The 144,179-nt window shown below is 40.1% G+C and overlaps 4 protein-coding genes, 1 long non-coding RNA gene and 2 pseudogenes across 5 annotated transcripts; 5 read left to right on the forward strand and 2 right to left on the reverse strand.

Annotated features, from left to right (window-relative positions):
* Positions 1 to 20,832: 20,832 nt before the first annotated feature.
* LOC120484138 (uncharacterized) lies at positions 20,833 to 30,783 on the reverse strand. The gene is made up of 4 exons (XR_016147510.1): positions 29,365 to 30,783; positions 29,053 to 29,178; positions 21,865 to 21,908; positions 20,833 to 21,651 (listed from the first exon to the last, which is right to left on the reverse strand). It is a non-coding gene; the product is annotated as an uncharacterized LOC120484138 (long non-coding RNA).
* A 16-nt stretch (positions 30,784 to 30,799) lies between these two features.
* Positions 30,800 to 32,642, forward strand: LOC148997650 (uncharacterized). The gene is made up of 5 exons (XM_089123349.1): positions 30,800 to 31,306; positions 31,407 to 31,468; positions 31,554 to 31,630; positions 31,731 to 31,849; positions 31,964 to 32,642. The coding sequence occupies exons 1-5, from the start codon at positions 31,109 to 31,111 to the stop codon at positions 32,051 to 32,053; spliced, it is 546 nt and encodes a 181-aa protein (XP_088979475.1). The 5' UTR covers positions 30,800 to 31,108; the 3' UTR covers positions 32,054 to 32,642.
* Positions 32,643 to 39,555: 6,913 nt separating this feature from the next.
* Positions 39,556 to 43,884, forward strand: LOC148997651 (G2/M phase-specific E3 ubiquitin-protein ligase-like). Its single transcript, XM_089123325.1, has 3 exons — positions 39,556 to 39,724; positions 40,352 to 40,566; positions 42,954 to 43,884. The coding sequence occupies exons 1-3, from the start codon at positions 39,570 to 39,572 to the stop codon at positions 43,220 to 43,222; spliced, it is 639 nt and encodes a 212-aa protein (XP_088979451.1). The 5' UTR covers positions 39,556 to 39,569; the 3' UTR covers positions 43,223 to 43,884.
* A 127-nt stretch (positions 43,885 to 44,011) lies between these two features.
* LOC148997652 (uncharacterized) lies at positions 44,012 to 49,603 on the reverse strand. Its single transcript, XM_089123353.1, has 4 exons — positions 49,211 to 49,603; positions 47,486 to 47,724; positions 46,467 to 46,651; positions 44,012 to 44,933 (listed from the first exon to the last, which is right to left on the reverse strand). The coding sequence occupies exons 1-4, from the start codon at positions 49,467 to 49,469 to the stop codon at positions 44,159 to 44,161; spliced, it is 1,458 nt and encodes a 485-aa protein (XP_088979479.1). The 5' UTR covers positions 49,470 to 49,603; the 3' UTR covers positions 44,012 to 44,158.
* Positions 49,604 to 56,844: 7,241 nt separating this feature from the next.
* LOC148997653 (uncharacterized) lies at positions 56,845 to 67,174 on the forward strand (annotated as a pseudogene).
* Positions 67,175 to 67,299: 125 nt separating this feature from the next.
* On the forward strand, positions 67,300 to 68,472 carry LOC148997654 (18S ribosomal RNA; annotated as a pseudogene).
* A 5,078-nt stretch (positions 68,473 to 73,550) lies between these two features.
* On the forward strand, positions 73,551 to 77,452 carry LOC120487555 (uncharacterized). Its single transcript, XM_089120303.1, has 11 exons — positions 73,551 to 73,578; positions 73,676 to 73,710; positions 73,761 to 73,919; positions 74,084 to 74,128; positions 74,286 to 74,378; positions 74,475 to 74,552; positions 74,698 to 74,786; positions 74,875 to 74,961; positions 75,544 to 75,702; positions 75,794 to 75,854; positions 77,411 to 77,452. Exons 1-11 carry the CDS (start codon positions 73,551 to 73,553, stop codon positions 77,450 to 77,452), a joined length of 876 nt encoding a protein of 291 aa, XP_088976429.1.
* The last annotated feature ends 66,727 nt before the right edge of the window (positions 77,453 to 144,179 follow it).

Genomic DNA, 144,179 nt, shown 5'->3' on the forward strand with positions numbered 1-144,179 from the left:
GAATTTGCCCCTTAAACATTTAAAATATTTGACAAATTAATATGACAAAAAAAGATTTTACTGGTTTTCTGAGGCCAAATTAGAACCTGGAAATGATATTTTCCCCCGCATGAGAAGAGCCGTAACCACAGCCTGCAGAAATGGGATGTATAAGTGATTTATATAGGCTATAATAAATGTGTCTGATAATAAAATAATATAAAATAACGAGGCATTAATTATTTATTAATAAACTATTGTTTTCTAAATCATTTTAAAACGGCTAAAAACAATTCTCCATCTCCGGATGCACATTTAGAGAGAAATTAATTAGCTACATAATAACATAGTCAGAAGATATTGGCCTTCGATTAGAATTTGTTCGTTTTAAATTGGACATGTAAAGCTTTAGCCTAGGCTAAAGCTTTACATGTCCAATTTAAAACGAACAAATTCGAATGCGGTGGCTGTTTCAGTTCTCGCGCTTCAGTTCACGGAGATCATGAAGCGCGCCTGAATGTTAAAGAACAACGTTTTTTTTTTTTGTTATTGTGAGTTTACGCAAATAAATGTATTTGCGAATAATGCATTATTATTTTCTGTATGACCAGAAATGAAAGAGTATTTTAAGTTGTTTGTTTTGTGGTGGAAAATTTTAAACTGAATATTAAGCTAACCATGTTTTGACATTTGACCTCATATAACCAGCTGAGTATCTGAGACAATGTACTAAGGCATTCTGTACTTCAGATGAATGTATGTGTGTCAAACACCTGACTGTGTATAAATAACAAATATGGGAAATGGAACTAGACAGATGACTAAGTTAGAAACATTAAAACAAAGTCTCCTCTACCCAGTAACAAAACAGTCTACCTATGAAGAACCAATGAAATTAATGTCATTATGGCATACCTCCATATTGTATAAAAACTGTTGTATCAGTGTTTTCGGGGGGATTCTCAATGGAATTTGTCTGAGATCCACCGGCCTTGTTTTTACTTGGGAAGTTCTCTGAGTATTGCTCGAGAACTCTCCTGGCCGTAATTAAAAGCATTGAAAGGACATTTGTTGGAGTCTGTCTGTTATTTAAGCTGCGCAGCAAGAACAAGTAAGTTAGAATTATTAGTACCTGTCAGGACGTCGACTGTAGACGCGGCAGGGTTATAGGATTAGTACCCAGCAGGACGTCGACTGTAGACGCGCTGGGTTAGTACCTAGCAGGTCGTCGACTGTAGACGCGCTAGGGTATAGGGTAGGTTTATAGCTCAGCAGGACGTCGACTGTAGACGCGCTGAGCTAAAAGTATAAGACTTGGCCAACTAGAGTGAGTATTATTGTAGAGTAGTCAGGTTCAGGGAAAAAATCCATTACAATTTTGGCGGGCCATCCAGGAGTCCTCGGAATCTCCCTCTGTCGGATGGACAGGGACGAGGAACCATGTAACATGCATGTCCATGCATGAGTTTGTCTTCACTCTGCCAGACTGCAGAACCCTGTTCGACAGAGGGACATATTCCAGTCGGGCTAAAAGAACTAAATTAAGGTAGGATGACGGACCTCAGCACTTTTCCTTTTAAAAATGCTTCTAAATTAAATGCATTTAATTAAAAGATTTAACTGAAATTTGGCTTTTCTGTTAAGTGAAATTTTGAAAACTGGTGCACTGAAAAAAATGATGTGTTGGTTTTACTTAATTTTTTCATGTAAACAGGTTCCACCGGTTGCACATAACTTTGTTTTGTTAAACAAACATAATTTGTTCATGTAACTTCAACATCATGGAAGTCATTTTAAGCCATCCAATCAAACTCTGAGCTGAGTGTTAAAGTTAATGAGACAATTAAGTGAATAACTGAGTGATGATTGAGCATTATTGAAGACACCTGATGTTAACAAGCAGAATCACTGAAGGAGAAAACCGGAATTTAAGGTCACCATTATGGAGATGAGTATTTGTTTTAGTTGGGCTCTTGACCCCCACATTATTTACTTTTGATTTTGTCTGAGCTGTAACAGCCAGATAATCAACTAGAAAATATGATCTGTGGATGTTGGTTGTGTTTTCACATAATCATTATATCACAATGATTTGACCTGAATTGTTGAACTCATACAGATGCAAGTTTCTGAATTAAGTGAGAGAGAGAGAGAGAGAGAGAGAGAGAGAGAGAGAGAGAGAGAGAGAGAGAGAGAGAGAGAGAGAGAGAGAAAGGTCACCTCTGAACTAGGGCTGGGCGATATTGCACAATATTGTTATGCACATCTAATCAGTAAAGCCGGTTCCTTGATAAGTAGAAAATCACCTTCACCTGCTTTCAGGTGGACGATATGATGCAAATAGGAGTGTTAAATTAACACCCAAGAGTGTTAAAGTTAATGAGATAATTAAGTGATTAATTTAGTGATGATTGAGCATTATTGAAGACACCTGATGATCACAAGCAGAATCGCTGAAGGACAAAATCACAAATTGTAAGCCACCGTTATGGAGATCAGTGTTTGCTTTAGTTGGGCTCTTGACACTTATACTTTCACTTTAAATTTTGTTTGCCTGTTGATATTGACTTATAACAGTCAAATGAACAAAGGCAACTGTGATCTGATAGTGTTGGTTATGTTTTGACATAATCATGCAATGATCTGAAAAATGAAACTTATTCAGATGATTTGCTTAACTTGTTAACTATGGTTTTGTGGTTCTGCTGCATATCTGTATTTTACTTATAACCTAACATATTTAATAAAAAATATTCTGATCGAATCACTGTCATCTTTATTCAGAAACACAGAGATCAATAATCAGCCTGTCTATCTCAACCATGGTGACATGTTGCCACCAATCACAACTCAGTAATGTCTCCCATCATGCATTGCGGTATGAATAAATTATGACCTGAATTGTCAATGTAATTTACTTTTCCTACTTGAATATTCTGCTCGTCACCGTTGTTGAGAAGCATTGACTGAATCTTGAAGTCTGTGTGTGCCTTAAAAAAAGATTTAAAAAAAAAAAAAACTTCTGAGAATGCATTATATTATATTTAACATTCTGGATGATTATCCAGACTCTAAGTTATACATTAACAAAGAGAATAAATCACAGACATAAAATTTAAATGATGAAAGTAATTATATAACCAACATCATTTTACAATTTTTTATCTTAGTTCACCTGACAGGTTTAACTCAGATGTAACAGCAAATGAAAATATAACAATTTTGATATAAGTGTCAAGAGCCCAACTAAAGCAAACACTGATCTCCATAACGGTGGCTTACAATTTGTGATTTTGTCCTTTAGCGATTCTGCTTGTGATCATCAGGTGTCTTCAATAATGCTCAATCATCACTAAATTAATCACTTAATTATCTCATTAACTTTAACACTCTTGAGTGTTAATTTAACACTCCTATCTGCATCATATCGTCCATTTGAAAGCAGGTGAAGGAGATTTACTGTTAATCAAGGAACCAGCTTTACTGATTAGATGTGCATAACAATATTGTGCAATATATTGCCCAGCCCTAGTTCAAAGGTGATCTCTCTCTATATCCATATATACTGCTATAATCCATAAGATAAACTTAATTCAGAAATTTGCATCTGTACGAGTTCAACAATTCAGGTCAAATCATTGTGATATAATGATTATGTGAAAACACAACCAACATCCACAGATAACATTTTCCAGTTGATGATCTGGCTGTTACAGCTCAGACAAAATCAAAAGTAAATAATGTGGGGGTCAAGAGCCCAACTAAAACAAATACTCATCTCCATAATGGTGACCTTAAATTCCGGTTTTCTCCTTCAGTGATTCTGCTTGTTAACATCAGGTGTCTTCAATAATGCTCAATCATCACTCAGTTATTCACTTAATTGTCTCATTAACTTTAACACTCAGCTCAGAGTTTGATTGGATGGCTTAAAATGACTTCCATGATGTTGAAGTTACATGAACAAATTATGTTTGTTTAACAAAACAAAGTTATGTGCAACCGGTGGAACCTGTTTACATGAAAAAATTAAGTAAAGCCAACACATCATTTTTTTCAGTGTGATCACATTTAAAAGATTTAGGATATAAATTGTGTTTTTAACTTAGCTATTAAGAGCAATGATTTTGGTTAAATTAAAATTGATATTTTTTGAGTATTTTATTTGTTGTGTTTGAGAGTGCTTCCAGACAGCTGTCAATGCTTCCTGCAAATAACAACTTGTCATGCTAGAAATAAGATTTGGGAGGGAAAATACCCCGAGATGCTGGAGTAGCCAAATGAAACTTGCTTTTTGTTAGAAATAATTTAATTATGATTGGATAATAAGAGAGAAAATTTGAAATTAGAAATGTTGAAACAAGATCAATAGATAAATTAAAAAAGGCAAAAATTGTTAAAATTATAAAACATAATAATAGAAATATGCATTCTGAAGGAATTGGGACATTTTGAATCATAAAGAAACTTTTATATTTTAGACTTTGATTTATTTATGTATATGAGATGTAAAACCTAGGTGTTCTTAAAGTGATGAATAAATAGTACTATATAAATATATATTAACGGCATGCGTTTAAATATTATACTTTCTATCTGAAGGTGTCTAGAATTTGTATCCTGTTATCCCTGGAAGACAGTGTGTGGAAATTAAATGTATCCATTTCAGAGATTCTAAGTGCATTATGCATAGTATGAGAATGAGGTGGGGTGACCAGTTAAAATATAAATTGTGATTTGAACAAGCACATAGCATTTATCTTACAATCATTTTATTTTAGATTCTTGAAAAAAAAAAAAAAGACGAAGAAGGGATGTTAAAAAAAACTGTATTATTATTATTTGAGGTTTTTTTTTCCTGCGTATTTGCAAAGAAGAAATGCTTGCTTTTTCCCCGCAATGAAGAACGCTTTTTAAATAAAATGAGGAAAAGCTGTTGATAACCAGATGAGATTTTTTAGTTATTAAACTAAGAGTTTAATTTGAGTTTTGCAGTTCTCTGAGTGTTCAGGGTTTCAGACACCTCAAAAGGTTGGATGACTGGAGATAGAGAAAGAGGAAGTGGTGCCCTCAGCTCCCCAGCTCCTAAAAGAGGAAGTGGACAGTTCACTTGAGGTGACAATGCACTTCAGACTTTTCCTAAAGACATTTTTTTGCCATGCATAATGGAATTGTGTGCCAGGGTGGATAAAAAAGCCAGACCGAGAGTCTCATTGCAGCCTGATGATCAAACGTATCAACATCAACAAGTCAACTGAACGACAATCCACACAGAAAATATAAACTTCCATCCACTCACTGCCAGGTGCTGTATTTTTGATCACTACAGAAAACGGTTTCAAATTTAGTTGATTATCATAACTTGATTATTGTCTTTAATTATCCACTGGTTTCAGCAATTCTTCATATTTCTTAAACTAACACTTTGAATCTGCTTCCAATAGGGATCAGTCCAGCTGCCCTAATACAGGAAGTTCAAAAGCAGAATAGTAATAGTGAGAGTTTGACTCACCAATCAGGTAAAACACTGGGGCTGGACTTGATAGAGGTAAAAGCATGTTTTTTGTTGAGAATAGATTATAGATTATGCAGAATTTTCTGGAAAAGGAAATATAGGGCACAAAGTGTCCCAAAAAAACATAATGGTTAGAAAAGCAAAAATAATTGGTCACTCCATTTCATTTTAAAGGTAATTTTCTGGATTCAATAAAAACAATGAATCTAATTTTAAACTTTTGAAACCACATGCTGTCATCACCAAAAGGGTACGAGATATAAATGTTTTATATTTGTCCATGGATCCGAGATTGTGAGAAGATCCCCAAATCTTCTTTTAAATAGCTTATGAGCAACAACAAAAAGTTCTTGAAAATTGAAATATTGCAGCCCTGAATCAATGACAAATTGCATTTGAGAAATTAGAACTGGTTCTCTTAATTGCAACGCTAGATGGTTATTATTTAAGTGTTTAATCTATTTGATTTTGGAAAGTTAGGTTTTCAATAGGGGTGTGAACCTACATTGTTCTCAGGGTTCGGTTTGATTACAGTTATCATGTAATCGATTTTAGTTCAATTCGATATCACGATGTATTATGATGCACTGCTTCTTTAATTTTCAATTTTTCAGGTTTCAAAAAGTGATGTGTGTGTTTGCCTATCTGGCACAAAGCACATATGCAACAAATGACGTCAGAAAAGCGTCAGTACATTATAATTGGTTGTGGTCTACTACTGAACAGATACTGAATTGTCCTCATTTGCATAGCAATGCATCGTTGAAACGATTAAATTCGATGCCGCTAGTTTTTTTTTAGGTGTAAACTTGGCCTCATGGCGACTGCATCGGACGATTGACAATTGATATCCTAACGTTTAGACACTGTCGCAAGGGGAATGCCACAGTGTGTCTACGTTCAGTAGCTTCCGTCGTAAAAGTTGTTACCGTTCGGATTTGGTGGTATTCCACTCCATAATAGCCAATATATTCCCCATTCAGTTCATAAACTGCTAAGGCAGACAAAAAGGTATGATTCTCTGGCCAGAGTGGGGTGTGTGTGAAAGTGTATGAATGTGAATGTGTGAAATAAGGTATTCTGAGAGACACCAAGACAATTAAATATCAATCAAAACACCTGTGTTTAAATTTATTAAGTGGGCCCACAGGTTAAAATATGACCACAGGTTAAAATATGACCACAGGTTAAAATATGACTACAGGTTAAAATATGACCTCACAGGATGAAAATAAAATATGGCCAATAAATTAACGGCCATGAAAAATTTTGGCTAACTATCCTGAGTGTTTGAGTTGTTGTAGTGGCAGAAAGAAACAGTGCCACACATGCGCAGCGTATAACTTTGGGAAGGCAGAGAGCAATCTTACCCTGTCCTCCCCATACTTATTTTTTCCTTTTACAGGATGTCATGATGGATCTCATCGAGCAGAACTGATTCTGTTCCAAATGTATAAATATTGTCTTGTTACTGTTTAACATGAAATTTGACAGGTCTCATCAGAAAAGGAAGACCGGCCAGACAAGCAGATGAGTTAATAGATGTTGTCACTAACAAAAATAGTTAAGGTCTCCATTCACAGGTGAAAGCAGAAGGGAAATGTTTCACTCCACAAATAGGGTCCAGTGGGTGCGGTTGTGATCTGAGGAGGAATCTCGCAACAATCAGTAAGGTTGGAGAGCGTGACACCTCCATCCAAGCATCTCACCTCAAACTACACCAATCAGCCCTGAGCAACCCCACACCAAAACGCCGACGACAACACAGCCTCAAGTGGGGGATAAAAAGGACGTGCTAGTAACGTACCTCCCTTGCCGTCGAGGGAAAGACCTTACTACGGTTCGCAAAGAACCATTCTGGTGAAGATGGAATGTCAATGGGGCAACGAGATGATTAACACACCTGGAGAAAGATGTGGGCCAACTAATGGTTTAAGTTTATTTGTGTGATGTTTATTGATGTTTTATTTTGGTTCAATCAAACTGTATGACTGAGTTTTGAGATAGATCTCATGATTTGATTAATTACTGATTAATTTGAAATTATTTCAGGTAGGGATGCACCGATATGAACATTTTGGCCGATACCAATAACCGAAAATTCTTTACATTTGAAAACCGATAACTGATATATTGGCTGATAAATCTAAATTAAAAGTTTGATATACTTTTGACAACATGTATGCATAAACAAATGGCTACAATAGTGATCTAATTATAATGGCATGTATATTACAGTCTCAATTATAGTTATAAATGTGCATTGCAGTTTGAGCTGCGCATGCTAAAGAAAAATATGATCGCCAGAATGGCAAAGAATGATGCGAATGCACTCTAAAAAATGATGTGTTGGATTTACTTAAAATATATATGCACCATTTTTGCATCATACTTTTTAAGTAATCCCAACTTGGAATAATTTTACTTAAAATTAACAAGAAAATCTTTGTTATATGTACTTAATTATTTGAGTTCACGCAACATTCTTTACTTAAAAATGTATGCATCACGTTACATATATGTTTAAGTAAAGAATGTCACGTGAACTAAAATATTTAAGTTTATTTTATGTAAAATTATTCCAAGTTAAAAATTTACTTAATTAAATGATTACGGATTACTTAAAAAGTATGACGCAAAAATGGTGCATATATCTTTTAAGTAAATCCAACACAGTGGAGGCCATGTGAGATCAAAACAAATCTTAGTTCTGTTTACTTAACATTTAAGCTCATTTATATATAAAAATAAGACAATTAAATCAGTTGAACCAACCATTTTAACTTATTTTAAATCTTCAGCTTACATGTCTTAAAATAAATTAAACATGCAAATCACACACAATAAAGCATTTCACTTTATTATTTATTTTTTACCCAAAACTTTTAAATTGCATCTTAAAATATATTTAAATAGAAAATAGTTGTTAAAATAATAATAATAATAGTCACAATATTACAGTTTTTTCTTGGATCAAAGAAATGAAGGCTTGGTGGGCAGAAGATATATAGGCCTATATATATATTTTTTTTTTTTCAAAAATCAATAAAAAACAATTAAATGTAACAAATTAGTCCATTATTAAATGCCTATAAATATAAAAATTAGTCTATTAATATCTATTAATTTAAACAAAATAGAAGTTAATTAATGACTTTTGTCCAGAGGTTTTGAACGAATCTCTTCAAAAACATTTTAGCAGTAACTACTGGAAAACAGTAAAGATCTACAATCTTTATTTGAAGCTAAACTTTTGTTTAAAGGGTATTTACTTATTTTGATAATAATTTTGAAGGTTTAATTTACTGAATTGTCGCTGTCATTTAGGAATAATATTGTGCTAGAATCAAGATTGCCATTATTTAATGATAAATCGTGCACACGGAGCTGTAGGCAATGTGTTTTTGAATGTAATATTTATGTTAACGTTACCAAAAGTAGGCTAACCCGCGCCCAAAGCCCCCTTCCCCGCGATCCATGTATAGATAGAGAATATGGGAATTTGTAAATATGCAAGGTACATTTGTTTTATCCAAAAACAACTCGCTAATAAAGTAGGCCTATAATCTAGGCTATCCGTGGGGGAGAAAGCACCGTCCGAATTGGTAACCGAACGCGTCGCGTCTAGTTAGATGCTTGAATCTTCCGCAGCCCGCTCAAGTTCAAATTTTTCTACCGAGGAAGACGTTCGCGGCAAACGAGTCACCCAATTCGCGACGCCCGGCGCGAATGATGCGTCTTCGCTTCTTTGCATTGACTATGAATGTAATCTGCTATCGCAAATAATTAAATTCACGTTCTGTGTGAACACACCATTAATGCATAAGCCAACATCATGGTCATATATTTTGAAAAAAACACAATATACTCTTCAAATACTCGCGTGCAAAACACTTATTTCATTCATTAACATGTAGACTACACTGTAAAAAAAGATACACCAAATCTACTCAATAAAAATGAGGCAACAGATTACAAGCAATATTATTAATTAAATTTCACAAGGTTTGGTATTGAGTAAATATTAATTAAACAAGACTCTTAAAAGTTATCCATTTAAAATGAGTAGATTCGAATAGAAAACAGAACAGAATTAATTATAATCTAAACAAAAATGTTGAGTTAATTTGAGTTAATCAATGCAATTAATTAAATCTAAATATTCCTTTCCTAGAAATAATGGCCCAGAAAGTACAGAACTTAACAAATACTCAAATGAGAATTTTATTAACAATTCACTTTTGTGCTTTCAACGCATTGTAGCACATCATTGTACAATGCATTCACAGTCTCATTTCAAGACAAAAGTAGGATCTTGCATTTCAAACCAGACATTTAAAAAGGACATAATACTGACTTCAAACTATTTAGTAAAAACAAAAATAAATGCCATACACGTGTCCATAAACCTGTTTCCATGCTTTTTCACCTCACATAGCCACTAAATTGGGTCAATAAAGATCTTAAAATAAAAATACTCCATAAATACTCCATAAATCCTTAAAGGTCCCGTTCTCCATGTTTTTTTTTTAAGCTTTGATTGTGTTCATGTGTTGCGTGTAAAAAACACTGTATTTTTCACACAATTTACTTATCTGTATACTGCTGTTTTCACTGTCCAAAAAACGGCCCGATTGACTTACTTGTTCTATGAAGTTTATCATTTTACAGGTATTATTTATGCTCTAACAGCAACATTACACACTAACTAAAGTTTAAAAAATGGAATCGAGAAGAATGGGACCTTTAAAGTCCAATTTGTACAGAGTAAAATACATTTGTACTTTGAACTTACAACAATTGAAATGTCATGACATTCGTGGGAAAAATCAGTACTAACTTACAAACATCAATGTGCAATTCTCAAGTAAGACATTGTGTAGCACAAAAGTCTGCACTGCAATACAGTCTCATTTCAAGCCTGAAGTTTGCTCTAGAGGGATTGGACTTTGTTGATCCAGTTCCAAGAAACGTTTTTGGAATACCTCAAAGGTGTACAAAGGTGATAATCGAGATTCAGCGCGTAGGTCAAGCCAAGGAGGACAGAGCAAGGCCGCTGCAATATTTCCAAGTCCTGTGATGACGATTCCAATGTTCTTTGGGTAGTTGCTTGTAGAAGCTTCAGGTTTTGGGGTCAGAGTAATGGCCATTATGAACTGTTCCTTCAAGTTCTCAGTGTCCTGCAACATAAAATTGTAGTGTCTTAGTATAAAACTGTCAGAAGTATATTGCAAGCATATAGCAGAACTAGACAATACATTCATTATGGTTTTCATAGCTTATAAATCTATTTTATTACATTTTATTTTCTCACAGGCCTTGGTCTCAAATTGTTTTCTTCTCTATTTTGATGTTTTTTTCTTTATTTTTTTATGTTTGTTGTAGTCTACAAATGTTCTTCCATTGTAATGAGGGATTTATGGTGTTCCACTACTATTATATCCCTCTCTATAGGCTACAGTATCCATAGACATAATATATACATAGACGCCCTATTGGCCGCTTTGGAACGTTGCTGCGGAATAAACACACACAAAAAATATATTTAATATTTAGCTCTTTGTGCTAAATTTCAGTTTTATTGATCAGTAATAGGCTAGCCATTATAACAGAAGTAGCTTCAGTCAAACATACTGTTAAAATAGCCTAAATATAAAGTTATGAAACTTTACTTTGCCTTCAGCCAAAACTATTTACCAGGGAACCATTAATAGATTAATGAGACCAAAGATAAACACAAATTATACGAATTATATCTCATGTTTAACCTCTTGACTAGAGACATCCGAGCCAGCGGCAACCGTCAGAAGCACTGGCCGTGGTACGGCTGTTCCAGGCGGGGGAGACGAGCGCTGGGCGGGGGCGCAGCAACTCCGAAAACTTCAGATCAAATTTTTAAATAGGCTCTATCTTTATAAACAAACCACATATTTGAGCTTTAAACAACTACATTGTCGACTGAAAAACTATTAAAACTACATTGCGTGACACAATAAGGAGTTTTCTTTTTAAATCAATCAAAGTTCCCAAAAGCGTTGCCATATGGAGTTTAACCGTAGAGACGGAACGGACTATTTTCTTTAGCGGAAGCAATACAATCGTTTTTAAATCAATAAACTCCTTTTTAAATCAGTAAATCGTGTCAAATTATTTATTTATTTGGTAAGTAGCCATGTAATAAGCAGGAAAATATAGAGCAAGGTGGTTGTTAGCGAATACGACCCCTTCTTCATCTCCGCTTCGCATCGCGGTCATAAATCAGCCTGTCAGGTTTTCTATTTGCCATAACAACGCCTCGCTCGACATTATCCCTTACATATAACCACTACATGCGTTCTTTTTACTAGTCCAGTGAAAACAAAATAAGTTTTCTTACCTTAGTCAACCAGCTGCAAGATGAGCAAGTGGAAGACGACGAACATTCACCGTCTGTAGGCAGCTTAACGTATCTCTTCCGCCGTCTGGTGCACTTTGACAGGAAGTGCTTTTGCCTGATTACATTAATTTGAATTCACTCAATATTCTCTCCATTTGGAATTAAATTAATAAAAAAGCTTAAGTTTCATTTAACTACAATGGGTGGATTTTATTCCAAACATTTTTATTTGAATAAAATTAATAAAAATGCTTAAGTTTTAATTTACAATAATGGGTGGTTTTTATTCCAAACATTTTTATTTGAAATGTAATTAAATATTTGCCTCAAAATCAAAAACACAATTATATTGAATACATTTTAACCAAAAACATTAATTCAAATCTACATCACCACAGAATCATTTCTTACAGTGTACAAACGTTTACATTCGTAAGTAACACGTTTCTAATTGTTGATGCAAAATTTGTAGCAATTCTGAAATTCAGTTAAAAGTAAATTTCTTGACCAAAAATGCAATAAATGATCATGTGTAGGCTAGGTACAAAAAATAAGCTTACCTCTTCTCAACGTCTTCACATGTGCTGTGAAATAAAATGGCTTAATTTTTGTCTGGATAGGCATCACGGGAAATTGCATATCACGTGGCTCATACTTAAAATGATATGCTAGATTTACTTAATTAAGTGCACCTAGTAACTTATATTTTTGTGTTACACACACTATATATGTTAAGTAAACGTTGAAAAGTTATGAATACTTAATTTTTTATGTTTGATCCAATTACTTTTATAAGTAATGGTTGTTCGGCCAACGAATCGTTTTAAGAACCTAACTGTGCATGTCATGAAGGCTTAAGTCCATAGATGCGTTTTTTCCACAACGCGCTTGTCGCACTTAAACACTGGCGAACAAGAATTCACAACATTCTTTTGCGAGCATGTTTTTTATTATTCAGAACCATCATGGCGAACCACGCGCATCTCTAATCTGAAGTAAATAATCTATATATCGGCTCTGATATATCGGCCCAAATTTCCTATTGAATCGATAACGATAACCTAAAAATAATAAATAATTTAGGGACTATTATTGAAGAAACTTTCAAAAAAGTTTTAACAAGTCTAAAACAGATATCATAGATGCTAAAAAATAAAAATAAAATTGTAATAGTCGATCTCTAATGAAAGAGAATAGGTGATAAGTTACTTTGCTAGACAAGGTCTGAATAGATAATTGGTTAACTTTATAGTGATACTGGTTTACAGTTTATAGTGATGAATTAATGTCTACATTAATTTTAGGTGTTTCCAATTGTTAAAACAGAGAAAGAGAAACTTTTAAAAGGGAATTGATTTTGGGAAAAATATTTAATTATGGATTATTATTAGTTAAAGAAGTTGTGTGATTAAGTGTGATTACTGAAATGTTCCGTTCATGTATTGTCTAATGTCTGTATTTGATATCTGAGAGGTGACTGCGGGTCTAGTCTATTCTAGGAATACAGTAACAGTGCTTGCTTATTTAGCCCGGCTTCCAGAAATGAAATATGGATTTTGTTTTGATGAGAGAGGTCTTCAACGCATTAAAACAAATTATGTAGACCACAGAGTTAAAACCTAGACCAAGGACAATATGACCCAAACATATTACATTTAAATTAAAAATTATTCTAATAAGTTTAGACATTTTGGAAATAGAGTATTTGCTAACAGAGAAATTCTGAAAAGCTTTCTAAATTCACAACGAAGTTACAGATTAAATGATCTGGATCAATGGATCCGTTATGAGCTATTCCGCATTGCCAAAACTTAGAGGCAGAATAACTTAAGTTATGCCTATCAGTTAATTCTGGAAAATAGGATTGTAGGAAGATATAGTTAAAGATTAATTGGCATATCAGCAGCTAAGGCTGTTCTTGTGGCTAGAGCTAGTTAATTTAAAATAATGACATTGTTTGAAACAAAATAATAAAATTATTGATATTAGTGTTAAAGGATAAAAATGAATGATTATAGAACGTTTTTTGGTCATATATTTTTTTTTACAAAGATACTTAAATAGATCTGTCTAGGAAAATAAATCGCCTGCTTGAATTAAAAGCTAACAAAATACGATTTAAAAAAAAGAACTATCAGCCTGTTAAAGGCCTAATAGATCAATGGGATTCGAAAGATAGCTAAAGATGATGAAACTGACTCAAGGTTTAAAATTGTAAGGCAGTGTACTATGGTATGATTGGTTTTTACTACAGATAGAATTAGATTGCTGGAAGATAGAATGTTGGGAAGGAGATGAATAAATGAGAAGATGGTATGTGTATGTGATAACATTGGAAATTGGTTCTATTACAGCTTAGGATGTTGATTGAAGGAGTATCTTGCAGGTAATTATAAAGTAAAAGATGAAAATGGTTAAATATAACAAGTACTTATATTGGGATCATGCAGGTATGGAAAATTGATTAGAAGAATTAAAATTTAATATGGCCGTGTTTGTTTACGGCCAGAGAGGGGAACTGTGGTGGAAAATTTTAAACTGAATATTAAGCTAACCATGTTTTGACATTTGACCTCATATAACCAGCTGAGTATCTGAGACAATGTACTAAGGCATTCTGTACTTCAGATGAATGTATGTGTGTCAAACACCTGACTGTGTATAAATAACAAATATGGGAAATGGAACTAGGCAGATGACTAAGTTAGAAACATTAAAACAAAGTCTCCTCTACCCAGTAACAAAACAGTCTACCTATGAAGAACCAATGAAATTAATGTCATTATGGCATACCTCCATATTGTATAAAAACTGTTTTATCAGTGTTTTCGGGGGGATTCTCAATGGAATTTGTCTGAGATCCACCGGCCTTGTTTTTACTTGGGAAGTTCTCTGAGTATTGCTCGAGAACTCTCCTGGCCGTAATTAAAAGCATTGAAAGGACATTTGTTGGAGTCTGTCTGTTATTTAAGCTGCGCAGCAAGAACAAGTAAGTTAGAATTATTAGTACCTGTCAGGACGTCGACTGTAGACGCGGCAGGGTTATAGGATTAGTACCCAGCAGGACGTCGACTGTAGACGCGCTGGGTTAGTACCTAGCAGGTCGTCGACTGTAGACGCGCTAGGGTATAGGGTAGGTTTATAGCTCAGCAGGACGTCGACTGTAGACGCGCTGAGCTAAAAGTATAAGACTTGGCCAACTAGAGTGAGTATTATTTTAGAGTAGTCAGGTTCAGGGAAAAAATCCATTACAGTTTCCACTGAAAGAACTGCAAGTGTTCACATGGGCGTCTCGCAGCCATCAATGCGCGCTTCACACACACTGGATATGCGTCAAAAATATTGTGTTTATTTGTGCTTTGTTCCTTTTTTTGGATAAAGGCGTCTTCTACATAATATGCAGCCTAATAAAATGTTACAATAATGATGATTATTATTATTATTTGCGGACACGGAGTTAATGTGCTTATTTTCAATTGGCAATTTCATTTTGAAGGGTGATGGAAACGCACCTACTTTAACTGCTCTGTACTTACCACTGCGTTTTATTTCTATAAATTAATTTCGTTTCAAATGGGGTCCAACCAGTTATTAAAAAGGTGTTAAAAATTAACTCTGTATCTTGAGGTTGCGGCGCGCACATGGTTAACCGAGTATTAACCGATAAGGGCCTCGGTTAACGGTAAATGAAAAACTTGAAAACGTGCAGCCCTATTTAGTACTCTAGAACCAAGTTTGTTTGGGTGATGGCCATCCCGTTGAAACAGTTGCCTCTGACTCCAGAAAAGATTGAAGTTGTCTATGAAATTTACTCCTTTTATATTGCAGGTTTTTTTGCAGCCATGTGTTGAGCCCAAGCAACCGAGAAAACCTGTTTGTTCCTCTTGCTGGGAGTGGTCCACTGATGAATGTCTGAACTTTCAGTCTTTTAAGTGTTTCAAAAAGTTCATTGAAATCCTTCTTAAGGAGTTCCGACTGCTCTTTATGAATATAATTTTTCCCCACATGAATGATGAGTCGATTTGCAGTTTTATGTTTCACCAGAATGTTCTGAAGTTCCCTGTTTACATCAGAAGTTGTTGCTTGTGGGAGGCAGCATGTAGTTGTATCCCTGATACTAATGTTTCTGATTATGGAGTCGCCCACTATCAGAGTCCTGGGCCCCGCTGTGCTCTGAGCTGAGTGCCGCTGTCTGCTCGACCTTGAGCGCCGGTTAGCATCAGTGTTAGCTACAGGCTGACTCAGTCTTTGATCGATCACATTCATCAAATTCAGGGATTCCTCATTCATTAATACTTCAAATCTGTTCTCAAGATGTATAGGCGGTGGTAGGAGACCAGTGTTTGCAATCCTTGTCAGAGCCGTATCTGGGGTAGATGATGCTATTGCAGCAATATGTGATGCTTGTGAAAATCTGATGTCTCGAGTGCCTTTGGGTCTCGATTTGTTTGTGCCATCGATTTGTGAGTCGATCGGCTTGTTTCTCTACACTCAGTACTGCCTGTCGAGTAGCACTAGATTTCTGGGACTCACCGGCTGTATGCTGAGGGCGTCCATGATGAAGCTCTGTTGTGTGTTCCGTCTGGTGTGGTGTTCCTGCAAGTAACTTTGTTTCAATAATTGCAATCCTTTGTAAAAGTCTCTGACAGTTAGTGCAGCAAGTAGATTCCAGAAGAGGCATTTTCTCTGATCCTTTGGAATGTAGGCAGTTGTGTTTTTCCTTCCCCGGAATGTAAGCTTTCAGTGGGAGGCTGGTCGGAGAAAAGAATTCTGCTTTTTTGTAGTAGTCAAACGTTTGAGCACTGTACTGGTTTGCTGAAGTTAAAATTAGATGATAAAAAGGAGATAAAATAAAATAATATAAAAACGATAGAGCGATTTAAAATTATAAAAGCGATAGAGCAAAGCGCGGAGCGGTAAGCAAGAGCGTCCGAACAGTAGCAGAGCAGGAAGTAGGGCCTCCTCCTACTTATTATACCCACGGGGTGGGGCGGAGTGACGCTATGCAAATTCCGCAGCCCCAAGGCATTTTCATGCCATTGGGTCGTTATTAAATACTCGAAGAGGATTGGCTTTCTATGTGAAACCCCCATTCTCTGTCACTTCTCACATAACGTCTCCGTTCCCTACTCAGGGAACGAGGGTTACATCAGTAATCGAGACGTTTTCCTATGTGTTTGTATTGTTCTTAGAGCATGAAAAACAAAATTTGATTTGATTTTTTTTAAACAAATTTCTCAAAGAGATTTTCAGATGTACACTTGAGTTATATATATATATATATATATATATAAACACCTTTATTTAACCAGAAGAAAACTTGAGATTAAAAATCTCTTTTCCAAGAGTGTCCTGGTAAAGACAGCAGCTCAAATAACAATGTTGCTGACATACAAAACATATCACATAGCATAAACTGTAGAAATATATTGAAACTATGACAAATTCTAATATCCACAATCACTATTGTTTTTTTTCTGTAAAGAAGAACTTAATTACTTTCATTATCACTATAGCAACATTTTTTCCTCTACATTTTGCAAACGAGTAATGATCAAATTGAACAGATAAAATAGTGGTCTAAATTTAGCAAAAGGATATTTTGACTCGTGCGGTTCTCTGGGTGTTTCAATTCTAGAAGAAACCAGAAACCAGTATAGACTGGATCCTGTTCAATAAGTGGGAAAGAGGGACAGCGAACTGCCAGTTCTGCCAAATCTGCCAGAGAACCCACTGCCCTTAATGCCATATAAACTACAGCAGAAACATGAAGAGGAAGATAAGGCCTGCACAAGTCATTGCACAGTTCCAACAAAAATTAAACTGATCAAAGTGTGCGGGCATCTGCAACTGAGGAAGCAAAGGTTAGGCCATACGGCCACAAAATCTCTGTATTTTTGGGTGAAATGGTGATGTACGATACAGTATATATCTCTGTTGTTTATCTATTTGGATAAAGAAAATCTGGATTTATTCACCTGTAAACCTGCCAAAAGGTGGTTAAAATCACATTACATTCAAATATTGTAAGTCAAAAAGTAATGCGAGATGTCACAATCACCTTTATTAAAGCAGTTATGATTAAAATAACACATGAAACAGCCCCCCGTTTGCAAGTGTTTAATAAAGCATGGACATAAGCACACGTCAAGCGTGTCTTCAGCTTATGCGTGTGTGACTTGCGAAGACCATCAAGATAAGACAATGTTTTATTCATACATCATTTACAAGCAAGCTGTAATTTGGTCAAATTATGCAAGAGGTTTGAACATATTATTAAATCTTGCATATGGCGCTTAATTTTCTTTCAGAAAAGAGTTACTCTTTATGTGATGCATGTTCTCCGGCAGTGGACTAATTCAACTGTGAACTGGAACTGAGGAACCACAGAGACAGTTTTTAAATAAATGTGTTTTTTATTTCCCTCTGGTGATCGTGTCTGTGGTTTACAGTATATAAATATTTGTATAATAAGTGTTTTTTATTCCCCTGCAGAAGGTGTCCAGCAGAGGTTAACCGAGGTCAGAATGGAGAGGTCTAGAAAGTATCGTTCAACCAGTCTGACTGTAAACAGGCCTGAGGTTACGTGTTTACCAGTGAGCACTTTTAACTTGTTTTGAAGCCAACAAAAGCAGCTGCTTCACTGGAATCGAATTAAAGTGTTCATGTGAGGATACGAGAAGGAAATAGACTGTAATAATAGTTCAATTAATCAATAATAGTGACTCGTTTAAAATTTAAACAGTGAAACATTCCCTTTGGGCCTGGCTCAATGCCTCTGCTCATCTGGTCATCACATTTAGCTACTGATTATTGGATTAAAATGAAATAAGTGCAGACCCAAACTAAAGACAGTTTTGGAGAGCAATGTAAGTCATCTGGAGTCACTCCTGAGTTCTGTACTCCTGACTTCTTTACTTTAAATACGGTTGTCAATCCCAAAACTTTGCATGCAGAAAATCTAATATCACAATATTGGTCATTTTATCTAATGATGGTGATATATCGATCGCAATGCTTTAAATAAGGTTTGCAGGGAATGCAGCCTCTGAATTGGGACGGTGTGTGTAAGTGCAAGGGACCTTTGCATACTGTATATGTGGTTTTAGGATAGCATGACATGACAGAAAGAAAAAAATAAAGTGGTATTCGTTCCTTTTTTGTTGTCATTGAATGGGGATATACTGTATAGTGTTTAGGAGCCACGAGGAATGCCCACACACTTCTGTATTCCACAATCTAATCTGGTTGCATTGTTAGTCATGCTTTAAGTGGTAACCTGAGTCAAATTGACTGTGTGATACTTTCAAAACATGTTGGTTGATTATGACCTTTGACCCATAAGCCCATGAATTTCCTTTTATGATAACATAAACCATAATGATAATATTGCAATGGACAGACATTAACTTGCTGCAAGAAAAATCCTTATTTAAGACTTCATGCAATAAGAGATGTAAGTAATGCAAGGTTCAACAATGGTGTTGCCAACTTCACATGCTTATGAAAACCCAGCGTTTAGTTGATCCTGATAAGCGCTCATTGTCACGGTTGTAAACAGAACAGCTTTTTTGTTTTTTTGTTTTTTTAATGAGGGGGTTTGACATCCCAACGGCTTTGTTTGCAGGCGGACCTTTAAAGAACATGACACACACGTCTCCCGTGATCCTGAAGAATTCAACCAATCAGACGAGGACTTCGAATCTCCCAAAGTGTTTCCCGTTATGTGTGCCATATGAAAGTTAATCTTGTTGAGAATCAGAGCGTAATGAAAGTGAAACAAACAACGTGGTGTGTGTGTGTGTGTGTGTGGCATTGGCTTACAGCAGCCACAAAACATCACTTATGAGTCAGTTTTAAAAATGTTCAAAGGCAATAATGGGGATATTAGGATTTATACAATTTAATGTTTATTAATATGCATATAGATGCATTTAAAAGAATATGGTCCTAAATTGAGGTTATTATTAATCAATGGATATAGATAAGGCTAATGATTTAATAATGGCTGTAGTGTCTTGTAGTTAGATTAGCATATTTTTGGTACCATTATTATTTTATTAATATTTATATGGTAATTAAATTGTATGTGTGTATTCTCATTATTCTGTCTGGATATATAAAAAAAAAATATTTCTCAGTTGGTGATTTTTATTTTATCCTCATTATTGAAATCTACATTTTCATATTTAAAAAAAAATATATATTATAACAAGTTTCATTATAAGCCAAACATCAATTTTTGTATCAAACATCAATAATAGCTTAGTAACATAAATGATTTATTAAAAAAAAAAAAACAACAACAACAACTTTTAGAGCAGAAATACTGCACTTCTGAAGGGAATTTCATTACCAGTTTTGGCAGATAAGAGCTTTTATCGAGGTTGTACAGTCATAAACCTGCATGTCTTCCCAAGTTACTCGAGTTACACTCAGTTTACAAGGACAGTTCATTCCTTTACTTACACCTCAAAGTGTGTGTGTCCGTTTCAGCGGTTGTCAGTGAAGTTATGTAACCTGTGATTATACTCTTCCCTGTTTCCTTTTTTTATTTTACTTTATCAGTGATCACGTAATATCTGTAAACTATTCTAGATGAATTATTGTGTGGTCAAAACCGCAGGCTTTCTAATAAAAATCAGTATGTTTTGTTGTTGTTGCTGTTGAAGTGAAAAGGATTAGATGGACACCGATTGAGATGAACACAGATTACAGATCAGTCCTCACACCGTTGATATCCGCTATAAGAGAGATTATGAACATTCATAATAACATAACTTTATATGAGGATCTGTTTATTCCGGCTCAGATTTCTGTAGTTCTGATCAACATTATAAAGTGTTTCTACCTTTCTACTCAAACTCACTTTCATTTTCATTGTAAATCCTCTGTTGTGTTGAATGTCAGAATGTGTTTAGTTGCACATCAATAAAGAGACACGTCTGATCATTGTTTCACAGATTTTATTTCAATAACAAGTGTTTCTGGGTGCAGATTTAATGGAAACAGTGTGGACACAGAAGATTTCAACAGTTTAGTAGTCATCAGCATCGTAAATCTTTTTTACATTTTTAATTTGTAAACAATTTATCTACATTTATAACACTGTACTTGGTTTTATATTAAATTTGGATCAAATTACAAGAAACTAGCCCAGTTAACGTTGAGAGTGTATTTCTTTCCATTGAATGGCTTTATCAATCTCTCTCACTCTATTTTTTTTATTTATTTCTGAAAGTTGTGAAAACACTAAAACATATAGAGAGGTTGACCCAACTATGACGACTTCTGCTTCGGAGAAACTTGGAGGTGTAACTGAGGGTCTGTGGTGTGTGTAACAACCCTGCACTCACACTGAATGTGTGTCTAGCACACATTGTGTTTATCATGCAATTTATAGCGTTTGTACATGCATGTCACATGTGTAGGTTTAGTAGTGGTGTGTGGGGTGCGTGTGTATTACATGTAATAAAGTGCGTATCATATGCACACGAAAAACACATCTATATAGAAAACATTTTTTCATAATTTTTTTTTTTTAACATTGATTTTTGTAACAATTTGAAATGAATGGAAGTAACATATGGCATGTGATGCAAAATATGAATTTAAATAACACTTTAGATTTAGAACAAAAATGTATAGCAGCAAAATGAGGCGATGAACGTGCAGTAAATGTGGAAAGAAGGAGAAGCAGAGGAAGACACCCTGTTTATCATCCTTCGACATCATGAGTAGAGATGGAGTCAGGAGATCCAGAGTCCAGAGACTTAAGCGGCTGTTTTAGGACACATTAATAAAGTCACAACTCAAAAAATGTCTCAACTGAAGCATCGAATGAAATGATACTAAATACTCAAATCACATTCATCATCTTACATATTATTGAATCATTTTTAAATATTACTATTAACATTAGGGCTGACATTTTACAATAAGTTTCTTTACACACACACTGGCCCTTATGTATATGTGAGTGTGTGTGTATTACCTGATACTTCTGAGATCCATCAGGAGGACACTTTACAGCAGAGACTGAGAATAAAACACACACATCTGGTTATCTTCATTTCAATACAGCAGATTCATTCATTCAACAAATCAAGAACATCCACAGAAAACATTACAACAAGGAAATAACTGTGAAATATACACTCAGAACAAGTCTTTCCAGGAGATATGGCACTGTTGTTGTGTGTGCTACTGTTTTTTACTATGCAGTTGTTAAAGTCGTTCACATGCATTGATAATAAAAGATCAATATTGGTTTTAAATGGGTTTAATTATTCAGATACAATGAAATGAATGATGTTGAATAAGTGTTGTGGAAGGACACCAGGAATGAAAGGGTAAATCACAACATTAAGCAATTTACAGTAACACTTTATTTCGATAGTCACTTTAGACATTCTAATATTTGTTAAGGCCTGTTCACACCGGGACGAATTTCACGCGCGTTATTCGCCGACGTTTAACACCTCGTGACTAAACAAAGGGCACCAATGTGAGTGTGCACACACCGACGTGTAAAACGCAACGCATAAAAGCATCATTTTTAAAGAAAAAAACGCCTCAGGTTAGTTTTTTTAGTTTGACTCGCCGCGTCAAAAACTATCCGACCAATGAGATTGGAGCTTTTGCTCACGTGTTTGGAGCTCCTGAAGTTACAGTAAAACACAACTTGGGGGCGCTCAAACACAAAACGGTCTTGCCGAGCACACATATGCAACGGTGAAGAAGATATACGCGACGCCGTCTACACAGCCAGGAAGAAATAAGATGAGAAAGATGGAAGGCAAGATGAATGTAGAGCTGCTGGTCTCGTTGGTGCTAGAACATAAAGAACTATAATATGACAAACGAGACAGCGACTACAAACATCTTGATATAAGAGAACTGTTATGGAGTGGTATTGCAGAGCAAATTGGCACCATCTAATGTCAGGGAATGAATTTGCATGTTCACTCGGCTCATCGTCAGCGAAAATCGCTTGGGTGTGAACACTAAAAGCGCGTTGAAAAACGCTGGCGAATAACGGGCACTGATATTCGTCCCGGTGTGTACGGGTCTTAAGTAGCTTTGTAACTATGCCAACTAACTCTCATTAGACTATTATGGAAGGCCAAAAGGGACAAAATGTATGAAACTGTTGTGCTAATGTGTAATTACGGGATATTAGCACAGCACCCCTAGCTGGTTTTAGCAACTTTAAGGCCCGTACACACCGGGACGAACATCAGCGCGCGTTATTCGTCAGCGTTTTTCAACGCGTTTTTTGTGTTCACACCCAAGCGTTTTTCGCTGACGATGAGCTGAGTGAACATGCAAATTCATTCCCTGACATTAGATGGCGCTTAATGTAAAACAGAAATAATAATAGAATACTATACTAGGGTGATCATATTCATGTCTCAATGTAATGTTTTATTATGACAGATAGAAAAAAACGAATGAAATAATGATAGAAATAATGTCTTCTGTATTAGAAAAATAAATATATAGATAATAAATAACTAAAAGAAATGCCTCCAAATGTAACAAAAAATAGCTCTCACAAACTTACAAAAACGAACTAACAAAATCTATTTATATCTTTAGTTTTCATCCTCTTTATCTTGTTTTTCTTCCTCGTCCACCTTTTTTGCCCATCTATATTTTGCTGTAGAACTGATCTTTCCCAGCAGTTTTTTTTTTTTAAACCAGGACATTTTCATCACTTAAAAACAGTCAGGACAGGACGTGGAAACAGGACATGTGTAACGCAAAGTTGAGATGTTGCCCAGAGATAAAAACATAGCAGTTGTCGGATGAACAGATGCACGAGAGACGAGAGTTGTCGTATTTCCCCACGTTTAATAAAACCACTCAAACGTTACACTCGTCCTCCTCATACACGGGGATCGAGCGAGAAAAAAAACACAAATAAACATCTGGTCACAATAGAAAAATAAAATAAAAGAAAGAATACAAAGAGTCGGCAGAGGTTATCTATTTCCTCTCCTCACTTGTCAAAAATCTAACTGACACTCGCACATATGCGCAGTTCTCATCTCAACTCAGATTTCTATAAAGCACAAAGTGACCGTTTTACACATGTCCCGGGAAAAAACAGGACTATTAGTCACCCTATACTATACTATTATTACAGAAATACTAATATAAATATTATCATAGCTCTTTATGCTCCGAGACAGCGCAACATTCATCTTGCCCATAGGTATCTTATCTCTTCTTCGCCGTATGTGTGCTCGGCAAGACCGTTTTGTGTTCGCGCGCCCCCAAGTTGTGTTTTACTGTAACTTCAGAAGTACCAGACATGTGAGCAAACCCGCCAATCTCGTTGGTCGGATAGGTTTTGACGCGGCGCGTCAAACCAAAAAAACGAACCTGAGGCGTTTTTAAAAAAAATGACGCTTTTACGCGTGGCGTTTTTCGCGTCGGTGTGAACACTCACATTGGCGCCCATTGTTTAGTCACGAGGCGTTAAACGTCGACGAATAACGCGCGCGAAATTCGTCCCGGTGTGAACAGTGTATTACTATTAATGTGAAAATACATGTTGAACAATTTCTATTTTCACAATCACAATGTAAATTGTGTAAGGATAATTAGACATTTCTCAAAAAATTAAACACTATGCATTTTTTTGTTAGAGAGACCCTTATGGCACCCTCAAGACTTTTGAATCATTGTTTTAAAGTGCTTTTTTGCAGTTGCAATATATATATATATATATATATATATTAGGGCTGTGCGATATGACGATATTTGAAAGGTTTGTTGTAAAGCTGCTAAGTTTAAAAGAGTCAGGATTCAGAAATATGTTTGCAACTTTGGTTGATTTTTTGGTTCCTGGATCACATTGCATTATTTATTGTGTTGTTTTACCTTTTGAAGCAAATGTTTATTTGGGGATTTATCCTATAGTCTCTGACTGTACTTAATTTATAACTAGTTAAACATACACTTGATTAAAATATGCTACTTAAAATAAATATTAATATTAAAATATGGGTCTTTTTTCCCTTTTATGTTTTGTTACCTTGTATGGCCTTGTATAGTTTTTAAATGGGGATATAAGTTTGCTTGTATTGTGGCTCAGTTGTTTGCAAAAATAGTCTTAAAAAGCAACATGAAAAAGAATTGTGATAAAATCGTTAATCATGATTTTTTTTTCCATATCGCCCACCCCTAATATATATATATATATATATATATATATATAACACACATTAACATGTTATGCTAGAGTTCTCAACTGACCTGAAAATTACAAGCACGAACCTGATATAACCCGACACATCAACATGAGTTATCTGCACAAACCCAGACCAATGCCACCCTCTTCAAATCTTTTTGGATCGGTGAGTGTCATAGAATAGAATGACTGCTACGCTTGCAGTAGCGGTTCTAGGCACGGGCGAACCGGGCAGTCGCCCGGGGCGGCATTTCTTCATGTCACATGGGGGGCGGCACGAGCAGTTAAAAAAATACTCTGTGCCGCGAAGTTTTTCTATTTTTTATCATTTCGATTCAATTATTGGCAATGGCGCCCTGCTTCCTGAGAAGGTGCCGTGCGCAGAAGCGATGTCAAGGGGATCTCCTCCTGATTAGTTCACGTATCGCGTCTTTTGCGCGCTTGAGGTCGTTATTTCAAATCCTCTGTGTTTCAAATAGGCGCACGGGAAGTGCGCTCATTATGCGCTCACGGGAAGCGCGCTCATAAACTTTTCAGTATGGGAGTGCACGTGCACCCAAACACACTTGGGTGTTTTTTTCTCTTCTCCGTAAATAAATCTTTTAGCAAAGCTACAGCAAGCGTTTTTCTGTGGTGGAAATACATAAGCTACTAAAACTCCTTTGTCGTTGTGGAGAGTGTAATGAGTGCATGGTTCTATAGCAACGACAGCCATGGGAAAATCGGTACGAATTTTACTATTAATAATAAAAGATAAGCTACTGTGCATTATAAATGTCAGTAATGTATCTTTATTGACTCATTCTTTTTATAGAGATGATTTAAATGCTGAAATATGAGGTTTATCTTTATATAAAACCTTTTTTTGTGTTAACCTTTTTTTAAGTTTAGTAGGTAAGATGAAAGACACTCCTTTAAAAGAAATCTTTAATGTTATTAACTTGGTGAATTGATTTCACTGTGTATTAGGCTTTTTGAACAAGATTTTGGTATGCTTATAATATGCTTATAATATGCTTATATAATATAATTTTTAATTTAAATTTTTTTTGGGGGGGGGGGGGGGGGGGGGGGGGGGGGGGCTCGAAGGGGGGTCTCGCCCTGGGTGTAATTCAAAGTAGAACCGCCACTGTACGCTTGACAGGGCACATAATGAGCAGCGAGAGGGAGAGATAGAGAGCACGCCCCGGCCGTGAGGCTGCATGCCTGTTGAGAGAATGCATATACTTGAACAAAGTTGTTTCTTCTATATGCAGCATGCTTATTCTGTCTTTTTTTCGAAGTCGGAAAAGGGTGGCTTACAATGTCTGTGTGTTGTAATATACACTCGCCTAAAGGATTATTAGGAGCACCATACTAATACTGTGTTTGTCCCCCTTTTGCCTTCAGAACTGCCTTAATTCTACGTGGCATTGATTCGACAAGGTGCTGAAAGCATTCTTTAGAAATGTTGGCCCATATTGATAGGATAGCATCTTGCAGTTGATGGAGATTTGTGGGATGCACATCCAGGGCACGAAGCTCCCGTTCCACCACATCCCAAAGATGCTCTATTGGGTTGAGATCTGGTGACTGTGGCGGCCATTTTAGTACAGTCAACTCATTATCATGTTCAAGAAACCAATTTGAAATGATTCAAGCTTTGTGACATGGTGTATTATCCTGCTGAAAGTATCCATCAGAGGATGAAGACATGGTGGTCATAAAGGGATGGACATGGTCAGAAACAATGCTCAGGTAGGCCATGGCATTTAAACGATGACCAATTGGCACTAAGGGGCCTAAAGTGTGCCAAGCAAACATCCCCACACCATTACACCACCACCACCAGCCTGCACAGTGGGAACAAGGCATGATAGATCCATGTTCTCATTCTGTTTACACAAAATTCTGACTCTACCATCTGAATGTCTCAACAGAAATCGAGACTCATCAGACCAGGCAACATTTTTCCAGTCTTTAAATGTCCAGTTTTGGTGAGCTCTTGCAAATTGTCGGCTCTTTTTCCTATTTGTAGTGGAGATGAGTGGTACCCGGTGGGGTCTTCTGCTGTTGTAGCCCATCCGCCTCAAGGTTGTGCGTGTTGTGTCTTCACAAATGCTTTGCTGCATACCTCGGTTGTAACGAGTGGTTATTTCAGTCAAAGTTGCTCTTCTATCAGCTTGAATCAGTCGGCCCATTCTCCTCTGACCTCTAGCATCAACAAGGCATTTTCTCCCACAGGACTGCCGCATACTGGATGTTTTTCCCTTTTCACAACATTCTTTGTAAACCCTAGAAATGGTTGTGTGTGAAAATCCCAGTAACTGAGCAGATTGTGAAATACTCAGAGCGGCCTGCCTGGCACCAACAACCATGCCACGCTCAAAATTGCTTAAATCACCTTTCTTTCCCATTCAGACATTCAGTTTGGAGTTCAGGAGATTGTCTTGTATGTACATGTTTGTAGTCGCTGTTATATATATAACTTCCAAAAACACTGCAAAACAATGATTCAAAAGGCTTTAGGGGCTCCATAACAAATAATGCATAGTGGTTCAATTATTTTAGAGAAATGTCTAACTATGCATCAAACATCGAATATTCGGAATCTCTATATGTCTGTCTGTCCGTTTGCATCTGTATTATTTCGAGAACCGTTCACCCAAACAACTTCACAAGGAAGTGCAGTGTCGTATTTGGTGTAAAAGGCCTATAGATAGACACGTTCAGAATTAATAAACTTTTAATAAACTACAGAACAGGGCGAGCGGGAAGCGGCGCACCTCACGCGAGCAGAGCTTATGCTTCGAGAACGGACACTACCAAACCTTTTGCCAGGGTCGATACTGTCCCCACCACTTTTGAAACATCTCACGACATGGATGTAACAATACAAAACATCTCTAGTTAACTAGCATTTGCTTCATTCGTTTGTTAAATAAGAGGCGACCTAGCGCTTGTGGAATGTGTTGTCTTCACTCACTTCAATCTGTTGCGGTGATTCTATTCATTCCGGTGAAATCACAAATCAAACTGCACACAAATGTGTCCCTGTTTCTCTGGCTTCTAATCCGCATTTGTATATTTTTTTCCCCCTCATCAAAACCGATAATGTTTATCAGTGGTTGTATATTGATAAAATATTTATCAGTGGTTGTATATCAAAAGTATGTTCATCAGTGGTTGTATCATATATAACAATATACAACCACTGATAAACATTATATCAATATACAACCACTGATAAACATTATATAAATATACAACCACTGATAAACATTATATCAATATACAACCACTGATAAACATTATATCAATATACAACGACTGATAAACATTATCGGTTTTGATGAGGGGAAAAAAAAAACTATACGAATGCGGATATGAACCCAGAACCTCCGGCAAAGATTCTGCCACTGGACCATTACAGTATGTTGACCATATGTACCACAGGCGGATCTATGTATTTATCCACGTAAAAATTCACCATACTAACAACATAGATTAGATCTCAATCTACGACCAATTAAACCCAAAGTGCTATCACATTTTTGGTTGGACATTATCACATCTTTGTATTCAACTTTATTTATTTACATCAGTAAGCTACAGGACAGCTACGTCTTTCCAAACATGACTTGCGCAAAAGAGAAAATAGAATGAATGAGTCACTGTATACCCAGCACTTTTGAAAATGCCCACCCAAATGCGTCTCTGTCCCCAGCACATTTCAAACCAAACTGACACCCATCTGCAAATAACAATCGCGGCCCTGGACAGTGCGTGACCTTGCACATTAAGAAAATATCGGATTTTCTCCAGTAATTGTAAAAAAAACTAGCGTTAGTGAAGCGAGAGCAACGCAGGGATTGTTCTGCCTCCACCTAAGCTCCGCCCACTAAAAATATCACCATGTTTACCTGAAAAGGGGTCTAATACTATTGGTGATCAGTAGATCCAGTGTTTTAATTGTGAGCAGCTGAAATCTGTTTTACTCACAGTTCAGTCTTATATCATCCAAGCTCCTCCATCTGACGAGGTTTACATTCCCACTGGTGTGTGTTTTCATCTCTCTTTCTCCTGTCTTCATGCGTTTACTCATTTAATCTCTTCTCTGGAGTGACACTGTAGAACAGCAAATCATAAATCACAAGTGACAGCAATTCAAGTATTCCATTAAAAGTTCAAATAATCAAATGATCAGCTCCATAATCCAAATGTGTAATGACAAAGTTCCTCAGTAGAGTATAATTGAATATATTTTTGCTCAAAAACACAATAATATTTTAAAATCATGTTGAAAAATATCACCTGTGATGAGAGGAAATGTAGAATTATCCAGTGCAGCGTTCATGTCTATAATCACACTGAATATAAAAGTCACACACACATCAGGATCCGCAGTGTGTAACACCTACTGTAGGAGAAGTTTCTTTCAGATGTGTGTGTGTTATAAGATTCTTTCCTTTGATGGGCAGGACTGGGCGTTACTAATGTGGGAAACCAGGACCTGTCATTGTTGTTTCATGATCACAGGCCATGCCCACAACTGGTGCGTCATCAGTTTCTGTTTTCAACAGATTGTAGAAGTGTTGGACAACAGCTGCAGCTGGATACAACCAATCGGTGAGAGTAGCCGTGCGCAGGCGGGGAGGAGCTGCAAACGGAGAAGTGAAATCGGTCACTTTCCGGTTCACGTAGTGATCGCTCACATGGTGTTTGCATGCTTTGATGTCACAGGTCGAGGGGAGGAACGCTCGGGTGACCAACCACCCCCCCTCTAACCGAGTCACCACCGTGAGGAGCCGACACCACAGGCACACAACAGAGGACCACAGAGACAGAGATAAGTTTCAAAGGAGTAACAATCTTTATTGAACCAAGGGTTTCTCACGGTTTAAAATACTCTCATGAATGCATGATAATGGAGCAGGGGGTTGCAGCTTACTTCTCAGGTAAGGATTCTTCACAGTACAGGGTACTCTCGTTGGTGCACAGTAATGAAGCAGTGGATTAAAAGCTTACTTTTCCCCCAGCGGTGCTGCAGACTTCCAGACTCATACAGCAAGTATGGCAGGTAAGGATTCTTCACAGTACAGGGTACTCTCGTTAGTGCACGGTAGTGAAGCCGTGGATTAAAAGCTTACTTCTCCCCCAGCGGTGCTGCAGACTTCCAGACTATGGCAGGTAAGGATTCTTCACAGTACAGGGTACTCTCGTTGGTGCACGGTAATGAAGCAGTGGATTAAAAGCTTACTTTTCCCCAGCGGTGCTGCAGACTTCCAGACTCATACAATAAGTATGGCAGGTAAGGATTCTTCACAGTACAGGGTACTCTCGTTGGTGCACGGCAATGAAGCAGTGGATTAAAAGCGTACTTTTCCCCCAGCGGTGCTGCAGACTTCCAGACTCATACAATAAGTATGGCAGGTAAGGATTCTTCACAGTACAGAGTACTCTCTCTCTCTTCAGTTCACAGTAGGGCGACAGTGGGTTAAACGATTACTTTATCAGCGTTGCTGTATGCTTCTGGGCTCAAGCAGCAAGTAGAACAGGTGTGGATCTTCACAGTACAAAGTACTCTCTCTTCAGTTCACAGTAGGGCAACAGTGGGTTAAACGATTACTTTATCAGCGTTGCTGTATACTTCTGGGCTCAAACAGTAAGTAGAACAGGTGAGGATAGTCACAGTACACAGTACTCTCTCTTCGGTTCACAATAGGGGCACTGCGTCAAAAAGTGTGTATACGGGAGAATTCGGACAATGAAAACGCCCGCGAAATGTGCTGTTTGGCAGGGATCTTTGGAACTTTGTTATGCGTACCTGTAAATGCCTGTGAAGGCCCGAAAACAGGAACTTGTCTGACCACATGCTGTTAGTTGATGGCTTGGCTTTTTAAATGCTAATTTGTTTTGGGACTGGCTCAAGTTTGCCCCTATTCCCCTGCCCCCCTCATTAGTATTCAGGAAAGGTGATAGGCTTTACATTGTGTCAATCTTCAACAAGTGTTACGGAGAGCAGAGTGGAGATGTTACTCCTTTACATAGGGACAATATGGCTCTTAAATCTCTGAGTCCAAACGAAAACAGACTGGTGTATATGGCAAATGAAAGTTTGAAGAGGATATTTGAAAAGCTGGAGATGATGGACATGAGGTTGGATAAGATGGAGGCTGACATCAATGAGCTCAAAGAGGCAAAAGAGGAGCCTGCTTCAAAGAAATTAAAGAGAGCTGGGAATAATTCTGTTGCGGTAAGTTATTTTCTGACCATCACAGTGTCTGCTTAACTTTGTGTGCTTTATTTATAAATCTATTCGAATTGAGCCCTCATACTATGTTGGATTTTTACAGGAAGCTGTATGGAGATTGCACAATGGGGAAAACAACATACACAAATATGACGCACAGACAAGGTATATCTTTAAAACTATGCTTTCATAACAGTCTTTTCTTCTAAATTATATTTTTAATCAACCTTCTTTAATTACTGCTTCACAGTCTATCCTCCCCCCACAACCTCGAGGTCATAATCTTTTTAATGGCTGTACCGGACATAGATCCTGCTGTTGTTAAAGGTAAGTCACAAGAGAATATACCAAGGCTACAACTTTTTAACTGTATAGATTAGTTAGTCACAAATAAACATATTCTCCATCATAATCTCCATCTCTCTAGCATCCTGCAAGCCATATTTTGAAACTGTTAGAAGGGGTTACAGGATGGCCCAAGATGATAACAAAGACAAGATGGAGGACAGCAGGATCATTATGCTCATGAGACAAAGAAAAAGAAGAGTAAGTATAAATACATATAAATCTGAGTAAAAGCCTCAGCTTGGGAGAGGCTCCCATCCCAACACATTTGATATTTTCAGTGGTTTAATTACTTTTTTCCCTCCCATTTTGCAGCTACTGAGCTGCAGGACTGGGGTTCCCCAGACAGAGGAAGATGCAGCTATCTGGAAGACTGCAACAGTTGACCACATGTCTGAACAGTAGGATGCCACATTGGATGGAAAGTCGGTGTGGGTTGTTCGGGTTATTATATTGTTTTACATATATTATACACAGGCCTTATACATTATATGGGGTTATTTATTGTATGACTAATAGTAAAATGTATTCTGTGCTAATGTTTTTTTTTATTTATAGAGTTTTGACTGTGTGTATATAAATATATATGTCATGTGCCCAGTGTCATTTACAAATAATAAAAATAACAAACTCAACTTTGTCTATCTGATTGTCTTGACATTATAACCATGAACACCAATGACAATGAATATTAATAATGAGTAATAATAAACCCAAATGAGGCCATAAACTGGACCAATAGTGTGGGGGTTTAGAGGAGGGACAAAGCATTGAGCACCCAATCCTATGTAAGATCTCTGACCAATTGAAGGAGGCCACTGCCTTGTGTCCCAAAGGTGTGAAATGCTAATGTTCCCTTGCATTGACCCCGACCTGGGGATTATTCACCATGGTAACTGATGGCCCTAGTGGCTCCCTGCTGTGCCCCAAACTTGGTACATATCCAGGAGTTTTCGGGATTGTGTGACGGGACAGCAAACTCCCGTATACACACGTTTATTTGTGGAGTACTCAGGAGTTTTACATGCCCGATTACAGCTCTTTTCACGCAGTGGGGGACAGTGAGTCATAAGGTTACTTTACCAGTGGTGCTGTATGCTTCTGGGCTCAAACAGCAAGTAGAACAGGTGGGGATCTTCACAGTACACAGTACTCTCTCTTCAGTTCACTATATCACTCTGGGCTTCTGACGGGGGCAGATATAATATCCTTCCACGAACGTGTAAGCATGGATAGGGCTACTTCTCAGCAAAGACACATCACACTCGTGTTCACTTCAATTCCACAGGCAAAAATCAATGTGTATTAATAAGGCAAAAGCACTGCAATTCACTCACACGGTAGGGCTGATCAGAGGCCTCGCTCTGTTTGTTGTGCTCACTTTACATGGGGTTTCACTTTCAATTCCTCCTCCACACACTCTGAAACACATAGCTCCTCCAACAGTCAGATCCACACTCACTGTATCCTCTTCAAGCGGTTTAAATGTTCATAAGTTAAAATCAGTTCACTTATCTTTGCTCTTTCCTTTCCCAGCACAGATCCAGTCGATAGCTCAGACCAGCAGGCTTCCTACAAACAATCACTCTGATCCAGCAAGCTTAAATGGGCGTCTCTCCCTTTCCCCTGTCCCTTCCTTGTCAGTGGGTCCTCCATCTGAGCCTCCTCCATCTGTGTCTTCCCCGTCTGAGCCCTCCTCTCCCTTCTGTCCGTGTCCTTTTATCTTGTTTATCTTGACTCGTCAAACAGGAAACCTGTGTGAGTGCCGCTCCTCTCTCTCTCGCACCTGCAGTGCATTAGCGCTAATCAGTGCGGGCATGATTCCATCACGCCCGGAGCTGCAGTGGTGTGTTGCACACAATCCGTTCCCCTAGGAAACTTGCGACTCTGAGGAGGGTTCCGATCGCCAAGCGATTTTGTCACCCGTGACACTTTACTACAGCTTAAGTGAAATAAATGCAATATTTTCCAAATACATATTTTAGACACATTTTCATTAATAAGCAAAATAAGCCTATATCAATGAAGTGGAGTCAACGTTTTTTTTAATCACTTTTATTTTGATAAACATGACACAATATAACATCATGACTAGATGAAAAGATTGTTACTGTTATAAAAAACTGATTTGTGAGTTTTAGTGGAACTAAAGGTGTGAGAATAAACACCAAACGCATGTGATCGTTGTCATGCGGTGAATCAGGCCAATCGTGGAACAGCTGTGTCGTCATCAGAGCTCGTGCAGCCGCTCTTGAGAAACTGCGCTGGCTGAGTCCTCCGGCTACTCTCGAATCGCTCTCGCGTTACTATAGGCGCTTTTCCACTGCATAGTACGGTACGGTTCGGTTCGGTACGGCTCACTTGTGGTGCTTTTCCACTGCATGGTACGGTACAGTACGGTTCGCTTCAGGTCGCTTTAAATGGTACCTGGTCTGTTGAGGTTCCAAGCGTACCGTACCGGTACTAAAATGTGACGTGAAACACTGCAGATCACTGATTGGTCAGACAGAATCGTCACTACCAGCGTCACTACTAGCGTCATTGGATTTGCGACACGAGACACTTTTTTAGCAGTATTTTTGTTTTGCTGCCATCAGCCTCATTTTAAACACATTTTTCCGTCTAGCAGTTAAAAACAACCACATACCGAGAATCAGGAACACCATCCCCTCGATAGTCTCCATTGTTCCTGTGTTGTGGGTTTGAAAATGTGGCGCTTTTAAGATGATGTCATGGCAGTAGAGGCGCGCGCAAATAACGATCAGTCCCACACACTTTGAAGGGGTACTACTGCAGTGGAAACGCAAAGCGAACCGAACTGTTCCGCGCCGAGTCGAAGCGTACTGAGCCGAACCGTACCGTACTATGCAGTGGAAATCAACGGGGTCACTGTGTCCATTTATTTTACTGTCTATGTGTGAAGTCAGCGCTGCATCAAGTCGGACAAAATTTCTAACCGGCATGCACTGCTTCAAGACAGCCGCCGATCGGTCTGCGCAGAGCTGCATGAAGTCCAACAAGCCTAATGTGTCTGTGTGGATTCTGACATTTAATTTCTGGCCAACAAATACAAATGCATTTTGCTTCTTAAGAAATGTACCAAATATGAACAAAATAATAGTAAAAAATATACATACACTCTTTGTGCAAATTAAAGTTATAAAACTGTCACACAACTTCACTGGTACTGTATAGCCAACTTGACGTATTTTATTCCTCACAAAATAAACAGTTTAACAAATGTTCTCAATATAATACTGATGTCCTATAAATAATTATAATAAAAAATTGTTTCTCCAACACACCCGGCTATGTGTAAATGTGGCCTTAGATTTTATGCATTTTCTACAATTAGGAGAATAAAGAGATTTTTAACATCACCCAGCATCTGCTTTCTGAAGAAGGCACAAATATGTCCATTAAAAAAATCATTTACCAGTTACTTAAAGAATTTAAGTTGAGAAGCAAAACTTATAGATTTTTTTATTTTGTACACATACATTTTAATTTCACATAACTTAAAATATTTGACAAAGCTAATACATTTAACTTGATTGAGATCATGCAATCTCAATTTAAATATTTTGGTAGTGGAAACTTACTATAGCTATAACCTAACTATATCTATAGCTAAAACCACTGTAGCTAATTCAGTAAATGTTAAGTTGCTAATTTGTAGGAATGGCATAGCATAGTAATTGCTGAATGAATATGGCATAAAACATGAAACATTTAACATATATACTTTTCTCAGACCAACTCAAGCTCCTATGTCAACATGATGATAATCCCAGCAGAAAAAAATAACATGACAGAAACTCTTCTAAATTAGCAGAGCAATATATTAAAGACTATTATATCTCCAACTTAACATTTCTTTTGAAATAGAAATCTCAGTTTCAGTAATTTTAAGTTTTAAGTTTGTCTAAATTAAATGAAGTTCATAAAACTCAATAAAATGTACCAATTCAGATTATTTAAAATGTGTCAGCTTTGTGAACTGAAAGTCTGAAAACCCCATAAAAGTAAAGTCATCCTACTCAAACAATTCATTCAAGGGCGTATTCATAGGGGAAGTGTTCACGACATGTTGAGGTTTTCGCAAGCCAATGTGTATTTATAGATACAGATTTAAAATTCAAAGAGAAAAGATTGTCTATCTACTGTATCTACACGTGACTTTCACGTTGCCATGGTAATCAGTCACTCGCGCTCGTGCATCACCATCACCACACGCCCGTGCTCGCACCCGCACTGAATCCATCGTCGAAGGTCGAAATGAATTCAAAACGGGAAAAAACACTTCACACTTTTTTCGCAAAAAAGTCAAGAACTGTAAGTTGTAATGTGGTATCCGAATTTGGTTGCTCATTGTCATTGATGAATAACTTTGCCTAATTTTCTGCCATTATCTAACTTATTTGCTTGAATCATGCAGCGTTGCACTTGACTTGTAACATGTGTACATGATGTTTACCATATAATAAGGTAACACTTTACAATTAGATTAAAAAAGTTTGTAGACAAACGTTAAGTTTTCTTTAAAAAGCCTAACCAGAAAGTTTGAAGAAGTTTTAAAAGCATGAAGTTTGAATGTTTTCAATATGAATGACAGTTTTGGTTAAGTAAAACAGACAGACAGACAGACAGACAGACAGACAGACAGACAGACAGACAGACAGACAGACAGACAGACAGACAGACAGATAGATAGATAGATAGATAGATAGATAGATAGATAGATAGATAGATAGATAGATTGTTAACTAATGAAACCTTAGTGTTACCATTCAATATAAATGCAGTATGCAATTGTATGCATTAATGTTCTGATTTAGGTCTTAATTTATAGGGTTCAATAATATTATTGCACTAATTTAATGTTTTTTTTTCTTCTTCTGTGTTGTCAAGATTGATCAAGAAACAGGGAGCCTATGGTTGTCAGGTCAGAAAGAGGATGACACTCAAAAAAAAGAAACTTCACAGGTGAAAAGTAATAGACTGGCTTTTAAAAAAAGCTTGAATCATGCAGTGTTGTACTTGTAACATGTGTACATGATGTTTACCATATAATAAGGTAACACTTTACAATTAGATTAAAAAAGTTTGTAGACAAACGTTAAGTTTTCTTTAAAAAGCCTAACCAGAAAGTTTGAAGAAGTTTTAAAAGCATGAAGTTTGAATGTTTTCAATATGAAAGACAGTTTTGGTTACTGTAAGTAAAACAGATAGATAGATAGCTTAGATTCGGCAGTTTCAAGTAGCTTAAAATGCTGAGACATAATGTTAACTTTGTATAAATAATCTGCTGCTTTTGAAAAAAAAAGCCTAAAATGAGAAGCATAAATGTGAATGAACACTTAACTGTTTATTGTATCGTATTGTTCTACTAGTTTAAGATCTCCTTACTGTGACATGTGTCATTTCAGTTCAATACATATCTGCAAATGTGTGGTTTGAGTGACTTTTATTTCCTTCCTGAAATGTGGACTAACAATGTAGAGTGTGAATGTGAAAGTATCCATGTGTGACATTCACATACAAAACAATGTACACAAAAAATATTTTTAAAATATGTAAACAATATAGTAAAATATACAATACCATGTGCAATATAGATTACAGAACATCTGTATTCCTTTTTTTCTTTCTGTTTTATCGCTTTACACATGAATAGCATATTAAGCCAATTAAGCAATAACTGGTCTACAAAGGTCTAAAAAAAAAAGTATAATGCTTGACATTCTGTCCCCCTCACTTTTGAAATGATTGCTACGCCCCTGAATTCATTTTTGTGAGCTTTAAAGTGTATGCGTTTCTTTCAATCTATTTTTGAGATACACAAAAAGTATGTACACTTGTTTTTGTTCTATTTTAGTATAGCCTAGTTCCCTTATGCAGAGTAGGCTATTGTCTGGCAGTCTCAACACAAGGAAAAAAGGAAATGAAAATGTGAGGAAATGAAACATGCAATTATGCAGAGGTGACTTTCGTTAAATTCTCACGTCTTTTAAGACTTTTCCATTAGACGCTTTTCAAGTTTGCATTGTATTTCCTTATGAAACTGATAACAAAATAAATGATTATGTGATATAAAAGGATCAGACACATCAGATACATTATATGTCAGTGGGTTTTCTCATTCTTTTGAACAGATTTTTTTCTTTTCTCTATCACAATGGCATTCTACTGTAATTTGTTGAGGACAAACTAGTAACCATGTAAACGAATGAACTGTAAATGTGAATTATGCTTTTTAAAGTTTGTACAGTGAATGAAAAAGTGAGAGATGAAACTCTGTTGATGAATAAAGATACATGACAAGGTTTGATCTTACATATCATAAATACTCACAGTTTAGTTTGCCACTATAAATGCTGAATCATAAATGCTATAAATGTTTAGTCTGAATAGACTCGATGTCTTTGGTTCATTAGATCATAATTTCGTTCCTTTTTTGTTTGACATTCTTCTCTTTCTCTCTTCTCCATTAGATCAATCTTTAAATCTGTGCTGGTCAATATAGGTTCTCTCCTGTGTTTATTTCTTGCCTTAATTCTGCCTTTGTATTATCTGTTATAAAAATATAAAGGTTCAATTTAGAGTTGTGAACACAGTAAAAAAATATTTTTTTGAGAAGTTGTAAATAAAACAGATTATCGGAGTATGTTTTACAAAAAACAAGAAAATACTATTTCCGTTTTTCATGTTTAATAATTCAGTGCATTATTTGCCGTTTCTTTGTAATTTGTGAAATTTACTTGCATTTTTATGGATCCAATTGCATTTCCAGTGGATTCCACTGGATCCAATTTTTTTTTTTTCAGCAAAGTTTTTAATTAGTTGTGTCATATCAATCAATAATGATTGATACAATACAGGTTTATGAAGTGTTTTATTTCACTTTGTGATGAGCAGATAAGATGGAATCCTGCGGGGCCGGTTGCGCATGTCTTAAGGAGGGTGGAGCACGCACGGTGTATAAACCACTTAGTATTATAGTCATTATTGTTTTTGGTCAGTCAGCCAGATAACATTTGTCTAATTTGACTGGTCAGCCTAATTGCTAGTTGTTCAGATAGTTCTAGCAGTTCTTAAGTCTTAATTTAGCAGCTACTGCATGTTTATCTGGCTTGTGGTCTACTCAAGGCATCTTGGCGTAGTCACATAAGGCTTTTAACATTAGCCATCCCACCTCAATATTTTTGACAATATTCACCTCAACTGTTTTTGATGTCACCTTTTATTGAAAATGTTTCATCTGGTGCAAGTTCAGAAGTCTCTACACACAGAATTCACTTGTGTGTGTGTGTGTGTGTCTATACACACGCATATATATATACATACTAATGACCAATCAGAATCAAGGACAGAAACTAACAGTTTTATTATATGTATACAACAGTTTGTTCTGGTCATTGAATCCGATTGGCTGAGGTATTTCCAGCCATGCGACGTTCTACCAGTATCTCCACAGGAACCGTTTCACCGGTTGTATCACTTCTCCAATGCATTTGTCACAGCAAGTTTCATGGCAGATGAGCAAACCCACCATAATTTTTTTACCACAATACACTCTCTGAGTCAATCGCTCTTTCTCCCAAATACTCTACATTTAAAACATTGCTTAAGTAATGTAGCGTTAGTAATGGAGGCTTGGGCTCAAACTGTTAAACTGCCAACTTGAGATTTGTATAAATGCCACTTTAATTTATTTGAATAAGCTTTCTTATTTATTTTTTCACAATTGTAATTTGTGCCATCAAACTGTTGTATAAATGCAATGTAACACTCAGCCGAATCTCAGTTGTGCTGATATAGAGCCAAAAAGTACATGGAGCATGATATCGCTTGCTTAAAGTCACAATTTGCATTGTAATTAATTCATATGTATATTTTCCAGATTGCCAATGCTGCAACCATGGAAGAATTATGTCAGGCAACTGAGTGTATAACTGAATACCTGGCAAATGCAGGCTGTCTTCGAGCAATAAAATCCCTCAGAGACAAGGATCAGCTTGTAGATGATATTTTAATGTTCCAGGTTGTGAACAGAGTTCATGGCCCACTTGAACGGTAAGAATGATATATATATATATATATATATGGATGGATGGGAAAAAAAAATAAATATATATATATATATATATATATAAAATGATCATGCTCTCGAGATTAGTATATTCAATTGCACCATCAGTATTGATATTTCTTTATGGCCACATATTTGGACGGTAAGCCAGATAAATAAAAAATAAATAAAATTTTACTTTACAGCTTTAATTTACATTTTAGTACATTTTTACATTCTAAACTTTTTTAATTTTCTTGTGAGATTAGAGTTATTATTGCAGCAACAGGAAGATACAAGAAGAAAAGTGCACATAAAAAGTGAAGAATAAAATGGCCAGAAAAAAAATATATTTGCTTTACAGCTTTAGTTTACATTTGGTATGCCATTTCTAACTTATGTAAAGGTCTCTTCACATAAGCTACATGAATGTATATGTATATGTAATTGTATATTGACTAGTAAACTATACAATTCTCTACAGGCTATCATAAATAACAACCTTATCCCATGAAAATGTGAAAATTTTAGTTTGTGCATAAAAGTAACAATACTTTTATGCACAAACTAAAATTTTCACATTTTCATGGGATAAGGTTTCCCTTTCAAACAAGTTTTTATTTTTCTTGAAGACTCCGGGAGGGCCTGATGACTCTTGGCTTGTTGGAGGCTGTTGTTAAACACAAAGAAGCCTTCAGAACCCTTTTCTGCAGCCCACAACAGCCACTTACTGCAGACACCCTTGAAGACTTGTTTAACATTCGCTACTCTGTTGCTGGAAGTAACAGGCGGGCAGAAGAAAACACTGCAGTAGCTTTTTGGAGGGACTACCTTCTAGATGCAGAAGGCAAGTAATGTAACTGATTGGTATGTTAATGGCTTCTTTTGCAATGGAAATAGTTAGTAACAACATAAAACAGCATGCACCATTTACATCATAAAACAGAATTTTCGTATTTATTTTGTCTTGGTAGCCTTGGTAAGTTAACCTTGTTTAAGGAATACATCACTTGTTACGATCACAGATAGGCTGAACTCTGTTAAAGAGCAACATGCAGGTTGAATTTATTTCTGAATTAATACATTAAATTGTCTGCAGAAGTCTTTTAAAAACACCTGTAGAAATTACTAATGAAATCTCATTTGATGTAGAGATTTTGATGAAAATGTGCAAGGCTCTGGAATACGCCTTTCCCGCTAGCAACGCGTCATATGACGTAGCCCGAGGCAAATACAAGAGCTCGCGGTGACGCGGTCCGCTTTCTCATTGCTAGGTGTTAATGTAGTTAGAGCAGTAGTGAGAGACAGAGAGTTTTAGAGAAGCCAACAATTCCAGCCTGTTAGGAAATTGTGTCAAACAATTTCCTTCTAGGAAAAACAAGGCTTTTTGGTCTTGGGTGCGTTTTGTGCAGGTGAAGAGAGCAGACTTCACTGCCTCGTCTGTTACCACACACACACACACACTCGGTCGTTTGAGGCGCACATTTTACTCGCTTTAAATGGTATCACTAACTGCAGTTGAAAAGCATTATTTATTTGTTGTTATGGCATGGTCATTAGTCAGTGTAGATAGTGCTAACCAGCTTGGATGGATTGCACAATCACTGTCAGTGTAGAATATGAGAAGACAGTATGTTGCTGCCTTAAATTAAGACAATCTAAATGGATGTTTAATCAAGAACAAAGTCGAACGTATGTTTGCTGAAGCAGATTTATTGCAAAAAAACCAAGGTAGTTAGCCAGACAGTAGATGGACCAGCGTTAGCCACGGTGCTAGCTAACTTACATGAACTCACCAAGTCACTTGCCCGATTCGCCACTGTTTTTTCGACACCACAACTCTAACCTTACTTCTCTCCTCTGCCCGTTATTCCTTCCCCGATCTCCCCGACTTCTATGTCGCCTCGGAGGCTCATAATTATATGCCTGTTGGCCATCATAGGCATATTCGTCAACGTCACAGAACGCGGTTTCGTCGTTCGCATCCATTGTAACCTGAGCCTGAACTTGAACAAGACTCCCTCGGCGATCGTCACTTCCGGATAGTGCTTCATAGGGAGTTATTTTATTACAATTTTTCTCAAAATATCGTTAATGGCTAAATATATATATATTACTCCAGTTCAGAAAATCTAGTTGTTTTATCATCAACATAAACAATGCTATATAGGGGTGTCCAACCTGCATGTTGCTCTTTAATTAACCCAGTCCTTGCTTTCTCAGGGTTGGCTGGTTCCAAAAATGCAACCGGGGTAAGTTTAGTCAATGTTCGCTGTGAGAACACAAACATATTCTTGACAGTGACAAATCAGTGACAAATCCATGTGTCACTGTGGGAATGGAGGCAAAAAGTGGCACACTTTTTCTTTTAATCACTTTCTGTGGTGACTCATGGATTCGATGCTCTGTTGAGAATGTCTTTGTGTTTTAACTGTGAACATTCTCTATTGACTGAACTTGCTCCCTGACACGTTTTCGGAATCAGCATACCTGACTAACAGGGATAGTTAACCGAAAAACTAAAATTATCCCATGATTTACTTGCACCTCAAGCCATCCTAGGTGGATATGACTTTCTTCTTTCAGACGAATACAAAGCGTTAAAACGTATCTTGGCTAATCCAGCAATATAATGGCAGCCCAAACAGCAAAAAAATTGTAAAAAAAACTGCATCCATCCATGATTTAAAGTAATCCCAGCTCCAGGGGTTAATAAAGGCCTTATGAAGCAAATCGATGGGTTTGTGTAAGAAAATACTTTTATTATTATTATTACTATTTTTTTTTAATAACTGAAAGTTAATTTTTGCCTCTAAACTTACCTGGGTATTTTGCATAACCTTCTTTCTAGAACAGAGATGGCCAAAGTTGGCCCGTGGTATCCTTTGATTTGATTGGAAATTTCTTTAAAATGCAAAACTTTACAAATTAAACTGCATTAGTTAATCAGATTGAAGTTGTTTTATATTTATTTTAAATATTATAAAACAAATAAACCCATAGCAACTTTAATGTAATACTGTTTGATTTATGATGCAAAATTTACTTTTGGCCCACGGCCAGCAATCAAGTTTGATTTTTTTTTTTTTTTTGGCCCTTCGTAGGAAAAAGTTTGTGCACCCCTGTTCTAGAATAACTCCCAGGCATCAAATCAGCTCAGACAGTTAAGCATTTTTTTTTTTGTGATTATAAATGTTTATCTTATTAATCAGTCTTGTCACTTTTCTTTTTCAGAGGGCAACTGTAACTGCTCGCTAGAAAAAATCCTTATGTTCACAACTGGATGCAGTGTTCTGCCTGCAATTGGATTAAAGCCTCAGCCATCCATTGAGTTCCTACATACTCCTGATACTACACCTTGGTCCGCTTCACTAAGAGAGAAGTTTCCAACTTCAAACACGTGCATCAACTGCTTGCGTCTCCCTTTACACAAGGACTATGCCAATTTTAAGTCGAATATGGACTTCGGTATTTGCAACACGCAAGGGTTTGGTCAAGAGTAAGATCGTTGTGCATAGGTTTGTTTTAAAGGGATAGTTCACCCAAAAATGATAATTCTGTCATGTACTCACCCTCTTGTTCCAAACCTGTAGTAGTTTCTTTCTTCTGCTGAACACAAAAGTAACAAAAAAATTGATGGACCCCATTGACTTCCATATTATTATTTTTTTCTATTATGAAAGTCAATGGCTACCATCAACTATTTGGATTCCAACATTCTTTAAATTATCCTCCTTTGTGTTCAGTAGAAGAAAGAAACTCATACTGGTTCGGAACAACCTGAGTACTCCCCGTACATGATAGAATTATCATTTTTGGGTGAACTATCCCTTTAAAAGGTGTTTTGTTTTTTTAAGTGGAAAATAGTTCAGCATAAACTGGTTTAGTTGGGTGATAAACTGAATAAAATCCAACAGGTTTAGTTGGGTGATAAACTGAATAAAATCCAACAGGTTTAGTTGGGTGATAAATTGAATAAAGTCCAGCAGGTTTAGTTTGCTTGTATAAACTGACAGGTTTGTGTCAACAACCTTATAAAATCCAACAAATTGGATAAGTTCTATCCATAACAAGTTTACCTCTTAGTGCTCTTTTTGAAACCCTTTCTTTTAGAAACCCTTTCTTTTTATGTACACAATTGTTAAATGTAAACAATTAAAAGAAAAGAATTTTAAAAAAATTGAATGAGTGTTTTTTCTTTATTATTGTATGAAATATAAAAGTAAAACTACTAAAGCCACAGTGTAAAATATTGTGGAAAAAAATCTTGTTTATTGTTTTTAGTCAAATAAAACACTTCAAAGAAAATATTTCTGTTTGGCAGCATGGAAGGGGAGAAATAGACCCATATTCTTGGAAAAATTCTAAAGATTGTCTATTCTACATTGACAAACAAACAGCTTTAAAAACTCGTAGCAAACAAGTTTTCAGATTTGTTTTCACTCAATTAAGGAAAGTTGATGGGAAATTTCATTGCAGCACATTTGATATTTCAATTTCAAGTCTGCAATGCCTTCTATAGCAATCAAAACCTCTTCCTGTTGTTCCTGGCTGAGGTCAACACTGGGTGGATGGACATCAACGGCAGGGAACTGGTCGACCATTTCAGCTGGGAAGTTGTTAATGCCATGTTGTGCCAGAAGTCCTTCTAAATTGTGCTCTGTGAATGGATCATCACCAAACACATTGTTGATAGATGTGCTATTTACCCCCATGTTGGTCAGCATGCCATCAGTCCAGATCTGAGAGGGTGTTCGGTTGTTTTCCGTTCTTAGATGGTGATGATTCCAGGCTTCACGAAACCTGCTCAATCTACTTTGAATTTCAGGTAAATACACAAGATGAAGAGAAAGCTTGTGGACGTCATTTGCAGGATCTAGGGTGCCATTGTCCTCAAAGCTGTAGAACTCATTGTAGAAACTGTGCAAAACATGCAGGAATACATCCCTCCAAAGGCGTTCAATCCTCTGATTGTGTACAGACTCCCCTGTGATGTGGCTTCTGTGCTCCACACCATGAACAACATTCATGAACAATGCCACTTGTGTGTTTTCTCCACCATGATCTGACCGCACTCTGGATGGAAGTCCATAAACACATGTGGCTTTTAAGAACTGTGTGAGCACTGTGGCAGCTCTGTTGTCTGTATTACAGTTTAAGTATGTAATCAGGCGAGAGTATCCATCTATAGCTCCATGAATGACTAAGCCCCATCTGAAAAAAAAACAACAAAAAAAAAAACAGATATTTAACAGCTCTGGCATAATGCTACCACTCACTAAAAAAAACTAATAAGCAGAAATTAAGATGATTTGTGATTGTTTTATTTTACACCTAGTCTAGCCATTTTGCTGATGCATCTTTGTGGATTACTTGTTAGTCTTAATGAATAGTAAATTCAAAGAAACAATCCGATCAGCCAAAACGATGACGCTGTTTTTCATGGCAACGTTGTGTTGTATTTAGCAGCGTCTGTTATCAAGAAATAATAGACCACATTCTACATTAGACTTCTACCAATTATTTATTACAAGCGCTTGGTTGAATTCTAATATAGAATGTGGTGTGTTATTTCTTGATGACAGACACTGCTAAGTACAACCATAGACTAAAAAATATGGACGTCTGTGACATCACCCATAGACTTTATGAAGAACGGTTTTGAGGCTATTTGAAGGTGGTTTGATGTGTTGTGACAGATCATGAATTCATGATCAAGAATTCCACTCTGCGCAGCCTGTTATCAGCTTTCAATCAAACTTAACCACGCCCTTATTTGTCATACATTTTATATCTAAATACGATCTAAACTAACGAGTTAGAAAAAAAAATTCACCCCCCTTGCAGTTGTCAGGCACTCGGAACCTAGCGAAAAATACATGGCACCAACCTGTAAAAACATGAATTTATACTGTGAAAACGAACATTTTAACATTGGGGACTATGGACATTTGCGCCCTTTTGGCACCTGCTGCCCCTAGCGGATTTTCAACATATTGAAGTTTTTCGCACTTCCGGGTCGGTCTCATTTTTTAGATTAGAATGTTGCCAATTGGGTAGAAGCAAAGTCTCTGGTAGAACACACCGTTGCCATGAAAAACAGCGTTGCCATGGATTCTACCTGTAGAGACGGAGTGAACTATTTTCTTTAGCGGAAGCAATACAACCATTTTAAATCAATTCCTTTTCAAAATCAATATTTTGAATCAAATTATTGATTTTTTTTGTAGTTAGTCATGTAATAAGCGGGATAATGCATATTGAGACGGTTGTTATAGTGAATACAAACCCTTCAGGCACTGCTTCGCGTTGGGCTCCTAATCAGCCTGTCGGGTTTGTATTCGCTATAACAAACCCCTCGCTCTACATTTTTCCTTACATCTATATATATATATATATATATGAAGAGTTCAGATGCAAAAGCCTCTAAGTGCCATTTGAAATTTTCTTCTAGAATGATAATTTTTAGCAAGCTTGTATATTTAAAATCAGTGATTTCACTTAAATGGCAATGATAATTACCTATTAATTGTTATTTAAGTGAAATTACTGAACTTAAATATACAAGTTTGATAAAAAATCATCATTAAAGAAGAAAATTTCAAATGGCATTTAGAGGCTTTTCCATCTGAACTCTTCATATATATATATATATATATATATGTGTGTGTGTGTGTGTGTGTGTGTGTTTAATAATATATATATATATATATATATATATATATATTTAAAGAAAATCCTAAATACCTGATGAGACGCATATTTCCATCCATGTGCCACAGACTGTTTGGATATGGCACATAATATGTTCTTCTGGCCACGGCAGTACTCCATCTACGTGCAGCTGCTGCTGGGTCAATGTTCGTCAACATTACTCTCACTCTCTGTCGTGACACCATCAATCCCTCTGCTCGCAGCAATGCTCTCATCATCTGTAATGTTTTGGTATGCAAATAATTACACAGAGTTCGATTTACTCCCAGTTTCACAGACAATGCTTGAAGGGATACTTCAGCCAAAAATGGCAAAAATTATCCCATGATTTACTCACCCTTAAGCCATCCTAGGTGTGTGTGACATTCTTCTTCCAGACGAATACAATCAGCGTTATATTAAAAAAAATGTCCTGGCTCTTCCCAGCTTTACAATGGCAGTGAATGGCCGTTTCTGTTTTGAAGTCCATAAAAGTGCATCCACCCATCATAAAAGTGCATCATCCATCATAAAAGCACATCATCCATCATAAAAGTGCATCATCCATCATAAAAGCACATCATCCATCATAAAAGTGCATCTATCCATGATATGTGCATCTATCCATCAGAAAAGTTAATCTATCCACCATAAAAAGTTCATCTATCCATCATAAGTGTTCCACATGGCTCTGAGGGGTTAATAAGGCCTTCTGAAGCAATGTGTTCGCGTAAGAAAATTCGCTTTAAAAAGGCCTTTATAAAGCGCCTTAATTAAAAAGGCCTTTGCTTAGATGCATTATGCTCTCATATTTGTATATGCATGGTCATAGTTTGCAATGTACAGAACAGAGTGATCAAGTCACTTTTTTTCCAAATTATTGCAACATCTGCATTTGACTGGTGAGTGGATTCTGAAACACCTCTGATCTGAACTGCGTACTAGAATACTAGCCTTACTCAGGATCAGCCTACATTTTAAAAACGGACTAAAAAATTCACATTTAAAGTAACAAAATGTAAAATTACAATACTAAGTTACAACATTATAGAGATCAAAAAGTTTGTTACTACCTCATTGCCAGATCTGGGATATAACGCATGAAGTCGTCTAATGTGCTGTTCCAACTCCTCATCAGTCAACGATCTTGACATGGAATTCCTAGTTGGCAGCCCTAGAGCTTTTGTTCTCTTATATAAAAATGATGCCGAACATCCCAAAAGTTGGGCCATGCGCTTGATGGTGTAGCCCTGGGTCACCAAGAATTCCAGCTGTTGTCTTGTAACTGTTATCTTAGGTCTCCCTCGCTGACCTGCGGATATACAAACATTGTTAAACAAAATTGATTAACAACAATAAATGACATATTGCGTAAAATAAATATTTTTACACAAAAATATGCTAATCTTGTTTTAACATAAACTAATAGTATAATAGAATAAATCATAGAATAATAGTAATGCATTTTGTATTGTGACAATGATAGGATTTATTTTGCCACAATATATTTTTTTGTTTATTTTGTTCTTTATGAAGCATAAACATGTAATATTTGCCAAAACCACAAGACAAATTTCTGAAGCTAATGTAGGGATACCTAATTATCTTATTGACTTTTATTTTTGAACAAATTCTTGTTTACTCAAATGGAAGTATATGAATACAAAACCTTAAAAAAGTAAAACTCTTAAAATATTTTTATTTTAAATATTTAGGTTGTTGAGATTAATAATGATAATGCCTTAAATTGATAATGCCTTTTCTTCTTTGTTATTTAATTCCATGCTTTGCTTTTAGTGTCATTCGATCTGAACAATGTCATTATGAATGTATATTTCAACGTCTAATAAACATGTTTAGAGTCGAGTCAAGTCACATTTATTTACAGGTATTATAGACAGGTATTGTTTACTGGGAAACCCTGTAAGAACAGAATGTTTGGCAGCAGGGGTGTTTCTACACTTTTATCAGTATTTGGGCAACAAGTAACATTGGGCTGCCCTAACATTTTCCAATTTCTTTAATAATAAATAAATACTGTGCATCAATAATGTACTGTATGAATTCTCTAGCTCAACATTATCTGCATAACTATAACTAAACATGAATTTTATTTAAAACAAAACAATGACGTGAAGACAACTTTTTATGTGTTTTTGAACTGCATATAGAATCTCAAGATTTCTCATTGGGAATTCCACTGTTGTAAAAAAATTTAAAACGTATTGATAACAATAAGAACGAGTTTCTTAAGAATTATGATTGTATTTGCCTGTATTTTTTTTTTCTTTTCATTTTTATGTTAATGTAGGCTATTCAATGCAGTGCTGCTTATTTTCTTGAAATACAAAAGAACTGCACGTGTTCACATTAAAAAGCTTTTTTGTTTGTTTGTTTTTTACCCATTTACACAAAATAGTATTAAAGGTACCCTACCATGCTGCAGTGAAATACTGAGCATAGTTCATAAAACCAAAAGCCAAAGTCAATAGTTTAATTCCCTCGAGTGCTGTAGCGTTTTTTGATAACTTATTTTATTTTTATTATCACCAGTCATCAAAGTAAACACGGTAAACGGTAAACACTACAGGTGGATGATGGTCAGACACTGAGAAGTTTAGGACTTAGCCTACTTTTTAATTAGTCTTCTCATTAACACCATATTTATTCATTCGGAAAGATTTGGGAATGCGGGACATGAAAACGAGACGCGAGATTAATAAATAACATAACGCCTCTTTTAAACGAGACCAGAGTAACAGCGTGTTTCCGAGCAGCATCTGTGTGAAAGACCTCACCTGAGCGAATTCTAGGAACTGTGAAGGCGTCTGCTCTGCGCTCCTCGAGTGACACGGACTGTCTGACAAAAGCTCTGAGATCCGATAGACTACTAATAAGTTCCTCCATTGTTTCAGGAGACAGCGAGCCTTCAATTCTTCTTAAATTCAATAAAGTCGAATCAATGGCCTTCAGATGTGCGCTTCCTAAGACTCCATGTCCATGTGCTCTTTCAACATAACTGCATTTTCTGCGAATTTGTTCAACAACCTCAGACATGTTTTACATTAATCCTTTCTCCTCTTCTCCTTCCGTTTCCTGTCATCCTCATATCATATGTTGTTGGTTCATTAATATTCAACATATAATTTGCATACTGATTATTCAAACAGTACTAGTATCAATTAAGGTAAAGATATCTTTGATCTAAAATGTTACTAGTAACTAAAAAATCAGTACTAGTCCTATTTTTTCTTGACAAGTTGGGTATAATTAAATACTAGACACTATTGGAATAAGCACTAGTATCTAATGAATAAGTACTAGTAGGCTATCTAATGAATAAGTACTAGTACCTAAAGAATAAGCACTAGTATCTAAAGAAAATGCACTAGTATCTAAAGAATAAGCACTAGTAGCTAATGAATAGGTACTAGTACTTAATGGAATAGATACTAGTATCTAAAAAATAAGTACTAGTAGCATGAAAATAGAGACTAGTAGGTTAAAATGATTAAATGTTAAAACGGCTTGCCATAATATTGCGTTTTCCGAGGGATATAACTTAGTGTGCTAGGTTAATGTTAAGCTTATGTTAAATATCTGTCAGGAGCTGTAATAAATGTTTTGTTTTGTCTAGAGGCTGATGGGTTTGCTGCATGGTATTTTTCTCAAATGTATCAATGATACATTTCAGCACTTCAGCATGATGGTTCGTATTTGTAAAAGTCTCTCCAAATTGTTCCTCAAACCACTTATCCATCGTCATGCCACGTAGTAATTCGAAATTTACTTTCAACATTTTAGCCTTTTTAATCCTTAAGTTTTTTTTTATGTTTATGTTGATATGTGTGGTTGCTAAGGGTGTTGCTAAGGGCGCAGTGATAAATAGAACCGTTGGGTGAAGCGGTCATAGCCGTGTTTCATCGTGAATAAAGCACAGCTATTGACCATTTAGAATCAATGATTGGAACTAACCGTTTTATAAAGGCAACTTATTTTGAAAACCGGATGTTGTGTGTATCCTCGAGCTAAATTCATCAACTCCGAGCCAATTTGATATGTTGTATGTGGTTCTCCTATAGCGTAATGTTACGACCCCAGTCTGGGTCATATTATGTCGTTTTGGTTGTTCTTTTCATTTGATTTGTAGGTTGGAGTTGGAGTGAGTGACGTCATGATGGACTGATGGTGTTCACCTGTGTTAAGAGCTGATGCCGGCAAATAAAAGCAGCTCCCTTCAGTCGTGACGGGCGCGCTCTCCCCTCGTGCCATTATTTTGTTGCTTTTGTTATTGTCTTGTTCTTATTTTTACTTTAATAAATGTTATTCCTTTTTCATTAAATCTTACGTGTCATTCCCTTCTTTGTCGCGGCTTGTGAGCCGGCCGTGACAAATGGGGGCTCGTCCGCTTGTTTGTAAAACCTTTGAAATTTCCTGTTATTTGTCGACCTGATTTGGAAAGCGTTTTTGTTGCGTTCGGTTATTTTGTAATGAACTTGGCACGTTCATTAACTGAACGAAAAAAAACCGGAAGAATGTTTGTTTGAACGCTATTGTTTGGGAGGTCGCATTCGTCGTTTGAAGGGAAATGCGCGTTGGATTTATTTGTTTTGAGGACATGTGTTGCTGTATCAGTTAGCTGTTCTGTGCTGTCTCTAAGAGGTAAGTGATTTTACTAATCTTATTGTGGTGAGAATATTGTTGAAGTTCCCTTGGTTAGGTGTAGCTGCTTGGTCCCTTTTGGAACAAGTGGGTAATGTAATTTTTTTTATTTTTGTGTGGTGACCGTGAGTAGAGCAGTTGTCTCGGGAGCATGTCCGTGGTATGAGATAGTCGCCAGCGTGCTGGTTGCTTTTCTTGTACCAGCGGTAGTTGGTGCTTAAATACCCCTCGCCAGTAACCACACGAAGATTAGGGGTGAGTTAGTTAGTTGTTTTTTCCTATAGATAGGGAAGGGGAACGTTTTATTCTTACCACGTGAGGTTTGTGAATCACATTATTAATGGTAAAGTAATGTCTACCCTTGTAGAAGATTTTATTAATTCTCCCTCTGTAGCATTACTTGAGTCGTTTTCAAAAGATTAGTTGTTTAGCATTGCGGATCATTATGAAATCGAGCTTGTAGATAAAAGATTAAAAGAGAGTACAATTAGAGAAACAGTTAAAACAAAATTGATAGAACAAGCTATATTGATTGAAATGGCTGATACAGCTACTAGTCAAACTAAACCACCCGTTGGCTCGTTAACTTTTGAACAACAGGAAAGGTTATTGCTGTTACAGCTTGAAATGGAGCGTGAGAGGAATAAAACTAAACAGACAGATTTACAGCTGCAGAAATACCGTTTGGATATTATGAGAGAAGACCGAAATGGAGATGGTTCAGAAGATGATTTTCAGGGAGCTTCTAGACTATTTGACGTTGCGGGAAATTTGCGTTTGATGCCTAAGTTTTGTGAGCGAGATCCGGATACATTTTTTACCTTGTTTGAACGAATTGCGGACGCGAGAGGTTGGCCCAGTAAGGAACGTACACTGCTCTTACAGTGCGTGTTTACTGGTAGGGCTCAGGAAGTGTATTCATCTCTTCCAGTCTCAGACTGTAACGATTATGACCTCGTTAAAGCAGCAGTTTTGAAATCGTACGAGTTAGTACCAGAAGCGTACAGACAAAAATTTAGAACATTGTCCAGAGGTGTTAATGTTGCTCATGTTGAGTTTGCTAGAGAGCTCAGTGCTGCATTTAATCGCTGGTGTATGGCATCTGAGGTAACCACATTTGAGGAGTTGACTGACTTAATCGTGCTAGAACAGTTTAAGAATTCTGTACCTGCTCGAATTGCGACTTATATAAATGAGCAGAAAGCAGACAGCTGCTAAAGCTGCTGAATTAGCTGATGATTATGTGTTAACACACAAGAGTTTTGAGTTTCAGAGAAGGGATGAATTTTTTGAAGATAAAGGAGATCGTATGTCTAGAAATTCATCTCTTATCTGTAATTACTGCCATGGTAAAGGCCACTGGAAAAGTGAGTGTCCTGTGCTTAAAGCCAAGAGTAAAGGGGGAAAATTTCCTCGCGTTAAACTAACTGCTCTTGTGGCACCAGTCTTGAGTCCTGTTAAATCAGTGTGTGAAGGATTTCACAAACGAGCTAACCTTTTAGAAGATGGTGATTATGCGCCTTTTATCACCTATGGACATGTGTCGATGGTTGGTACAGAGAAAAAAATTCCAGTAACAATATTGAGAGATACGGGAGCTTCAGAATCTTTTATATTGAAGGATGTGTTGCCATTTTCATTTTCGAGTGACACTGGTACTAGTATTCTTGTCCGAGGAATTGGGTTGGATGTGGTGTCTGTTCCTTTACACAGAGTAATGTTGTCATCTGAGCTTGTGAGTGGTGAAGTGGTGATTGGAGTACGTCCGTCACTGCCTGTGGATGGGGTGGATATAATCATGGGAAATAATTTGGCAGGGGGAAGGGTATGGCCTGATGCATTTTCACCTCCTGTGGTTTTATCTGTTCCTCTTCCAGGTCCTGACGAGAGTCACAAGAATTATCCGGAAGTGTTTACTGCATGTGCAGTAACTCGTTCCATGACCTCTGCACAGCCAAGGGTAACTCTTGATTCTGCTGTAGTAAAACCATTCTCCTTGCCTGATGACTTTTCTGTTTCTCCTTCTGAGTTGCTCCAGGAACAGCAACTTGATTCTTCTCTCCATCAACTGTTTGAGAATGTGATGTCTTCTGATGACATTAGAAATGTTGCTCATGGGTATTTTTTGAAGGATGGCATATTGGTGAGAAAATGGATTCCTCATGGTAGAGATTTTGCTGGAGATCCTGTCATGCAGGTGGTAGTTCCAGAGAAGTATCGTTCACTGGTTTTACAGATCTCCCATGATAAACTTGCAGGTCACTTAGGGGTAAAAAAGACGTATCACAGAATCCTTCAAAATTTCTTTTGGCCAAAATTGAAGAAGGATGTGTCCCAGTATATAAAGACATGTCATACTTGTCAATTAACAGGTAAACCAAATCAGAAGATCAAACCTGCTCCATTGTATCCTATTCCTGCGGTCAGTCCGCCGTTTGAGCACCTAATTATTGATTGTGTAGGCCCACTACCTAGATCAAAGTCGGGTTGCATTTATTTGCTCACGGTGATGTGTGCCTCTACGCGCTACCCTGCAGCATATCCTCTTCGTACAATAACTGCTAAGTCAGTGGTCAAGGCTTTGACTCAGTTCATTTCCATTTTTGGCATACCGAAGATTGTGCAAAGTGATCAAGGTTCTAACTTCACTTCTCACTTGTTTTCTCAGATCTTGAAATTGCTACACATTAAGCACAATAAGGCTAGTGCTTATCATGCTCAAAGCCAGGGGGATTTGGAGTGGTTCCATCAAACGCTGAAGTCTTTATTGCGTTCACATTGTACAGAGATGGAAGGTGATTGGGAACAAGGATTGCCGTGGTTGATGTTATCAGCTCGTGAGGTATGTCAGGAGAGTACTGGGTTTAGTCCCAATGATTTGGTGTTTGGGCACACAGTTCGGGGTCCGCTGGCTGTACTCAGAGACCAGTGGGTTGAAAGTGCACCACCAAAAAACTTGATAAGTTATGTGAATGACTTTAAGCGTAGATTATATGAAGCAGGTAAGGTGGCAAAGGAACAATTGCAGTGTTCGCAAAAGCGTATGAAGACTATTTTTGATCGACGAACTGAGGAACGGAAGTTCATGCCTGGCGATCAGGTTTTGGCGCTTTTGCCTGTTGAGGGCTCTCCTTTTCAAGCTCAGTTTACAGGTCCCTATGTGGTAGAAAAACAAGTTACTGACTTAAACTATCTGATTGCCACTCCAGAGAGACGAAAGTCCACCCAGTTGTGCCATGTTAATTTGTTGAAGCCCTATTATTCACGTTCTCACAAGATGTTGGTCGATGAGGTGAAACCTGCATTAGTAGTTGAGAGAATTTCACTTGTGGGGGAGGAAATGGATGAGGGAGTTTCTTTTCCAGATGATACCGTGCTATTGGGACGTTTAAAAAATTCAGATACTCTTAAAAATGTGTGTAAAGTGCTGGCCCATTTGCCTGAGGATAAGTCTAGTGATTTGATTGATCTTATTAATCATCATGTTTCCTTATTTGGTGATGTACCTTCGCTCACACATTGATTGGAGCACGATATTGATGTTGGGGATTCGAAACCTATTCGCCAGAATTTTTATCGGGTGTCTCCAAATAAACTCTTGCATTTTAATGCTGAAGTTAAATATATGCTGGATCATGATATTGCACGACCTTCATTCTCTAGTTGGGCATCTCCCTGCTTGCTTGTCAATAAACCTGATGGTACTTATCGGTTTTGCACCGACTACCGAAAAATAAATAGAGTAACAAAACCAGACTCCTTTCCACTGCCTCGTATTGAGGATTGTGTTGACCGGGTTGGCTCGGCGAAATTTGTAAGCAAGTTCGACCTGCTTAAAGGCTATTGGCAAGTTCCACTGACCAAAAGAGCTCAAGAGATTTCCACTTTTATTACATCAGAGGGGTTATTCTCTTATAATGTTTTGAGTTTTGGCCTTAGAAATGCGCCTGCAACCTTTCAGCGGTTGATGAATCGGGTTGTGTGTCTGGGTTAGAGGGAGTGGCCGTCTATCTGGACGATGTAATAGTTTTCAGTGATTCATGGGAGCAGCACTTGAAGCATATCATAGCCCTGTTCTCTCGTTTTGAAGAGGCTGGCCTGACCGTCAATCTGGCGAAGTGCGAGTTTGCCAAGGGGACGGTGACTTACTTGGGTAAGGTAGTTGGACAGGGATGTGTGCAACCAGTTCGGGCCAAGGTTGAGGCCATTGATCGTTTTCCTTCTCCTACTACTAAGAAGGAGTTGATGCGGTTTTTGGGGTTAGTAGGCTACTATCGGGGATTTTGCAGGAATTTTTCTACTGTGGTAGCCCCCCTCACTGATTTGTTGAAAGCTAAAGTACCTTTTGTTTGGACATCTACCTGTCAGGAAGCTTTTGAGGCAGCTAAATCACTTCTTACGTCTTCTCCTGTGTTGGCAGCGCCTCGTTTTGATCGTTCTTTTCAGGTATGTGTGGATGCTAGCAATGTGGGTGCTGGAGCAGTGTTGTTGCAGGCTGGAGAAGAAGGAATTTATTGTCCAGTTAGCTACTTTTCAAAAAAGTTTAATTCTTATCAGTTGAATTATTCGGTCGTTGAAAAGGAAGCACTAGCTTTAATTTGGGCTTTGAAACACTTTGAAGTGTATGTGGGATCCGTGTCAGACCCATTGGTTGTGTATACGGACCACAATCCACTTGTCTATTTACATTCTTTGCGGTGCCCAAATCAACGGCTGACTCGTTGGTGCCTTTTCTTGCAGTCATATGCGCTGGACATCCGACACATCAGGGGTACTGACAATGTGGTAGCTGACGCATTGTCCAGAGCTCCTTGTTCCTTTTAACTGTTTGACTAACTATGTTTTGCTCTACTTGTCTGTCTTAAATTGCTTCCACAGGGCCCGTGGTTGCTGAGGATATTGGAGAGTAATACAGAGTGGTGGGTCTTTCCAGTTTTGGGAAGTATCGGGTGACTGTGTTCATAAATGTCCACTTTTTTATGGGTGGAGGTGTTACGACCCCAGTCTGGGTCATATTATGTCGTTTTGGTTGTTCTTTTCATTTGATTTGTAGGTCGGAGTTGGAGTGAGTGACGTCATGATGGACTGATGGTGTTCACCTGTGTTAAGAGCTGATGCCGGCAAATAAAAGCAGCTCCCTTCAGTCGTGACGGGCGCGCTCTCCCCTCGTGCCATTATTTTGTTGCTTTTGTTATTGTCTTGTTCTTATTTTTACTTTAATAAATGTTATTCCTTTTTCATTAAATCTTACGTGTCATTCCCTTCTTTGTCGCGGCTTGTGAGCCGGCCGACAGTTACAGGAGGAGATTATTGGTGAAGTTAATTGTACCAAAGAGCTGACAGGAAATCAGCTGATGTGTGATTACTTGACGATGTTGACTGTAGAGTGTGCATGTGCTCTGGCACGAATAGTCAATTTTCAACAAAGAAAACTGATTAGCTTTAGTTCAACATTTTTGTAACCTAAAGGTGTTTTGTGAGGCCATGGAAGGGTGGGTGGGTGCCCTTAATACAACAATGTTATTGTGTATTAACAATGAATAATAAGATGTTTAGTAAATTTAAGTACTTGGTAAATCTAGGGCTTCAAATCCATACAGATTTTCCATTAAATCCTTCATACTGTGAATTTGGCATTAAATTATTTTCTAAGTGGTATTATAAAGGTCTTACAAATTCATACATTTTACTTGGGGAACCCTGCCAGTACACTGTGATGGTTCATTCTTTTTTTTTTTTTTTGTCACAAAAAATCTTATTTAGAGACAAGATGAAAAGGAGTCAACCTCTATTAACAAGCTCTGGAGTCAGGCGAAGGGCCCGTTTTTCACTCGAAAAACGACTCCATGAAATTGCTGAAGACTGTCAGTTAACATCAGAGCAGACAGTAGCAAACAAAGCAGACACCTGTCACAACACCGATGACAACGATAGCAACAACTGTTGCGCTACCAGTGAGGCTGATGACAACAATGATTCTCACACCACCAGTGAGGCTGATGATGATGATGACTGTGACTCTAGTGACTCTGACAATTCAGATGGCCACACAGACATAGAATGGGCAGAGGGAGAACTTGTTTCAGAGTCTGATGCAGAAGAATTAAATGAGCATGTGAGCCTTTTGGACAGCTTGGCCAGTTGGGCTATCCAGTTCAGTGTTTCTTTAGTAGCACTCACAGCTCTTCTTAGTTTGTTGAGGGTGTACCACCCAGAACTGCCCAAAGATGCTAGGACTATTCTCAAAACCAAAATGGACTACAGAATCCAAGAAAAATGTGGTGGGTTTTATCATTATAGAGGTATCCTGAAAGCGCTTTATAACACCTTAACTCAACTGATTGTCAGTGTTGCTGATGGCTTTACATTTAGGCTGCAGATTAATATTGATGGGCTACCACTTTTTAAAAGCACAAATATGCAGTTGTGGCCTATTTTAGGACTTCTTTTAAGTGTTCCAATGAAGGAACCTGCTGTAATTGGCATTTTTTGTGGTGTAAAAAAACCAAATGCTGCCAATGATTTTTTGCAAGACTTCACTCATGAGCTACAGCAGCTGCAGAGAGGATTTGATTTCAAAGGGAAAAAGGTGTTCATCAAACTGGATTCTGTGGTGTGTGATACACCTGCTAGGGCATTTGTAAAAAACACAAAGGCTCACAACGGATACCATGGATGTGATAAATGTTGCCACTTGCCAGCCAGGTGTTTACATTAACAAGCGAATGACATACCCCATTAATGATTACATGTTACGGACTGACTCATCATTTTCAGAGAGGGCTGATGAGGGCCATCATCATAGAGGACCACATGGATTTTCTGACTTAGATGTTGGTATGGTAACTCAGTTCCCCCTAGATTACATGCACCTTGCATGTTTAGGTGTAATGCGTCGACTGTTAAATATTTGGATGAGGGGCCCTTTGAAGTTTCGTTTGTCCTCTAGTCTTGTTGACAGGATTTCAGAAAGTCTAACTCGGATGCGTTCTTATATTCCAGCAGAGTTTGCAACGAAAACCAAGATCCCTCAGAGAGCTAGATCGTTGGAAAGCAACTGAGTTAAGACAATTTCTCCTGTATACAGGCCCTGTTGTTCTGGCACCATATGTAGACAGTAATGTATACAACAACTTTATGTTGTTATATACAGGTATTTGCATCCTTGTCAGTCCAAAGCTCTGCTTGGTGTATAGTAATTATGCAAACACTTTGCTCACCATGTTTGTAAGTCACTTTGGGGAGCTGTATGGCAGAGATGCAGTTGTTTATAATGTGCATGCTTTGGTCCACTTATCTGCAGATGTACAGCTACATGGTTGTTTGGACTCTATCTCTGCCTTTCCGTATGAGAATTACCTCCATAAACTAAAGAGGTTTGTAAGAAAGCCGGAATTTCCACTTGCTCAGATAATAAGAAGGTTATCAGAGGTTCACAATATTTGCAGCATTGAGTTGCCTTGTAAGGGTTTAAAAAAGCAACATTATGTTGGACCTGTTCCTGATGGCCTTCAGGCAGAAGCACAATACAGAGAGCTACACACAGAAAAATGGCAAATGAAAGTTTCCACAGGTGACAATGTTTTTGCTATAGGCAGAGATATATGTGGGATATACATCAACAGAAATTTCAGAATTGAGCTGAGCTGCCTCATTTTCATCCAGCTGGGGGAGATTGCACTTTTTAAAAAAATCTTGCATAGCTATATGGTCGGTATTATTTTTGGACGTGTACAAATTTTTGTAGAATTGGAGAAATCGATCATTAATGTCCTTGGGATTAATCAGAATCTCACCTTTATCAGATTTTATTTTATGTATCGTGCGATCATTTTCCTGTTTTCTGAGTTGCCGGGCTAAGAGTCTATGTGGCTTGTCATTAAACTCAAAATGTTTTTGTTTTGAATAAAAAAATGCCTTACTAATCCTTGCCGAGAGTATCTTGTTATATTCATATTTTAAGGCAGATATCTTTTTGTGCAAGTCACTGGAGGGGGTTTTGGCATTTTCTTTATCTAGGAGGTTAATTTGGATGTCTACTGTAGTTCGAGCAATCTAGCTTTGTTCAGTTTCCTTCTAGATGCTTCAAATGAAATTAGAGCCTCTAATAAATGCTTTGAATGCCTCCCAAAGAACAGAAGGGGTGGTTTCTGAATTATCATTAGTATCAAAATAAAGGGATATCTGCGATTTTAAATAATCACAGAACTCTGTTTCGGTTAATAAGAGAGGGTTTAGCTTCCAGTTCATCTGTGGTTTCGCGATGTTTTGAATATTCAGAGTACACGTAAGGGGACTGTGATCTGAGATCAAAATGTTGTGGTTGTCACGGGGTGTGGTGGTGGGAGTGCAGGAGTGCAGGTAGAAGGAGCGGGAGAAGTCCATTTGAACACGAAGATTAGGTTTTATTACAAAAGTACAGGCAGGAAGACGGGGTACACCAGGTAACATTCAACATCGACCGACAAAGACAGACTGAATGAGAAGGAACTAAATACACAGGGGAATCAAACTAAACGAGGTGCAAACAGGTGAAAATGATGATGACAGGACGAGGAACAGGTGGCTGATTGGGGAGTGAGTCCAGGAGTAGAAACAAAAGGATCCGGGGAAGTGTAGTGCAGATGACGAGACAGACTGGTGCAGACGAAGGACTGTGACAGTGGTATTTCGGATTTACAGCATAAGGTGTTAGTTTTGCATCTATAAGAAAATAATCTATCCTGCTGTAAGAGTTATGCGATGCGGAGTAAAAGGAGTAATCCCTACCAGTCGGGTTAGCTATTCTCCAAATGTCAGACAGATTAGTATTGTTAATAAATGTATTAAGAAAAAGACTTGAATTACTTCTCTCTGCTCTACGAGTGGAAGATCTGTCTAAATACGGATCTAATACGCAATTGAAGTCCCCTGCAATAATCAAATTCGTCTGGGATAAATCTGGTATAAGAGACATTGCCTTCTGAAAAAATGATGGATTGTCTATATTTGGAGCGTATATGTTCATCAGGGTGAGAGGTGTAGAATATATTTCACCAGTTACAATCAGAAATCGACCTTCCTTATCAGATATTGTATCTTTGTGAATGAAGGGAATGCCTTTTCTTATCATAATTGCTGTACCTCTTGCTTTAAGATTAAATGATGAGTGGTATATATTATTGATCCATTTACACCTTAATCTGAAATGAGAGTCTTTTTTCAAGTGGGTTTCTTGTAAGAATATTAGATCTGGTGCCAATGATTTAAGATGGGCAAAGATTTTACCTCTTTTAATTGGGTTGTTAAGTCCACGCACATTCCAGGTAGCTAAGGTTACACCCCTCCTTTCTTCTCTTGTAATCAGATCGTTTTGTATTGGCATATCAGAAAAAAAATAGAGCAAACAACTGTCCTGATTAGTACACTTTCAAATTGTGATATTATAGTAGAAAGACGGCTAGGTCCCACCCCCATCCCCATCCTATAAACTCTTATAAACCCTCTAGAACAAACTGAATAAACAAAGAATAAGAACATTTCTAGCCAATACTAAACAAACGTATTCCCGCATCTAAACAGGAGGCTTGGTTGAATCATGCGGCACACAGGACGAGCCACAAATCCGTGAGTCCGGATTACAAACCCGTGAGTATGGATTGCGAAAGCGTGGGCACGGTTTATGAATTTGTGGGTACAGATTGCAAAAACTGAGGGCACGGTTTACAAATCTGAGAGCACGGATTAGGAGCACGTGGGTACGGTTTATTAATCCGTTGTGATAAAGTGCAGTTATGTTTCTAACGTTAGTGTTTTTGGAGCAACTGAATGCCTTCAAACAAAAGCTACCGAGGAATCGTCAAGAAAAGTAAAGGCCAGTTTTAAAGTTTTACAAAAAATAAAATTTGTAGCCTAGCCTATAGCCTATATTGTTCTTGGATTGTTCGAAGAAAAAACGACATACTAAACACGCCAGCCTAATCTCAGGAGCTGCTTTGATTACGCTCATGGCGTTTAAAAAGACGCGGCGCTCCCATTGAAAACAATTGAAAACATATACGACAGGTGTGTGGAAAATTTCCACACGGGCTTTCAAGTGGGGGAGGGCGCAAATTGGCATTTGAATGTTGTGTTACATTCTAAAACATTTAACGTGTGACGCACACACACAACTGCACATGGACACACACAGGGCTTACATTCTGTTTGATTGTGTTATTGTTGCAAACATGCTGCTCTAAACTCTAGTAAACTAGTGTTTTCTGTCGGTGTCAGCAGCAAAGATAAAGTTGATGATGCTGACTCGCCATCTTCGCAGTGAACGCGCATAGGCCTAAACGCATAGGCTACTTCGAATTAGCCTACTTATGTAGAGAGTTGCCAATTTATTTTCGTTTTTAATTGTTTTGTTTAAAAGTAGACATTTAAAGCTTTCTAGTTCTCAGGTCTGTGAGGCAAGCATCACGGTGTTTCGGTTCATATACAGTATGAGACGCGCTCCAGTTTACACGCGCGCCTCTGTGTCCTGATTATATTGTCTGATATTTACTTCTAATGTGTTAATCCAGTCAATTTGTTGATGAAACATTTATTAAAATGAAGATAGAATTTATCCGAAACGAAATTTACAAGCTTTCTACAAAACAAAACTTAATTGGTGGTCAAAATCATGTCTGACCCACTCCAAATATTTTCCGATATTGGGTAGCTTTTGATCCTATCTTACTCGGTTCACTTTTCATATAGCCTACTCAACATAGACGAAATAATAAAAATAAGTTTATTTATTTTTTAATTTATCATTAACAATATTGTTGTTTGATTTAATAATCATTGTTCAACATGTTCAGACTGATCCAATAAAACATTTAATTTGAATATTCACAAAATGTGTGGGTCTAGGTAAAAAAATGTAGTTTTCCTGAAAACTATTGAAATGGATTTATAGCGTTTTGGAAAAGAACTCCTCATATTTTTTTTTTTTTTTTTTTACGGAACTGCTTTTGAAATAATGATTGGTATTATTATAGATGTAAAGAAGTCATTCTGTTGGATACTATTTTGTTCCTTCCTTAGTGCAAAATGGAAATATATAAAAAAAAATTATAAATACAAGCAAAAAAAAAAAAACTGAATGGTGTAACAGTTTTAGAACTAGACAAATCTTTCTGCATAAATACCTAAATATAAACTTTAACTACAGTTATCCATGTTAAATCGGGCTTCGAACCCATGTCATTATCATGTTCTAACCGTAAGTTCTACCACTCGGCCATGTGTTCACTTACGGAGGAACGCCCAAACATATGTTTCTCCAGTGAGTATTCGCTCAAATGAGCAGGAAAACGTTTTGTCGTTAACCTATTGTTTTACACAAAAACGTACACCTTTTACAGTTTAAAAGATGATTTTATTTTAGCTGTTATGAGAAAAATAAATTCAAGTGAGCACCGCCGCGTTTGTCGAACACAGGGTTCTCAGGTTTGAGCAAAAGCTTGGAGTGAGATCACACGCGGTTAGGGGAGGAGCCATAATGAAGCCCCGCCCCACCCATCCCCGCCCCCAATTTTACCCATTGTTCATAATTAACCAGAACAAATTAAAATTATAATAATTAGTAAATCTGATAAATGACAGAGCAATTCATCATATCAAATACTCTTTAATGCAGTATTACAAATATAGCTAACCAAAAATATAACAAATTGCTCCAAACAGTTTCAAACAAATCTTTAAAAATTGCATTTTGATTTTTGAATGCGTCTTCTATCTAGACGAATGATTTATTGTGTGGTGGGACATTGAGAACAAATGGACAGATTAGAGTGCACCACCTCTTCCACTGTCTCCTCCTCTAATCTGGCAACCTTTTTAGGGGGCTTACACTTTGGTGCCCAAAATGACAAAATATCTTTCTGCTTTTTTCCTGACATCTTTGAAAAATACAAATGCAACATTATGACAATGATTAAATATTACCCAGAGCAATCTGCTGTAATACTTCCTTAATGTAACTAGAAAGACTATTAATATTACAGTATAATATAATTTAAAATAAAATCAGTAAATCTTCATTCCTTTCCATACCCACTAACATTTCTCTTAGTTTCAGATAACGTAAGATAGCCAAACTGAGCCTGGTTGCAAAGTAGTTGTAGAGTTTTTGACTGCATCAATAATAATGTACGATGGGCTACATATTAAATGTTCTAGCCCAAAAATGTTAGACGAGCTTCTTCCAACTTACCTTCTTCTCCATCACGACACATGTGTTCGCGCGATGTTGTTGGTTACCTAGTAACGAACGTACGGTGGCCGAGGATGTTCCGTCCATTTCCGTGTGTTCGCGCTACTGAATGACATGTCATGTATAGATCAGTGGTGCACGCAGCGCGCATATATGTTGCCTAGTAACGAACGCAATCTGGCGGAGATACGCGCTGGCGGCAGGAAACTTCACTTTGTTTGCCTGCGCCTCGTATACAACGTTAGAAAGCTTTCAGCCAGGACAACTTGGTTGGCATTGCCTTTTCAGCGTGAGAAATACACAGTGTGGTGTGTGAGCGTGTGAACCGGTCGAAATGAGTGTGTCTCACGGCCAATGCGTGAGACTTGAGAACCCTGGTCGAACACAATTAATGCCAGAATAAAACCTGATTTTAGAATAGGCCTACACTGGGCGTGGTGTGTCAAAAAATACTCAATTAATAAACTTAAAGGGTTAGTTCACCCAAAAATGAAAATTCTGTCAGTATTTACTCACCCTCATGTTGTTCCAACCCGTAAGACCTTCGTTCATCTTCGGAACACAAATTAAGATATTTAAGATATTAAGATCGCTCCTGCATACAGTCCATAGGCTTCTTGAGTGACTGGCTCTTGCTGTCCTCGAAAAGTCATTAAAGACATCGTTAAAATAGTCCAAGTGACTACAGTGGCTCAATCTTAAGTTTATCAAACGACGAGAACACTTTTGTGCGCAAAAAAAACAACAAAAATAACGACTTTATTTCAACTATTGGTTTATTTCTCCCTCTGCGCGAGTCAGGTTACTAGTTTAATAGCGTAAGCTTCTGTTATTGTACGTCACACGCATTACACACACATGACCAGCGTCGGCCAATAGTGAGCCTACGTGTGACGTAGCTCTACGCAATCACACTACGCTAACTGACTACAGGCTCATGGAGAAGGAAGTGAATAGTTGAAATAAAGTCGTTATTTTTGTTGTTTTTTTGCGCACAAAAGTTTTCTCGTCGTTTGATAAACTTAAGATTGAGCCCCTGTAGTCACTTGGACTATTATAACGATGTCTTTAATGACTTTTCAGGGACAGCAAGAGCCAGTACCTCAAGAAGCCTATGGACTAGTATGCAGGAGTGATCTTAATATCTTAAATATCTTAATTTGTGTTCCGAAGATGAACGAAGGTCTTACGGGGTTGGAACAACATGAGGGTGAGTAAATACTGACAGAATTTTCATTTTTGGGTGAACTAACCCTTTAAATATTTCAATATTTCATTCAAAACCACCACAAAACAGTTTGTGACATTTTAAAAAGCCGTGAATCAATGTATTAAGGCCACTGAAACTGAAACTGACATCTCTCAATACAGGAGCAGAAGCGCTGGTTCAGATTTTATTATTTGTTGTTTAAACATGCGTGTTGCATAAAATAAATAAATATATATAGGCTATATATATTTGATATGGTCTAGGCTAATTATAGCATTGATTACTGTGGAGGGGGGATGTTTTTTTTTTAATTCTACATGGAACCCCATTAAGCTTTATTTTCTATATTTTTTGCATAACTGCTTTTGAAGATGTAATTCAGTCAATCTGGAAGAGATTTGTTCCTTAGTGTAAAATAGAAATTCATGGTCATTTTATTTTATAAATATAAGCAAAAAAACTAAATGGTGTAACAGATTTTTCTGCATTAGTAGCCTAAATATAAAACACAACTACAGTAATCCATGTTTGATCAAGCTTCGAACCCATGTCTTTGTAATGGTAGAACCGTAGGCCTGTGTTCTACCACACAGCCATGTGTTCACTCTTAAGAGTAAGAAAAAGGTTTGTTGTTATCCCTATTGTGAATGTAGGCCAGGGCTACTTTAGGCTACATGAAAAAAGAGACCTCTTACAGTTTTAAAATATGATTTTATTATAGCTATGATGAGAAAAATAAATTCAAGTGAGCACCGCCCCGTTTGTCGAACAATATTAAGGCCACTGAAACTGAAACGCGCGCTGCATGTTATGTCTCAATACAGGCGCAGAAGCGCTGGTTCAGATTTTATTAGGCTATTTGTTGTTTAAACGTGCGTGTTGCATAATTAATATATATATATATATATATATATATATATATATATATATATACATACATACACATATTTGATAGTGCCTATTTAGGCGAATTATAGCATTGATTACTGTGGAGGGGGAAATACCCCACCGGCAAATCGCAACTTGCTTATAGCTTGGTTATGTTTTTGTTTTTTGTTGTTTTTTAATCTACATGGAAATTTTTTTAACATAACTGCTTTTGAAGATGTAAATTCAGTCAATTTGTTGGAAGAGATTTGTTCCTTAATGTAAAATAGAAATGCAAGGTAATTTTAATACATGTTTATGCGGGATTTGAAACAGTGTAATCAAAATAATTGTACCAAAGTTCTACCACTCGACCACGACTTTTCTCACTGACAAAAGCCCAGAAGTTCGGTTGTTCAGCAGTCAGTGTGATCACGCGAGAGAAGCGCTCTTCAGTCTTCGCATTCCTCACGTCAATAGCGTCATTGAAAGCAGCACTTTATTTTCGCTGACTGCGAGATAGGCCTATTTTAACTTTTGATTAATAAAATGTGCTCATATAGCCTAAAAGTTTATATTCTAGTTAAAGCTATACTCTATTTAAAATGTAGGCTACTTTTACATAATTACGTTTTGCTTTCGCTAAATGTCCCTTTGCGCCACCTGGTGGTCATTTCGCCACCGACTTTGAAATACGGCTGGTTTATTTTTGCCGCGGTGGATTTACCGCGGCGGTAAACGACATTCTGGTTGTCCACCTACTGTAACAGCACCTTGCCGGGTAAAACCGCACTATGCAGACACTTCTGGTGTACGGGAACCAGGGAGTGCACCCCTACCTTGGTATATTGCTGTTAGGGTGTCCTGATGGATTGGATGATGATACGCCTGGGAAGACTGGTGTCCAGTCATTGACCTTGAGGGACATCTTGCTCCTTCCCGCTCGGGGAAGGAGCAAGACTAAAACCCGGGACTAAAACCCGCGCCCGCCTTCACGTCGTTCGATTCGCCGTCAGTCTACGATAAATGCAAATTGAGTGGGCGTTTTTTCATATTTCCTCATATCGCCTCAACGCAGCGCAGCATATATGCTGCGGGCCCCCTTGTCAAGGCAACGTTTTCGGATTAAAATGTGGATCCCCTCTCGTTCCCCCTCTCAACCCGTCAGTCTGCGAACGCGTGCGCCGCTTTTGCCAAAAACGGCCCGCACAATTTTCGACCGCCGCACGTGCAGCGCATGTGCTGCACGATCGTTGGAAACGCGCTTTTTCTGTCTTTTCTTATGGCGGAGGGGTTTTTTTTTTTTTCACTCATCCTGCGCTTCCCATCTCTCTGTGTGTGACGTCGGTGTGGTGTACTCTTTCCGCGTGTTTTTTCTCTTTTTTCTTTCTTTCTTTGAACGCGCAGAGCTGCAAAGCTGTATGATAAGCCTAACTTCTTTGTTTTATTTTTTTCATTTATAAAGGGACAACGCACATTGCACCAGCAATTAAACAAGCGAGTCCTCGGGGCTCAACTCCGACCCCGGTGTCCCGGACAAGGGGCCAATTTGGACCCCCTGTGACCTCTTGACCCCTGTTACGTGGCAAAAAGTCTTTAATTCAGTCGTACTCTGGGCCGTTGACATGCGTTCGGCTTCAGAATAAAGCTCAGCACGAGCACTTTACTGGTGATTGATGGCATCGTGTTCCTCTATCGTGAAAGGGAGGTCATCGAATCGGCCTTGGAGCCCCTGTGACCTCTTGACATTTCTCTCTCACGTGTTGCGTGTGTCATGTAGATATTTGGAAAAACTAACACCTCTCACCCTTCCTGTGACATTTCACCTCTCCTCTATGTACCCATGGCTGCCTTTTGACCTCACTCTGTGGGTTTTTTTACTCCGTTTTATCATTTCACTCTCCCGTGTGTACTCGTGGGTGCATTTTGTAAATGCTTTGATTACACACAAATAGCAACAACAACAACAACAATAACAACTGCGAATGGCTCATTAAATCAGTTATGGTTCCTTTGATCGCTCCACCCGCTACTTGGATAACTGTGGCAATTCCAGAGCTAATACATGCAAACGAGCGCCGACCCGGCTCCCCTCGGGGGGTCGGGGACGCGTGCATTTATCAGATCCAAAACCCATCCGGGTGCGGCTCCGGCCGCTTTGGTGACTCTAGATAACCTCGGGCCGATCGCGCGCCCTCCGCGGCGGCGACGACTCATTCGAATGTCTGCCCTATCAACTTTCGATGGTACATTCGGCGCCTACCATGGTGACCACGGGTAACGGGGAATCAGGGTTCGATTCCGGAGAGGGAGCCTGAGAAACGGCTACCACATCCAAGGAAGGCAGCAGGCGCGCAAATTACCCATTTCCGACACGGAGAGGTAGTGACGAAAAATAACAATACAGGTCTCTTTCGAGGCCCTGTAATTGGAATGAGCGTATCCTAAACCCATGGGCGAGGACCCATTGGAGGGCAAGTCTGGTGCCAGCAGCCGCGGTAATTCCAGCTCCAATAGCGTATACTAAAGTTGCTGCAGTTAAAAAGCTCGTAGTTGGATCTCGGGAGCGGGCCGGCGGTCCGCCGCGAGGCGAGCCACCGCCTGTCCCGGACCCCTGCCTCACGGCGCCCCCCGGATGCCCTTAACTGGGTGTCCGGTCCTCGGGGCCCGAAGCGTTTACTTTAAAAAAATTAGAGTGTTCAAAGCAGGCCGCCCGTCGCCGCTGAATACTGCAGCTAGGAATAATGGAATAGGACTCCGGTTCTATTTTGTGGGTTTCTGGAACCCGGGGCCATGATTGAGAGGGACGGCCGGGGGCATTCGTATTGCGCCGCTAGAGGTGAAATTCTTGGACCGGCGCAAGACGGACGAGAGTGAAAGCATTTGCCAAGAATGTTTTCATTAATCAAGAACGAAAGTCGGAGGTTCGAAGACGATCAGATACCGTCGTAGTTCCGACCGTAAATGATGCCGACCCGCGATCCGGCGGCGTTATTCCCATGACCCGCCGCCGGATTAGGGAGGGACTGCACAAGTGAAACTCAAAGATTTGACGGTTACTTCATGCCAATGGCAACCCCTGCTGGGGATCCCTGATTGATTGGAGACATTGAGTGCCTGGGGAGGCCCCTACCTGGTTGATGACCACGAGAGGTGGTCTTGCTCTTCCCTGTCTGCACTACGATATAAGACGAGGCTTTATTCTAAGCTCGTTGGCCTCACTAGACCCCTTGTCTGCATAGTGAGAGGATTATAACAGCACCTTGCCGGGTAACCGCGCTATGCAGACACCTCTAGTGTACGGGAACCAGGGAGAGCACCCCTCCCTCGGTATATGGCTGTTAGGGTGTCCTGGCAGATTGGTTGACGATGCGTCAGGAAAGGCCGATGTCCGGCCATTGGCCACAAGGGACATCTTGATCCTTCCCGCACTGCGTATCAGCTCCAGATGATGATGCGATGCCGAATAATCGCGTCAAGAAACAGGATGGTAGGGCGCCCTGTATAAAAAGCTACCCTGTGGAAGCCTCTGGATCGGGTGACCACAGTATGGCAAGGTCCCCTCATGGTCCCAGAGCCAGGGATCATGACGGTGGTGGTGGCTCATCTGGCAAATCGACCCTTGATATGGCTATCGTTAAGAATTGTTCAGTGGTATTGACTCGTCTCCCGGAGGGACGGGTTGGAGGCAATACCCTGACAGGGAACAATGCAGCAAACCTCAGAGCGAAGAGTCAAATTGAAGAAGCCTCAGGTCCAGTGCAAACTGGCACCTCCCAAAGAAACGGGATTGAGCTACCCTACCTCTAGCGGGGCGCAGGCTGGGGTTACTGGAGTGGTGGTTTTACTTCCGCTGCGGGACTTCACGTGTGCCCTGTGTGGCGTGTCGGCTGGCGCCCTTGCATGGATCAGGAAACATTTCGCGATCCAGCATGGAAAGGCGCTTGTTAGATACAGCTGCAGAACGTGCGGAAAAACCTCGGAAGCGGCCCATAAAATAGCTTGTCACATCCCTAAATGCGGTGGAGTGAAGGTCTAAATGCGGTGAAGTGTGAGGGGTGTGAGGCTACGTTTGGGTCGGTACGAGCGCGGAGTATTCACGAACTGCACGTCCACCCAGAGGTTAGGAACAGAAAGAGGATTGAATTGAGCAGGAAAAGGGGAAGTTCTGCTCCTCAGCAGACTGAGGCGGAGATTAAGACTCTCAGCACTTTGGACTCCTCCGCAGAGGGTCATCCCGCCAAACGACAGCGCAAATCTCGAGCTGCGAGGGAGAGTGAGGATACGTCTGAGCCTTCTGCGAGTGCGTCGGTCCCTCCCATTCAACCCAACTTGCCAGAGGGTGGCCTCCTGATTCTCCTCAGAGAGGTGGCCCATAAAATGGTGAGCGAGGGGGAGGGCGACGACACGGGACTCATTCAAGCGCTTACAGCCTGGCTGGAAGGCTGCGACCAGGTACCCGAACTGGTGGAAGCGGCAACGCAACGGATACTCCAAGGATGCGTCCATGGAGGGGAGAGTGGTCCCAGAGGACCGCCGTCCTCAGGTAACAAGCGAGCTCGCCCTCGGAATAGGTGCTGTGAAAGATATCTTGCCCATAAACGCGCCTACCACAAGACCCAATACCGATTCAAACATGACCCGGCCCGCCTAGCAGCTGAAATTCTTGATGGAAGACAGGACACACGGTGTCCCATTTCAGCTGAAGTTATTCACAACTTCTTCCAGGCAAAGTCAATTCAGGGCGGAGGAGTGTGCTGATAACACTCCTCTCATGGGGCCACTCTCCCAGGGTGAGATCCAGTCTAGCCTCCGGCCGGCCTCGAGCGATTCCGCACCGGGCCCAGATGGGATTGGGAAGCGGGATATTCTCAATTGGGACCCCGGGTGCGAGACCCTCACTGAGCTGTTCAACATGTGGTGGATTACGGGAGTGGTTCCTTCCCGCCTGAAGAAAAGTCGAACGGTACTTATTCCCAAGACATCTGACCCAGGGGCGGTGATGGAGGTGGGCAACTGGAGGCCCATCACCATCGGGTCTATGATCTTGAGGCTCTTCACTAGGGTGTTAACAAAGCGGCTAACTGAATCTTGCCCAGTTCACCCTAGACAAAGGGGCTTTCGTGCTACCCCCGGGTGTGCGGAGAACATCGAGGTGCAGCGAGGCCTCATCCGACACTGCAAAGAAGAGCGCAACCCACTCGCAGTGGTATTTATCGACTTTGCACAGGCGTTCGACTCCGTTTCCCATGAGCACATCCTGTCGGCTCTTGGGCAAATCAAAGTGGATCCCCACATGGTAGGTCTGATCCAGCAGATCTACACGGACAGTTCTACCTGTGTCGAGGTCGGGGGTAGGAATACCCCCCACATCAAAGTGAGGGTTGGTGTGAAGCAGGGGGACCCATTATCCCCCTTGCTTTTCAACCTTGCCTTGGATCCACTGATCCAAGGCCTTGAACGCAATGGCCGTGGCTACATTATGGAAGGGGGTCAAACAGTAGTGTGCCTTGCATTTGCTGATGACCTTGTGCTGGTAGGAGGATCTTGGAAGGATATGGCGTACAATTTACATCTGCTCGACCCGTTCTGCCAGAGTACCGGGCTCAGGACTCAACCAAGAAAATGCAAAAGTTTCTACGTGAAACCTGGTGCTGGATCATTTACAGTCAACGACTTCCCTCCATGGGTACTGGGGGGGGGGAGGCGATCTTACAAACCAGTATCAGCGAGGCTGTTAAGTACCTGGGCGTGAAGGTTAACCCCTGGGGAGGGGTGGTTGAGCCTGAGTTGACAGGTGCTCTGAAGGGATGGGTCAAGAGCATCGGGAAATCCCTCCTTAAACCCTCGCAGAGGGTGGTTCTCCTTAACCAGTATGCCCTTCCTCGCCTTTACTATCAAGCCGACCTGGGGGAGGTTGGTGATAATAGAGGGTGGTTCTCCTTAACCAGTATGCCCTTCCTCGCCTTTACTATCAAGCCGACCTGGGGGAGGTTGGTGATAATGTGCTGCGAGCCGCGGACGGAATAATCAGGGGGGCGGTCAAGGAGTGGTTGCACCTTGCTCCGTCCACCACTGATGGGCTATTGTAAGCGAAAAACCGGGATGGTGGCCTGGGGATTTGCAAGCTCACTCGGCACATTCCGTCCATGCAAGCAAGAAGGCTTCACCGCCTTTCTTGCTCTGTAGATCCGGTTACCAGGGCATTGATGCTGACTCCATACATGCGGTCCAAGTTCGAAAGGGCGTGGATGAGGGCCGGTGGCACTAATGAGAACTTCCCACTGGCTAGTGAGGAAGTATTGAACGATAGAGGAGACGCCACCGGCCTGCTGACCCACACGTGTGTTTCTCCATTCGATTGGAGACGTGACGAATTCCTGAAGTGGGCAGGTCTCCCTACCCAAGGAGTGGGTATACTCGGCTTTAGGGAAGCGGTTGCCAGCAACTCGTGGCTGAGGAAGCCCGCATGTATGACCGAAAGGCAGTACATTACGGCTCTTCAGCTACGTGCCGGGGTGTATCCCACTCGAGAGTTTCGGTGTCGGGGTAGAAGCAAGACTGAGGCAACTTGCAGGAGATGTCCACATAGGTTGGAGTCATGTTCACACATACTAGGGCAATGCCCGACCATGAGCGTGGCCAGGATTGCCCGGCACCACAAGTTGTGCCGTCTCCTCGGGGCTGAGGCGGAGTCCCTCGGGTGGGAGGCACGCCAGGAATGGGAGTTCAGAACCTGTAACGTGGTTGTGAGACGACTTGACCTGGTACTCATCCGTGGGGATTGCGCCCTGGTCATTGACGTAATGGTCCGATATGAGTTGGCTCCTGACACTCTCACGGTGGCAGGGCTGCAAAAAGAGGACTATTACGGGCCCTATAAGAATGTGATCGCATCGAAATTGGGTGTTAAGCATGTACAGATCTTCGGGTTCCCCTTGGGCGTGAGAGGCCTATGGCACAAAGGCAATACCAAACTGCTTGAAACCATAGGCATGGGGAAGCGGAGGATGAAATCCTTTGCGAAGTTGATGAGCCGGAGGTGCCTCCTCTACTCGTTGGAAATTCTGCGGAGGTTCTCCTCCACCCGAAGGAAGTAGGTATCGAGGGCGTGATTCACGTTGTGCATGCCTGCTGTGATGTACAGGCCTGAATGGGGTAATGTGCCAAGCTGGTCCCGTGAAGGGTTAACAGTGTCAACATGCCTGAATAGGTTTTGTCACACGGCAGTGTACAGAATAACGGTATGGACAGAAATGGGGGGCTGGTGTGGATCCTCGTGGGGTCGGTGAGAGGAGGTTGCATCTCTGACTACCGGCTCGGCCCCCTATAGACAAGCAGAAGGCGAGTGCTCGGGGTGTTGGGGTCGCGGCTCCTGTGAAGGCGATGGGTATGAGGAGCCCATTGTACAGAAGGGGGCTGCGGTTCTGACCTCGAGCACTCAAGGGCGGTTGAACGATGACAGCCTCGATACTGACGGGAGCGGACAAGCCCGGTTGCCAAAGGGGTGCCATAGTAGTAGCAAGCGTAATGTCTCGAAAGGACCCAGCCTGAGGGCAAAGACACAGGACCCAACGCCAATGAATGGGGGGGGGTGGGGGGTGGGGGGGGGGGGGTGGGGAGACCCTCACTAATTATCTCTCTCTTTGTGTTCTGTTACAGGTGCTGGTGCAGATGCGGGAGAGGGGGAGCAACGGTTGCGGACAGGGCCGGTGCCGGTTGGCAGGATAGGGACGGAAACGGGACTCGATATGATTAAACATAATGCTGCCCACTGGAACAATGCGGATGCACTAGTGACACTAATTCGCAGCATGATTGGCCTTCATGTCTACTGGGTGACGTGAGTATACTACCTTCCAAAGTTAGCCGGTTTTGTCGTCAAGTGCGCTGGTCGTTCGACCGAATTACCAGCGTGCAGGTAGTATGGGTGACGGGCATCCTTAACAATCCGGAAAGGTGAGACCCCTTGTATCGTACCAGGCGACGATACATGCTCAATGGCGTCTCGCCGTGTCGCTAGCCAAATGCCTCGTCATCTAATTAGTGACGCGCATGAATGGATGAACGAGATTCCCACTGTCCCTACCTGCTATCTAGCGAAACCACAGCCAAGGGAACGGGCTTGGCAGAATCAGCGGGGAAAGAAGACCCTGTTGAGATTTACCCCAAAATGTTCGTGAAGCTGAAGAAAGCTGGAGGTATGATATTGTCATTCCATGTCGTATTTTCTTGTTTTAATACCCATAATTTTGCAGAAAACATATGCTCAATAACCTTTCTGTTATTGTTACACAGGTGGAGTGTTGCATATGGGCTGCACCCATGGTGTTGTATACCATAACAGGGAAATAAAAATATTAACACAACTTTTCAACATTAGGACAAAATCTCACATCTCTATTCTGTCGAGAAGAGAGACTCCACTGTCATCGCAAAAATCTCTCACTACACCTCATTGGAACTACGTGACCTGAAAAGCGTTTGCCCACCTGATCTCTTGAAAGACACCGGTATTTTGATGCCATGGCTAACTGATAATGTGAGTACCAATTATTTTGACAAATATTTGTTTAATATTCTTGATAATATTTTTAGTGAACTTCTTATCTAAAATGTAATGTTTAACTTTTAAGACATGTACAGTAGATATTGAAACTCACATCATAATTTTCCTCAAATTTATTTTCGTATTGCGCTTTAAAGGCAGTAAATTGTAGGGTTGCACAAATTGCAGCAGAGACCCAGAATGTAAGTAATCACTTGAGAACATAAACTTTTTTTCACACTACTATTCAGAAACGTAATTAAGTATTCCTATTGTGCGATTTATTCAACATACAGGTTATGTGACAGATGTAGCGCACTTCCTTTATACAATATACATGTAATTTTGTTCTCTCTTTAGTGTATAGCCTTGACGACTGACACATTCATTTTGTGGCATAGAGACTGGCTTGCTTCAAAAACAGTTTCAGATTCTCATTTGAAAATTCTTGAGGTACTGTACAATTTGCAAAATAAATATATATTAAGCTCTCCTGCATGTTTATACATGTAATGGCACAGTATGTGTTTCCTATTTCTTTCATTACAGTATGATGCACAGAAAATTCGGTTTCCAAGAATTGTTGGTGGCCAGACACCAGAGAGAGGATGCCACTTCATTCTTTGGGTTAGTTCAAATCGAGGAGTGTTAATCACATGATGTAGAAATTTGATAATAAAGAGACTGTACAGTGAAGTTAAAATTTTGTAAATAAGTAAATTTATCATCCGTAAGCATTGTAAATTTGACCCTTTTTTTATTTCTTCTACAGGTCTTTGACAAGACAGCCAAAAAAATTAGAATTTATGACAACACACAGCACCACATTAACATTTCAGCAACAAACATGGACATTCTGAAGTACGATCCATAATCTATTTAATAATTGTGTACATTTAAAAATATTTAATGACTTGGTCGCCTACTTTACTTTAATTCTATTTCCTAGAGATGCGTTTAGAAATCTAGACTCCCTGGAAGTGTGTGCAAGTCCAGAGAAAATGATGGAAGCAACTGTGGTGTTTTTGTTTGCACAGTGAGTAGATGGAGATTTATTTCCGCAAATGTGTACATGAATTAACGTTTATATAATAAATACAAAGAGTCTTCAATCAAAATGTGTTTACTAGTTCACTACATTATACAAAGCGCTTTATATTTTCATAGACTGCAGAGATGGATGCAAAAGGTCTCAACATGTCATCTGAGTTGCTCCACACTGAACAGTTGATTCACCTAAGAGTTTACCATGCTTCATGTTTGGTTGAAAATATACAAATTGAGGTAAAGCAGAGTTTAAATTTCTAAATTAAATCATGCTTCTTTTTCTATAAAATGGATGCATGTATGGTCTGTTTAGTGTCCTTTTGTAAATAATAAAATACATTTTATAATTACTATTTTGCTTAAAATTATAAGCTAGTTTACACCTCTTCTGTTCTTTGGACTTCACACCAAATATGACAACTTCTGAGGCTGAAAACAGATGTTTGGCCCAGGAGATTGGTGTTTGCGTTTTTCAAAAAATCCGGAATAAGTAAGTCACCATACTGCGTTTACCATGTTAAACTATATAGATTGAATAGTTATGTAAATGTGCATATTGTTTCTTCTGCAGAACCATGCATCCAGATGTGAAGACACTGCAATGGATTCAGTGTGACATTTGCAATGAGTGGCTGCATTATGACTGTGCTGGCATAAATCAAGCAACGGTCACAAAGGACATGGCATTCAGCTGTGGATGTGACATTGAAAAGGCATATCCTTATGAGAAGTATGCAGTTGACATTTCTAAACAAAGTTCACTCACTGCATTAAAATCAATTTATTTATTATTTTTCTAACCATCCCATTTCTTTTTACAGAACTCTATCCACGTTGAAGCAGGGATTGGTGGTAAACGTAGTGACAGAACAGGACATAATGGTAAACAACATAAATACTTCTTCACACCAATAACTGAATAAATGTGACTTGCCTTTTTTGTAAGGTGAAGCTTTGTGACAATTAAAAAATAATGTATGGTTGTTTCACTTGTTTCAAAGAGATACTATATGAACCCCTATACAGTTATTTCCTTACTGTTTGAAATGAATTAACCATTTCTTCACATTGTAGGAACTACAGAGTGGCTTGACAAGTGACACAATAAGATCAAACAGGATGTTTTTGCATAAACATCCAACATTTGCCCCTAAGCTGAAGACAAAACTTAATGAACGGATTTCTTTTTTTGATGAACAACAGGTAAAACAATTGTATAATAAACAACCAATCAAGTAACCTTTGGAGGAAAAACAACAAATATAAACAATTATTTACTAACATTTGGAAATAATGTACACTTCAGAAATAACAAATATACTGTAACAATGTTGAATGCAATGCCTTTTGCCAACAGACAGAGGGGATCATTGATAGAACTCAACAAGTCACAAAGATAGACATGAAAGAGTTAATCAATACATCCTACATTTTGGAAGTAGTAACTCCTGAGGAAAATTTTATAATTTTGTTCTCCTATGACTCACTTCATGGGTCATTCGTAAATCAAATTAAATGCATTTTAAATGGACATCCTCTCTTTCCTTTCTTGGTCTTTCAAAGGTAACCCTATTAATCCTAAAAAAAAGACAGAAAAGGTTCTGCAAACAAAGGGACATTTGGCGTAAATGTAGCATAAAGGCATTTTTTGTACCCTTTTTCCTGATTTTAGTATTTGCTTTATAGCATTGTCAATTCTATGTGTTTTATAAACCCTTACTTTATTAAACTCTTATCATTTTTACAGAATATCCAAAGATTTTGATCCAGACTGGTTTTGAGGACAAAGGAATGCCTCATGTTGCTGTGCCACACACATTGTACTAGGACTTTTTCTCTGTCCCCCTTCCTTGTTACCTTTGTCATGTTTGTTAATTATTAGTTACTTATTTAATAGAGTAAGCCGTTTGAGTTTGCTTCAGTGTCAAAATGTAAGGGTTAATTTAATAACTGTTTTTTAACTTTAAAATTATCGAATAAAATACATGTCACAGAAAATTTTAGTAGCCTCCCATTAATGGTAAAGCAGTGTATTTTATATATACGTACCTTTCAATCATATTTTTGCTAGAGTTTTTTTCTTTGCCAAATGCACTTGAGCCCTGTAAGCAATAAATGAAAACAAATAATGATCACAAATGCTTTTTCAATTCTTCTGAGTGACACAAATATTTAAAGAAATCGTTTATAAAGCTTTATAAATGTTTCACCAAATGAGTACTTAATGTTTTTAAACAATATTTCATGAAACGATGTGATTTTTAAATATTGAATTTGCTCACCATGACTGTGGCATTCTGTAAAAAGCAGTTTGTATAATATATAACTAGCCACGAGCGCCCTCCAATACGGGTTTAGCAAATAAAAAATAAGATCAGATGATAAATGTGTAAAAAAGATCTGTATTGCACTGAATGTGTGCTCTTGTGTACCATTAGGAGTGTCTGATAAGTGTAAACAGTGAGAGATCTTATGGCTAGGAAGACGAAAAGCGTTTGGTTAATGGTGAATATTGACCTATTGTGCGTTCCGTTCTGGCTCTCGCTGCCTTCCTTTCTACATATTGTGTAAGTTGGAGTGGCAGTCGCATATATCTGTGACTGGTCGAGTGGCAGGTGCTATATAATTCAGTGGCAGGCGCACATATCCGTGGCCGGTCGAGTGGCAGCTCCCCCTGCCACGCAAAGATTTTACCCCCTCTCTCCGGTTCTTTTCCGGGAACCAGTTCTTTTTAATGAACCAGTTCAAAAAAACGATTCACCAGTTCTTTTACGTCATCACGTAATGACATCAATTCTATCATCCCGGCAGATAAAAATACTATACATATTAACAATTGACTCTATAACAATTGACAAAACAAACTATATATTTAACATATGAGCAGAAACTGTCTAACTAAAGCTTATTTGATGTCTAGTTTATAGTAAAAACATTATAATCTATTTCGTCTGTAACAGTAGGCTATGCATCTGTGCGTTCGTTCATTATTTCACACACCCAGACAACTGATTCAGTCTTTTTGGCTTTACAGATACTATTCTTGTCATAGTGTCTGGTTGTGTTCCCTTGTTTGTCACTAGAGGTCCTCGTTATCACGGTGTCCTTCACTATTGACTTCATTTCCCAGCATTCTGTCTGTCACTGTCACTCATCAGTTGATTGCACTCAGCTGTTCCCCGTAATCATTGTTCCCAGCTGTTCTGTGTTAGTCTTGTTAGATCTGTGTATATATTCCCTGTCTGTGTTAGTACGTGTACGGAGTCGTTGTTAGATATCGCCATTCCTTGGTCGGGTTTCTAGTTGGTTTCTGTTTTTTATTTCATGGATTTTGACTACGATTTGGATTACCCTTGTATGTCATACCAGTGAATAATGGATCAGAAAGCAAGCGCGAGTTAACCAGTTTATTGAAATGAACAATGACGGGCGTGGAGGATGGCGCAGGGACTTCGCTGGTGACAACAGGAAGAGATGAGATGATGACGACGGAATCCACACAAAGACAACAATAATCCAACACCAACGATAATCCACGGAAACACGAACACCAGACGAGCGGGAAGATAGGACTGGAAGACTGACACAGGAGACCTGACAAAGAGGACAAAAACCCTTTGAGTATTTATAAGGTGAGGAAATGGGCTGCAACTGGTGATAATAATGATCAGCTGGAGTGGATCAGGTAATGACACAACACTCTCACCCCCACTAAACATGTGCATTCACACCACAACATAAAAACAAGATGAAGGAGCCAGAGAATGAGTATATTCATCCATGACATTATATTAATAAACTGCTGCAATTGGATCTTCTGTCCCGTCTCGTGTGTGTCATGACAATTCTAAATCGCGATTAGAACAAAAAAGCATTTAAATCCTTTAAAAAAAGCCGCCATTCAATATAGATCTATAGAATATATGTCCAAGTCTAAAAAGTACCATAGTCGGAGAATCACCCATATATAATATGATTCAAGTAGTTATTCTAGTGATATATGATATGTTGGCCTAATGCTAGATCCGGTTTGCTAGTACATTTGTATGTGAAAAAGGAGGCAGGAACAGGCAAACATTCAACAAGTTTAATAATAAATAAACAAATACAAAATGAAAGTATAAGCCAGCAGCCCCTCATAGACAACACAAAACAGAACATAAAATCACAATGTAAAACCAGGCCTGTTCCTCTCTCCACTGTCGCCGTTCCTCCTTTATGCCATCCTTTTAATATTTCACTAATTTACAGAAAGTATCTATGTTGTTTCACTTTTAAGATATAGTCTTTTAAAATCAAGATGTCAAAATCGAATGTTTAATGAAAAAACCTTTGCCGCCTAAAGGCCATTGCACACCGAGTGCGAAATTCGCATCCGAAATTTTCGCACGTTAAAAAAAAAATTCGACCTCACGTTATGTCAGTCACGCTTGCACACCGCCGCCGAAACTTTCGTCCGTCATAAAATTGATCGGATCGGGTTCGATTTTCTGCGTTTTTCGCATCCAGAGCCAGCATTTTGAGAGGTCTTTTGACAATTCAGGGCCGGGGGGAGCTCGTCCTCAAATCATTGCACATATGCGCCGTGCTTTCAGTTTCGGTTTTCAATTCGATCAAGTGTTTATGTTCTCTTCTCTATATTGGATTATGAAATTAATAAACCTCCCCTTTCAATCAGATTGAAATTTAGGATCGAATAAGGTGTGATTGAGCAGCCTATTCGATAACTAATGTATTATTTGGGCACAATATACACAATAACAGCCTAGCTGTTCTGTCTGCCCAGCGCTTCCAACGGGCCGCGCGCGGGTGTGTGTTTGTCCGTGTGTGTGTCCATACCTGGTCCATTTCAGACTGACACACTGCCAGTCTCCGTTCAGAATCGATTGGTTCACGGAAATTGGTGGTCTTGTTTTTAATATGTGGCTCCAGAATCGCTAGCAAAGCATCGAACTGTCCCACTGACATTCTGAGGTAAATTTTTAATCGCTCAGGATAAATTCGCAACTCCTTCAAGGAACTCTCCTTCCTCTCGGCGCAATTTCAGGATTGGATGGACGTAATATTTTCTCTTCCTTCCCTTTTCAATAAGAGAGGGCAAAAATCATCCTCACTGCTTGACGAATCCATTTGGTATTTTTGCGTTTTTTCCCGCAAAGGTTTAAGAAATACGCAACGGACTCGGTGTGCAAAGTTTCTATGCGTGACGAATTTTTAAGCTAACGAACACGAAAATACGCATACGAATATTTCGTGCTCAGTGTGCAATGGCCTTAAAGGGTTAATTTGTTCTGTTTTTTATTTAGGCTACTTCTATTTATATATTTCAGACTACTTTAAAAGTTTAATATTTTTTTTTTTAAAGCAGTTCTTTAAATGTCATTCACCATTGTTTTAAGGCTCTAAACAGTATTGAATAAAAAAAAAGAAAAGAATACCTAAACCTACTAATTAATTACACACACAAGGATGCACAGCAGCATACAAATCAATCAAATATTAAAAATAAAAGAATTACAATAGTAATATTTTACATTAAGTACATAAAAAGATAGTGGAATCCTGCTTGTTTCAGACAGTAGATGGTCTGCTTGCCCACTTTATCCTCACACATGAGTAAATCTGTTTGCGCTCCGGAGACGTATTCAATCTTTCCACTATCAAATTCGGTCAAACTTACACAACTTTAAAACTTACATTTAAAGGGAATGGGACATGAGACTCTGAAACTGCACTTACCACCACTTATCATTCTGTTTATATAATTAATTTTACTATGTTAAATCTGCACTTTCTTTTATATTTTTCAAATATCTGCAACAAAACAAAAACAACTTCCGCACCATACATGCACACCACTGACTGTTGGGAACATCAATTAACAAGCTTACTAACCAATCTAGATTAATTTCTATAAACTATATTAATCTTAAAATAAATTTTAAAATAATATAAATCTCCCAATTCATTTGCTTGTCCAAATGTTTTTTCTCCTTTATTTAATTATGTACTTCAATTATGACATAATTTTCTTCATTACAGATCACCAAACTGGAAGCAACTGTCCAGACAATGGACATTTCGAACACCACAGTCACAATCAATGACAGTGATAGTGAATTGAAGACCTGCTGGCTGGCAGACACAACTGGAACAATTGACTTTATGCCTAGCTGCACTACTTCCTGAACTTCAGCCAGCTCCTTGTTTCCTGTCTGCCATTATTGGCCAAATTGATTAATTCAGGTGTGTCTGGTTATTGTTGCCATGACTACTTAGGTCAAGCAAACCTGAATTAATCAATTTGGCCAATAATGGCAGACAGGAAACAAGGAGCTGGCTGAAGTTCAGGAAGTAGTGCAGCTGGGCATAAAGCCCATTGCACTGTCCTTAAGGGACTCACAAATTGAACTTGTGGAAGCAGGCAAGTCATACTGCTTTACAAATTTGACTACCAGAAAATTCTGTGAAAACACCACACTCACTACTACACGTACATCTACTTTCACACCAATACACACAAAAAATATCAGTACCTACAACTCATGACATACAAACACCTCCGCCCACACTACACACACTTTACACAGAGATCACAGGTGCAGCTATAACAATCAAAAAGCAATGTCCAAAATGTCATACCCCCCAACATACCTTGTCCTCAAAAGACAACTTCCACAGGTGCAGTACCTGCAAGATATTACGTAAAGGTACCAGTTACATTACTAGATGTAGTGGATTTGTAACTATTCAACAAAACACTCAAGAAACATCTCTATCAATCACACATTCCCTACTCACACACTTTGTAAACCAAGAAAAAGATGTCAGCACCATGGACAACCAAGACATTGAAGAATATTTCATGACATACGGTCCACTCACACTCACTGACAATAATCAATTTATAGATATTCAATTACAGTGATGAGGAACTATAATGATAGATGTCCCTGAAGATCACCCACAAACATCTGACAATCAGTCACACATTCCAGCCACTGAACAGACAATTACCCGGTCAACACTAAAGTCTAAACTCGAGAACATCGAAAAGAAAAAAAAACCACAAAGCAGTCTAACAGCTTGTACACACACTACATTACATACTTATAAACAATTTTGATTTACAGATTACATTTACATTTCAACAAACAAAACTTGTTCAAAAAAACCTCAAACTATTTTTTATCTATTTTTTTTTCATTTGTAAAAACAAAAATGTTACTACACATTACAGACAACAGAAATGTTTATAAAGCGTTTTTTTTACACATTTGTTTAATGAATTCATCAATGTTCAGATGTATTATGTTCAATAAATAAAGACACATGTAAGCAAAAGAGCAGATTTATCCTTTTTTTTTTAAAGATAAAATGTACATGATTACTGTGGACGGCCGAGGGATGTGAGAGGAAGACGCGAGCACACCGGTCTCGCATCTCTCACGGATGAGCGGAAGGGTAAAAGGGAAGCGACGGAGTGGATGATCAAGAGAGGAACAGGCCTGCTTTTGTTTGTATTTTACATTTTCTTGTGGTAAACCAGCAGTCGTCCACGAGGGCTGGTAGTTATGTTTTATTTGGCTAGCCAGCAGTTCCATGAGGTAGCTAGCCTGGATGCCAGCCCGAACTCCACCCACAATATTTTTTGGTCGGGAAGTTCGGTCTGGATTCGATCCATTGAGGAGAAATTATGATCTGGCAAAAAATGAACAGGCCAATCAAATTGCCAGGGCGGGCTTTATACGATGATGGACAGATGATCTGCATGGACGTAATCATCATGTTATCAAAGAGCGCTTGTCGAAGATGACTGCAGCTGGAGAATTGAGATGTATATATTCCCGCTGTCGCGTCTGTTGTAAAATAAATCGACAGCGCATTGATTTTAATAGACAAACAGAGAACTGCAATGCCGATCGGAAAGATATTTTTGGCGTCCTTCCTACATGATTCGGGAAAAGTGTAACTTATCAGCTGGCTCTGATGGTCGTTAAGAAGATGGGACGTAATGAAAAGCCTGTGGTCGTTGTGGTTTCTCCTTTGGTGGCACTCATGGAGAAGTAAGTAAAAGAAGTAACACTCGTTATTTAACTTCTAAAATAAATAAAGTAGGCTACGTTCTGTATTTGAAAACTGCGCTATGCAAAGGAGTTGACTTATGCGTTGCTTTGATTGGTTGTAGGTCTACCGACTATCCAATTGAGTGCAGAGGGATTTTTTTTTGTCCTGGTTTGGTTACGACACGCCTCATAATCAAAGCCCAATGGAGGATTTTCAGACTCATATTCTCTCTTGAATATGAGTATGACGAACTCAGGCTATGAGGTAGCTGCAGTCATTTCAAGAAAGCCTTTGTGAACAAATGTATGGCTAGAGCAGGCTCCAAGGAATAGGCCACTGATATAGCCTGTCCTATGTGGACCGCTATCTCTTTCTCTACCCCTTCTTTTATTTTTCTTATTCATTTTCATGGTAGTAGTAGGCAACGGTACCGCCAGACCGGTAATGACCATGGCAAATTCACATATGGTAGTCTACTGCCGGCAACGGCACTGATCGGGTCAGAATGAACACCATCAACGACAACAACTCCTATTGGCTGCTCCCATTCACCTCTGGTTGGTAAATTTGTCTTGGTGTTTGTAAAAGTGTGTTCTTAGTAATTTGTAATTTGTTTTTTCGTGACTTGTAATTGTGTTATGGTAATGTCATTTGTTTTATGATATGTAAAAATGTTTTCTAAAATTTAAATTGGTCTCAAGCTCTGTAAAAGTGTTTCAGATTTTGTAATGTTAGTTTGCACCTCCAGGCCACCATACTTTTCATGTGTGTGAGCCAAACATTATTGTTCCATGTGCTAATTAGTGCTTTATTTTTACAATCTGGAAGTGTTGTAGTGATGTCCCCACACTCTAGCACCTACATCTGAGGAGTGAGCTAAGTTGGTACAAGTGTGCCTTACTATAGTTAGCATTCTAAACAAACCCTGTTATGTTTTCAAGTTGGTTTGCATCTCCAGGCCACCATACTTTTCTTGTGTGAGCCTAACATTGTTGTTCCACGTATCCCAAGTTCCAATTGCTGGTCAGTGTTTGTCTTGAAGTGTTGTACTGGTGTTACACAAATACAGTTTTCAACTTTTCAATATTGAGTATTATTTTTACAATTATCTCTAATTAATAAAGATAATTCATCTTTAAATTGCATTCTCAATTTGTTCTTGTATTTCTCAAATATACCTCAGATATCATTCTCATATATAGCTTCAGTAAGACATTAAAGAGAAATAATCAAGAGAAGGAAGAGACTTGGACACACAATAATAATAAGATCTCTTTTAAGGCTCATTATTCTCAGATTTGTCTCATAAAAGACTCAGATTCATTTCATGTTATTCTCTTTAATTCTCCTTCAAATAACCAAGACGTAATTGAGATCAGGGATATGAGATCTCCGCTGTTTATCCCACTTCTCAAATATTGCTCAAATGGTTTTCTCAAATTAACCTCCTTTGTCTTACTGGTGTCTTGTCTCTTTCAAGCTTATGTCTTGCTCCTAAGGGACCCTTAGGAGAAGTAACTCAGAAACAAATGATCACAGAATGATATGAATATGAGAAGCTCAAATTGGTCTCAAGAGATGAGATTGAACAACAGATGAAAAACACATTTTTCCTATGGGATAGGCTCAAGAATGAACAAAAAGCCATGGCACGGCACAAACACACTTAAATAGGGCAAGACACAGGTGTGATACATCAGGCATAATGAGAAGTAGTGTTCAGCAGGAGTCAGACGAGAAGCGCCACCTGCTGACCAGGAGGAAAACATCGGTCCAGTTAAGGGATCCTTACACCTTGGCTTTATCTAAAATCATTTACCTTTTTTATTTTTGTTATCTTGTTTTTCATGAATGTATTTTACAACATTACAAAGAGCAATGTGTATAATCCACGAATCTAGTTTATAAAGGCATTTTTGTCATAGTTTATGATCATTTATTTTTTGGATTTGTTGTTTATCTTTTTAATGAAGTTGTCTGTATTAAGTAGATTGTGTTTAACACACACAAGAGTGACTTATTAGTTCAACACACAGAGTTATAGAAATTCTACTTGATTTATTAAAAGAACTGTGCTGGTATGGGATCGGTATCGCTCAGTTCTCAGAATTTTTGGTATCGGATCGATTCTGAAAAAGACGGTATCGGTGCATCCCTAGCACAAATACTCCCAAATATATTTTTAGGACACACAGATTAACCCTCTGAGGACCAAAAACGCGTCCCCGTGTTTTGATCGTTATTTTTTTTTACATGGCTGCAACATAGACTTAAAATACTCCGTCATTGGTTATAAAAATAAAATCAATACATGATTATAAACTATAAAGGGTCTTCTTTTTTTGTGTACACTCTTATTAATATCAAAACCTTGTGTTTTTGTAAAATAAATAAAATAAACAGGGTGCGCCTTCAGCTCACTCTGTCTCTGCAAAAATCTTTCTGAAATGCATCCGAAAAATGAGCTGTGACTCATTAAATACTTGTCACAGAGACACGAAAAATCTCTCTTTTTGAAGCTGAAATTTATATAAAAAAGCAACTATTCTCAGTTGATGTAATCTGTATGAAAAGAGAGAGATGTCAGTATTTTCTCTTTCACCTAATTATAGCGTATGACGTGCTAATGTGACCCCGCCCACCCGACCCAACCAAACACACACACACACACACACACACACACTGTTTTAAAAGCAAAACATATTTATTCAACTTCATTTAAAAACACTCTGTGGGTCCCATCTTTTGGACATTCGTCACATTGCATTGGTTTTCATTTCTTCTCCTCTGAGCACTAATCTTACACATTCTGCATTGATTAAAAAAGAAAATCGAATGTGTTTTTAATGCTAGTATTATTTTATACAGAAATCAATTATTTGTAACTCAGATGAGAATAATGTTACATTGTTAATTAATAATGTTAATTAAAATTAAGGAAAATAAATATATTGATCTGAAATATAGCAAAATAATTTAAAATTAATTCAGGTACATTTACCAAACATATCAGAAGGTCATTTTGTCTTTTTATTCGTTTAATAAATCAACTAATTATATAAATCTATTGTCAGTGCACTACAAATAAACTGGTTCTATGCCTTTATTAATAAAACTTATTTAAAAAATACAATGCCTTCTGTATTTTTGTTTTGTTTTTCCCTCCATTGTACCGCACCTTGATGTCGACTCGGAACCGAGGTATGAACCGAACCGTGACTTCTGTGTACGTTCCACCCCTAATATATATATATATATATATATATATATATATATATTAGGGGTGTAACGATACACGTATTCGTATTAAACCGTTCGGTACGAGGCTTTCGGTACGGTTATCGGTACTCATTTTTGAACCGAATGGTTTGTTCGGTTCATTTTTCCTGCCGACCAACATATCGTTATTCAAATGTAGGTGGCAAGCGCGTTCATAATGTAAGAGACGCTGGCGTGACCACAACATTGCTCAACATCAAATGGAAAATGTAACGTAAGCAGAAACGAAACTGAGCTGCTCAGTTATTGTGTGGTTGTCTGGATGATTGACCGTTTATCAGTTTGGAGCCGTTTGGAGCGAGAGCCGATCTTGATCAGCACTTTTACCACACAGCCAAATCCAGTAAAGAAAACATTTGGATTTGCCACTGAAGTAATAACATCGCTGCGAGATCTAGTGAGAAACATTCACATTTCTCCGTTATTAACGGATCAAACAGCGCTGACGTGGAAACCAGGAAGAAACATTGTGCCATGAATGAACTATCCAGTGTCCACAGATCAGCAACATTCACCATGGATTTACTGTATAACACTACTATCTGTAAGTTTGGCAGGAATAGTAGGCTATAATGCTTTCAAGTAACATTACGTTGGTTGTATTTTGACATTATCAATACAACTGCTGCCCTCAAATGTTAATCTACTACAATATTACATTTCATTTTGTCCAAGGAGCTGTTTTTTTAAATGCTCCTAAGAAAAGTCAAGTATCGTTCCATCATTGCTCAAAGTTAAAAATATCATACTTTATGATGTTAGTTTTAATAAAAATATAATTTAAAAAAATTAATCAAAGAAATTTCTCTGCCATTTCTTTCTTTTTGCTGTATTTGAAACGTACCGAACCGTACCGTGAATTCTGTGAACCGTTACACCCCTAATATATATATATATATATATATTAGGGGTGGCACGGTTCACGAAACCGACGGTTCGGTTTGTATCACGGTTTTAGGGTCACGGTTTTCGGTTCTGTATGGTTCTTGTTATTTTTTTCTTTTAATCTTTAACACTCCAGAAATGTACTTCAGCATGTGATATATAGCTTAATTATCCACACTTTAGGATACAGTATAAAAAAATTATATTCATGCAATCATGCACAAACTGAATTTGACTCTTTGACTTTAAGCACATTTTGGGACTATCTCAGAGGAAAGCTAGGTGAGATTTTGACACAGCAAGAGAGAAGACATTGACATGCTTTTCGTTTATTTAGCAAAACAAGGAGAATGTGTCACTATGTCTACAAGAACTTGTGCATTTTTATCACACAAATCTTATTTACACAAAGAAATTAACTTGCATTTATCAACTGCCAACTTTTGTAGCTCTTACAAAAATTCTATCTTTTAAAAGAAAAAAAGAGGAACTCTAAAACACTGTCTTTTATGAATAAGTCAATATACATGAAACCTCATTGCCTATAATTAGCTATAGCAATAGCAAAGGCCACAAACATAAAGTTAAACATAAGTTCAACCTCAACACAAAAGACAGTATCAACAATGCTTCTATTCCCAGAGAGTGAGGGTACTTTTTTTTCACTTGAAATTAAAGTGCAGGATTTGGAAACATTTGACTGAAGCTCTTATCTAAACAAAAACCAAGCGAACGTTATAAGTTGACCTCAGACAACAATATAATAACATTTAAAAAGCCAGTTCATGACCCCTTTAATATGTGGCCATTTTTGGTCTTTAACGTGCTAAGTGTCGTTTTTTTTTTTTTAAATCTGGCATAACACAAAATCTTTAAATGCACCAGAAATAATGTTGCTGCTGATCTTTGACATATTCAAGACAGTGATAATTCAAATCTAAAGTTTTCTCTTTGCATTTAGTTTATTGAAAATAATTGAATTTTTGTGTTTTTTCCTCTTATACAAATCGATGGTTTCGCCACCAAAACTGGTAATTAAAGGGTTAAAATCCTGAAATTGAATACATTTTTGGTAGTTATGATGAGGACTGATGCTGGTTAAAAGATTTAACTTGGTAAAAGTGGAAAATAATAAAAATATATAATATTTTAGGCAGTGTTTAATATGTGGCCATTTTTGGCCCTTAATGCACTCAACGGTGTTAAAAATCGAATGCAGCACAAGGGTTAATAAAACATATTTAAAACATACAAGGCTCAAGACATTTATAAAAATGGCTTCTATATTTCTGTTTTGCTTTTCACTCCATTGTACTCCACAGGCGACCACACATACGCAGCCTCCCTATTAATCAATAAGGTCTGATTAATACTTATGATTTAGTGATGTTTTCACTGTTTTTTCAGTATTTTAATAAAGAAAATCATCAACACTGTCACCATTCTGAGACCCTGCGACCTCTTATGAGGACATTCCATTTTTGCCTATTGACACAATGATAGTCAAATTTGTAAAATTTTAGACCAATTGGCAACACTTAGGGACACTGCCCACACACCCCTGTGGTGATATCACAACATTACACCATTGTCAGTGAGAAGAAAGTGGCTGGAAAATGTCTGGATTTTCAACAAAACAGTTCTACAGCAGTTCCCGAAAGAAAAATGACCCAGGTAAGAAATCTATTCAAATTATATGAATGAAACAAATGTATTTATGTACAATACAGTCTCTACCATTATATGGGTATTAAAATTTGACATATTTTAGTAAGAGTAGCACTCTAGGACATCAGTAAATGTGAAGCACTCGTTTGAGGACATTGGGACTATATAATGGTATTTATTCTACCATGTGGTTAGCTAAACTTAGGAATATTTAGATGGATAGCATTAGCATTGAAAAAACAACATTTGTCTGTGTGTGTGTGTGTGTGTGTGTGTGTGTGTGTGTGTTTGAGCAGAGTAAATCATGGTGAATCACACTTGAAACATTGTAAATGACAGTAAATAATACTATAATATATGGTTTATCATGGTCAATCATGCTAGAATCCTGGTAAATCATTCTGGAATGACAATAAAAGATGACTTTAGATGACCCCAATATTAGTATCTCTTGCAAAAAAGCTGGATCTCTAATTTGTTCACGTTATCATTACAGCGAAACTTTCATTGTCAAAAGCAGAACGACTGCTCATGGCAATAGCAAACAACTCTGAGGTGGAGGACCTCTCAGATGGGGAAGATAATGATCCTGCTGTGGACGAAGTCATTCCACAAGATGTTGACCTCATGGATGAGCAACCTGATTTTTCGCTACTCGATGTTTCACCACCTGATTCATCAGATGATGATTCCGGTGAAGAATACACACCCTCTGATGCAGCTGAAGATACTGAAGATACTGACTCTGAGAATGAAATTCAGCCAAATCATCCACAAGTGCACAGACGTGGACGTAAAAAACAGCATGCTGAGAATGATGAGCTGGATGAGGAAGATCAGAGACATGGAGAGCCCAGACCAGAACCAAGGAATGCTGAACGTGGAGAACGCTGGAGGTTTGTTCCATTTAGACCAAATTTGGTCCAGTTTCAGGATGGACATGATGGACTGAAAGATGAGCGAACCGGTTGGCAGCCACTGGATTATGTGGAGCAGTACATTGACTCGGACCTGATGAAACTCATTGCTGACTGCACAAATGCCATGTCACTGGGTAACAGTGGGAGATCTATCAAAACTTCGGTAGATGAGATGTATCACTTTTTTGGAGAAGCAATCTTGATGTCTTGTGTGCCTTATCCACAGATAAGGATGTTTTGGTCCAATGCCCTACAAATCCCTGCCATTAGTAACAAAATGTCACGTGATCGCTTCTTCAAACTTAGGAGCCATCTGAAAGTAGTTATTGACTATGATGTCTCAGAAGATAAGAGGGAAACCGACAAATTTTGGAAGGTGAGGCCTTTTATGGACCGTATACTTACCGGCTGCCGCCTTCAGGCTCGTACAGAATGCGTCTCAATAGACGAACAGATGATCCCGTTTACAGGGGCATGTCCATTCCGACAATACCTGCCACTAAAGCCAAATCCAGTGGGAATGAAGAACTTTGTGCTGGCATCTGTGGATGGACTCGTGCTAGACTTTGAAGTCTATCAAGGTTCAAAAACCCTGGCTTCGAAGGTTCAGGACTCAGATGGATTGGGTCTAGGAACACTAGTCATCAAACGTCTTTCTGAAATGCTCACTGCAGGCACTCAAGTGTATTGTGATCGCTTCTTTACTACCATACAAGTAGTTGATCACATGCTGAAGGATGATATTTATCTCACTGGTACAGTGATGAAGGGCCGAGTCAAACAAGCAATGAACAAGTTACCCGATGACAAAACCCTGAAGGACCAAGGGAGAGGTGCCGTGTCCACAGTAACCAGGGCAGATGGGAAACTTTGCGTGGTCAAGTGTTACGACAACAAGCCAGTTGTGATGCTCTCCACTGTTCATTCAGAGCAGCCAGAAGATACTTGCCAGCGTTGGTCCAAGAAGGGAAAAAAGTATGTGACCGTGAAACGACCAAGCATCGTGCGCGAGTACAACTCAAAGATGGGAGGTGTTGACATGTCAGATAGGATGATGAGTTACTACCGAATGTCTGTGCGGACGAAGAAGTGGACAGTTCGAATGCTGATGCACTTCACAGATCTTGCCCTGGTCAACAGCTGGCTGCTGTATCGCAGAGATAACCAGGGAAATGGCACCCCGAGGAAATCTATCATGAAGTTTCGCATGGTAGTGGCTCAGGTATTCCTCAGCAAGTGTGATGTTCTTCATGAAGGTGCTCATGTCGCAGAAGAAGAGAATGAGAACGGAAACCTTCCACCACCAGGCAAAAAATCTCGGGTCGCTCCAATCCCCCATATCTCAGTCCGTTCCAGTGCTGCTCATCTCCCGGAGATGGTGGCCTTGAAAAGCCCCATGCGTTGCAGAGTCAAAGGCTGCACTGGGAAATCCTGTGTGCGATGCATGACATGCAAAGTGTATCTGTGCTTGCAAAGTGAACGAAACTGCTTTGCAGCATTTCACACCGGCCAATAGGGGCTATTCCAGACAGGCTGGAAAGATAGAGGGAGCTAGTTAGAAAAAAAAGCCAGAGTTCAAAGGCTGCCCTGCTGAATTCAACTCTTTTTGGACAGTTACTGTTACAGTTTGCACTTTAGCTTTTTTACTAGCCATGTTTCAGTTTGTTTGCAGTTTATGTAGGCTATACACTGATGTTTACATTTTCAAATAAACTGTGAAAATTTGTACTGTTACTGTTACAGTTTGCACATTTAGCTTTTTTTATTAGCCATGTTTCAGGCTGTTTACATTTTATGTAGGCTATACACTCTGATGTTTGCATTTTCAAATAAACTGTGAAAATGTATCAAATGAACTTTTTTATCAATGTAGTCTATTTGTGTCAAACAGTAAGATAGACCCACTGTACTCGTATGAGGACATTCATTTTTGAGAGAACTACTTATCGTATTAAGCTAAAATTTTGAATTTTGACTAATTAGGAAATTCTGGCCCCAACAGCAAATAATATTTTGTAAAAGATATGATAGACCCACTGTCCTCGCATGAGGACATCCTTTTATGCAAAAACTACTTCCTGTAAAAAAACAAATTTTAGTTATTATACTTATTAGGTCCTACTTATCCCAAATAGCAAGAAAAAGTATAAAATGCACACCAGGCGAACTCTCGGGTCTCAGGAGGTTAAAAAGGCATTTTGAGTGCATTTGACTGCATATGCTGTATACTGTAATCTTATTACTAGTACTCTTCATGTTCCTAATGTCCTTCTTAGTTGTATTTGTTTAACCCTCAGGTGCTCTTCGGTCATTTCTGACCGAAAAAATTTATGTTTTGAAATGTTAAAAATCACAGCTTCATCGGAATGTTACGAAACTTGGTGACTTTTATTCCATTGGGTATGTGAACACACAAAAAAATTGAGGTCATGATCCGAGCATGCTAAGTGGTCGTAAAAAAAATAGTCACACTTGTGCTCTTCGGTCAAAAATGACCGACCATAGGAAATTGACAAAAACACAAAAACTTTGAGAATTTACAATCTACAAATCGGCCACGATGCAGAAAAAAAGTGCTCAGCATTGAAGGGGTGACACTCTAAAACATCAAGAGTGCAAAACACACACACACACACACACACACACAGACACACACACTTTTATACACAAAAACACCAATAAATTGTGATTAAAAAAATCTGTTTTGAATTTCTAAAAAATCACTGCTTCATCAGAAAATTACAAAACTTCGTGACTTTTATGGCAACATGTATGTGAACACACAAAAAAATTGAGGTCATGATTCGAGCACTTTAAGTGGTTGTAAAAAAATGAGATACACTTCTGCTCTTCTGTCAAACATGACCGACCATAGGAAATGAATGGGAAATTGACAAAAACAACAATCTACAACTTCAAACTACAATTTGCCATCTACAAATTGGCCATGATGCAGAAAAAAGTGCTCAACAATGAAGGGGTGACACTCTAGTCTAAAACATCAAGATTGTGATATTGACACTCACCCACACTCACAAACAGACGCACACACGCACAAATAAAAACACACCTATATGAACCACTGTGTCTGTAATAGAGCAATGTTGTGAGAATATGTGAAATCTATTCAATAATTCAGTCATAATGCAGGAAAAGCTCACAGCAGTGAAGGGGTGACACTAACTTCAATACTGAAATTAACACACACACACACGCACACACACACCTATAACAAAAAAAAAAAAAAAGTAAACGTGTCCATGAACAGCTGGGGAATTCACATGCCTCTCCATAGAGAACTGTACATTTCATCTAGTGGTTACAACATGGTTCTACGCTTTCTCTCCATACTCTTACCAGATGGCGCTAATCTGCCTTCAAAATTTTTTTTTTGGAAGGCCTAGTCTCTATTTTAACCTAAAATACTGCTTAAAAAAATAAAATAAAAAATGTATATATAAAAAAAAGTTTGTATTATTTTCAGTGGCAAAAATGGACCATAAATATTGCATAAATATTAATAAGTAACATCAAATTGGCTCAAAATACAAAATTAAAAAGAAAAAATATAACTGAACAAAAATAAATTGCATTGGTTTTACTGGGATGGAGAAAGTTTCATTTTTAGGTGTCCGGTCACTTTTGACCGGGAAGATAACAAGTGTGACTCCGAAACGAAGGCTAATGATTACACCATGATTCTACGCTTTTTCTCTATACTGTAACTAGATGGTGCTAATTTTCTTCGAAAAATATTTTTTCTGAAGGCCAAGACTCTATAGTATACTAAAATACTGCATTCATAATTTTTTTTTTTAAAAATTATATATATTTAGAAAAATATATATACTTTTCCATGGCAAAAATAAACCATAAATATTGCATAAATATTAATAAATTCAATCAAACTGTCTCAAAATACTAAATTAAAAAGAATAAATATTATAGAACAAAAATAAATTGCATTGGTTTTACTGGGATGGAGAAAGTTTCATTTTTAGGTGTCCGGTCACTTTTGACCCGGAAGATAACAAGTGTGACTCCGAAAACGAAGAGCACCTGAGGGTTAAAGGGTTAGTTCACCCAAAAATGAAAATTCTGTCAGTATTTACTCACCCTCATGTTGTTCCAACCCCGTAAGACCTTCGTTCATCTTCGGAACACAAATTAAGATATTTAAGATATTAAGATCGCTCCTGCATACAGTCCATAGGCTTCTTGAGGGACTGGCTCTTGCTGTCCTCGAAAAGTCATTAAAGACATCGTTAAAATAGTCCAAGTGACTACAGGGGCTCAATCTTAAGTTTATCAAACGACGAGAACACTTTTGTGCGCAAAAAAACAAAAAAAATAACGATTTTATTTCAACTATTCGTTAATTTCTCCCTCTGCGCGAGTCAGGTTACTAGTTTAATAGCGTAAGCTTCTGTTATTGTACGTCACACGCATCACACACACATGACCAGCGTCGGCCAATAGTGAGCCTACGTGTGACGTAGCTCTACGCAATCACACTACGTTAACTGACTTACAGGCTCATGGAGAAGGAAGTGAATAGTTGAAATAAAGTCGTTATTTTTGTTGTTTTTTTGCGCACAAAAGTTTTCTCGTCGTTTGATAAAGTTAAGATTGAGCCCCTGTAGTCACTTGGACTATTTTAACGATGTCTTTAATGACTTTTCGGGGACAGCAAGAGCCAGTCCCTCAAGAAGCCTATGGACTGTATGCAGGAGCGATCTTAATATCTTAAATATCTTAATTTGTGTTCCGAAGATGAACGAAGGTCTTACGGGGTTGGAACAACATGAGGGTGAGTAAATACTGACAGAATTTTCGCGTACTGATGTTCATTTTTGGTGAACTAACCCTTTAAGAATATACATTGAGTATTGAATATGCATGATTATCTTATTGGTTTAATTATCTTGCAGTTGCTGATGGCCACATTGTATTATTGAATCCTTCTGCAACACCACACTCTGTCACAGTTGTAAGTGATTATTGTCTGTAGATTTCTGTTTGCTACCTAGACCAAGCATCCTTCCTTATTTTCACTGTAGGATGACGATGAAGAGACCCAGGGTTCTCAAGTGTTATCAAAAGCTTGGAGTGAGATCACATGTGGTTAGGGGAGGAGCCCCAATACAAATGCAATGGCAATGATTAATGTATGTTTTGACAGGATATAATATTGCCCAGAGCACTCTGCTTTAAAGGGTTAGCTCACCCAAAAATGAAAATTCTATCAGTATTTATTTACTCACCCTCATGTTGTTCCAAACCTCTATGTGTTTATTTGTTCTGCTGAACACAAAGGAAGAAATTTGGAAGAATGTTTTAATCAAACAGATCTCATTCCCCATTGACTACCATAGTACCCAGATAGCAAACTGACATTGAATCAACGTGGAAACATGACATCGAAACAACATTGATCTGACATTGTTTTGCTCATCGAATTAACGTTGAACCAACGTGTTGTGTTGAACAATATGAGGGTGAGTAAATACTGACAGAATTTTCATTTTTGGGTGAACTAACCCTTTAACAGATGTAGCCTTAAAGGGACTCTGTGTAGGAAATACCCCCATCTAGTGGTTAAATAGTATTTTGCATTCAAACGAATTTTGCTCTCCAGCGCCTCGCATTTTCAAGTGCGTATTGCATCTACGGTTGCCGTTATGTACCAAAAATGCTATGACAGGATGTCTTGTAGTATCACTTCATCGAGTTTTTCTCCGGGTGAACAGGTTTGTAACTTAAAAAACCCCCAGCAACTTATGTGTTAACTTATGTGTACAATTTATGTGTCTAGCTGTATAAATTAATTTTAATTCTCTGTACAATCTTATCCACATAGCAAAATCACAATTTTAGCTAATTGATCATTTATATATAAAAAGAAAGCTATAGAAAATCTTACAGAGAGCAATATTTTCTTACAATCATTATCTCTATATTCTTACTGAATTTATAGGTTATAAAGAATTAACTTACAAACCTTGTTTTTAGCACCTTCCTTCACAATAGCTGCGAGTAAAGAAGTCAATAGCTGCTATTCATCAAAGACCTTGTTTAACTTTTTTACCTATAAATGTTATACTGTCTATATAATAAAGTACACAACCAAGCAATGACAAAAAAATTAAGTCAGACTGTAACATTGACTAACCTGTCGAGGAGAAAGCAGGCAACTTCAGCGTCTCTTCTGAAATCTTTCTGCTGCATTAGCTATTTCCACGGTTTAAAACGCTATAGATATTTAAGGCCATTGCACACTGAGTACGAAATTTTCGTATGCGTATTTTCCTGTACGTCAGCCTAAAAATTCGTCACGCATAGAAACCTTGCACACTGAGTCCGTTGCGTATTTATTAAACCTTTGCGGGAAAAAACGCAAAAATACCAAATGGATTCGTCAAGCAGTGAGGATGATTTTTGCCCTCTCTCATATTGAAAAGAGAAGAAATAGAAAATATCCATCCAATCCTGAAATTGCGCCGAGAGGAATTATCCTGAGCGATTCAAAATTTACCTCAGAATGTCAGCGGGACAGTTTGATGCTTTGCTAGCGATTCTGGAGCCACATATTAAAAACAAGACCACCAATTTCCGTGAACCAATCGATTCTGAACGGAGACTGGCAGTGTGTCTGGTATGGACCAGGTATGGACACACACACAAACACACACACACCCGCGCGCGGCCCTGTGGAAGCGCTGGGCAGACAGAACAGCTAGGCTGTTATTGTGTATTGTGTATATTGTGCCCAAATAATACATTAGTTATCGAATAGGCTGCTCAATCACACCTTATTCGATCTTAAATTTCAATCTGATTGAAAGGGGAGGTTTATTAATTTCATAATCCAATATAGAGAAGAGAACATAAACACTTGATCGAATTGAAAACCGAAACTGAAAGCACGGCGCATAATGTTCAATGATTTGAGGACGAGCTCCCCCGGCCCTGAATTGTCAAAAGACCTCTCAAAATGCTGGCTCTGGATGCGAAAAACGCAGAAAATCGAACCATATCCGATTAATTTTATGACGGAAAAATTAATGGCCTTGTTTTTTGCAATCTTCGGTCACGTTTCCTTTTTCGTTCAAGTCTGGCCTTTTTTTGCGAGGAGGATGCATTCTCCTGTGACTCGGCATATGGTCCGCAACAAATAATAGAGCAAAAGAGCCATCAGCAATCATAGGAGTGCAATGCAGCCGTTTAAACTTGCAGGGAATGCGCCTCTCAATGTGACGTGACGATGGCTCTGAGTCTGAGCGAAAACGCGTTGTGGAAACGCGTTTGGCTGGTGGTACTTTTTGACCCTCTCTGCTATTATAGTTTTCAAGATGGCGGAACGGACATGGAAGCCTCCGTGAACCTACCCGTCCCATGTACATAAAGATAATAAATTCTTCATTTACGAGGATAAGTCAGATAATTTGCAGAGGTATTTGTACACCATTGAGGACATATTTATGAATAAAAATATTGATTTCAGATAATAAAATACCTAAAAATCTACACAGAGTCCCTTTAATGTAACTAGAAGACTATTAATACAGTATAATATATCATTTAAAATAAAATGAAGGAATATATCTTCATTCCTTCCCATTCCCACTAAGATTTCCCTTATAGTGTCAGGTAATGTAAGCAAGCCAAACTGAGCCAAAGCTTCTGGCCTGGTTGTAAAGTAGTTGCAGAGTTTTGACTGCATCAATAATAATGTATGGGCTAAATATTAAATGTTCTAGCCTAAAAATGTTATACGAGCTTTCTTCCCTTCTCCGTCATGACGTGTGTTCGCACAATGTTGTTGGTTACCTAGCAATACATACGGTGGGCGAGAATGTTCCGTCAACTTCCATGTGTTTGCGGGTCTATGTTGCCTAAAGAACGCAATCTGTCCGAGAGATACGTGCTAGCGACAGGAAACTTCACTTTGTGTGCCTTTGCCTCGTATACAACGTTATATATAAAGCTTGCAGGACAACTTGGTTGCCGTTGCCTTTTCAGTGTGAGAAATATACGGTGTGGCGTGTGAGCGTGTGAACTGGTTGAATTGCCTGTGTCTCACGGCCAAAGCGTGAGACTTGAGAACCCTGACAGACTACTTCTGCTGTGACAGAAACAGAAAACTTCTGCTGTGACAGAAACATACAATGCATTCCCCCTCTTTTACATAAGACAATAAATAAATTGTCACTGTCATTGTAAGACTGGAAAACTGGTTAAAGAGAAAATATCTGACCAGTGGGCTCTAAAGACAATGGCATTGCTTGCAAAATTAACATTTGACCCCCTACCCCCTTCCTCTGAGCATCTTATCTACATCCTCTCTCTCTCTCTCTCTCTCTCTCTCTCTCTCTCTGGTATAGATGTCTCATTTCCAAAAAAGTAAAAGAAAAGCTAATAAGGTTTTTAAGAAGTTTAGGAATTGAGGAATAAACACAACACCTGTATGGCGATCCTTGACCTTACTGAAAAGATCAATGATGCCATTGAAAAGGGAGAATGTGGTATCGGTATATTCTTAGACCTTTCAAAGGCCTTTGATACCATCATCTTTACCATATTACTGTATAAATTGCACCATTATGGAATCAGAGGACAACCACTGAATTGGTTCAAGAGTTATCTACACTAGAGGCAACAATATGTAACTATTCACGAACAGAGATCAGAAAACAAACACATTCAATGTGGTGTTCCACAAGGATCCATATTAGGTTCTCTCCTCTTTATTATTTACATTAATGATCTGGAAAATTCCTCAAAGACCCTTCATAAAGTAATCTTTGCAGATGACACTAATTTGTTTCTATCACACAAAAATGAATTTGAACCTCAGAAACTACTTAACAAAGAACTTCAGAATGTGGATGACTGGTTCAAAGTAAATAAACTATCTATAAACACCAGCAAAACAAACTATATAATATTCTGTCCAAACAAAAAAACAACTTGATTTCAATGATCTAAATTTTCAGATTAAAATAAAGGGAGAGGAACTAAAGAGAGTGAAGACGAATAAATTCTTGGGTGTCTTTATAGATGATCACCTTAAAGTCCCTGTAAAGTCAAAATTAAGTATGTGTTCTGAGTCTGTCATACCACAGAAAAATGTGATATTAGCCGCCCAGTCTAATTTGAATGATAAAAAAGCCGGCAAGTACATAAAATAGGCTATCAAAATCTTGAAAAAATGAGCAGTTATCTCTTTTCTCAAATGCTGGGGGCGTGTCTGCTGGCTGCGCTGAAACCACGCCCACTCGCAGGAAAGCTGTCTACGGTGATATTAGGTGAAACTGCTCTCGGAACGGAAGGATGAATGCTGAGGCGGAAGATAGTCGTTTCGGCCCCGTTCACCAGCAGCATCGGATTATCAGTGAATGCCAGTTGTCTCTGAGGAAAGTTTATAAAACGATCCTGTAGGCGGGTGTAACTGTCGGTGATCCTCAGCTCTTCATCAAGGTGGGCTCTACACAAAATTAATCCACCTCTTCTTGATGTGATCGCTTTTAGAAAATTTAAATAAAGACACCAATCTGTTTTGTACATGATCGCATCCAGGTAGTAGCCTATGCATTTCTTTGTCAAAGGCATAGCAAGCTAGCAAACTGTAGACTGTAGTAACTAATAGTACTGACAGTAACTCGCGATTGAGCGGCGAATGCAAATGTGCTCTATTGTGGGGAGAAATCAGCCCCGTCTATGGATCAGCCAACGCGCATCATCAAGTTGGGGCGTGTCCACGAGCTCTTGGGCTCCAGTGCGTCATCAAGCCCTGTTTTAGCCCCGCCCAAAAAATCCGTAAAATAGCAAGAGTGAAAAACTGTTTAACAGTCTAACTCCGTATTTCACAGTTCACAGTCCTTGTAATATGTTTTAGCAATACATTTGTAACATTTATAATGTGTTTAGAATTTTTCTGTTGAATTACCTTTACAGGGACTTTAAACACCATATTGAATATCTTGTCAAAAAGCTATCTAAATATGTTGTTCTGTTCTTCAAGCTTAGACATCTGCTTCCTCAAGCAATACTAATTACTCTTTATAAAACACTCTTCGAACCCCATTTAAACTATTGCAATATTATTTGGTGCAATACTTATCATACTTACTTAAAAAATTAGAAATTTTACAAAAAAAGGAATTTGTGCCATGTCATGGTCTGATTTCAATGCTCCAACTCGTTCTATTTTTCTTGGGTACGGTATTTTAAGACTAAAAGAATATAATATATTTCACAATGCATGTACTATGTATCAGAGGTCTCTGGTCTGAATGGCAGTCTGTGTGAGCTTGTTCCCATCCACTATCACCGGCACGCTCAACCTCACTAGAAACAAGCACATTATTATTGGGAAAAACCGAAGATTAAAAAGCACTGGTATGAGTGTAGTGTGCCGAGGACCGTGGATTTGGAATGAGCTGGATGACAATCTGAAACAATCAAGCTCTTTTGTTTCCTTTAAACAAAATCTGAAGAAACAACTACTAAGTTTGTATTCATGTTCTTGATGTATGTACTACCTCATATTCTGTAGGACAGTGTTACTTAAGGTAAACTGTAAAATAAAATTGTACTTGTTAAATGTCATGTGTGAATGTTATGTATGAAATGTCTTATATGTAGACCACGCATTTTCTTGTTTTTGTTTTTTCTTTCTTTTTTTTATTGTAAAGGTCCCAAGTATAAGCTTTAGATAGCTTCTTTGGGGACCAGTTCACACATATGATGACTTCTTGTTCTATGTTATATGGCAAGTGCATATGAATATATGTATGTGTCTGTGAATAAATGAAGTTTTATGTAAACAAAGTTCGGGAGGAGCATGTTCAGGTAATCAACCGATCAACTTAAAGGAAGCCGGTATAAATAAAGCTTCTCTCACATCCTGTCTCACGACAAGTATCTCAGCATTTGACTCCGCCCTTGTGCCGTCATGTCCGAGCTAGAGCTTTTCCCTTCCGATGACGATTCTCTCGTCACTGATGAGACTCCATCGCAATCCGCGGATCGTTCCATCTCCAGCCTCCTCAAACCGGGGACGCCAGCTTCCGCGATCTTCTCCACGCAAGCCAAGACGCCAAGGACTCCCCTTACCACCGCCGGCGAGGACCCCACCAACTTCCTCTGCGTCTTCGCACTCTTTGAGCCACCCAAACATACCTCCCATAGGGAAGTGGACCGTTAAAGCGCTGAGACAAGCACTGATTAATTCAGACGTTAACTTTTCTCGCAGAGCGAAAAAAGTAAATTTATATAACTTATATGTGTCTTTACAATCTACTCACCCTTCTGTTCCAGATCCCATTTCACCGGCTCGAATGAGCAGAGCCTGCCGGACCCGGATTGCTCGCCCTCCAGCCTCTCCACTTTCAGTGCCGGGCTCCGCCCACGCACCACGTCGCCGCAGACCTTCCGCCAGCCTGGGCCGCGCCCCAGACCCAGTCGCGGAAGGGGTTCTTTCTCTTCCAGGTCAAATCTTCTCTCCAGCCCCTCCCACCGTGGCACCATACGCTCCGGATCTCTGCAACACCAACATTACATCAGCTCCTCAAACGCTTCCTCTCCCTCCTGACGTTAGTTCTTTCAATTTTCCATACTTTCAAGCACCAGGTGCGCACCCTAGCGCGAGGATGCCTCCGTTAGCCGGTCAGACGCCGACGCATTTTCTTCCTCTTCCTAACTACTACCCTCAATTCTTCCCCCCTCCACCCGTACCAGGGGCTGACTCTGGCGTGAGGATGCCTCCGCAAACGACCTCAGCTCCGGCCCTCCCCACTTCTAATCCTCTACACACACGACCTTCCTTGTCTCTCTTTTCAGCCACTCCTCAAACAGCCCCTCCAAACGCCGTCGCCAAAGAACCTCCCCCAGTGACGAACAGCATCAGAGCTCAAATTCTCGCAGCTGCGGATGTAGACTTGGGCTCCCTCCTGCCGATGTTCCCCATGTCGGAATTCAATCGCCAGGTGGATTGCGGCGATATATCCGTCACTTTAAAAAACAACACGCAAGCTTCATCTCACACATTGTCTTTGGCCGAATTCTGTATTTCCTTTAACCGCTATACCGGAGTTATATGCTCTGTTTTCCCCCATAGACGGCGCGATCTCAACGATTACCTTCCTATAATAGCGGAGCTGGCACTGTCGTATGGGGGGTAGTCATTTTTACACTTATCACAAATTATTTCCTGCTAAATGCGCCGTCTGTATTTCTCAATGGAATCAGTGTCCTTACTGGGGAGCGTTGGACTCTGATCTCCATAATCGCGTGTTTCTCGGATGCCGAAACATCTCTTGCGCAATTTGCAGGTCCGTAAACCATGCCACCACAGCAAGCCCGCAAATTAATCCCTCAATTCCTCCCGGCCCAGCGCAGATCCCCATCAAATCCACAAGCTATGTCCCGCGACCGGCAAGAGAGGACCTCTCTTCCGGTGGCGACTTTCCGAACAGAGCTCCAAACGTCGTGTCCAACAGGCAAGTCTGTAACAATTTCAACGAGGGTAAATGCCAAAGACAACGCTGTCGTTATCTCCACATTTGCAATTATTGTGGCGGTGCCCACGCCCGTGTTGTATGTCCTGTACAAAAAGCTGTAAATAAAGGTGAGAAAAACTATCTCTCGACTCCAGTGAATATTTCCCGTCTGGCTGAGGAATTATTCCATCACCTAGACGTCAACTTTACAAATTACCTGTTGTCCGGTCTCAGCCAAGGTTTTAAACCCGGCGTGGAATGCCAGCCTACGAAAAACATCATCTGCAATAATCTTCAGTCCTCCTTAGCATAGCCTGAAGTGGTAGACGAGCTAATTTAAAAAGAAATAGAATCAGGTTTCATGATCGGTCCGTTCGAAGCCCCCCCGTTCGACAAATTTCGCATTAGCCCCATAGGTGTGGGTACAAGAAAATGTTCAGGGAAAAAGCGTTTGACTATCGACCTCTCAGCTCCTCACAACTCTCCATATCCAAGCATCAACAGTCTCATTCCCCTCGAAGAGTTTTCAATTAAATATCACGACATTGATCAAGCTATAACATATTTTTCGGTACGCTTAACATTCGGTTGCAAAAGCAGCCCCAAAATCTTTGACACCCTATCAGAAGCCATATGTTGGATCCTTTCCAACAACTATGCAATTCCTCACCTTCTCCATCTGCTCGATGATTTCTTAATTATTTCACCTCACGACGCCATCCCCGCGGCTCACCTCGTCATGGTGCAAAAAGTCTTCGCCGAGCTAGGGATTCCGTTAGCTCAGAAAAAAAAACAGGGCCAACCACATCCATAGAATTTCTGGGCATCAATCTGGATTCAGTTCATTTCCAGGCTTCACTGCCAAAGGAAAAAATAGATCGAATCATTGTAATCGCCGCCAATCTTACGGACCGCTCAAAGTGTTCCAAACACGAACTCCTCTCGCTGCTTGGCCACTTAAACTATCCAATGCGCATCATCCTGCAAGGCCGCCCGTTCATCGCGCATCTCCTCGCCCTCTCGTCATCAGTTCACGCGCTGGAAGATCAAATCACCCTATCTTGCGAGTGCAAAAAGGAGCTAAAATTATGGATCACTTTCCTTAATCAGTGGAACGGTTTAACTTTTTTTTACGACGATTTTATCTCTCTCCCCCTCGACATCAAGTTGTTCACAGACGCAGCTCCCTCAGACGGTTTCGGAGGTTATTACCAAGGTCACTGGTTCGCATCTCCCTGGCCCCCCCAGCTGCTAGACACTCCCAAGTCCTCAGCCTCCTCGGCCCTTTTTGAGCTCTAGCCGATCGTCGTCGCAGCTTCCCTATGGGGGAAAGAATGGTCATCTAAAAGCATTCAAATTCATTGTGACAATGAAGCAACCGTTCAATGCATCAATAAAGGTCGTTCTCGCTCACCTGCAATAATGCCACTCCTCAGACGCCTCATCTGGATCTCCTCCTGCGATCAGTTAATCATTAATGCAAAACACGTTCCAGGTGTTCTCAACCAAATCGCTGACTCTCTCCCGTTTCTATTTTCAGAGATTCAGGATGCTGGCACCAGAAGCGGACCCCGTTCCAACCCCAGTACCTCCTTATTAAGTTGGCTTGAGAAAGCCAACTTACTGAAATCCTATTTAAACTTATTATTAGTGGTGCTTGCAAAGCAACACTATTGTTATTGTCCATACTTATTATTAGTGGTGCTTGCTGAAAGCAAGGCAACACTATTACTATTGTGTTTTTTGAGTCGGCCCAAAAGTTTGGCACGCTACTCCTCCCGCAGTTTTTGTCACACACCCATGAATGAGGTCTCAAAACGTGCGGAATATTCGGGAATGGTGTGCTATGACTTTTCTAAGCGATCGGGGGTACGATGTTCGCCCGAAGGGCGAACAAATTTCCCAAAAATCCCATAGACTTAACATTGCGACAAACTTTGACGACTCATAGCTCCGAGCGAGAATTTCACAGAAGCCTGCGATTCACCACATTTGAAGAGGCTGACAGGCTCTGTAAGAACATACCTCACAATGGGGTAAAAGTTGCACCCCTGGGGGGCAGGAGCTGCCCAAATTTTCCCCATTGACCCCCATGTTATTTATTAGTGGTGCTTGCTGAAAGCAAGGCAACACTATTACTATTGTGTTTTTTGAGTCGGCCCAAAAGTTTGGCACGCTACTCCTCCCGCAGTTTTTGTCACACACCCATGAATGAGGTCTCAAAACGTGCGGAATATTCGGGAATGGTGTGCTATGACTTTTCTAAGCGATCGGGGGTACGATGTTCGCCCGAAGGGCGAACAAATTTCCCAAAAATCCCATAGACTTAACATTGCGACAAACTTTGACGACTCATAGCTCCGAGCGAGAATTTCACAGAAGCCTGCGATTCACCACATTTGAAGAGGCTGACAGGCTCTGTAAGAACATACCTCACAATGGGGTAAAAGTTGCACCCCTGGGGGGCAGGAGCTGCCCAAATTTTCCCCATAGACCCCAATGTTATTTATTATTAGTGGTGCTTGCTGAAAGCAAGGCAACACTATTACTATTGTGTTTTTTGAGTCGGCCAAAAAGTTTGGCGCGCTACTCCTCCCGCAGTTTTTGTCACACACCCATGAATGAGGTCTCAAATCGTGCGGAATATTCGGGAATGGTGTGCTATGACTTTTCTAAGCGATCGGGGGTACGATGTTCGCCCGAAGGGCGAACAAATTTCCCAAAAATCCCATAGACTTAACATTGCGACAAACTTTGACGACTCATAGCTCCGAGCGAGGATTTCACAGAAGCCTGTGATTTACCACATTTGAAGAGGCTGACAGGCTCTGTAAGAACATACCTCACAATGGGGTAAAAGTTGCACCCCTGGGGGGCAGGAGCTGCCCAAATTTTCCCCCATTGACCCCCATGTTATTTAAAATTTCTAGTATAGCATTATACTATTCCAGGAAAAAGTTTGGCGCACTCCTACGTCCACAGTTTTTGTCACAGACCCATGAATGAGGCATCAAATCGTGCGGCCTATTGAAGAGAAGTGTCCTATCACTTTTATCAGAGATCGGGGGTACGGTGTTCGACCCAGGGGCGAACAAATTTCCAAAAAATCCCATAGACTTAACATTGAGACAAACTTTGACGACTCATAGCTCCGAACAACGATTTCGGAAAAACGTGTGATTTGCCACATTTGAAGAGGCTGGCAGCCTCTGTAAGAACATACCTCACAATGGGGTAAAAGTTGCACCCCTGGGGGGCAGGAGCTACCCAAAATTTTCCCCATTGACTTACTATGGTGAGGGACGTCCCATCAAATGCATGTGTTTTTCCTACTATGGTAAATTGCATAGGGATTTTGTATTGAACATAGCTCTGGATCACAGTGTCATAGAGACAAGGGGGCGGTCTCATTTTACTCAGACGACCAATCAGTCTCTCAGGATCATTGTGAAGCTATTAAGCCACGCCCTAGCAACCATTTAGAGCACCTTAGTAACAACTCCCATAGACTTCCATTAAAAGAGATCAAAGGGATATCTCAGGATAGAAGTGTCATAGAAACATGAGGGTGGGCTCGTTTGACTCGGGGTAGCAAACAGCCAATCATGAATCACCTCAACAATTTCTGGACACACCCTAGCAACCATTATCGAGCACCTTAGCAACCAAATTTTAAAGAGGGATATCTTCCATTCTGAATGTCATACAGGCTTGGGAGTTGTATTATATCAATTATACTGACAAGCAGCCTTTGGAGATTCATGATTGGCAGCTGCCAAGCCACTCCCTAGCAACCAAAAAGAGTACCCTAGCAACCGTTTTGCAAGACCTATATCTCTGCATCAAAACATCGTATAGAGATGGGGGTTGGTTTATCCATTCACATTGACTTTGGAGCTTCATGATTGGCAGCTGCCAAGCCACTCCCTAGCAACCAAACAGAGTACCCTAGCAACCATTTTGTAACAGCTATATCTCAGCATCAGAACATTGTATCGCGATGGGGGTTGGGTCTTTTGACTCATGCTAGCACATATAACTTTCAAAATGTTAAACATGCTAGCTGTGAATAGCTACATGCTAATATTGATTAGCTAAGTGCTAAATCATGCCATGAACATTATAAAAACTCTATAGTAACCATATGTGAACAATACCAACCACCTAGTAACACCATAGCAACCACCTAGCAACACCATAGCAACCAACCAGAACACCCTAGCAACCGCCTAGCAACACCCTAGCAACCGCCTAGCAACCATCCAGAACACCTTAGCAACACCCTAGCAACCACCTAGCAACACCTTAGCAACCACCTAGCAACACCCTAGAAACCACCCAGAACACCCTAGCAACCGCCTAGCAACACCCTAGCAACCACCTAGAACATCCTAGCAACCACCTAGCAACACCCTAGCAACAACCCAGGACACCCTAGCAACCACCCAGAACACCCTAGCAACCACCTAGAAAAACCCTAGCAACCATCCAGAACACCTTAGCAACACTCTAGCAACCACCTAGCAACACCTTAGCAACCACCCAGAACACCCTAACAACCACCTAGCAACACCCTAGCAACCACCCAGAACACCCTAGCAACCACCTAGCAACACCAAAGCAACCACCCATAACACCCTAGCAACCACCCAGAACACCGAAGCAACCACCCATAACACCCTAGCAACCGGGTGGTGAGTTTTGCCACTGCAAGCACCACTTCACATTTTCCTCTGGAAATGTACATTCTAGTTAGTGGTGCTTGCTGAAAGCAAGGCAACACTATTACTATTGTGTTTTTTGAGTCGGCCCAAAAGTTTGGCACGCTACTCCTCCCGCAGTTTTTGTCACACACCCATGAATGAGGTCTCAAAACGTGCGGATTATTCGGGAATGGTGTGCTATGACTTTTCTAAGCGATCGGGGGTACGATGTTCGCCCGAAGGGCGAACATATTTCCCAAAAATCCCATAGACTTAACATTGCGACAAACTTTGACGACTCATAGCTCCGAGCGAGGATTTTGCAGAAGCCTGCGATTTACCACATTTGAAGAGGCTGACAGGCTCTGCAAGAACATACCTCACAATTGGGTAAAAGTTGCACCCCTGGGGGGCAGGAGCTGCCCAAATTTTCCCCATAGACCCCAATGTTATTTATTATTCTTATTAGTGGTGCTTGCTGAAAGCAAGGCAACACTATTACTATTGTGTTTTTTGAGTCGGCCCAAAAGTTTGGCACGCTACTCCTCCCGCAGTTTTTGTCACACACCCATGAATGAGGTCTCAAATCGTGCGGAATATTCGGGAATGGTGTGCTATGACTTTTCTAAGCGATCGGGGGTACGATGTTCGCCCGAAGGGCGAACAAATTTCCCAAAAATCCCATAGACTTAACATTGCGACAAACTTTGACGACTCGTAGCTCCGATCGAGGATTTCACAGAAGCCTGCGATTTACCACATTTGAAGAGGCTGACAGGCTCTGTAAGAACATACCTCACAATGGGGTAAAAGTTGCACCCCTGGGGGGCAGGAGCTGCCCAAATTTTCCCCATTGACCCCCATGTTATTTATTATTCTTCTTCTTCTTCTTATTATTCTGGCCACTTTTTGGTTCGCTACTCCTCCCGCAGATTTTGTCACAGACCCATGGGTGAGGTGTCAAATCGACCGGCTCATTTAGGAGAGGTGTGCTATGACTTTTCTAAGCGATCGGGGGTACGATGGTCGCCTCAGGGCCGAAAAACGGCCAAAAAAAATCCCATAGACTTAACATTACGACAAACTTTGACGAGTCATAGCTCTGAGATCGGATTTCGCAGAAACCTGTGATTTACCACATTTGAAGAGGGTGACAGGTTCTTTAAGAAAATACCTCACAATGGGGTAAAAGTTGCACCCCTTGGGGGCAGGAGCTCCCCAAATTTTTCCCATTGAAAATTTTCTAGTATAGCATTTTACTATTCCAGGAAAAAGTTTGGAGCACTCCTACGTCCACAGTTTTTGTCACAGACCCATGAATGAGGCATCAAATCGTGCGGCCTATTGAAGAGAAGAGTCCTATCACTTTTATTAGAGATCGGGGGTACGGTGTTCGACCCAGGGGCGAACAAATTTCCAAAAAATCCCATAGACTTAACATTGAGACAAACTTTGACGACTCGTAGCTCCAAACAAGGATTTCGGACAAATGTGAGATTTTCCACATTTAAAGAGGCTGGCAGGCTCTTTAAGAACATACCACACAATGGGGTAAAAGTTGCACCCCTGGGGGGCAGGAGCTGCCCAAAGTTTCCCCATTGACTTACTATGGTGAAGGACGTCCCATCAAATGCATGTGTTTTTCCTACTATGGTAAATTGCATAGGGATTTTGTATTGAACATAGCTCTGGATCACAGTGTCATAGAGACAAGGGGGCCGGCTCATTTTACTCAGACGACCAATCAGTCTCTCAGGATCATTATGAAGCTATTAAGCCACGCCCTAGCAACCATTTAGAGCACATTAGCAACAACTCCCATAGACTTCCATTGAAATAGATCAAATGGATATCTCAGGATATAAGTGTCATAGAAACATGAGGGTGGGCTCGTTTGACTTGGGCCAGCAAACAGCCAATCCTGAATCACCTCAACACTTACTGGCAACGCCCTAGCAACCATTGTAGAGCACCTTAGCAACCAAAATCCAAAGAGGGATATCTTTCATTCTGAATGTCATAGAGGCATGGGAGTTGGTTTATATCATTCATACTGACAAGCATCCTGTGGAGTTTCATGATTGGCAGCTGCCAAGCCACTCCCTAGCAACCAAACAGAGTACCCTAGCAACCATTTTGCACAACCTATATCTCTGCATCAAAACATCGTATAGAGATGGGGGTTGGTTTATACATTCACATTGACTTTGGAGCTTCATGATTGGCAGCAGCTAAGCCACTCCCTAGCAACCAAACAGAGTACCCTAGCAACCATTTTGCAAGACTTTATCTCTGCATCAAAACATCGTATAGAGATGGGGGTTGGTTCATACATTCACATTGACTTTGGGGCTTCATGATTGGCAGCTGCTAAGCCACTCCCTAGCAACCAAACAGAGTACCCTAGCAACCATTTTGTAAGACCTACATCTCTGCATCAAAACATCGTATAGAGATGGGGGTTGGCTCTTTTTACTCATGCTAGCTAACATGACTTGCTACATGCTACACATGCTAGCAGAGAATAGCTACATGCTAATATTGATTAGCTAAGTGCTAAATCATGCCAAGAAAATGCTACAAACTTTATAGTAACCATCTGTGACAACTACCAACCTCCTAGCAACAACCTAGCAACCACCCAGAACACGCTAGCAACACCCTAGCAACCACCCAGAATACCCTAGCAACCGCCTAACAACACCATAGCAACCACCCAGAATACCATAGCAACCACCTAGCAACACCCTAGCAACCACCTAGCAACCACCCAGAACACGTTAGCAACACCCTAGCAACCACCCAGAATACCCTAGCAACCACCTAACAACACCATAGCAACCACCCAGAACACCCTAGCAACCACCCAGAATACCCTAGCAACTGCCTAACAACACCATAGCAACCACCCATAACACCCTAGCAACCACAAAGAACACCCTAGCAACCACCTAGCAACACCCCAGCAACCACTCAGAACACCCTAGCAACCGCCTAGCAACACCATAGCAACCACCCAGAACACCCTAGCAACCGCCTAGCAACACCCTAGCAACCACACAGAACACCCTAGCAACCGAGCGAGCTTTTTGCCACTGCAAGCACCACTTCACATTTTCCTCTGGAAATGTACATTCTAGTTAGTGGTGCTTGCTGAAAGCAAGGCAACACTATTACTATTGTGTTTTTTGAGTCGGCCAAAAAGTTTGGCGCGCTACTCCTCCCGCAGTTTTTGTCACACACCCATGAATGAGGTCTCAAATCGTGCGGAATATTCGGGAATGGTGTGCTATGACTTTTCTAAGCGATCGGGGGTACGATGTTCGCCCGAAGGGCGAACAAATTTCCCAAAAATCCCATAGACTTAACATTGCGACAAACTTTGACGACTCATAGCTCCGAGCGAGGATTTCACAGAAGCCTGTGATTTACCACATTTGAAGAGGCTGACAGGCTCTGTAAGAACATACCTCACAATGGGGTAAAAGTTGCACCCCTGGGGGGCAGGAGCTACCCAAATTTTCCCCCATTGACCTCAATGTTATTTAAAATTTCTAGTATAGCATTATACTATTCCAGGAAAAAGTTTGGCGCACTCCTACGTCCACAGTTTTTGTCACAGACCCATGAATGAGGCATCAAATCGTGCGGCCTATTGAAGAGAAGTGTCCTATCACTTTTATCAGAGATCGGGGGTACGGTGTTCGACCCAGGGGCGAACAAATTTCCAAAAAATCCCATAGACTTAACATTGAGACAAACTTTGACGACTCATAGCTCCGAACAACGATTTCGGAAAAACGTGTGATTTGCCACATTTGAAGAGGCTGGCAGCCTCTGTAAGAACATACCTCACAATGGGGTAAAAGTTGCACCCCTGGGGGGCAGGAGCTACCCAAAATTTTCCCCATTGACTTACTATGGTGAAGGATGTCCCATCAAATGCATGTGTTTTTCCTACTATGGTAAATTGCATAGGGATTTTGCATTGAACATAGCTCTGGATCATAGTGTCATAGAGACAAGGGGGCGGGCTCATTTTACTCAGACGACCAATCAGTCTCTCAGGATCATTGTGAAGCTATCAAGCCACGCCCTAGCAACCATATAGAGCACCTTAGCAACAACTCCCATAGACTTCCATTGAAAGAGATCAAAGGGATATCTCCGGATAGAAGTGTCATAGAAACACAAGGGTGGTCTCGTTTGACTCGGGGTAGCAAACAGCCAATCATGAATCACCTCAACAATTTCTGACCACACCCTAGCAACCATTATCGAGCACCTTAGCAACCAAATTTTAAAGAGGGATATCTTCCATTCTGAATGTCATACAGGCTTGGGAGTTGTATTATATAAATTATACTGACAAGCAGCCTTTGGAGATTCATGATTGGCAGCTGCCAAGCCACTCCCTAGCAACCAAAAAGAGTACCCTAGCAACCATTTTGCAAGGCCTACATCTCTGCATCAGAACATCGTATAGAGATGGTGGTTGGTTTATACATTCACATTGACTTTGGAGCTTCATGATTGGAAGCTGCCAAGCCACTCCCTAGCAACCAAACAGAGTACCCTAGCAACCATTTTGTAACAGCTATATCTCAGCATCAGAACATTGTATCACGATGGGGGTTGGGTCTTTTGACTCATGCTAGCACATAGAACTTTCAAAATGCTAAACATGCTAGCTGTGAATAGCTACATGCTAATATTGATTAGCTAAGTGCTAAATCATGCCATGAACAATATAAAAACTCTATAATAACCATATGTGAACACTACCAACCACCTAGTAATACCATAGCAACTACCCAGAATACCCTAGCAACAACCTAACAACACCATAGCAACCACCCAGAACACCCTAGCAACCGCATAGCAACACCCTAGCAACCACCTAGAAACTATCCAGAACACCTTAGCAACACCCTAGCAACCACCTAGCAACACCCTAGCAACCACCCCAAACACCATAGCAACCACCTAGCAACACCTTAGCAACCACCCATAACACCCTAGCAACCGCCTAGCAACCATCCAGAACACCTTAGCAACACCCTAGCAACCACCTAGCAACACCCTAGCAACCACCCAGAACACCCTAGCAACCACCTAGCAACACCCTAGCAACCACCCAGAACACCCTAGCAACACCCTAGCAACCACCTAGCAACACCTTAGCAACCACCGAGCAACACCCTAGCAACCTTCCAGAACACCTTAGCAACACCCTAGCAACCACCCAGAACACCCTAGCAACCGCCTAGCAACACCCTAGCAACCACCCAGAACACCCTAGCAACCACCTAGCAACACCTTAGCAACCACCCAGAACACCTTGGCAACCACCCATAATACCCTAGCAACACCCTAGCAACCACCTAGCAACACCCTAGAAACCACCTAGCAACCACCCTAGCAACCACCCTAGCAACCACCCAGAACACCCTAGCAACCGGGTGGTGAGTTTTGCCACTGCAAGCACCACTTCACATTTTCCTCTGGAAATGTACATTCTAGTTAGTGGTGCTTGCAAAGCAACACTATTGTTATCCTGCATACTTATTATTATTCTTTTTATTCTGGACACTTTTTTGGCACGCTACTCCTCCCGCAGCTTTAGTCACAGACCCATGGGTGAGGTGTCAAATCGACCGGCTCATTTAGGAGAGGTGTGCTATGACTTTTCTAAGAGATCGGGTGTACGATGTTCGCACAGCGGACGAAAAAGCGGCCAAAAAATCCCAATGACTTTCCTATGGGGAATTTTCAAAAATTCTAATCCCAACTGTCACTTTCTCACAGACACAAAAAGGGCCTGAGAGCCCTATTTTGACAGCTATTTCACCCATTAAAACTTTAAAATGTTGAGAAATTTGTCAGCTATTAAAGTTGTATTCAACTTTTTGATATCTATTATACTTTTTTCACAATCTCTACTTTAGTCTCATGATGTTTTTCAAGCCGTTTCTGAAATTATAATGGGAGTGAATGAGAGAGACTCTTCAGAGCTAGAGCACGTGATGTCATAAGCTAGAGTGAGCCAGCTTGAAAACTAATGCTAAAAAACTATTTTTAAATCGCTGGCCTGGCCACAATCTTCACTCTTTGGCCATGAAATTATACTTAAAACGTAGGTATTTTTGTTGTGCTTCCTCTCGTGTGTTTAGTAAATCCCTCGGACTTATAGTTTTTTCTCTGTGTCCTTCCAAACCACAGGAGTGACAGACATTCCTCCATTGGCAGCAATTATAAATTCAGGTCAAACTTTAGTAATCAGAGCATTACAGACCAGTTTTTTAACTTGCCAAAGTGGTCCCTTTTTTCAACTCTATCCACACAAAAAATACATCACAGCGTTCACAAAGGCCTTGTCTCGCTCACGGTCAGGTCATTTTGCTGATACAACCTATAGTTTTGTCTCTAGGGAGGTTTGTTCGAGGCCAAGTATCAGCGATTTTGACTAAACATTGGGGAATTTTCAAAAATTCAAATCCCAACTGTCACTTTCTCACAGACACAAAAGGGCCTGACAGCCCTGCTGTAGGGCAGACCTCTCTCTCTCCCTAGGAGGATTTAATTTATCAAGCAGCCAGTAAGTAATGGCCTAAAATCTTCATAGCCACACCATAGCAACCGGTTAAAGCACCCTAGCAACCGTGGGCAATAGGCACGAGGCCGCAGGCCTCGTGCCATACTAAATAACTCTATAAAAACTCTATAAAAACTAATTTTAGAGACTAAATAGTAATCATCTGTTAAAAAATACACGCCGACATCACAGCCCCCTGATTGAGGCGTCAAATTTTGCGGATTATTGAGGAGAGGTGTGCTGTGACTTTTCGTAGCGATCGGGGGTACGGTGTTCGCCCCAGGGGCAAATCATTGGGTAAAAAAGTCCCATAGACTTAACATTGACACAAAATTTGTGAGATCATATCTTTTGACCAGAAGGTCATAGAGACTTGGGGTTGGGCTCTTTTGACTCGGTCTATCATGCAGCCAACAAGTAGTGACATAATAACTTCATATTCACGACCTAGCAACCACTTAGGGCAGCCTAGCAACTGTAAAACAACATATTCAAGCCATATCTCAGCTACAGAAAATAGAAGAAACATGGATTTTGACTTTTTTGACTTAGACTGTCAACTAGTCTTTAAATATAATCTCATACACGGTATAAGCACACCATAGCAACCATATAGAGTACCCTAGTAACCACCTAAAGACATGAATAAGCCATATCTCAGCTCCACAAAATAGAAGAAACATGGATTTTGACTTTTTTGACTCAGGCTGTCAACTAGTCTTTAAATATAATCTCATCCACTGTATAAGCAAACCATAGCAACCATATAGAGTACCCTAGTAACCACCTGAACACATGAATGAGCCATATCTCAGCTGAATAAGCCATATCTCAGCACCAGAACATTGTACAGACATGGTTGTTGGCTCGTATGCAATAATGTACCACACTCTAGCAACCGAGCGAGCTTTTTGCCACTGCAAGCACCACTTCACATTTTCCTCTGGAAATGTACATTCTAGTGTTGTGAATACTATTCTCCAAGACAAAACTTTGGCACGCTACTCCTCCCGGATTTTTTGTCACAGACACATGAATGAGGTGTCAAATCGACCGGCTCGTTAAGGAGAGGTGTGCTATGACTTTTCTAAGAGATCGGGTGTACGATGCTTGTCTAGCGGGCGATAAATCGGCCGAAAAATTTCCCATAGACTTAACATTGGCACCAAATTTGTGAGATCATATCTTTTGAATAGAAGGTCATAGAGACTTGGGGTTGGGCTCATTTGACTCGGCCTATCATACAGCCAACAAGTAGTGACATAGTAACTTAATATTCACGCCCTAGCAAACACTTAGGGCAGCCTAGCAACCATAAAACAACATATACAAGCCATATCTCAGCTCCAGAAAATAGAAGAAACATGGATTTTGCCTTTTTTGACTCAGACTGTCAACTAGTCTTTAAATATTAACTCATAAACTGTATAATCACACCATAACAACCATATAGGGTACCCCAGTAACCCTACAAACACATGAATAAGACATGTCTCAGCTGAATAAACCATTTATCATCACAAAAATATCGTACAGACGTGTTTGGTGTCTCGTATGCAAAAATGTGCCACACTCTAGCAACCGAGCGAGCTTTTTGCCACTGCAAGCACCACTTCACATTTTCCTCTGGAAATGTACATTCTAGTTCTTATTCTTATTGTTCTGGTCACTTTTTGACGCGCTACTCCTCCCGCAGTTTTTGTCACAGACCCATGAATGAGGTCTCAAAACGTGTGGCTTGTTCGGGAATGGTGTGCTATGACTTTTCTAAGCGATCGGGGGTATGATGGTCGCCCCAGGGGCGAAAAACGGCCCAAAAAATCCCATAGACTTAACATTACGACAAACTTTGACGAGTCATAGCTCTGAGCGAGAATTTCGCAGAAATGTGTAATTTACCACATTTGAAGAGGCTGACAGGTTCTTTAAGAAAATACCTCACAATGGGGTAAAAGTTGCACCCCTTGGGGGCAGGAGCTCCCCAAATTTTTCCCATTGAAAAATTTCTAGTATAGCATTTTACTATTCCAGGAAAAAGTTTGGAGCACTCCTACGTCCACAGTTTTTGTCACAGACCCATGAATGAGGCATCAAATCGTGCGGCCTATTGAAGAGAAGAGTCCTATCATTTTTATCAGAGATCGGGGGTACGGTGTTCGACCCAGGGGCGAACAAATTTCCAAAAAATCCCATAGACTTAACATTGAGACAAACTTTGACGACTCGTAGCTCCAAACAAGGATTTCGGACAAACGTGAGATTTTCCACATTTAAAGAGGCTGGCAGGCTCTTTAAGAACATACCACACAATGGGGTAAAAGTTGCACCCCTGGGGGGCAGGAGCTGCCCAAAGTTTCCCCATTGACTTACTATGGTGAAGGACGTCCCATCAAATGCATGTGTTTTTCCTACTATGGTAAATTGCATAGGGATTTTGTATTGAACATAGCTCTGGATCACAGTGTCATAGAGACAAGGGGGCGGGCTCATTTTACTCAGACGGCCAATCAGTCTCTCAGGATCATTGTGAAGCTATTAAGCCACGCCCTAGCAACCATTTAGAGCACCTTAGCAACAACTCCCATAGACTTCCATTAAAAGAGATCAAAGGGATATCTCAGGATAGAAGTGTCATAGAAACATGAGGGTGGGCTCGTTTGACTTGGGCCAGCAAACAGCCAATTATGAATCACCTCAACAATTTCTGGCCATGCCCTAGCAACCATTGTAGAGCACCTTAGCAACCAAAATCCAAAGAGGGATATCTTCCATTCTGAATGTCATAGAGGCATGGGAGTTGGTTTATATCATTCATACTGACAAGCAGCCTTTGGAGTTTCATGATTGACAGCTACCAAGCCACTCCCTAGCAACCAAACAGAGTACCCTAGCAACCATTTTGCAAGACTTTATCTCTGCATCAAAACATCGTATAGAGATGGGGGTTGGTTTATACATTCACATTGACTTTGGAGCTTCATGATTGGCAGCTGCCAAGCCACTCCCTAGCAACCAAACAGAGTACCCTAGCAACCGTTTTTCAAGACCTATATCTCTGCATCAAAACATCGTATAGAGATGGGGTTTGGCTCTTTTTACTCATGTTAGCAAACATGACTTTGCTACATGCTACACATGCTAGCAGTGAATAGCTACATGCTAATATTGATTAGCTAAGTGCTAAATCATGCCATGAATGTTATAAAAACTCTATAGTAACCATATGTGAACACTACCAACCACCTAGTAACACCATAGCAACCACCCAGAATACCATAGCAACCACCTAGCAACACCCTAGCAACCACCAAGAATACCCTAGCAACCACCTAGCAACAGCCTAGCAACCACACAGAACACCCTAGCAACCGCCTAGTAACACCCTAGCAACCATATAGAACCCCTAGCAACCACATAGCAACACCCTAGCAACCACCCAGAACACCCTAGCAACCACCTAGCAACACCCTGGCAACCATCTATAACACCCTAGCAACCACCTAGAACACCTTAGCAACCACCTAGCAACCACTCAGAACACCCTAGCAACCACCTAGCAACACCATAGCAACCACCCAGAACACCCTAGCAACCGCCTAGCAACACCCTAGCAACCACCCAGAACACCCTAGCAACCACCCAGAACACCCTAGCAACCGAGCGAGCTTTTTGCCACTGCAAGCACCACTTCACATTTTCCTCTGGAAATGTACATTCTAGTGTTGTGAATACTATTCTCCAAGACAAAACTTTGGCACGCTACTCCTCCCGCATTTTTTTGTCGTAGACCCATGAATGAGGTGTCAAATCGACCGGCTCATTTAGGAGAGGTGTGCTATGACTTTTCTAAGCGATCGGTTGTACGATGTTCGTCTGGCGGGCGATAAATCGGACAGAAAAAGTCCCATAGACTTAACATTGGCACCAAATTTGTGAGATCATATCTTTTGACCAGAAGGTCATAGAAACTTGGGGTTGGGCTCTTTTGACTCAGCCTATCATGCAGCTAACAATTAGTGACATAGTAACTTCATAGCCGTGCCCTAGCAACCATTTAGGGCAGCCTAGCAACCATAAAACAACATATTCAAGCCATATCTCAGCTCCAGAAAATAGAAGAAACATGGATTTTGCCTTTTTTTGACTCAGACTGTCAACTAGTCTTTAAATATTAACTCATAAACTGTATAATCACACCATAGCAACCATGTAGGGTACCCTAGTAACCCTACAAACACATGAATAAGCCACATCTCAGCACCAGAACATCGTACAGACATGGTTGTTGTCTCATATGCAATTCTGTACAACACTCTAGCAACCGAGCGAGCTTTTTGCCACTGCAAGCACCACTTCACATTTTCCTCTGGAAATGTACATTCTAGTTAGTGGTGCTTGCTGAAAGCAAGGCAACACTATTACTATTGTGTTTTTTGAGTCGGCCCAAAAGTTTGGCACGCTACTCCTCCCGCAGTTTTTGTCACACACCCATGAATGAGGTCTCAAAACGTGCGGAATATTCGGGAATGGTGTGCTATGACTTTTCTAAGCGATCGGGGGTACGATGTTCGCCCGAAGGGCGAACAAATTTCCCAAAAATCCCATAGACTTAACATTGCGACAAACTTTGACGACTCATAGCTCCGAGCGAGAATTTCACAGAAGCCTGCGATTCACCACATTTGAAGAGGCTGACAGGCTCTGTAAGAACATACCTCACAATGGGGTAAAAGTTGCACCCCTGGGGAGCAGGAGCTGCCCAAATTTTCCCCCATTGACCCCCATGTTATTTATTATTAGTGGTGCTTGCTGAAAGCAAGGCAACACTATTACTATTGTGTTTTTTGAGCCGGCCCAAAAGTTTGACGCGCTACTCCTCCCGCAGTTTTTGTCACACACCCATGAATGAGGTCTCAAATCGTGCGGAATATTCGGGAATGGTGTGCTATGACTTTTCTAAGCGATCGGGGGTACGATGTTCGCCCGAAGGGCGAACAAATTTCCTAAAAATCCCATAGACTTAACATTGCGACAAACTTTGACGACTCATAGCTCCGAGCGAGAATTTCACAGAAGCCTGCGATTTACCACATTTGAAGAGGCTGACAGGCTCTGTAAGAACATACCACACAATGGGGTAAAAGTTGCACCCCTGGGGGGCAGGAGCTGCCCAAATTTTCCCCATTGACCCCCATGTTATTTATTATTCTTCTTCTTCTTCTTATTATTCTGGCCACTTTTTGGTTCGCTACTCCTCCCGCAGATTTTGTCACAGACCCATGGGTGAGGTGTCAAATCGACCGGCTCATTTAGGAGAGGTGTGCTATGACTTTTATAAGCGATCGGGGGTACGATGGTCGCCTCAGGGCCGAAAAACGGCCAAAAAAAATCCCATAGACTTAACATTACGACAAACTTTGACGAGTCATAGCTCTGAGATCGGATTTCGCAGAAACCTGTGATTTACCACATTTGAAGAGGGTGACAGGCTCTTTAAGAAAATACCTCACAATGGGGTAAAAGTTGCACCCCTTGGGGGCAGGAGCTCCCCAAATTTTTCCCATTGAAAATTTTCTAGTATAGCATTTTACTATTCCAGGAAAAAGTTTGGAGCACTCCTACGTCCACAGTTTTTGTCACAGACCCATGAATGAGGCATCAAATCGTGCGGCCTATTGAAGAGAAGAGTCCTATCACTTTTATCAGAGATCGGGGGTACGGTGTTCGACCCAGGGGCGAACAAATTTCCAAAAAATCCCATAGACTTAACATTGAGACAAACTTTGACGACTCGTAGCTCCAAACAAGGATTTCGGACAAATGTGAGATTTGCCACATTTGAAGAGGCTGGCAGGCTCTTTAAGAACATACCACACAATGGGGTAAAAGTTGCACCCCTGGGGGGCAGGAGCTGCCCAAAGTTTCCCCATTGACTTACTATGGTGAAGGACGTCCCATCAAATGCATGTGTTTTTCCTACTATGGTAAATTGCATAGGGATTTTGTATTGAACATAGCTCTGGATCACAGTGTCATAGAGACAAGGGGGCGGGCTCATTTTACTCAGACGACCAATCAGTCTCTCAGGATCATTATGAAGCTATTAAGCCACGCCCTAGCAACCATTTAGAGCACATTAGCAACAACTCCCATAGACTTCCATTGAAATAGATCAAAGGGATATCTCAGGATATAAGTGTCATAGAAACATGAGGGTGGGCTCGTTTGACTTGGGCCAGCAAACAGCCAATCCTGAATCACCTCAACACTTACTGGCAACGCCCTAGCAACCATTGTAGAGCACCTTAGCAACCAAAATCCAAAGAGGGATATCTTCCATTCTGAATGTCATAGAGGCATGGGAGTTGGTTTATATCATTCATACTGACAAACAGCCTTTAGAGTTTCATGATTGGCAGCTACCAAGCCACTCCCTAGCAACCAAACAGAGTACCCTAGCAACCATTTTGCAAGACTTTATCTCTGCATCAAAACATCGTATAGAGATGGGGGTTGGTTCATACATTCACATTGACTTTGGGGCTTCATGATTGGCAGCTGCTGAGCCACTCCCTAGCAACCAAACAGAGTACCCTAGCAACCATTTTGTAAGACCTACATCTCTGCATCAAAACATCGTATAGAGATGGGGGTTGGCTCTTTTTACTCATGCTAGCAAACATGACTTGCTACATGCTACACATGCTAGCAGAGAATAGCTACATGCTAATATTGATTAGCTAAGTGCTAAATCATGCCAAGAAAATGCTACAAACTTCATAGTAACCATCTGTGACAACTACCAACCTCCTAGCAACAACCTAGCAACCACCCAGAACACGTTAGCAACACCCTAGCAACCACCCAGAATACCCTAGCAACTGCCTAACAACACCATAGCAACCACCCAGAACACCCTAGCAACCACCAAGAACACCCTAGCAACCACCCAGAATACCCTAGCAACCGCCCATCAACACCATAGCAACCACCCATAACACCCTAGCAACCACCTAGCAACACCATAGCAACCACTCAGAACACCCTAGCAACTGCCTAGCAACACCCTAGCAACCACCCAGAACACCCTAGCAACCGCCTAGCAACACCCTAGCAACCACCCAAAACACCCTAGCAACCACCTAGCAACACCCTAGCAACCACCCAGAACACCCTAGCAACCACCTAGCAACACCCTAGCAACCACCCAGAATACCCTAGCAACCACATAGCAACCACCTAGCAACACCCAGAACAACTTAGCAACCAACAATAATACCCTAGCAACCACCCAGAAAACCATAGCAACCAGCCATAACACCCTAGCAACCGGGTGGTGAGTTTTGCCACTGCAAGCACCACTTCACATTTTCCTCTGGAAATGTACATTCTAGTGTTGTGAATACTATTCTCCATGACAAAACTTTGGCACGCTACTCCTCCCTCATTTTTTGTCACAGACACATGAATGAGGTGTCAAATCGACCAGCTCCTTAAGGAGAGGTGTGCTATGACTTTTCTAAGAGATCGGGCGTACGATGCTTGTCTAGCGGGCGATAAATCGGCCGAAAAATCTCCCATAGACTTAACATTGGAACCAAATTTGTGAGATCATATCTTTTGAATAGAAGGTCATAGAGACTTGGGGTTGGGCTCATTTGACTCGGCCTATCATACAGCCAACAAGTAGTGACATAGTAACTTAATATTCACGCCCTAGCAACCACTTAGGGCAGCCTAGCAACCATAAAACAACATATACAAGCCATATCTCAGCTCCAGAAAATAGAAGAAACATGGATTTTGCCTTTTTTTGACTCAGACTGTCAACTAGTCTTTAAATATAATCTCATACACTGTATAATCACACCATAGCAACCATATAGAGTACCCTAGTAACCACCTGAACACATGAATAAGCCATTTCTCAGCTGAATAAACAATTTATCATCACAAAAACATCGTACAGACGTGTTTGGTGTCTCGTATGCAAAAATGTGCCACACTCTAGCAACCGAGCGAGCTTTTTGCCACTGCAAGCACCACTTCACATTTTCCTCTGGAAATGTACATTCTAGTGTTGTGAATACTATTCTCCATGACAAAACTTTGGCACGCTACTCCTCCCTCATTTTTTGTCACAGACACATGAATGAGGTGTCAAATCGACCAGCTCCTTAAGGAGAGGTGTGCTATGACTTTTCTAAGAGATCGGGCGTACGATGCTTGTCTAGCGGGCGATAAATCGGCCGAAAAATCTCCCATAGACTTAACATTGGAACCAAATTTGTGAGATCATATCTTTTGAATAGAAGGTCATAGAGACTTGGGGTTGGGCTCATTTGACTCGGCCTATCATACAGCCAACAAGTAGTGACATAGTAACTTAATATTCACGCCCTAGCAACCACTTAGGGCAGCCTAGCAACCATAAAACAACATATACAAGCCATATCTCAGCTCCAGAAAATAGAAGAAACATGGATTTTGCCTTTTTTTGACTCAGACTGTCAACTAGTCTTTAAATATAATCTCATACACTGTATAATCACACCATAGCAACCATATAGAGTACCCTAGTAACCACCTGAACACATGAATAAGCCATTTCTCAGCTGAATAAACAATTTATCATCACAAAAACATCGTACAGACGTGTTTGGTGTCTCGTATGCAAAAATGTGCCACACTCTAGCAACCGAGCGAGCTTTTTGCCACTGCAAGCACCACTTCACATTTTCCTCTGGAAATGTACATTCTAGTTCTTATTCTTATTGTTCTGGTCACTTTTTGACGCGCTACTCCTCCCGCAGTTTTTGTCACAGACCCATGAATGAGGTCTCAAAACGTGTGGCTTGTTCGGGAATGGTGTGCTATGACTTTTCTAAGCGATCGGGGGTATGATGGTCGCCCCAGGGGCGAAAAACGGCCCAAAAAATCCCATAGACTTAACATTACGACAAACTTTGACGAGTCATAGCTCTGAGCGAGAATTTCGCAGAAATGTGTAATTTACCACATTTGAAGAGGCTGACAGGTTCTTTAAGAAAATACCTCACAATGGGGTAAAAGTTGCACCCCTTGGGGGCAGGAGCTCCCCAAATTTTTCCCATTGAAAAATTTCTAGTATAGCATTTTACTATTCCAGGAAAAAGTTTGGAGCACTCCTACGTCCACAGTTTTTGTCACAGACCCATGAATGAGGCATCAAATCGTGCGGCCTATTGAAGAGAAGAGTCCTATCATTTTTATCAGAGATCGGGGGTACGGTGTTCGACCCAGGGGCGAACAAATTTCCAAAAAATCCCATAGACTTAACATTGAGACAAACTTTGACGACTCGTAGCTCCAAACAAGGATTTCGGACAAACGTGAGATTTTCCACATTTAAAGAGGCTGGCAGGCTCTTTAAGAACATACCACACAATGGGGTAAAAGTTGCACCCCTGGGGGGCAGGAGCTGCCCAAAGTTTCCCCATTGACTTACTATGGTGAAGGACGTCCCATCAAATGCATGTGTTTTTCCTACTATGGTAAATTGCATAGGGATTTTGTATTGAACATAGCTCTGGATCACAGTGTCATAGAGACAAGGGGGCGGGCTCATTTTACTCAGACGGCCAATCAGTCTCTCAGGATCATTGTGAAGCTATTAAGCCACGCCCTAGCAACCATTTAGAGCACCTTAGCAACAACTCCCATAGACTTCCATTAAAAGAGATCAAAGGGATATCTCAGGATAGAAGTGTCATAGAAACATGAGGGTGGGCTCGTTTGACTTGGGCCAGCAAACAGCCAATTATGAATCACCTCAACAATTTCTGGCCATGCCCTAGCAACCATTGTAGAGCACCTTAGCAACCAAAATCCAAAGAGGGATATCTTCCATTCTGAATGTCATAGAGGCATGGGAGTTGGTTTATATCATTCATACTGACAAGCAGCCTTTGGAGTTTCATGATTGACAGCTACCAAGCCACTCCCTAGCAACCAAACAGAGTACCCTAGCAACCATTTTGCAAGACTTTATCTCTGCATCAAAACATCGTATAGAGATGGGGGTTGGTTTATACATTCACATTGACTTTGGAGCTTCATGATTGGCAGCTGCCAAGCCACTCCCTAGCAACCAAACAGAGTACCCTAGCAACCGTTTTTCAAGACCTATATCTCTGCATCAAAACATCGTATAGAGATGGGGTTTGGCTCTTTTTACTCATGTTAGCAAACATGACTTTGCTACATGCTACACATGCTAGCAGTGAATAGCTACATGCTAATATTGATTAGCTAAGTGCTAAATCATGCCATGAATGTTATAAAAACTCTATAGTAACCATATGTGAACACTACCAACCACCTAGTAACACCATAGCAACCACCCAGAATACCATAGCAACCACCTAGCAACACCCTAGCAACCACCAAGAATACCCTAGCAACCACCTAGCAACAGCCTAGCAACCACACAGAACACCCTAGCAACCGCCTAGTAACACCCTAGCAACCATATAGAACCCCTAGCAACCACATAGCAACACCCTAGCAACCACCCAGAACACCCTAGCAACCACCTAGCAACACCCTGGCAACCATCTATAACACCCTAGCAACCACCTAGAACACCTTAGCAACCACCTAGCAACCACTCAGAACACCCTAGCAACCACCTAGCAACACCATAGCAACCACCCAGAACACCCTAGCAACCGCCTAGCAACACCCTAGCAACCACCCAGAACACCCTAGCAACCACCCAGAACACCCTAGCAACCGAGCGAGCTTTTTGCCACTGCAAGCACCACTTCACATTTTCCTCTGGAAATGTACATTCTAGTGTTGTGAATACTATTCTCCAAGACAAAACTTTGGCACGCTACTCCTCCCGCATTTTTTTGTCGTAGACCCATGAATGAGGTGTCAAATCGACCGGCTCATTTAGGAGAGGTGTGCTATGACTTTTCTAAGCGATCGGTTGTACGATGTTCGTCTGGCGGGCGATAAATCGGACAGAAAAAGTCCCATAGACTTAACATTGGCACCAAATTTGTGAGATCATATCTTTTGACCAGAAGGTCATAGAAACTTGGGGTTGGGCTCTTTTGACTCAGCCTATCATGCAGCTAACAATTAGTGACATAGTAACTTCATAGCCGTGCCCTAGCAACCATTTAGGGCAGCCTAGCAACCATAAAACAACATATTCAAGCCATATCTCAGCTCCAGAAAATAGAAGAAACATGGATTTTGCCTTTTTTTGACTCAGACTGTCAACTAGTCTTTAAATATTAACTCATAAACTGTATAATCACACCATAGCAACCATGTAGGGTACCCTAGTAACCCTACAAACACATGAATAAGCCACATCTCAGCACCAGAACATCGTACAGACATGGTTGTTGTCTCATATGCAATTCTGTACAACACTCTAGCAACCGAGCGAGCTTTTTGCCACTGCAAGCACCACTTCACATTTTCCTCTGGAAATGTACATTCTAGTTAGTGGTGCTTGCTGAAAGCAAGGCAACACTATTACTATTGTGTTTTTTGAGTCGGCCCAAAAGTTTGGCACGCTACTCCTCCCGCAGTTTTTGTCACACACCCATGAATGAGGTCTCAAAACGTGCGGAATATTCGGGAATGGTGTGCTATGACTTTTCTAAGCGATCGGGGGTACGATGTTCGCCCGAAGGGCGAACAAATTTCCCAAAAATCCCATAGACTTAACATTGCGACAAACTTTGACGACTCATAGCTCCGAGCGAGAATTTCACAGAAGCCTGCGATTTACCACATTTGAAGAGGCTGACAGGCTCTGTAAGAAAATACCTCACAATGGGGTAAAAGTTGCACCCCTGGGGGGCAGGAGCTGCCCAAATATTCCCCCATTGACCCCCATGTTATTTATTAGTGGTGCTTGCTGAAAGCAAGGCAACACTATTACTATTGTGTTTTTTGAGTCGGCCCAAAAGTTTGGCACGCTACTCCTCCCGCAGTTTTTGTCACACACCCATGAATGAGGTCTCAAAACGTGCGGAATATTCGGGAATGGTGTGCTATGACTTTTCTAAGCGATCGGGGGTACGATGTTCGCCCGAAGGGCGAACAAATTTCCCAAAAATCCCATAGACTTAACATTGCGACAAACTTTGACGACTCATAGCTCCGAGCGAGAATTTCACAGAAGCCTGCGATTCACCACATTTGAAGAGGCTGACAGGCTCTGTAAGAACATACCTCACAATGGGGTAAAAGTTGCACCCCTGGGGGGCAGGAGCTGCCCAAATTTTCCCCATTGACCCCCATGTTATTTATTAGTGGTGCTTGCTGAAAGCAAGGCAACACTATTACTATTGTGTTTTTTGAGTCGGCCCAAAAGTTTGGCACGCTACTCCTCCCGCAGTTTTTGTCACACACCCATGAATGAGGTCTCAAAACGTGCGGAATATTCGGGAATGGTGTGCTATGACTTTTCTAAGCGATCGGGGGTACGATGTTCGCCCGAAGGGCGAACAAATTTCCCAAAAATCCCATAGACTTAACATTGCGACAAACTTTGACGACTCATAGCTCCGAGCGAGAATTTCACAGAAGCCTGCGATTTACCACATTTGAAGAGGCTGACAGGCTCTGTAAGAACATACCTCACAATGGGGTAAAAGTTGCACCCCTGGGGGGCAGGAGCTGCCCAAATTTTCCCCCATTGACTCCCATGTTATTTATTATTCTTCTTATTATTATTCTGGCCACTTTTTGGTTCGCTACTCCTCCCGCAGATTTTGTCACAGACCCATGGGTGAGGTGTCAAATCGACCGGCTCATTTAGGAGAGGTGTGCTATGACTTTTCTAAGAGATCGGGGGTACGATGTTCGCCCCAGGGGCGAAAAACAGCCAAAAAAAAACCCATAGACTTAACATGGCGAAAAAATTTGACGAGTCATAGCTCTGAGCGAGGATTTCGCAGAAACTTGCAATTTACCACATTTGAAGAGGCTGACAGGCTCTTTAAGAAAATACCTCACAATGGGGTAAAGGTTTTACCCCTGGGGGGCAGGAGCTCCCCAAATATTTTTCCCATTGAAATTTTCTAGTATAGCATTTTACTATTCCAGGAAAAAGTTTGGAGCACTCCTACGTCCACATTTTTTGTCACAGACCCATGAATGAGGCATCAAATCGTGCGGCCTATTGAGGAGAAGTGTCAAATGGATTTTATAAGAGATCAGGGGTACGGTGCTCGCCCCAGGGGCGAACAAATTTCCAAAAAATCCCATAGACTTAACATTGAGACAAACTTTGACGACTCATAGCTCCGAACAACGATTTCGGAAAAATGTGTGATTTTCCACATTTGAAGAGGCTTGCAGGCTCTGTAAGAATATACCTCACAATGGGGTAAAAGTTGCACCCCTGGGGGGCAGGAGCTGCCCAAAATTTTCCCCATTGACTTCCTATGGTGAAGGATGTCCCATCAAATGCATGTGTTTTTCCTACTATGGTAAATTGCATAGGGATTTTGTATTGAACATAGCTCTGGATCACAGTGTCATAGAGACAAGGGGGCGGGCTCATTTTACTCAGACGACCAATCAGTCTCTCAGGATCATTGTGATGCTATCAAGCCACGCCCTAGCAACCATATAGAGCACCTTAGCAACAACTCCCATAGACTTCCATTGAAAGAGATCAAAGGGATATCTCTGGATAGAAGTGTCATAGAAACACAAGGGTGGTCTTGTTTGACTCGGGGTAGCAAACAGCCAATCATGAATCACCTCAACAATTTCTGGCCACACCCTAGCAACCATTATCGAGCACCTTAGCAACCAAATTTTAAAGAGGGATATCTTCCATTCTGAATGTCATACAGGCTTGGGAGTTGTATTATATCAATTATACTGACAAGCAGCCTTTGGAGATTCATGATTGGCAGCTGCCAAGCCACTCCCTAGCAACCAAAAAGAGTACCCTAGCAACCATTTTGCAAGGCCTACATCTCTGCATCAGAACATCGTATAGAGATGGGGGTTGGTTTATACATTCACATTGACTTTGGAGCTTCATGATTGGAAGCTGCCAAGCCACTCCCTAGCAACCAAACAGAGTACCCTAGCAACCGTTTTGCAAGACCTATATCTCTGCATCAAAACATCGTATAGAGATGGGGGTTGGTTTATCCATTCACATTGACTTTGGAGCTTCATGATTGGCAGCTGCCAAGCCACTCCCTAGCAACCAAACAGAGTACCCTAGCAACCGTTTTTCAAGACCTATATCTCTGCATCAAAACATCGTATAGAGATGGGGTTTGGCTCTTTTTACTCATGTTAGCAAACATGACTTGCTACATGCTACACATGCTAGCAGTGAATAGCTACATGCTAACATTGATTAGCTAAGTGCTAAATCATGCCATGAATGTTATAAAAACTCTATAGTAACCATATGTGAACACTACCAACCACCTAGTAACACCATAGCAACCACCCAGAATACCATAGCAACCACCTAGCAACACCCTAGCAACCACCAAGAATACCCTAGCAACCACCTAGCAACACCCTAGCAACCACACAGAACACCCTAGCAACCGCCTAGCAACACCCTAGCAACCAACCAGAACACCTAGCAACACCCTAGCAACCACCCAGAACACCCTAGCAACCACCTACCAATACCCTAGCAACCATCTATAACACCCTAGCAACCACCCAGAACACCCTAGCAACCGCCTAGCAACACCCTGGCAACCATATAGAACACCCTAGCAACCACATAGCAACACCCTAGCAACCACCCAGAACACCCTAGCAACCACCTAGCAACACCCTGGCAACCATCTATAACACCCTAGAAACCACCTAGAACACCTTAGCAACCACCTAGCAACACCCTAGCAACCACTCAGAACACCCTAGCAACCACCTAGCAACACCATAGCAACCACCCAGAACACCCTAGCAACCGCCTAGCAACACCCTAGCAACCACACAGAACATCCTAGCAACCACCTAGCGACACCCTAGCAACCACCCAGAACACCCTAGCAACCACCCAGAACACCCTAGCAACCGAGCGAGCTTTTTGCCACTGCAAGCACCACTTCACATTTTCCTCTGGAAATGTACATTCTAGTTATTCTTCTTCTTCTTCTTATTATTATTCTGGCCACTTTTTGGTTCGCTACTCCTCCCGCAGATTTTGTCACAGACCCATGGGTGAGGTGTCAAATCGACCGGCTCATTTAGGAGAGGTGTGCTATGACTTTTCTAAGAGATCGGGGGTACGATGTTCGCCCCAGGGGCGAAAAACAGCCAAAAAAAATCCCATAGACTTAACATGGCGAAAAAATTTGACGAGTCATAGCTCTGAGCGAGGATTTCGCAGAAACTTGCAATTTACCACATTTGAAGAGGCTGACAGGCTCTTTAAGAAAATACCTCACAATGGGGTAAAGGTTGCACCCCTGGGGGGCAGGAGCTCCCCAAATATTTTTCCCATTGAAATTTTCTAGTATAGCATTTTACTATTCCAGGAAAAAGTTTGGAGCACTCCTACGTCCACATTTTTTGTCACAGACCCATGAATGAGGCATCAAATCGTGCGGCCTATTGAGGAGAAGTGTCAAATGAATTTTATAAGAGATCAGGGGTACGGTGCTCGCCCCAGGGGCGAACAAATTTCCAAAAAATCCCATAGACTTAACATTGAGACAAACTTTGACGACTCATAGCTCCGAACAACGATTTCGGAAAAATGTGTGATTTTCCACATTTGAAGAGGCTGGCAGGCTCTGTAAGAATATACCTCACAATGGGGTAAAAGTTGCACCCCTGGGGGGCAGGAGCTGCCCAAAGTTTTCCCCATTGACTTACTATGGTGAAGGACGTCCCATCAAATGCATGTGTTTTTCCTACTATGGTAAATTGCATTGGGATTTTGTATTGAACATAGCTCTGGATCACAGTGTCATAGAGACAAGGGGGCGGGCTCATTTTACTCAGACGACCAATCAGTCTCTCAGGATCATTGTGATGCTATCAAGCCACGCCCTAGCAACCATATAGAGCACCTTAGCAACAACTCCCATAGACTTCCATTGAAAGAGATCAAAGGGATATCTCAGGATATAAGTGTCATAGAAACATAAGGGTGGGCTCGTTTGACTTGGGCCAGCAAACAGCCAATCATGAATCACCTCAACAATTTCTGGCCACACCCTAGCAACCATTATCGACGACCTTAGCAACCAAAATCCAAAGAGGGATATCTTCCATTCTGAATGTCAGAGAGGCATGGGAGTTGTATTATATCAATTATACTGACAAGCAGTCTTTGGAGATTCATGATTGGCAGCTGCCAAGCCACTCCCTAGCAACCAAAATGAGTACCCTAGCAACCATTTTGCAAGGCCTACATCTCTGCATCAGAACATCGTATAGAGATGGGGGTTGGTTTGTATATTCACATTGACTTTGGAGCTTCATGATTGGAAGCTGCCAAGCCACTCCCTAGCAACCAAACAGAGTACCCTAGCAACCGTTTTGCAAGACGTATATCTCTGCATCAAAACATCGTATAGAGATGGGGGTTGATTTATCCATTCACATTGACTTTGGAGCTTCATGATTGGCAGCTGCCAAGCCACTCCCTAGCAACCAAACAGAGTACCCTAGCAACCATTTTGTAACAGCTATATCTCAGCATCAGAACATTGTATCGCGATGGGGGTTGGGTCTTTTGACTCATGCTAGCACATAGAACTTTCAAAATGCTAAACATGCTAGCTGTGAATAGCTACATGCTAATATTGATTAGCTAAGTGCTAAATCATGCCATGAACAATATAAAAACTCTATAATAACCATATGTGAACACTACCAACCACCTAGTAATATCATAGCAACTACCCAGAATACCCTAGCAACAACCTAACAACACCATAGCAACCACCCAGAACACCTTAGCAACAACCTAGCAACACCCTAGCAACCACCCCAAACACCATAGCAACCACCTAGCAACACCTTAGCAACCACCCATTACACCCTAGCAACCGCCTAGCAACCATCCAGAACACCTTAGCAACACCCTAGCAACCACCTAGCAACACCCTAGCAACCACCCAGAACACCCTAGCAACCACCTAGCAACACCCTAGCAACCACCCAGAAAACCCTAGCAACACCCTAGCAACCACCTAGCAACACCTTAGCAACCACCGAGCAACACCCTAGCAACCGCCTAGCAACCTTCCAGAACACCTTAGCAACACCCTAGCAACCACCCAGAACACCCTAGCAACCGCCTAGCAACACCCTAGCAACCACCAGAACACCCTAGCAACCACCTAGCAACACCCTAGCAACCACCCAGAACACCCTAGCAACCACCTAGCAACACCTTAGCAACCACCCAGAACACCTTGGCAACCACCCATAATACCCTAGCAACTGCATAGCAACCGCATAGCAACTACCTAGAATACCCTGACAACCAACTAGAAACCACCCAGAACACCCTAGCAACCGGGTGGTGAGTTTTGCCACTGCAAGCACCACTTCACATTTTCCTCTGGAAATGTACATTCTAGTGTTGTGAATACTATTCTCCATGACAAAACTTTGGCACGCTACTCCTCCCTCATTTTTTGTCACAGACACATGAATGAGGTGTCAAATCGACCAGCTCCTTAAGGAGAGGTGTGCTATGACTTTTCTAAGAGATCGGGCGTACGATGCTTGTCTAGCGGGCGATAAATCGGCCGAAAAATCTCCCATAGACTTAACATTGGAACCAAATTTGTGAGATCATATCTTTTGAATAGAAGGTCATAGAGACTTGGGGTTGGGCTCATTTGACTCGGCCTATCATACAGCCAACAAGTAGTGACATAGTAACTTAATATTCACGCCCTAGCAACCACTTAGGGCAGCCTAGCAACCATAAAACAACATATACAAGCCATATCTCAGCTCCAGAAAATAGAAGAAACATGGATTTTGCCTTTTTTTGACTCAGACTGTCAACTAGTCTTTAAATATAATCTCATACACTGTATAATCACACCATAGCAACCATATAGAGTACCCTAGTAACCACCTGAACACATGAATAAGCCATTTCTCAGCTGAATAAACAATTTATCATCACAAAAACATCGTACAGACGTGTTTGGTGTCTTGTATGCAAAAATGTGCCACACTCTAGCAACCGAGCGAGCTTTTTGCCACTGCAAGCACCACTTCACATTTTCCTCTGGAAATGTACATTCTAGTGTTGTGAATACTATTCTCCATGACAAAACTTTGGCACGCTACTCCTCCCTCATTTTTTGTCACAGACACATGAATGAGGTGTCAAATCGACCAGCTCCTTAAGGAGAGGTGTGCTATGACTTTTCTAAGAGATCGGGCGTACGATGCTTGTCTAGCGGGCGATAAATCGGCCGAAAAATCTCCCATAGACTTAACATTGGAACCAAATTTGTGAGATCATATCTTTTGAATAGAAGGTCATAGAGACTTGGGGTTGGGCTCATTTGACTCGGCCTATCATACAGCCAACAAGTAGTGACATAGTAACTTAATATTCACGCCCTAGCAACCACTTAGGGCAGCCTAGCAACCATAAAACAACATATACAAGCCATATCTCAGCTCCAGAAAATAGAAGAAACATGGATTTTGCCTTTTTTTGACTCAGACTGTCAACTAGTCTTTAAATATAATCTCATACACTGTATAATCACACCATAGCAACCATATAGAGTACCCTAGTAACCACCTGAACACATGAATAAGCCATTTCTCAGCTGAATAAACAATTTATCATCACAAAAACATCGTACAGACGTGTTTGGTGTCTCGTATGCAAAAATGTGCCACACTCTAGCAACAGAGCGAGCTTTTTGCCACTGCAAGCACCACTTCACATTTTCCTCTGGAAATGTACATTCTAGTTCTTCTTCTTCTTCTTATTATTCTGGCCACTTTTTGGTTCGCTACTCCTCCCGCAGATTTTGTCACAGACCCATGGGTGAGGTGTCAAATCGACCGGCTTATTTAGGAGAGGTGTGCTATGACTTTTCTAAGCAATCGGGGGTACGATGGTCGCCTCAGGGGCGAAAAACGGCCAAAAAAAATCCCATAGACTTAACATTACGACAAACTTTGACGAGTCATAGCTCTGAGATCGGATTTCGCAGAAACCTGTGATTTACCACATTTGAAGAGGGTGACAGGCTCTGTAAGAAAATACCTCACAATGGGGTAAAAGTTGCACCCCTGGGGGGCAGGAGCTCCCCAAATTTTTCCCATTGAAAATTTTCTAGTATAGCATTTTACTATTCCAGGAAAAAGTTTGGAGCACTCCTACGTCCACAGTTTTTGTCACAGACCCATGAATGAGGCATCAAATCGTGCGGCCTATTGAAGAGAAGTGTCATATCACTTTTATCAGAGATCGGGGGTACGGTGTTCGACCCAGGGGCGAACAAATTTCCAAAAAATCCCATAGACTTAACATTGAGACAAACTTTGACGACTCGTAGCTCCAAACAAGGATATCGGACAAACGTGAGATTTGCCACATTTGAAGAGGCTGGCAGGCTCTTTAAGAACATACCACACAATGGGGTAAAAGTTGCACCCCTGGGGGGCAGGAGCTGCCCAAAGTTTCCCCATTGACTTACTATGGTGAAGGACGTCCCATCAAATGCATGTGTTTTTCCTACTATGGTAAATTGCATAGGGATTTTGTATTGAACATAGCTCTGGATCAGAGTGTCATAGAGACAAGGGGGCGGGCTCATTTTACTCAGATGACCAATCAGTCTCTCAGGATCATTGTGAAGCTATTAAGCCACGCCCTAGCAACCATTTAGAGCACCTTAGCAACAACTCCCATAGACTTCCATTGAAAGAGAACAAATGGATATCTCAGGATATAAGTGTCATAGAAACATGAGGGTGGGCTCGTTTGACTTGGGCCAGCAAACAGCCAATCCTGAATCACCTCAACACTTACTGGCAACGCCCTAGCAACCATTGTAGAGCACCTTAGCAACCAAAATCCAAAGAGGGATATCTTCCATTCTGAATGTCATAGAGGCATGGGAGTTGTATTATATCATTCATACTGACAAGCAGCCTTTGGAGATTCATGATTGGCAGCTGCCAAGCCACTCCCTAGCAACCAAACAGAGTACCCAGCAACCATTTTGCAAGACCTATATCTCTGCATCAAAACATCGTATAGAGATGGGGGTTGGTTTATACATTCACATTGACTTTGGAGCTTCATGATTGGCAGCTGCCAAGCCACTCCCTAGCAACCAAACAGAGTACCCTAGCAACCATTTTGTAAGACCTATATCTCTGCATCAAAACATTGTATAGAGATGCTGGTTGGCTCTTTTTACTCATGCTAGCAAACATGACTTGCTACATGCTACACATGCTAGCAGAGAATAGCTACATGCTAATATTGATTAGCTAAGTGCTAAATCATGCCAAGAAAATGCTACAAACTTCATAGTAACCATCTGTGACAACTACCAACCACCTATACCAGAACATCCTAGCAACCTCCTAGCAACAACCTAGCAACCACCCAGAACACCCTAGCAACCACCAAGAACACCCTAGCAACCACCCATAATACCCTAGCAACCACCTAGCAACACCCTAGCAACCACTCAGAACACCCTAGCAACTGCCTAGCAACACCCTAGCAACCACCCAGAACACCCTAGCAACCACCCAGAACACACTAGCAACCACCTAGCAACACCCTAGCAACCACCCAGAATACCCTAACAACCGCCTAGCAACCACCCAGAACACCATAGCAACCAGCCATAACACCCTAGCAACCGGGTGGTGAGTTTTGCCACTGCAAGCACCACTTCACATTTTCCTCTGGAAATGTACATTCTAGTTAGTGGTGCTTGCAAAGCAACACTATTGTTATCCTGCATACTTATTATTATTCCGCTACTTCTTCTTCTTCTTATTCCGTACAAATTTCGGCGTGCTACTCCTCCCGCAGCTTTTGTCACAGACCCATAAGAGAGGTGTCAAAACGTGCGGCTTGTTCGGGAATGGTGTGCTATGACTTTTCTAAGAGATCGGGTGTACGATGTTCGCACAGCGGACGAAAAAGCGGCCAAAAATGTCCCAAGTCATTTCCTATGGGGAATTTTCAAAAATTCTAATCCCAACTGTCACTTTCTCACAGACACAAAAAGGGGCCTGACAGCCCTATTTTGACAGCTATTTCAGCCATTAAAACTTTAAAATGTTGAGAAATTTGTCAGCTATTAAAGTTGTATTCAACTTTTTGATATCTATTATACTTTTTTCACAATCTCTACTTTAGTCTCATGATGTTTTTCAAGCCGTTTCTGAAATTATAATGGGAGTGAATGAGAGAGACTGTTCAGAGCTAGAGCACGTGATGTCATAAGCTAGAGTGAGCCAGCTTGAAAACTAATGCTAAAAAATAATTTTTAAATCGCTGGCCTGGCCACAATCTTCACTCTTTGGCCATGAAATTATACTTAAAACGTAGGTATTTTTGTTGTGGTTCCTCTCGTGTGTTTAGTAAATCCCTCGGACTTATAGTTTTTTCTCTGTGTCCTTCCAAACGACAGGAGTGACAGACTATCCTCCATTGGCAGCAATTATAAATTCAGGTCAAACTTTAGTAATCAGAGCATTACGGACCAGTTTTTTAACTTGCCAAAGTGGTCCCTTTTTTCAACTCTATCCACACAAAAAATACATCACAGCGTTCACAAAGGCCTTGTCTCGCTCACGGTCAGGTCATTTCGCTGATACAACCTATAGTTTTGTCTCTAGGGAGGTTTGTTCGAGGCCAAGTATCAGCGATTTTGACTAAACATTGGGGGATTTTCAAAAATTCAAATCCCAACTGTCACTTTCTCACAGACACAAAAGGGCCTGACAGCCCTGCTGTAGGGCAGACGTCTCTCTCTCCCTAGGAGGATTTATTTTATCAGGCAACCAATAAATAATGGCCTAAAATCTTCATGGTCACACCATAGCAACCAGTTACAGCACCCTAGCAACCGTGGGCGATAGGCACGAGGCCGCAGGCCTCGTGCCATACTAAATAACTCTATAAAAACTCTATAAAAACTAATTTTTGAGACTAAATAGTAATCATCTGTTAAAAAATACACGCCGACATCACAGACCCCTGATTGAGGCGTCAAATTTTGCGGATTATTGAGGAGAGGTGTGCTGTGACTTTTCGTAGCGATCGGGGGTACGGTGTTCGCCCCAGGGGCAAATCATTGGGTAAAAAAGTCCCATAGACTTTTAGTGTTTTTCCTACTATGGTAATTTGCATAGGGATTTTGTATTGAACATAGCTCTGGATCACAGTGTCATAGAGACAAGGGGGCGGGCTCATTTTACTCAGACGACCAATCAGTCTCTCAGCATCATTGTGAAGCTATTAAGCCACGCCCTAGCAACCATTTAGAGCACCTTAGCAACAACTCCCATAGACTTCCATTAAAAGAGATCAAAGGGATATCTCAGGATATAAGTGTCATAGAAACATGAGGGTGGGCTCGTTTGACTTGGGCCAGCAAACAGCCAATCATGAATCACCTCAACAATTTCTGGCCATGCCCTAGCAACCATTGTAGAGCACCTTAGCAACCAAAATCCAAAGAGGGATATCTTCCATTCTGAATGTCATAGAGGCATGGGAGTTGGTTTATATCATTCATACTGACAAGCAGCCTTTGGAGTTTCATGATTGGCAGCTACCAAGCCACTCCCTAGCAACCAAACAGAGTACCCTAGCAACCATTTTGCAAGACTTTATCTCTGCATCAAAACATCGTATAGAGATGGGGGTTGGTTCATACATTCACATTGACTTTGGAGCTTCATGATTGGCAGCTGCCAAGCCACTCCCTAGCAACCAAACAGAGTACCCTAGCAACCATTTTGTAAGACCTACATCTCTGCATCAAAACATCGTATAGAGATGGGGGTTGGCTCTTTTTACTCATGCTAGCAAACATGACTTGCTACATGCTACACATGCTAGCAGTGAATAGCTACATGCTAATATTGATTAGCTAAGTGCTAAATCATGCCATGAATGTTATAAAAACTCTATAGTAACCATATGTGAACACTACCAACCACCTAGTAACACCATAGCAACCACCCAGAATACCATAGCAACCACCTAGCAACACCCTAGCAACCACCAAGAATACCCTAGCAACCACCTAGCAACACCCTAGCAACCACACAGAACACCCTAGCAACCGCCTAGCAACACCCTAGCAACCAACCAGAACACCTAGCAACACCCTAGCAACCACCCAGAACACCCTAGCAACCACCTACCAATACCCTAGCAACCATCTATAACACCCTAGCAACCACCCAGAACACCCTAGCAACCGCCTAGCAACACCCTGGCAACCATATAGAACACCCTAGCAACCACATAGCAACACCCTAGCAACCACCCAGAACACCCTAGCAACCACCTAGCAACACCCTGGCAACCATCTATAACACCCTAGCAACCACCTAGAACACCTTAGCAACCACCTAGCAACACCCTAGCAACCACTCAGAACACCCTAGCAACCACCTAGCAACACCCTAGCAACCACACAGAACACCCTAGCAACCACCTAGCAACACCATAGCAACCACCCATAACACCCTAGCAACCACCCAGAACACCCTAGCAACCGAGCGAGCTTTTTGCCACTGCAAGCACCACTTCACATTTTCCTCTGGAAATGTACATTCTAGTTCTTATTCTTATTGTTCCGCCGTTTTTTGGTTCGCTACTCCTCCCGCAGCTTTTGTCACAGACCCATGGGTGAGGCGTCAAATCGACCGGCTCATTTAGGAGAGGTGTGCTATGACTTTTATAAGGGATCGGGGGTACGATGTTCGCCCCAGGGGCGAAAAAGCGGCCGAAAAATCCCATTGACTTAACATTGCGATGAACTTTGACCACTCGTAGCTCAGAGCAAGGATTTCGCAGAAACCTGGGATTTACCACATTTGAAGAGGCTGACAGGCTCTGTAAGAATATACCTCACAAAGGGGTAAAAGTTGCACCCCTGGGGGGCAGGTGGCCCCCAAAGTTTCCCCATTGACTTACTATGGTGAAGGTCGTCCCATCAAATGCATGTGTTTTTCCTACTATGGTAAATTGCATAGGGATTTTGTATTGAACATAGCTCTGGATCATAGTGTCATAGAGACAAGGGGGCGGGCTCATTTTACTCAGACGACCAATCAGTCTCTCAGGATCATTGTGATGCTATCAAGCCACGCCCTAGCAACCATATAGAGCACCTTAGCAACAACTCCCATAGACTTCCTTTGAAAGAGATCAAAGGGATATCTCCGGATAGAAGTGTCATAGAAACATGAGGGTGGGCTCGTTTGACTTGGGCCAGCAAACAGCCAATCCTGAATCACCTCAACACTTACTGGCAATGCCCTAGCAACCATTGTAGAGCACCTTAGCAACCAAAATCCAAAGAGGGATATCTTCCATTCTGAATGTCATAGAGGCATGGGAGTTGGTTTATATCATTCATACTGACAAGCAGACTTTGGAGTTTCATGATTGGCAGCTACCAAGCCACTCCCTAGCAACCAAACAGAGTACCCTAGCAACCATTTTGCAAGATTTTATCTCTGCATCAAAACATCGTATAGAGACGGGGGTTGGTTCATACATTCACATTGACTTTGGAGCTTCATGATTGGCAGCTGCCAAGCCACTCCCTAGCAACCAAACAGAGTACCCTAGCAACCATTTTGCACAACCTATATCTCTGCATCAAAACATCGTATAGAGATGGGGGTTGGTTTATACATTCACATTGACTTTGGAGCTTCATGATTGGCAGCAGCTAAGCCACTCCCTAGCAACCAAACAGAGTACCCTAGCAACCATTTTGCAAGACTTTATCTCTGCATCAAAACATCGTATAGAGATGGGGGTTGGTTCATACATTCACATTGACTTTGGGGCTTCATGATTGGCAGCTGCTAAGTCACTCCCTAGCAACCAAACAGAGTACCCTAGCAACCATTTTGTAAGACCTACATCTCTGCATCAAAACATCGTATAGAGATGGGGGTTGGCTCTTTTTACTCATGCTAGCTAACATGACTTGCTACATGCTACACATGCTAGCAGAGAATAGCTACATGCTAATATTGATTAGCTAAGTGCTAAATCATGCCAAGAAAATGCTACAAACTTTATAGTAACCATCTGTGACAACTACCAACCTCCTAGCAACAACCTAGCAACCACCCAGAACACGCTAGCAACACCCTAGCAACCACCCAGAATACCCTAGCAACCGCCTAACAACACCATAGCAACCACCCAGAATACCATAGCAACCACCTAGCAACACCCTAGCAACCACCTAACAACCACCCAGAACACGTTAGCAACACCCTAGCAACCACCCAGAATACCCTAGCAACCACCTAACAACACCATAGCAACCACCCAGAACACCCTAGCAACCACCCAGAATACCCTAGCAACTGCCTAACAACACCATAGCAACCACCCATAACACCCTAGCAACCACAAAGAACACCCTAGCAACCACCTAGCAACACCCCAGCAACCACTCAGAACACCCTAGCAACCGCCTAGCAACACCATAGCAACCACCCAGAACACCCTAGCAACCGCCTAGCAACACCCTAGCAACCACACAGAACACCCTAGCAACCGAGCGAGCTTTTTGCCACTGCAAGCACCACTTCACATTTTCCTCTGGAAATGTACATTCTAGTTATTATTATTCTTCTTACTCAAAATTTTCTGACTCTAACTCCTCCTAGAGCTTTGACTCTACAAACTCCAAACTCGGGTCAGACCTTCAGACTGTTCTGACTTAGTGTGCTATATCTTTTTAGACTGATTCGACTTTCAGATTTCTTAAAAATTAATATTAAAAATCATAAAAATCCCATTGACTTTCATTGCAGCATGGTCAAATTGAGCCAAGACTACGGTGGCCCAATAGCGTACAACAAAAACTCAAATCTAAATTCCCTGAAGCCCTAGACTCAATTAAACTACCATTCTATATGTACTAATGATCTATCTATCTATCTATCTATCTATCTATCTATCTATCTATCTATCTATCTATCTATCTATCTATCTATCTATCTATCTATCTAACTAATCTATCCATCTTTCTTTCTAACAAATCTATCCATCTTTCTTTCTAACTAATCTATCCATCTTTCTTTCTAACAAATCTATCCATCTTTCTTTCTACCTAATCTATCCATCTTTCTTTCTACCTAACTAATCTATCCATCTTTCTTTCTAACTAATCTATCCATCTTTCTTTCTAACAAATCTATCCATCTTTCTTTCTAACAAATCTATCCATCTTTCTTTCTAACTAATCTATCCATCTTTCTTTCTAACTAATCTATCCATCTTTCTTTCTAACTAATCTATCCATCTTTCTTTCTAACTAATCTATCCATCTTTCTTTCTACCTAATCTATCCATCTTTCTTTCTAACAAATCTATCCATCTTTCTTTCTACCTAATCTATCCATCTTTCTTTCTACCTAATCTATCCATCTTTCTTTCTACCTAATCTATCCATCTTTCTTTCTAACAAATCTATCCATCTTTCTTTCTACCTAATCTATCCATCTTTCTTTCTACCTAATCTATCCATCTTTCTTTCTACCTAATCTATCCATCTTTCTTTCTACCTAACTAATCTATCCATCTTTCTTTCTAACAAATCTATCCATCTTTCTTTCTACCTAATCTATCCATCTTTCTTTCTACCTAACTAATCTATCCATCTTTCTTTCTAACAAATCTATCCATCTTTCTTTCTAACAAATCTATCCATCTTTCTTTCTAACAAATCTATCCATCTTTCTTTCTAACTAATCTATCCATCTTTCTTTCTACCTAACTAATCTATCCATCTTTCTTTCTAACAAATCTATCCATCTTTCTTTCTACCTAATCTATCCATCTTTCTTTCTACCTAACTAATCTATCCATCTTTCTTTCTAACAAATCTATCCATCTTTCTTTCTAACAAATCTATCCATCTTTCTTTCTAACAAATCTATCCATCTTTCTTTCTAACTAATCTATCCATCTTTCTTTCTAACAAATCTATCCATCTTTCTTTCTACCTAATCTATCCATCTTTCTTTCTACTTAATCTATCCATCTTTCTTTCTACCTAATCTATCCATCTTTCTTTCTAACAAATCTATCCATCTTTCTTTCTACCTAATCTATCCATCTTTCTTTCTACCTAACTAATCTATCCATTTTTCTTTCTAACTAATCTATCCATCTTTCTTTCTAACAAATCTATCCATCTTTCTTTCTACCTAATCTATCCATCTTTCTTTCTAACAAATCTATCCATCTTTCTTTCTACCTAATCTATCCATCTTTCTTTCTACCTAACTAATCTATCCATTTTTCTTTGTAACTAATCTATCCATCTTTCTTTCTAACAAATCTATCCATCTTTCTTTCTACCTAATCTATCCATCTTTCTTTCTAACAAATCTATCCATTTTTCTTTCTAACTAATCTATCCATCTTTCTTTCTAACAAATCTATCCATCTTTCTTTCTACATAATCTATCCATCTTTCTTTCTACCTAACTAATCTATCCATTTTTCTTTCTAACTAATCTATCCATCTTTCTTTCTAACAAATCTATCCATCTTTCTTTCTACCTAATCTATCCATCTTTCTTTCTACCTAACTAATCTATCCATCTTTCTTTCTAACAAATCTATCCATCTTTCTTTCTAACAAATCTATCCATCTTTCTTTCTAGCAAATCTATCCATCTTTTTTTCTAACTAATCTATCCATCTTTCTTTCTAACTAATCTATCCATCTTTCTTTCTTACTAATCTATCCATCTTTCTTTCTAACTAATCTATCCATCTTTCTTTCTAAATAATCTATCGTTCTTTCTTTCTAACAAATCTATCGTTCTTTCTTTCTACCTAACTAATCTATCCATCTTTCTTTCTAACAAATCTATACATCTTTCTTTCTAACTAATCTATCCATCTTTCTTTCTAACAAATCTATCGTTCTTTATTTCTACCCAAGTAATCTATCCATCTTTCTTTCTAACAATACTTTCTTTCTCTTTCTTTCTTTCTTTCTTTCTTTCTTTCTTTCTTTCTTTCTTTCTTTCTTTCTAACAAATCTATCCATCTTTCTTTCTAACTAATCTATCCAGCTTTCTTTCTAACAAATCTATCCATCTTTCTTTCTAACTAATCTATGCATCTTTCTTTCTAAAAATTCTTTCTTTCTCTTTCGTTCTTTCTTTCTTTCTTGATGCTAATAACATGCTAATCATGCTAGCTTTCTGCTAATCATGTTAGCTTCTTGTTAAAAACATGCTAGCATGATGCTAGCTACATGCTAATCATGCTAGCATGATGCTAGCTACATGCTAATCATGCTAGCTTCTTGCTAAAAACATGCTAGCATGATGCTAGCTACATGCTAATCATGCTAGCATGATGCTAGCTACATGCTAATCATGCTAGCTTCTTGCTAAAAACATGCTAGCATGATGCTAGCAACATGCTAATCATGTTATTATGATGCTAGCTACATGCTAATCATGCTAGCATGATGCTAGCTACATGCTAATCCTGCTAGCTTCTTGCTAAAAACATGCTAGCATGATGCTAGCAACATGCTAATCATGTTATTATGATGCTAGCTACATGCTAATCATGCTAGCATGATGCTAGCTACATGTTAATCATGCTAGCTTCTTGCTAGCAACATGCTAATCATGCTAGCATGATGCTAGCTACATGCTAATCATGTTAGCTTCTTGCTAAAAACATGCTAGCATGATGCTAGCTACATGCTAATCATGCTAGCATGATGCTAGCTACATGCTAATCATGCTAGCTTCTTGCTAAAAACATGCTAGCATGATGCTAGCAACATGCTAATCATGTTATTATGATGCTAGCTACATGCTAATCATGCTAGCATGATGCTAGCTACATGCTAATCCTGCTAGCTTCTTGCTAAAAACATGCTAGCATGATGCTAGCAACATGCTAATCATGTTATTATGATGCTAGCTACATGCTAATCATGCTAGCATGATGCTAGCTACATGTTAATCATGCTAGCTTCTTGCTAGCAACATGCTAATCATGCTAGCATGATGCTAGCTACATGCTAATCATGTTAGCTTCTTGCTAAAAACATGCTAGCATAATGCTAGCAACATGCTAATCATGCTATTATGATGTTAGCTACATGCTAATCATGCTAGCTTATTGCTAAAAACATGCTAGCATGATGCTAGCAACATGCTAATCATGCTATTATGATGTTAGCTACATGCTAGTCATGCTAGCTTCTTGCTAAAAACATGCTTATCATGCTAGCTTGATGCTAGCTACATGCTAATGATGTTAGCTTCTTGCTAAAAACATGTTAGCATGATGCTAACAACATGCTAATAATGTTATTATGATGCTAGCTACATGCTAATCATGGTAGCATGATGCTAGCTACATGCTAATCATGCTAGCTTCTTGCTAAAAACATGCTAACATGATGCTAGCAACATGCTAATCATGCTAGCATGATGCTAGCTACATGCTAATCATTCTAGCTTCTTGCTAAAACATGCTAGCATGATGCTAGCAACATGCTAATCAGGTTAGCATGATGCTAGCTACATGCTAGTCATGCTAGCTTCTTGATAAAAACACGTTAGCATGATGCTAGCAACATGCTAATCATGCTATTATGATGCTAGCTACATGCTAATCATGCTCTGGTCCGGCTTTCTCAAGCCAACTTAAAGTTTGTCATCAAACTTTTTTTTCTAGTTCTCAACTAATCTTCCCATAAACCATCCGTTGAAATCCCTTCTGGTCACGTCCATCGATTCTATCCTGCAAGCAGTTTCTCCCAGAACTCTCCAATCATACTATACAGCGTGGAAATCTTTCAAATTATTTCACCTCTCGCATAACCTACCGTTTCCCGATTTTTCTCTTCTAACCATTACTTCTTTCATATCTCACCTCAATCAAGTTAAAGGTCTCCAAGCCGGATCGATAAAAAGCTATTTAAGCGGCATTCAATTCTTTCACAAATTAATTTATGGTAAGCCCGCCCCCGCTATTAATGACTTCCAAACGTCCCTTCTCCTTCTCGGAATTGACAATCACATCCAATTTCAATCCAAATATTCACCCTACCATTTCAGATTTACAGATCGTGGATAACGAAACTATTACTTTTTTTATCAAACAAAGCAAAACAGATCGAGCTAAAAAAGGTCATTTTGTATATATTTTCAATCTGCCGACTACCATTCAACCGTTCCATTCCCTGCTAAATTACCTTCAGTATAAACGTTCTACGCTCAAATCCCCTCTCGATCCACAATTCACAGACGACTCCAATCATCCAGCCACGAGATTCTGGTTCCAAAATCATCTCAAAGCAGTC

This window comes from Pimephales promelas, chromosome 2 (assembly GCF_988280905.1).
Source record: "Pimephales promelas chromosome 2, fPimPro1.hap1.1, whole genome shotgun sequence".
NCBI lineage: Eukaryota > Metazoa > Chordata > Actinopteri > Cypriniformes > Leuciscidae > Pimephales > Pimephales promelas.

Bases quoted from the DNA above. Each gene is read 5' to 3' on its own strand.
- LOC120487555 (XM_089120303.1), top strand. From the start codon at position 73,551: ATGTTCGTGAAGCTGAAGAAAGCTGGAG. The intron at 73,711-73,760 runs GTATACCATAAC...TTTCAACATTAG, and splicing joins TGGGCTGCACCCATGGTGTT to GACAAAATCTCACATCTCTA. The intron at 75,703-75,793 runs GTATGCAGTTGA...TTCTTTTTACAG, and splicing joins AAGGCATATCCTTATGAGAA to AACTCTATCCACGTTGAAGC.
- LOC148997652 (XM_089123353.1), bottom strand. From the start codon at position 49,469: ATGTCTGAGGTTGTTGAACAAATTCGCAGAAAATGCAGTTATGTTGAA. The intron at 47,725-49,210 runs GTGAGGTCTTTC...GTATATCCGCAG, and splicing joins AGTTCCTAGAATTCGCTCAG to GTCAGCGAGGGAGACCTAAG. The intron at 46,652-47,485 runs GTAGTAACAAAC...AAAACATTACAG, and splicing joins ATCCCAGATCTGGCAATGAG to ATGATGAGAGCATTGCTGCG.
- LOC148997651 (XM_089123325.1), top strand. From the start codon at position 39,570: ATGGAAGAATTATGTCAGGCAACTGAGTGTATAACTGAATACCTGGCA. The intron at 39,725-40,351 runs GTAAGAATGATA...TTTTTCTTGAAG, and splicing joins GTTCATGGCCCACTTGAACG to ACTCCGGGAGGGCCTGATGA. The intron at 40,567-42,953 runs GCAAGTAATGTA...TTTCTTTTTCAG, and splicing joins CTACCTTCTAGATGCAGAAG to AGGGCAACTGTAACTGCTCG.
- LOC148997650 (XM_089123349.1), top strand. From the start codon at position 31,109: ATGGCTCTTAAATCTCTGAGTCCAAACGAAAACAGACTGGTGTATATG. The intron at 31,631-31,730 runs GTAAGTCACAAG...CCATCTCTCTAG, and splicing joins AGATCCTGCTGTTGTTAAAG to CATCCTGCAAGCCATATTTT. The intron at 31,850-31,963 runs GTAAGTATAAAT...CCCATTTTGCAG, and splicing joins TGAGACAAAGAAAAAGAAGA to CTACTGAGCTGCAGGACTGG.